Source organism: Monomorium pharaonis, chromosome 7, assembly GCF_013373865.1.
Source record: "Monomorium pharaonis isolate MP-MQ-018 chromosome 7, ASM1337386v2, whole genome shotgun sequence".
Taxonomy (NCBI): domain Eukaryota; kingdom Metazoa; phylum Arthropoda; class Insecta; order Hymenoptera; family Formicidae; genus Monomorium; species Monomorium pharaonis.
This window is the reverse complement of record NC_050473.1, coordinates 15338318-15449485: the sequence shown is the minus strand read 5'-3', so window position 1 is coordinate 15449485 and position 111168 is coordinate 15338318. Positions and strand designations below refer to the sequence as shown.

Genomic DNA, 111168 nt, shown 5'->3' with positions numbered 1-111168 from the left:
CGAGGCACACTGAACAGAAGTAAATCAATTCGCTCCCCGAGTTGCGTACCTCTCTATGATTGCGCGACGACTAGTTTCATTATTGGCACGATCGACATTCTACCGAACGGATTGCGTATCCTCGAACGAATACACGCACACGAAAACTTTGCCCGGAACGAAAATCATGGCACGAAAGTGGCGTGACGTCACGTAACTTCGCGGAAACGCAGGCCGAGGAAAACCGTTCGAATGAAAACTACGCGCCGAGACACAACGAATGGAGATAAATTCGTTTCGAAAATGTCGTATGCTCGCACGACGATTAGTAGCACTTCACAATTAGCACTCGCGATCTCGTATCCTCTTTGAGCAAACACTTGGCTCGAACACACACGCGAACACTTACTCGAGATCGAAGGCAAACGCACGACGCCGCACTTTCGATCTCACGGCTCACGTATCGTTTGCTAGCAGCACGACGGCACTCTGAATACAATGCCGTACCTGCACAATACCGCACAATTCAATTCTGAACGCGAAATACGCACGGAGTCGACAGAGCGTCTGACCGGCGCTGGAGTGGCGTACATGACTGGACTGGAGCGCGGAGCACGCAGCAACATGGCGGTAGCGGCGCAGGCGCGGCGAGTCAACCGCCTAGCAACGCCGAGTGGCGCCGACTGGCGCCGAGTACCGCCGAGTCTGCCGGCCAGCGGTCACGTACGCCATTGTTGCTCCGTGCTCCAGCGCTGGTCCACGCCGGTCGCACGTTCTGTTGAGCGACGACGGAAACGCAGGCTGCGTTCCGATATTCATTGCCAGTACTGAAAATCTGTAGTGTATGTATGTAAACTATAGATTTTCAGTACTGGCAGTGAATATTGGAACGCAGCCACAGTGTGACGCAGTGTTCCCAATCGTAACATAATTACACATCACATATTACACATCACATAATTTAGCTATTTGTACTATGTTACATGGTAAGAATTCTATGTTACGTAAATTTACTATAATTTTCACGATACGCTTTATAGCGTCAATTTAATGTTTCATGAAAATTGCATTTGGTTGCGTTCCGAAATTTACTGCTAGTACCATAGGCCGGATCAACCAATCATAGTTCGTTATTATTCTCACATTCGATTGTAATTGGTCAATTTCTTACGACTTAAGATTTTAGATCGACAAATAAATTTTATATTCTTTAATGCACATTTGACAAACTTAACTTTATTTCTAAAATTAAAATAAGACGTACTATAATTGTGTAATATAATTTTCTCGTGTGCTTTATAATTCACGACCCTGATCACGTAATTTTTATCTACAAGATTGGCAACACTGCGGTCAACCGCCGCCATCGCCATGTTCGTTCTCGCCCTACCGCCGACCAGACGGAGTTCGTAACTTGGAGTTCAGAATTCGCGTTGTGCGCAGATATCATATTATCGAGAGCGTCGGTACGCTAGCAGACGACACGCGACGTCGCGGGAATATCGTACGTAGATTGTTTTCGTTTGTAAAGCACGATGTTATGTGCTTGTCTTCGCGTCGGGTCCGAGCAAAGTTTTCCCGCGTATTCACGCCAAGTGACTCCAAGTAATCCGTTCGGTAGAATATCGCGAGTGCCAAGTGAAACATTGCTAGTCTTGTGATCATACGAGAAGATTCTCAGAGCGAATTGCATCGTCTCGATGTTCGTTATGTCTCGGCATGTGCATTCTTTGAAACGGTCGCTTTTCGAGTTGTGTTTCACGACATTACGTGACGTCACTCGCCACACCATTTTTCCCGCCGTCATCTTCGCTCCTATTGGTCAAACGTTCCGTTTTTCTCAGAAATATTACACTTTCGTGCGTTCCCGCGAATTGTGCTGTTATGGTATCGAGAGTGCCGATGCAATAACGGACGATACATGAATTAACTTGTCGTGGAATTGATTGTGTTTGTTTAGGAAGTGCAGCATCATGTGCTCGTCGCATTATTTTCGTGTCATAAACTTTTCGTGTACGCATACTCGCTCCAAAAGGACAAGCTGAAGTTTCACTCGCGTCGTGTGCGATTTATCCTCGGAATGCCGAGTAATTTTTATCAACGTATTTTCGCGAGTGAATCTGGTGTAAACGTTATGAAAAAGAAAACAGTCGCATCATCGTTTCGCGTGGGAATCGCATTTCTTCCCGTTGCCCTTCCGTTTGAAAATGATAATGGACTGATCGTCGGGAGTGTCGTACAAAATATCACGATTTTGCATTCCGATTGTTACAAGAAATCTTGTGCGAATGTCACAAAGGAGCAACGATAAGGCAAAATTCAAAGGGACGAGGAGGAAAAGACCCAGGAAAGAGCATCAGGCATCGGCGGAACAACCCATGAGTAAGTCATTTTATTGATTTAGAAAATTAAAAAAATTTTTTTATGTAGTTATTAAATTTTCTTTTTGAATTTAAATCTAAACATTTTTGTAGATGTAGTTTAATTTTTAAGTATATTTAATGAATAAAAATTGAACATGTACACGTACATGTAATAAGCAATACAATAAGGCTCTAAACACAATGCCAGGCAACAGGCAATAGGATATAGGAATAGAAATAATGAAAGAGCGAAAGAGAGAAAGGATCTTCTCTCTTTTTCTCTTTCTTTGTTTCCTGTTTCTATTACCTGTTGCCTGGTATTGTGTGATGGCCTTAAATACAATAAGTATATTTAATGCATAAATGAAAATTGAATACGTACGTATAGATATCGTTTGAAATATTGATTGAGAATTTTTTTAACTTGTACATTTTCATATGTTACAGATTCATGCAGTTTCAACTCCGCTGTTGCGCATCAGTGTTGGTAAGTCAAACTATTTTTATCTTAAATTAAGACAAATTTATACATGAAAACAATATCATGTATATCAGAGAAAAGTCTGAGAGTAATTCATATTGTCTACATAAAAAAGATTCGTATAAACTTAACATAAATAATATGTCAATAATCTACATGGATGTAATCTTGAAACTAGCAATAATAGTAAATTAATTAATGTATATAAAGTTCCAAAAAATGTTGATCTTATTTTATATAGAAAGATACATGTAATGTCAAAATATTTAATAATTTATTAACAATTGTAACTTTTTTTGTACATTGTGAAGTATCTTACTCGAACAAAAGATTTTTGAAAGTTAGTTTTCTGTATTGATTTTTGCAAAAGATGTTGATCTCATTTTATATGGAAAGGTACACATATAATGTCAAAGTATTTAATAATTTATTAACAATTATAATTTTGTTTTTCAAACTATGTCGTCAATCTTTAATGCTAATTAAAGAAAAAAAAACAAGAAGAAGAGTCAGAGCTGACAACATTTCGTTACATTTCAGTGTCAATATCATATTACTTTAAAGAAGATTTATGTACGTTGTGTATATTGTATTTCTTTTTTCCTTCTTTTATGTGTATAATATTTTTAAAGAAGAAAGAAAATTAGATAATAAATTAATGTATGTAAGTATACTTTCTCTCTCTCTCTCTCTCTCTCTCTCTCTCTTTCTCTCTCTCTCTCTCTCTCTCTCTCTCTATTTTGTTTTCCTTTCTTTTTGTATATAATTATTTATTTATATAATTATTATTGCAATTGTTATTTTTTAAAAGTAAAAAACTAAATAGCGCGCGCGTAGCGCGCGCCTGTGTCTAGTAATGTAAAAAACAGTTTTTACCGACTGATTTTTTTAATTAAAATAATCTAGTAAATAGAAAAATAACGTCAAATATATAAAATTCTAAGATTATTTTACATGGTAATAAACTAAATTGTTGAAAAGTTTATACAAATTTACATTTTATTATTAAATATCATCTGATATAATCTACAGTGTTTAGATGAAATATATTTTTTAAATATATACGCAATACATATTGAAGCAACGTCAAACCTGATAATTTTATATTTGATGTTGCAAAGTTTATCTTATTGTTGAGTGTTACAGAATGATTAACCGACCGTGTTGTATTTTCGATTTTACCGGCAAGTAAATTTTATCAAGTCCTATCGTACTTTTGCATGTTACGAAAAGATGGCACTGTTAAAATGTACCGGACGTTCGATTTCTCATTAATGACACATGTACGTTTAACATCGTGGTTTTAATCATTTTATTTATTTTTTTCAATAATATTAATGATTATGAATTTTAACTAAATATTTTTAGCACATACTTTTTGAGTACATGAGGAATAATATTTAACTCGTACTCGATTGATAATCTTGATTAATTCTAAAATATCTTTGAAAACAGATTTTATAGAATATTTAAAATTAATTAAAACTAATATTCAAATAAAACAACATATTTACAACGTATACGTCGTATATACAATATATATATTTATACACACAATATTTAGATTGAAATTTCTAGTCTATACAGAAATGTGCTAGAATTATTCTTTTTTAGCAATCAGGTTACAGATTCTATTTTAGACAACAGACATAAAATTGTAGGTTCTATTTTGTTTACTTACCTCAATTACAGATATATATCTAAAAATCTTCTATTTCAACTAATTGTTAATTTGTACTAAATAGTTGTTTTAACGTTAATGAAATTTTCTTTTGATTGCAAAAAAAGTCGATCGAATGAGGGTTAACATCATAAAACACAAGCATCTTTAACAAGTATACGTTTATTGCTGTAATGCCATGCGTTTACAGTTACTTCCATAGGTCTCACGATACCAGGCCTCCTTTTCTCTCTTCGGGAGCAACGCAATGGCGTTCTTTCTCGCATACAAAACAGTTGATCAGAAAACCGAATCCCCATTCACAATTATTGGGGGAGGGGAGGTCGCACCCCTTCCTGCATTTTCCGCTCACCCCATCTCACGTTGTCGCTAGGCCTACCCCCAACCCTTACTTTCTTTCTCTCTTTCTTTCTATACTTCTTTTTCGATATTCTCCTTCAACTTCACAGTTTCCCTCAGTCCCCGTGCCTTCGCTCTTCATTCTCCCACCTACTCTCCACCGCCTTCCTTTTGTTTCTCCCTCTTCTCTCTTTTCATCTCTTTTTTCTGTCCTTTTCTCTTTTGCTAAATCCTCTCTCTCTTTCCTCTTTCTCTCTCTCTCTCTCTCTCTCTCTCTCTGTCTGTCTGTCTGTCTGTCTGTCTCTCTCTCTCTCTCTCTTTCCACCGTCATCGTTCTTAACCTGCTCTACGCCCCCCTCCGTTTCTCTCTTTCTCTCATCCTCTCACCTTGTGATCCTGTCACCCTCCCAGGTTCCCCCGCTTGTCTTCTTGCTTATCCCTCTTTGCCGCTCTTTCCTCTCACCCATCTCTTCTCTTTTACTCACGCTCTCTCTCTCTCTCTCTCTCTCTCTCTCTCTCTCTCTCTCTCTCTCTCTCTCTCTCTCTCTCTCTCTCTCTCTCTCTCTCTCACGCTTCTTCACTTCAATATTCACCATCCTTGTTCTCAATTACGCAGGTTCATCACTTTTCCGTAACCCAAGTATTGTTTTACTTTAAATTTGACATTTTGACGCATTCTGTTATAATTAATGAAGGATTTCCAAACTCTCTATTGAAAAGTTCGGGGATTCGAATAAATCGATAATCGATTTAATCAACTTACCGCTTTGACGTACTATATCACGAAATACCGTTATACACCGTTAGATGCAAAATGAATTACACACACACACACACACACACAAATATATATACAAGAATTTATCATAAAGATGAAATATTAAAGAAAAATACAATATATTTAAAAAAAAGAATAAATTTAAAATATCTAACTATTCTTGAAAAACTACTGTTCGAGTTAAGCAAGTGTTGTTGATATTGGCCATAGAAATTTAATTATTACAATATAATAGAAATTTATTATTAGAAATTTAATCATATTTATCACTGTGTGAGAAAACTGTAATATGTGGAGGGAAAGTCAGCGCCATTTTGCGACACACGCGCGCTTGAAGATGAAATATAATCTTTAGAGTATGAGATTTGTTATTTTAACTGTAAAAATGTTCAAGTCATTAAAAATCCCGAGTACAGATATGCGTACATTTTGTACGAGAGCAACATACAGTATTGAAATATTTTACTAAATTTTACAGTAATTTGAAAACCAGAATAATCAATATTATTCTGCGGCATACATTCAGTGTACCGAATGCGACACTTGTTCTAACTCCTACGAGCTACGGGATATTATATATGACTTTCACACAAGGTAAAACTGGGATAATACATTCTAAGTGTAACAGTACTGGTTCCTGCAAGATTATGATGATAAGCTACGTATCGAAAAGATAGGATCGGTTTCATCCCGTTGCCGTGCAACAGCTCTCTTTCGAGTTCTCTTATTAACCCTTCTATTCCCTTCTATCTTAACCATGTCATTACCCTTTTAACCCTTTCAATTTGCGTTTTATTTGTACTTTACGTTTCGAGCTACGCCAAGTGTATATATTTTAAGATACAAGATCGCAAAAGTCGCTTGCAGTGCTTACGAAATTGAATAAAAATTATATTTTTTACTATGCGCATATGTCAACGATATCGTATACTGAAGCAACTTTGACTGTAGTGACATTCTTTAAAGAAGTACACGGAAGAAACGGTTTTGCTGAATCATCTAAAAGTTTAGCTATGTGTACAGATACAGATTTGAAAATAATCTTGTTGATCAAAATAATTATACACTGAAAAAAAAATGTTGTTAATTTGACTAAATTTTTTAACTTAATTAAATTTCTTTAGTCCAAGTATTTATCCATTTAACTTAAATACATAAAGTACTTGAATTTTAATTTAATTATTTATATATTTGACCAAAATACATAAATAGTTGAATTGAAGAAATTTAATCAAGTTGAAAAATTTAATCAAATTAACAACTTTTTCTCAGTGTGTATAGGACGCTCTCAAGCAATGCTGCAAAAAAGCTTAAACATTCTAGCAACTAGCTTGAGCTCCTGCATAAATTATTTTGATGGTCTAACAAATTTATTTTTAGATCTGTTTTTAACTAAATTTTTAGCTACTTTTATATACTTTATTAGAAAATTGTTTTTTCCGTGTGCGCGAATATTTACCATTGATCGACTAATATATATCGAAGATAGAAAATATTCTTTCAAAAATACCGCGGTGAATTACCATTTGCCGCATTATCGGATTGTTTAAAATTGCTAAAATTGCCTTTAATCTATTTTCGTATTGTTCCGATTGAGCAGTTATGTATTCCGGGCTTGTTTTTCGAAAAACGAAACTCTCTCGGTACTTCAGCGGACGTGGCAGGACAAGCGTCGCGAAGATTCGCCTTCTGGCTTCACCTGGCCACGGTGCGGCGCGGCGCGGCGCGGCGTGGAGCCAGCTCCGAGAAGACGGACCGGTTCCAAAGGATGCTCTTCCACCTTTCCGTCCTTCGAGCAGCGGCTGTGCGTCGCCGTAAGTTGCTTCTTCGTGGTCGGTCCGTGTGTCTTCCCCCGTTCCCCCGTGTCGGCTCGCTCGTGAGCCGCTACTTCTTCGGCGTCTTCTTCGTGTCTTCGTCGAGCTTCCTCCTCCCGCCGCGCTCTCGCCTATCTCAACCTCCCAGCCCCGTCTCCTGGTCCCCGGAGTTTCCTGTACGCGGCCATGCACGCGCGAAGGCACGCGGCGGTATACCGCCGTCCTCCCGTCGTCCTCGCCGCGCCTCCGATCCTTCTCTTGATAATTTATTTTTGATAAACCACGCGCCCCGTCATACCATTGCCATGCGGCATGGGAAACTCACCTCGCCACTTCACGCGCGCCTTTCAGCCCCAAAGAAGATCTCCGCTGTCGGACGAAGAGCGCGCCGCCGCACGGCGAAATCTCTCTCCTCTTCTCCTGGGCGAGAAATCGTGTTCGCGCAAGGTCGAGACCTTGCGAGTCGTAGCGAGCCGTAGCGAGCCGTGCGTGTGGCCACGCATATATCACATCAATTATTATCCGATTATCGCATCAAAGTAAATATCGGTTTTTTGATTGTAAAACATTTCGACCGAAGTTGTTCTTAACTATTCTGTGGACGCGACTATCTAGATATTGCAAATATAATATTTAGATATTACATATTTCGTACGCTGTCTCGAAGTCTTCCATTTTAATGACGGTTTTTTTTTTAAGTTAAATTAACTTTTTTTTTATAAACTTGTTTTTAGTTATATTGTTTATATTATTCTTTCTTGAAAAAATTGAAATAAAGAAATGTATATGTTAACAATCTCATGTCACTTTGGACTTCTGAATTCTCATAACCACGTAATATCTGATTTGCATGTATCTATACTATGAAGAGTATAAATCATTTAAATCGGCCCAATTAAAATTTAATAAGAGATTTAATATTTGAATTGTATATTTATTTATGTATGATTCTAATTATTTTGTGTAATATATGTGATATTGATTATTTTGCGAATAAATTTTACCTCGTATAATACATATAACAAAATATCCTTATCGGTTTGCTTTTAGTAAAATTTATCTCTAAATAACAAAATGTTACAAATCATATTCTTTCTTGTATTTCCTCGCGTCTCGATGCTCTCTTTCGCTGTATTATATTTCGTTTCCGTTGCGTCCGAGACGAATATTTGCGTGACCGGATGCGTAAAATCCGGGCCGATATAGAAGCGCAAATCACGCAAAAAAGGTGCAAAAAGGAAGAATAAAGAAAGTTTCAAATTTATTCATGGTAGATAGGATCGCAGTTAATTAATGCAAGGAGAATTTCTTAAAAAGACACGACTTTTTTTAAATATTATTAAAATCTTTCGTTTTTCTTTTGTGGAAGAACCATTTTTAAAAGGTTTCCCCCACAGAATCGATATCGATACTGTAACAGCGTGGTATGTAAGAAAAGGCAATTTTGAAGTTTGATTTTTTTGTCGACAAGTGGCGCATATCGGTATCTCTTATCGCTGGCAGCGCTCAAACATAATAAATCGGTGCACCGCTAGAACGAGGCATTGATTGAAATTTAATATGACGAAAAAGGCACTCGAGAGAGAAGGCGTTTTAATATCGCGTACCTGTCGAAAACAGCGCGGTCCTACTCTCGGTGGCCACACGATTAATAATTTATCACCTGTCAACTCCCGATCGAGGCTGATGAGTGCGCTGCCAAATTAGTATACATCTATATGCATTTAATTTGATTGCAAAACAAGAAAAACCGATTTTCCATGAATGTTCCGCTATTATTGAGTTCCAGCCTGCTATCTGGCGAAACGTAATCTTTATTTTAAAAATGTCAAACAAATCACATTGATTTATCAATCTCTTAATGATTTCTTAACTCTTTTAACTCGCGAATATTCGTGATTAAGTGAAATATTTTCTTTCCACGCAGAAATTTTTATCATCTTAAAATATAATTCATTTTTATTTGTGTATTTTCTTTGTGTTATGCAAAAATATGTAAGCAAAAAAAATATATCTATATATAAGATTACGAATGTTATAATTGCAGAGTTATATTTTCAATTGCAATTCAATTGTGAATAGGAAGAATGTAAGAAATGTCCTATATTTCTTAAATCCTGGAACTACAATACATTTTCTATATACACTCTTGCTTTGCGTCTTTCTTCCTCAACCCCCGAGAGATTGGGAAAAGAAATGTCGTTTCCGAGCAATTTCTGGATTTTGTTCCTTCGTAGTTATCATTGTCGAAATAATTTTTCTTTTAATCGGTTTTATTAAAATTCTGATATCTTAGAAATTTCATATCAATCTCTACATCTTTAAAATTATTTGAGAAAGAGAATATTGTAACTCTCTTTGCAATTATCTGTTTTAGAGAATCAATTTAAATAATCTGAAATTGCAAATAAAAATTCTGAATAAAAAGTTGTAAAAATTTCAAAATAAGTTCTTTTGCAATTTAAAGAATGTTCCCACGTTTTTAAATAAAATATAACTTGATTGAGCTATTATCGAGTCTCTTGGATTTATGGTCTCTCTTCTTCAATGTGCACCATCATGCATTACTGCAAATGACGCATTAGCGTGAGAGAGGAATGAATCCCGTAAGAATGTGTCCAGGGCGGTGAGCGGATAGCGGATAACGCGTGATTCACTCTATGACTCAAGCTCTAGTCGCTTCGGTAGCTCTAGCCGCGCGGTAAAAGACGCGCCCGGATCACGGCATAACGTTTTCCAATCCGAGTCAGCGACTTCTCTCCGCAGTTAATGTCGTGGAAGGAAAGAGTTAAGCGAATATGCTTGCGCATGTTACGTCACCAATATCGGCACTTCTTTCAATTTTTTACAATAAGCAGTAAACGTAATACACGTACATTTTATATATATTTCTCATAAAGATTTGTTTTATTTTATATCTATACTTCCGGTTCATTATACTTCGAGCAAAAGTTTCATTCGAGCAAACTATTTCAAATAAGAAAAGGTATAAAGATAAATAATTACAAAAGTCCATCATGTACATAATTTTTAATTATATTTGATAATAATTTATATAAATATATATACAATAAAATTGTACATATTGTGTGTGTGAAAATACATTCTATAGAATTAAATAAATTCACATTTTTGATACCGCCAAGTTAATACTAATTATAAACATACGAAATTCGAAAGGTAATGAAATTTCTGAAACGATCGAACGGGGGCGAAATGCTACACGTTTATCTCACCCACTTTTTATAATGATCGCGAACGCGCAATGAGTGAATAACAAACGAAATTCGTAACACACGCGCGAACACGGTTGTGTACCCATGGAATTTCGTCGTTTACAATCCAAATATCATTACTAATTTATCTCTAGGTTGGAAATTACGCAAAATAATAAACCGTTCGTTGTTGAGCAGCATACATATTGACAAAAACACACTTATGAATATAAATCCGCTCCTGTCAATCGCGACATATACGTAGAAAATCTTTAAAAACTGCTGTAGATATTTCTGTTTTTGGAGGGAGGGGATTTCATTTATCGGACAAACTTAACGTTTGCACGCCTGTTACAAAGAGGAACATAGGTGAAAGATTAAAATAAAAAAGGATCATCCCTCTAATTTATTACAAAGGGTCTGCAAAGAGTTGATGTAGCTGAAACCAGAAGGATTAATAGAAAAGAGTTCAAAAATTTGAGAGCCAATGCACGATTTCGAAGATTAGGAATTCAATTTCACCGAGTGGATTCCCGCCAATTCCTTTTAATCTACCTGTTCTGTGAGGGTCGGAATGATTATAAATTAAAAAAGGGAGGAAACGAGAAAAGGATAAGGTTATAATGGCGTGGAAAAGAATTGAGGAAAAAAGAGACGAGGCAGAGGGAGGTTGCCGGCAGGAAGAATAGGATGGAGAAAGAAACAACGATAGCAAGAGAGAGAGAGAGAGAGAGAGACGAAGCGTACGGTACGCTGCGGATACGAGGACGCATTGGAGAACGACTGTTAGTTCGCTGAGCTCGGCGGCGTCGTCGTTGTCATCGTCGTCGTCGCCGTCGAACGTCCTCAGACGACGGCGCCACCATCAACCTCGTGTGGCGGGCGTCCCTCGCTAAAGTAGGTTAGGTCGATGAGACTACGACGACGATGCTGCCGCGGTTTCTGCGCAGCGCTCTCGATTCAACACCCCCTCTTTCTTTTCCCCTTCTCTCTACCATCTCTCTTCTCTATTATCTCTCTTTCTCTCTTTACCTCATTCTCTGTCACTTTTTTCCCTACTTTCTTATCTCGCTCTTTCTGTTTTTAATTATATCTTCCTTTCTGTCTCTTTATATTCTCTCTCTCTCTCTCTCTCTCTCTCTCTTTCTCTCTCTCTCTCTCTCTTGTTTATCTTTGTCGTTTTCTTGATTCTGCTACCGAGTTGGCAATTCCACCAATCGTGACTGCCTGCTACTACAGATCGATTCCAGCAACGTTCGCGTTTTTCGAAAATTCCCATCTACAAAATATGATAAACAATCGTAAGACATTCGCTCACCATGATTTGACATTTCAGATTTAAAAAATATATCCATTTATATTTGTTATTAAAATGCAATTTTATCCATGAGGGTTATTGTGCCCTCTATTATAATTTTGTCCATTTGAAACACAGAAGTAGATAAAAAGAGAAAAGAAATTAAACATTTTTCCAATTAATTCTTGATTCTAAAAGTAAGGAGGTTGCAATTTTGTAGAATTCGCATTAATTTTCCTGTTACAAAATAGGGAGGGGGGTATCTACATACTTGCATATGGATACTTAAGAACTTGCTTAACACCGATTATGGAATTAATAACTAACTACCTGGGATTACTATTAGTAAGTTACTATAAGTAACTACTTGGGGTTTAAGATTTATTTGTTGCGAATAGACAGTACGATGTCTATACATTCTCACGACGATCATTTGGCCTACCTAGTTACAAGGGAAACGCGCGCATAATTTCTTTCTCGCGCCCGTTTTTCCTTCTAGATAGATGCTCTCGTTCTATGCAAGTATGATGGCATCGTGTGCAACAAAACTCAACGAGACTTTCGAATTTCGTTTGTATCTGAAAAATTTGTTGTGATATATTTTAATAAAACTGAAACTCCAATATTTGTTTCAAATTTATTTGCGAGGCTTTAAATCTTTAATTTGCAGCATTTTAATTAATAATTAATTTGAACTATAATTAATCTTTATAATTAATCTAAAAAATACTAAATTATATAGTATTAAAAATATATTGCATAATAGTGTTTGTTTCGAAGTAGCATATTGTAATTTAAAATTATTTTAAGTGTAGAATTGAAGATTTCTCTCAAAAAAATGAAATTAATAGATAATATTTAAAACACAAAACTATATTATTTCCAACTTGTATCCGTTGTAAAACGAAACAAGCACCTGTTATAGGCGAATACCTGCGCGGAAAAATCGATTGGATTTATTGAAATTCGCAATATTGAGGGTGTTATTAGGATATTAATGTATGCATTACGGCAAACGAATAAATACACGCGCGTAACGGCTGCGCATTACCAGTGGAATTAGTCGCTTTGTACCTCAGAGAGAGAGAGGAATTTTGTGTGTTTCAATTAAACTGTCATAAATTTTTGAAAGTATCTGATACCATAATATTTCTGGTTACATTTATCGTCGTCTACGTCAAGGTTTTTGATGAGAGAAATTATTTCTTTTAATTTGTTCTTAAAAATTACTTAATAGCTGGTTTAAATAAGCTGTAACGTTTGCGACATTGGTGGAAATTTCGGAGCAATATCGTCCAATCTTCAAGCTCTCATGTATTTACACTAGTTTGCTTCAACATTATGTAAAAAAAAAATTGTAGAGGGATCTGAAAAATCGGATTAAACGCTTTAACGTAAATGTTTTATGATTTCGTTTTGCTATTACGTTTCACATCGTAATATTAGATCATTTTTAATTTAAATAAGTATGTGATAGATTTTTTATTTAATACTTTAGTTTTAAAAAATAACAATATTACATTAAAATAATGTCATATTAGATTGTTTCATACTATATTAATATTATCTCAATATTATCTTAATATTCTGTGTCATGATACTTAAATTTAAAAAATCAACACATGTTTTTAAAACAAAGTATTTTATCATCATACATTTTGCGGTTACTTTTTTTTCGTGAAAAGTTAGTTGCACGCATCACGCAATGTTTTTCCAATTTTTATACTCAATCTCGTATCCCTCCCTATCATTTTCAAGACAGCTGAGATCGATTAGCTTTCGGAAAAATCGGGCACTAACTCGACGCGATATCGGCGATGAGGCGTTTATCGCGAGGAGTCGATCGAATCGCGAGGTGACGCGAGAACGACGGAAAACATTCGACTCGCTTCTACGCTCGGAATTGCGAGAAAGCAGATGGACGTATCGATCCATCGACACGGAGCTCGAAACCCTATATACCGCCGGCTATATACAGCGCGCGCGCGGGCCAACAAATAATACAATTACGCTATGACGAGTATTCGCGGTCGGCTGGTATAATAAATGTATAAAGTAGAAATAAAAAACATTAGTGGCGTGCGACTACGCGGCGCGTTCTACAGTCGCGGCAGCACGTGACGATAAATAAAATAGAAATCGCGAAATACTACCATGCGATTTCCGAAACGTGCGGGCCACCCAAAATCGCGCGAAACATCCTTCAATTTGTACAATCTGTATATTGCCGATGGGCTTTTTCTCTTCCTCATTGTGTTCTCCCTCGCCCTCTGTACTCTCTTACCTGTACCTATACTAATTGCATCCTGAATGAGCATGTACATTTAGCCGGCTTTCTCGCGTTTCAGCACGGATTAATGAAATAATTTAAAGTGAGTTTTGTTTGTAATAAAAATATTACGATTACTTCTTGATCTTTTTATTTATTTATTTTTTTTATGTTATAAGATTTATTAAACAATATGAAAAAAACTGGCAAATTATTATTTTGATTTAAGATCATTATGTAGTATATATTATTATTTTAGGGAGATACTGCATTTATCACTATAAAATATATGACTTTAATATTTTAAATAACATAATTTTGATATTTTATTAACTATTATTACAATAATTTATTATAGTAATAATTATTGTAATTAGTAATAATTATTGTAATAGTAGCAAAATATTAAATAATAATTATATTTTACACAGATAATACTCGTCTAATAAATAATTTTAATTGTAATATGAAGGTTATAAACAAAATAAAATTTTGCATAATTAAATATATGTATATATATTTGTAATTCTTTTAGGGACATGATGTCCCTTAGACGTATAATCACGTTCGGTTGAAAAGGGGACAACAGTATCATTATTTTCTGCATAATTATCTTCACACATAATTATATTACATATATATACACACACACACACACACACACACACACACACACACATATAGATGTAAAAGTATTAAGAATAATTGAAAAAAATGAAATCTTAAGGATACCTTCGCGTAGAAAAAAATAAATATTCATTATAAAATGTTTCCGTATTTATTTTACAATTTTCATAATAGATATCTTCCTTCCTAGCCGTTTTTGAAAAGAAAATGGTAAACTTTTTATCAGACATATCCTATGTAGCCTATATGTACAGTAACAAATAGAAATTAAAAATACGTTAAAAAAATCTTTTGCAGAAATTTGACATCCCTAGGAATTTCATTAAACTGACGCAGTAGTCTTCTCTTTGTCGATAATACCCAACTACCTTGCTCACTGTACCATTTTTCTAGTGAACTTTCAAACGAACCGCTCGAAAGTTCAGCGATCGCCGATTTCAGCCGGTCGATCTAACGGCCTAACAATAGATAGACTTGCGGATTGTCCAAGCGTCGTGCCGGTCGCGCCTGCCGGATGTCGACGTATATCGATCCATCGAACTGGACCCGCGAGCTACCGTGTCGCGCGGGCCGTCAGACGTAACGGACAGGATAGTAAAAGCCCTCTGGTTCCAGTTGGTACGACGGGTCCGTTCGTACATCCGTCCGTACGTCCATCCGCTCGTACGTCCGTCAGCCCGTCGGATAATATCAGAGTTCACCTAAATATAACTCAGAAGCGGAGAAACGGAGGGAAGCGCGCGCGCGCGAGCGAGCGACGAATAAGCGAACGAGCGAGTAGGATAGAGTAAGGGAGAAGAAATAGGAGGGAAAGCGAGAGAGAGAGAGAGAGAGAGAGAGAGAGAGAGAGACATGGTTTGATAAAGGGTAGTGGGGAAGAGAGTGAGAGAGAGCTCACTGCTACGCGTCCAGCTTGCACGGCCAGTTGCAGCTGCATGGACATCACCATGGCCATGTATTATTTTGTAGCATGTTTAATATATACACTTGGAAAAGACACCGAATTTTGACCACAAAACAACGATTCCGACTTTTTGTAATTGAATGTGTGTGTGTATGTATATGTATACATACAATTTTTTGTTCATATTTACATATATAATACACATACACATATGCAAACATACGGCGCACCGCTGTTGAACTCCAACTCGATCGATCGCTATCTTAAAATCTTGACGAGAGACACTAATATCTCCCCGTATGTATAGCGCATCACCACGAGTCGAATTGTCGATTGATTTGAATAAGCACAAATGAAAACGGTCATCGTTAACAGTCATTTTGCAATTCCAAAACTACTATTGTTGTAGATGTTTTTACATAAAAAGCGCAAGTTCTCCTGGATTAACCACTTCGAAGATTTACGTTCTCAGGAATAATCATTATCCAAAGAAATTATTGAAAAACATTGGAAAGAAAGATAGGAATAACAATTGATAAAAACAATAACTTCGTTCCTCGAATATTTTAACGTTTATATAATTTTATTATTCATTTACTTTTTTACTAGAAATACAATCTATAAGAACTTTACAGTATATACAAAATATTTGACTCATAAAATATACTAATTTTACTCATGTTTTAAAATCATTTTATGCATAAATATAAATATATGAAAAGATATGTGTGCGTCAGAACACATACATTACGTAAATAATTAGGTGATAATTTCGATAATGTGCTTTGTCGCTTTTACAATCACGACTTTCGATCCGTGGTAATTACGACCGTTATATGAGAAAACTTAAGTTCCCTCATTAGCGTTAATCATAAGCTTACATGAATTAATCATGTAGGTTTACTTGTTAAAAATTTTTCGCTGCTTAATGAAATAAAGGTATTTTGCAAAAATTATAATTGTTACAAGAAATTTGAAAATTGAAAAAGTTTTTATCTTACCTTTATTTTTGCTTACAAATCTTTCAAAGATTTATAAACTGAAATTATATAATAATGAGAAATGTATTATATTAGAATTAATGTACATAACATAATGATAACAGGTTTATCAGACTTGTTATTTTCTTTTATAAACATAACCTCATCTAGGTAGAAAAAATTGAACAATATTTTAATAAATTATTTAATATAATAATTATGTCACACCGTTCAAATAATGTGGTTAATGGTGAATTATTCTATTCCGAATGTTCTGACTATAACAATAATAATTATAAGAACCACAATTGATGCAATATTAAAGAGATGTAATTTAATCAAGTAATTCTTCAACCCCTTGGAGTGGAAAATTTCACAATTTTTTTAATTTTTTGAATTACTTTCTAATCGTTTTTAGTTTCTCTGGTTTTTTAGTTTTTCTTCTAAGCAAGTAAAAATTCTGGAGATCCTCCCTACGATGAGTCGCATTTAATTTCTTGACGTCGATGTCCTCCGTTCCTCGTTGGTTGTTGTTTGTTCGCTGATCTTTATTAACTACGCGAAAATAGTTTGTAATAATATTTAAAAAAAAGGATAATTAAGGATTGAGATAAGATAAAAGATAATCAAAGTATCAAATCACAAACGTTTATAACTTAGATCACTATTTTCTCTAAGAAATGAATCTTTGAGCCACCCTCTTCTCACTAATCGTCTAGTCGTTAATATGGCGCTAAGCAACCAGGACGAATATGTGTTGTATTTGACAAACATTTAATAATGAAAAACGAGATCAAATTTGATATGATAAATTTCAGCCATTCGCTACATGCATTGCAATTGTGAAAATAATTTAACAATCAAATGCATTATTTTTCTTGACTAAATTACAATGTAATATTAAAACTTCAAATTTGAATTGTCATGAAACAAGTTTTCCTCGTTTTGTCGTCAAAATTAAAGAAGTTCTTAGTAAGTGTTCTAAAGGAAATTTGTTTAATTCTCTCGCTTTTATAGACGCGTAAAAAATATACCATCCTTTGCTTAGCGTCACAATAATTTTAAGATTGTATTTATTAAGATTGTAAAATTATTTTATGAAAACTTCTATTGCGAATATAATCAAAAACTTTAACTTATTTCGATTAATGTCGCATGCAAGTCACGTTGTAGGATCGCAATGTCAATCACTATCGAATCAAAATCAAATTTTTCTTTTTAGCAATGCAATCTGAACCGCTTTCGAGAGAATATCGAATCGATAGAACAAAACACGTGGGTGCGTGTGCGTGCGTGTGTGTGTGCGTGTAGTTACATAATTTTAAAATATCTGTTCTTTTTTATTACTTATTTATCAAGTCGTGTTTAATCAAATACCAAGTACACTCCTGAAAGACCAAGTTGTTATTTCAAATCAATATGTTAAATTTAGATGAAATTAAAATTAAAATATATTTTAAAAAATTAATAAAGTAGATATAAATTAAATACGCATTAAGATTCGGTTTCAAATTAATCAAAGAATCATAAAAATATCATAAAAGATAGTGGATGTTGAATAAAAGATGCGTAGGAAGTAAAGATAGGGCGGGATGGTGGGTCGAATAACTCGCAAGAAATGTCAAAAGTCTACCGGGTACTCGTTAGATTCATTTTCCACGGTGAGACTCGTGCTTGCGAAGCGCAAGACGCGAGCAGAGGAAAGCGCGGGTATCTTTTCGCACGCGGAGCGTCCTTACGTCCCATTCGAAAATAATACGGCGCCTCTCGTTAAATTACCCGCCCACGCTCGTTTCGCGTCGTCCGCGCGTAATGCGTCACCCCCTCTCTCCGCCTCACCATCCCTCGTTTTCTCTCTCTCTCTCTCTCTCTCTCTCTCTCTCTCTCTCTCTCTCTCTCTCTCTCTCTCTCTCACCCGCTCTCTTTCTGTGCCCTCCCCGACGTAATGTACATAAATACATTTAATCTCGCGCTCCTGCTGCCCTCCTGATATTTTTCGAGAGATCGATCGAGCCGCGTGGTCCCACATTTTCCCTGCTAATTCCGAGATCTCGTTTGTGAATTTCGGTCGACGTTGGCGCGTTCCAAAATTGGTATTGGCGATCCCTGGCAGCGCCGAGTTTCTGGCTCGAGCGCCGGGGGTATGGCAGAAGCGCGCGGCTATAATAAAGGCACGCTCTCCTCTCTCCCCACTTCCCGTGCCCCGCCTGGTCTCTCCTCTCCTCTCCTCTTCTCTCCTCTCCTCTCCTCTCCTCTCCTCTGCTCTCCTCATGTCATCCCGCTTTGCCTCGCCTCACCTCTCCTCGCTCGCCTTGTGCTGTTGCCGCGCGCGCGCTCGCTCGCTCGCTCGCTCGCTCGCCCGTTCGCTCGGTCCTGCTTCGCCGGGTGGCGGCGGTGCCCTCCTCCGACTGCCACACGCTCGGAATCGGAAAGGGGAGACCGCGGCGGCTGCGCGCAGGCGCAAGGGTCGAATGGAAAAAAATCGGCCGGGCTGACGACGGGGGATGGTCGTCGTATCGATCGCGCTAACATCGGGGACCGAGAGAGCGCTGAGAGAGAGTCTACGGGTATAACCGTGATGCAGCCACGGTGACGGGCTATACCCAGCTCGACCGAGAGTGAATGACGCGTCGCCGAATCCTGGAGGACTCGATTATATGCCTTTCGACGTTACAACAAAAAATTCTCGACGTAGCTCTCTCCCCCTCCCCCGCCTGCCCTCCCTCATGCATTAAATCGATCGTATTATTACTGCCGAATTGATTTGACGACGGCATACATTGCTGGATGTATTCAAGATTTGATCGCATGCAATGGCCGACGGGGATCCTGAATCATTAGCGGACTAGAGCGTACTCGAGAGCACGCTCTCGCCCGATCCGACTCTACTCTCCGTTCGCACATCCTGCGCAAGCGGCACAAGGTAGCACGCGTTGCCGGTCCCGGAAAAAGCCTCATCCGTTTATACGTTCTACAAAGCGCGCAACAAAAGTCAGAGCCGATGTCGCACGAGCGCACCCGACAGTGCTCGAAGTTGTGGCGAGATGGAGAGGAAGACAATATGATGGGGGCGCAGAAACGGAGAGACAGAGAGGGAATCGAGCGAACGAGCGCGGCGAGGTAGAATGTGGCTGTGGAGGAGCGATAGGAACAGGGGAGGGAACGGGGAGCGAGGGGGATGATGACGAGAAGGGAAGAGCGCGTTCGACGCGCGCGATGGCTGCAACAGACTAAAAATCTCGGATATTTTCGACCGCGCTCGGCCACCGTCGGATATAAAATTTATACAAAAATATAAATGCGCCACGAATATTAGCCGGCGTTATGTATATTAACCGAGAGAGCCGTCCGCGATAAATTCTCCGATTTTGTTGGGACGTTGACTGGCGTTGCATCCGCGCGACTGCAGCGCCATAATAATAAAAAAGCTGCAATGTTAATCGTAGCGATGGGTCGCGGGATAATTATTCACAATTCTGGCGACGTGAAATAGGAGGAGAAAGGGTTCTAAAATAACATTCGCAAAGCGGGATAAAAACAGATATCGGGACAAATAGTATTCATAGTGAATTCAGTCAATCCACGAAAGCAGGGCAGACTTTAAGTTTTGAGATGACCCCGGGGTTCATCGCGTAAACCGTAGATAGAGCATTGTCATTAACGGCCACAACATCGATTTTATTATTAATTTATTAATAATGCGGCAAATAAAGTCGAATTTTGCTCAATATAAAATTTGTTCACTTTTCTTTAATTATGTTTATAGGGCTCTTCGTCTCATTACAGACATTGGATCATGACATCAGATGTACAAAATAACCATATGGAATATTTTTTCTGCGTCCCATGCGAATAAATAAATTAGTTTGCGCATGTCACAACTCATATTCAATGGGATAAATTTATAGAACGTAGAATAATGAATTGTTATAAACAATTAATTAACTATCATAAAAGGACATAATCCAATATGGCCGTTGTAAAGAGCGGAGAGAACCTTAATGTAAATTTCACAAACTTTAGATCTAGATTTAGTTTCAACGTTGATATTACTAAGTATAGACTTATGACTTAATCACAATGGGATAAGCAGGAGCTTTACTATCACATCCTAGATGCCTTGCACGCTACTATTTATTTATTGAGGTGCGCATATACAAAATTAAAAAGTAGAATGTCGCAATTGTAAAATAATCAGTACTGTAAAAGCCATTTAAAAAGATAACTTAACTAAACGTTGAAATATTAAGTTGAAATATTATCTATTCTATTTTTGTATTGTTACACTACTGTTTTTTTAAGCACATCAGAAATCATCTTAAAATAATTACACAAATTAACACAAAACAAACTTTTAGAAGATCAAATGTTTACCATTATCTTTAAAACAAATATGTAAATGCACACACACATTAAAGAAGTTAAAGTGAACTTAAAAATAATCTTATGAAGAATAAGTTAAATACTTTATCTTAACATGTGACAGAATATACAATGTTTAGATAGACCGAATGGATAGCATAAACAAAATACTAATATCCCCTAAAAATATCTTTCTCTTTTTACAATGTTTTTTTATTAATGCAGTTTTTGCAGCAAATTTAACACAATAAGTACACTGCTCTCCTAGAAATATTTCTTATTGACCTATTCTGAAGGTTTCCTGTGTATTTCCAAGTTGCTGCGTGTTCTATGTTATTTGTTTTGCGAATTAATTCTTTCGCTAGCCTCTGCTGCAAACTGAAAATATCTGTAAGGATAACAATAATAAAAGCTTTTTATATTTCTCTATGTGGAAAGATTAGTAAAGTAATATCAAGGGTATTTTAAATTTTTTGAATAACATTAGGTTTCTCTGTCACAGATATTTGCTTATTTTTAATAGTTAATCAAGAATTTATGAAACATATTTATCTAAGCATCTTGCATACTTACAAAAATTTCTATAGAAAATAATAATGTGTAAAAACTGTTTTTAATAACATGAACTATAATAAAAGTACGTATGTAAAATATATACATTATTACTTTTATTTTTCAGAGATCTATGTGATGTATCTGCTGTTACAAGAGAGATCTATTGTTCTTATTATTGCTATTCTTATAATTCTTTGATTATAAAAAAGGATAGAATATTATTAAATTTCAAATCTTCGATGCATTATAAAGCACTCTTTACAAAATTATAAGTTTTACACCAGAGCAAAGAATAAAAACATCTACATATGCAATACATACACCACTAGATATTAAAATATATAACATACAAGTAATATTTATCAGGGACAAAACAATAGGGACAGATGATAAATACTTAATGAATAATAATAACTTACGTTGTTTATCAAGGCGGAACGTCCGTAGGCTCTTGTAGTCATGGTATCTCCCGGATATACATCCGTCTATCTATAATAAAAATGTGGAAAATTGTATAGTGTCGGTCTGTAGCGTATGATCTGTCGTAACGTTTACAGAATCGGACATACGTGTCAGCCATACCGCAACGTGATCCTTTCGTAGGTCGGCGAAGCCCTCGTAAGTCTCGAATCGTCGCTCGTTGTTCCGTGCTGATGTTATTTCAGATTGATAAAGCAGCGCAATTTGCGGCCGTACGTACCCCGTCGAGGCTGCCGCATGGCGTCGCGGCGCGTTGCCATTTTCATTAACGCGTTATACGCCGCCCGCCGCCACCGCCGTACGCCGTCGCCGTCGCCGCCACGAGAGACGGGCATTCGGTACGCCACGAATGTGACAGCCGGACCCGAACGCTTCGGTTAAGGTCGAGCGGATTCGGTCCCCCTCGGATTTAAATATCGGCCGGAAATAGGACCTCCGTTCATCTCGCGCAGCATCGTGGAAAGCGGGTAGTAGGGGCTGCCGGAGGAGGTCCTCTCTCGGTCCTTTCTCAAGCAGGATTGCGTTGCAGACTAGCATAATTACTATAACAAAGCGGCATTTCTGTATTAAATAGATTAATCCTGTATTAGACTTGCTTTCGCAATTTCAATTTGTTTTTCGAGGGTGGGAAAACGTGACTCTGACATGATTTTATCAAAGAGATACAAACTGCTAGGTCATCTTTTACACATGAATACAGTCTCTTTGATTAATCTAGAATTTCTTATTATTGATTTTTCAACAAAAGGTTAAGGGATCAATAGTGTTTAAGGGAACGATTGGAAATCAAAAATATTTCAAAAAAAGCTTTACATATGCAAACAGGCATCATATATTATTTATTTAATTTCAGAAAGACTTTAATAAATTTTTAATTTAAGAATTATGTAACATAATGGAAACGATAACAACTTATGATAACTATTCTTTGCCACTAACGCATTTTTAATTAGTCAAAAAATATATCTGTATGATACATTTTATTCCAGGAATTGTGAGAATTATGAAGCAAATAGAATATCAACCGCAATATATTTAAAACTAGGATAAAAATACATTGCGGTGAAAGCAGCGATAGTTTGATATAAAACGTGAAGACGATGGAAATATAAAAAATAATTTTATATTTAATTTTTTTTGTTATAATTGCAATACTTTTTATTTTAATTTGCACGAAGACAATCTTTCAAAGTAATTATAATTTTGTCACAGTAATAATCTTACGCAATAGCATTGTCCTAAAAATCTAGGAGCCAAGTGTAATTAATAATAATAATAATGCTTGTTAAGGTACTGGTCCTGACGAGAACAATAAAATCAATTGGGAGAAAGAAAATGTGAAAGAACATTGAAGAAAAAAGATAATCTCTTAAGTGATATATTTTGCTAAACTTTAAATTAAAAACGTTCTATTAAAGATAGAAATAAAACGATTTTAGAATAAAAATAATAACTAAAAATTTGTTTATATTCGAAGAGGAAGGATCAGTGGTATTTGAGAAATAATCGCGATAAATAATAACTTTTTGCGCGCAAAATCTGAAACTAAAAATATTTATAACTACTCCCTGCAATAGCACAAGGCAATAAATTTATTAATAATAACGCGTACATATATATATACAGGGGAGAGACAATATAAACACTTGAAAATACACTATATTTTGTTAAAAAGAATAAGACAACATTTTATTGGTGATTAAGCATTGTGTGACCTTATTTCAAACAAAATCTACATTTCTCAACAAAAATTATTTTACGGAGACTTTTGTATAGTTACAAGCTCAAAGATTAAGTTTCACTAATTTTTTTCAACATAGATTTGTCATTGCGTGAAAAACAACTTGTCGAGTTCACTCATCGTTGATGAGATTGGACGAGTCACGAATGCCGGGAGAAATTTCACGGACAAACGAACAATACTACTAGTTACGACACATTACGCGCGTACTAATAATAAATGCATCCCACTTATTTATGAGTATGTGAACATTGAGGTAGTTGGTGGTACAGAGCGGCGATCGCCAGAAACCGTGCGAGCGTGACTGTACAGGTTCCTCAGGTATGTACGAGCCAGGTGGAAACGTACTTGCGAAGGTAAACGGGATCTCTTCACGCTCGACCTCGTCGTTCGATTCGCGACCAACGATCGACCAATGATCGACGAAAGTCCACCCGCGAATTATCGCGTATACACGCGTACGTAAGGCTGCGCGGATTTATTCGCATATTTGTATACGTGACACCATTGTTGCTGCACCCCCCCATGATTACGGAAATCTATCGCGAGACGAGTTACTGCGAGATGCACGCGCTCTGCGGTTAATCCTGGACTACTACGCAGGATGTTTACGAACTCCACCCGGCGGACTTCCTTTGCAAATTCTTTGACTAATTTAGAATCGATTATTTCTTTATGTAAATCAGGAAAAAATCTATAATTTTGATAGTAAAAAGTTAGCAAAATTGCGGTGTAAATAAATTTTATTTTTTATTTAATTCCAAACGCGCAAGATTTATATGCTTTCAAAAATACATGTGACAGGGTCACTGCTCCAATTATGAACAAATAAGAAATGGAGTCAATAATCACATACAAACAACTTAACGTAATTATTACATTTTCAAATAATTAATTTACTATTCTTTTCTAATAAAAAATGATATTATAATCAAATCTGTGTAAAAATTAGATCTAAAAGGTACCTGTTTATTTGCGATTTATTTTGAAGTTTCTTATTTTAATCTTTTTCTTAAACAGTCATTTATTACTGGTAATTGTTCAGCGACTAATGACTTTATTTATTAATAATAAATATAAACATCTAAAAGAAATTTTAATATACCGCTTGATATATTCGCAAGTGCGTTGTATCAAAAGAAAGAATTGCGTCGTCTTTATAATCATTGAGTTTACGAGTACTAGTGAATCCTGCATAAAGATTTCTCCCATGAGTTTAGCTATTACGCCCTTCGATACAAATGTCCGCGATACGAAATCTTCGAAAGCGAGTTAACGGCAGGCGTTATTAGCGCGACAAGGTGAAACCCAGGGGCAGAAATGTCTATTGATTTTTCGAAGAAAACTCGGCATCCCTTCTCTTGGATCCGCCGCCGCTAACCTACATTCGAGTTATAACGGCGGTACGAAGTCTGATAAAACGCGTCCGATAATGAGACTCGCGGTGTACCATGCGATAGCAACTTGTTACTTTTTTCTCCATAAAAGAACGGTCTTGCCGGTTTTTCGAATTCAAGTTTTCTTTTCTGTCCCTCTCTCTTCTCTGAAAAAATTCTTAGATCGGCGTCACGACTGAGTCCGGTTGCTGCAATACCGATATCTGCGTTTACGCCGATTGTGTTGAAACTTTGGGGGGGTTTCGTCGCAACGTGGCACCCTTCAAACGCGTTCCCATTTTCGGGGATGAACACGCCAGGATACCGAGCAACAGAGAGGGCGACTCGGTCGCAACCCCCCATTCGCACTCACGCCGAGGGGGATCGATCCGCGTTCACTCTGCGCACCTACCCCTGCGGCAAAACCCAAATCCGAACCCCGCTCGAAGAGCAGGAGCAACGCCGAGGCTAAAATTGTCCACGTTTTTAACCGGGGCGAATTTTCGATGCCACGCTGGTTAAGCGTTGGAATCTATGCGATTCTCTCCTTTTCATTAAGTAAGAATTGAAACTGATAGGGACCGACATAACTTTGATGGAGTCCGACTTGGCGCGAGAAAATGACCTCTATTCACAACAATGAACACGCGACGGTTACACCAATTTTGATCTCTGCTTCCGTAAAAGAAGGATAGGAACCCCGAAACTAATAAATTACACTGTACTATAATTTTCATTCATTAGGACAAAATTATCCCCGCTGGTGCTATCTAATTTCACCTTACGATATTGCAAGAGCGCTATTAGTAAAACGACATTATCTTCTCTTGGGGCCATCAAAAGAAAGTAACAGTAGTAAAGGACTGCGGCGACTATAGTACAATTAAATAATAAAGTATCGCATTTTTTAAGTTGGTCCAATCATCCGAACATTGTTGATCGTAATAAATTGATTCGTCGATTAGAAAAAATTCATGTCTAACATCGATTAATACGGATTAGTTGCCGTTGAATGAAATTCGGAATGACAGAAGCCACAGGAGATATTTTAATTTAATTGATGACTGATTTCGCGTCCTGTGTGTATTATAAATTTCTCTGCGCGGGTAAATCGCGAGTTCCGGCGCACCCTCCGGTCATCTCGCAGAGAGTGCATCTGGTGGTCCACCGCCATCTCAAGTTCGAATATTCGAGGTGGAAAATTTACAATCGAGTTCGCGGAGAGTTGAAGATACGCAGAAGGCCACGGTTTCGTGAGGGCGTACGATCGATACGGAAAAGTTCCTTGAAATCCTGAGTAAAGCTTCGTTCGCCTCGTGCTATTTCGCGTAATCGCGATCGTCAGATTGGACCGGGTTCATTCCCGTTCCGTGCGTAATTTCCGATGATCGTCCAGGACAAGAATCATCTCTATCGCGGTTTCGTGAAAAATGAAATCCAAATTTAATAAAAAATAAAATAAAAATTAATGTAATGATACATCGTGTACTTTTTAATTTTCGGTAATTTCTCGTGCCTTGATCATCGGCGATGTTTACTGTTCTTGGAAGCTTTAGGATTAATTTTCCTGATAAGATGAGAAACCTTTCAAGTTACGGAGCGCTACAGGGAACACGGGCTCGAAGGACGTCCATCACGGTCATCTCCAACGGAAAAGATAGGGCGTGCGCCCCCTTGTAACTTCTGAAGAAAAGGAGATCGTAGATGATATGACAATTTTTTTCAATTTCAATCAATTGATTCCGTCACATTTTTTATTTACGTTTTTGTCTCCGAAAAATTACATCAATTTCAATATATTAGTAAACTTGAGTATACTAAAGAAATACAAAATCAAAATTTTCCAGAAAATAATTTTAATCCAGTAAACAATTTACAAATATAGAATCAAAGAGATTCGAGCAACACATATATGTACGTTACATTTTTTTGTATTATATTAGTAGGAGAGCTTTTTTTCTTAAGAAGTAAAATTACAAATACAAATTTGCGAATTAATGTGTATCAATATCTATCTTACAAATATTATTACAATTTTTGGAAAATTAAATATGATATAATGTCCACAGCTAAAAATGTAATTTATGAAACAAATTTTATTTATAAATATGTAGCGGCGGAAGATTTGATTTTTTATCGCATGCGTGTGTCCTGCGTGAATGAATAATTGGGTTAAAGAATATCGGAACGAACATCCAATTTTGCGTGTTCATTGGATATTCGGTTGTGAGGGATCGCGTAAACGAGAGGACAAGAGAGAACCAACGGGCGCGAGGTGGTGGCAGGAGGGTGGTAGAAAGTTGTCGATGATCAAATGATTTTCAGGAATCGCGAACGAATCGAGGGGTTTGCGCGCTCGCCTCGTGTACATTTTCGAAATTCCAGCCGGGGAGAGAGCCATTTTACATACGGAATTAACGTTGCGCACGCGTGGCTATATATGCATTCGCTGCGTATAACTATTCCAATCCAAACGAATCGAATAGCTCGAAAGTCCATTCATCGCAGCGTTCATCTCGATATGCGCGTTGCTCATGCATCATTGATGCATAAAAATGCACCGGACACACATTCTCTGCCTTGTGATGTCGGCACCTCTTTTCATCATGACATATTAACAACACAAATTCGGTAAATAATGACGGACATCCTACAATTATATGTAAATCCGATCTTTGTGTGTACGGCAAATAATAAACGATTGCACGCGAACAATATATCACAAGTGAGTCAAAAATATAAAGTCGTTCGGGAGAGAGAGAAGTAGATTGCATATTTTAAAAGTATTTAATTGTAATTGTACAGTAGCATTAAACATAAGTTAACCTAAAGCTAATCACAAATTACATGTTTCAAGCTCTCTCTGAAAGTTGATATTAATTTTATGGTGTTATATTAGATATCCTAGAAACTATTTTTATTTTGATTTGAAATTTTCTTCATTTTTTATTTTTTACTTGAATTCAACTTGATTACGTTTTTTTAAAGGTCGATGTATTTAGAACGTAATCCATGTATTATTCTAAAACCTTCGATTTATGTCACTTTTCTTGCGGAAGTGCAAGATTAATTATGTATTTTGAGACATTATTAGTTGACTAGTTTTGACGTAAATTCGCGATAATTCAAGTTAGTAAGTATTGTGTATTTTGTTATTTCTAAAAATATGACAAAATAGGTGGCTAGTCATCAGACCGTACATGCAAAGTATTTAGAAAATAATGATAAAAATAATGATGGTGGAAAATAATGATTTATTCACGGCAAAGATAATTTTTATAAAAATGTGACATAGTATAGTTTGTCTCATCCACTCGTTTCTTTAATTATAACGACGCGCATCGTTTGGCTCTTTCTCTTTTTAGAGCGCCGAATACTCCGTACTTCAATATTCAATTCTGCTGAGAATTTTCAAGTTATATTTTCACAGAAAAATTAAGTAAAAAGAATTGAAGAATAAAGAATGAGAAAGAAAGAAAAAGGCGAATATATTTCGATTAAATAATCTCACTCTCTCGAAATGCTTTGAAAATTAATAGCCTAAAATTATAATAAATTTATTAATTCATGTACGCATAGCTTAATACTATGTTGTTAAAAAATTAATAAAAAATTATTTCTTGTTTAAAATGTAATTAAGAATAACAGTAACGTTGATATAATTTATTAAATGATTTTGTAATACTTTCTAAGAAATAAAATTTATATTGACGAATATTGATATTTACAGTAATAATGAAAAATAGTATAGAAAATAGACAGATCGATAGTTATCAGACTAATCTGAATACACAGCATTTAGAAAATAATGTTGAAAATAATAACGCGGTAGGAAATAATGATTTATTCTTGGCGAAAATAACTTTTACAAGTATTACATGTAATTGTACGACGCATAAGGCACGTTGTCCAACGGTTCGCGTTGCAGAAAATCTCGTGGCTACTGCCGGGTTAACGAGAGAGACCCGTACGGTATGCATCCCAGCATTATATCTTCGCACTTTGCGCCGTGGGCGTTACAGCGTGTCAATACATTTTTCTCGCCGCGTTCCGGTTTGTCCGCATTTCGCGTATAATCAGCGCAATATCGAGGAGGCCCCGCGCCGGTATCGCAGTTTGTTGGCATTACGGTTGGTCGGTATCCCTATACGTCTGGTCGGTATTGCAGAGCGTCGATAATAGACCGCCGCTTTTATCCATTGGAATTGCGCCCGTCGATAATTCGTAAGGGACGAATGGCGGGAAATGGAAGAAGGAAGGATGAAGAAGAAGATAACAGGGTAGAGAGGCCGATAGAGAGGAGAGGATCAGCCAGAATGCAGGGGTAGAGGATAACGCGGACGGATCGGGAGAACGAGAGGATAGGGTGAGTAGGTATGGGGTAGGGGCAGGACGCACTCTCGTGGAGGAGGACGAGGGAGCGAAGTGGCGTGTGGAAGGGTTCGAGTGGTAGGTAGGGAGGGAAAGCGAGATGAAGGTGGGAGATGAGCGAGATCACGGGGAGATGGAGCAAGTCCGAGGGAAGAAGGGGAAGTGGGGTGTGGGTTGGACGATGTCATTTTAGATATTCGATGGAACCTGTGCACTGTGCGAGCACGTTGGTAATACTGCGCACACAGACGGTGCAATAAAGAAGATGATGTCTGGGAGAAGAGTAGGAATTATACGCGGCTGACGCGCGAGAGATTGGTTCTGTGACTTCTAATTCTGATTACGAAAGTAGATTTAGTAGAGGGCAACTTGTTATTTAATATCTGTTGTTACATTACGTGCATGGAAAAATGACAATTGTTGGAAACCCTTATTGGAACCCCAACGTTGCTCAATCCTAGTCGTCCCTTCTCAAAGTTTCCTCTTCTATCTATGTTATGTCAGAAACTGCAATTTAGAAAGAGAATTCCTAACCAAAGTTAACCAAGCGAGATTCGCTCAAGCTTGTTATGCGACCGCAAAAATCATAGCTTGTCGAAACCTATTAAAGTCAGTCATACCAAGATTGGGTCTAGTTAAGATTAGTTAATCGTCCTATAAATAAATTCTTTTCTTAGTTACGCTAAAGACTACGCTTCAAAAACAGGCATGAAATCGCTAATTGAGATTGATTAAGTAAGTTTGCAGATAAAATGAATCTTTAAATTTTGAATGCTTAATCTTTTACTAAACGCAAAAATTATGTAGAAAAGATAATTGCGACAGACTTAGTATTATTATTAAAAATAGATAAAAACTTTTTATTGTTTAAGAGAAGGAAAATATTTCAAACTGGAAATCCCATAACAGAATAATAAATACTGTAAGGTCTCCAAGACAATCCTTGTACAGCCAAGAATTAATCACATGTAAAAAAAGGGGATATTAAATTAAATTTTGCAGCTCCTGATTCACAGTCGCGGTGTAATTACTGCATAATCGTTTGAGATTCCTACAAATTTTTCTCGATACACGTGCTACGCACTCGCAAGCGCGTATTTGCGCAATGTAATGTATACAGTGCAATCGCAATGGAAGAAAGCACTTAACTGATTTATCCTACGCAAACAGCGCTTTGCCGCATTCACTGCGAACGGGATGAATAGCGCAACGATATATCGTCTAATTGACTTGATGTATATTGTTGTTCGGCAAATTCAAGATCCATCAAACCCCCATGTTTTCATTCTTCTTTCACGTAGCAATGACCAGCAACTTTAAAAAGACAAATATTCCAAGTAGAGGGCAAGCTTATCCCTGTCACGAAAAGAAGAAACACTTCGAAGTTCCATCGAGATGCTGCTATGTTATTTACTCTCTGTACAACTCTGTTTGCCTCGCGTTGCACGCTGCTAATATCGTTATGAAAAAACGCCGCGTTCCAAACCTATACAAATTTTAGAATAAAATCCGCAACAGTTTCGCAAAACTATGGCTTTTTTTTTAATAAGCAAATCTAGCAAATCGATAGCTTTTATCGACGGATTTTCGTCCATTACGTTAGCACACCATTGCGTCGTTTGGTCACGCGACATGAATTATAGTCCAGCGAGATGTATTAATGATCCTTGGTTATTCGCACCGTGCGATCGAACTTAAAACCCGGCGGGATGAAATTTACCGTAGGTCATGGTGGGCCTTAACCGCGCGCTTCTTATTAACGATCCTGCTTTAAAGGTCCGCGGGATACGCCTCTTATATGTGTGACAAATTACACTCACCATAAACTCGGTGCAATAACAATAATGATCGGAGGCAAAGATTGGGGAGAAGTAGAGGAACAGAAAGGGAGAGAATCGCGTTTATTCGTACCTTGGGACAAATAATATATGTAAGTATATAGTGAAATTTGATGTGATATATGTAAGAAAATAACTTATCGTGAATTTATTGGTATATTAACGCATTTATAACTGATAAAATTATAAATTGATTTTAGAATTAATTGATGATCGCAATTAGAATGTAATAATTTCGTGGTCCATCGCTTCTGTGCCATTTTCTCCATTTCATTTGTTCTCTACCTTAATAATACCTGTTTCTTATTTTAATTCTTCTGAAGAAATGAATGTAAAAATTATAGTATCATTATTTACGAGAAGAATATTTCATGGATGTTATAAACATTTTCGACCACTCGCAAAAGTATTAAAAAAAAAAGATACTTAAGAATTAATTTGTTAGATAATGTTTATTTTACACTAAAATAAATTCTTATTTAAATACAGCGAAATAAAATTTTTTCACCAGTATATAAATCAATTAATAAGAAAAATGACATTTATTTTATATTTGTGTATTCCGTCACTTCAATAAAATTTTGTTACGACCAATAAACATCGAAGAAAGCGTAAATAATGATAGCCTCTGAATATTCCGATTTCTTTTTTAAATGTAAAAGCATTTATATTTAGCTTAAAGAGTTTTTTTCCTAGTCTCCTTATTCAATACAAGAACAGCTTGATCAAAATTTGAAAATAAGTTCATGATTAATATATAGACAATCCCAAATTTTTTCTTACTGTGTGAAAACGAGTTTCGAGTAATTATTGGAGAGAAACGTCGATACGTCATCGATTTTCCCGCCGAACGCATTTCGATCTTGGATAGGTCGATGTTTGCAAACATTTCCTGCGGCCGCGTTTCCACGTCTGTTTACACGAAAGCGAAATATCCGCGGTCGAAGAAGAAAAAGAAGAGAACTCTCCCTCTCTCGACGTGTTCGTCTTTTCCAACCTCGGTAATGCCGGAGTGTGCCAAACAATTGGCTGTTCGAAAACAATTTCGCGGGCCGATACATATCTCGGTGCGGCGCGATATAGTCGGAGTCTGGTAGGTACGAAGAGCCGACTACCCTCCGACAAGTACAACAGAGAAAGAGAGAGCCCGGGGATTCCGAAAGCACCTCACCTTACCCCGCCGTCCCATGACGGCCGAGACGGCGATAAAAGCGGAGCGGTGGCGGGCGAATCGCACGCGCTCGTAAATAGAGTCGCGGGTCCATTCATGAGTTCGGCCAGCATGCAGCAGCAGCGTGGCAGAAGTGGCGGTGCGCTCGTGCGTACACGCCGGAAAAGTCTTTTTCTCGGTGTGTTTTACGGGAGGTCAGGGTTACAGAGGCGGAAAGAGGAACGTGGCGAGGGGCGGGGGAAGAGGATGAGGTGGGGCGAGAGTTTTACGTGTTACTACTATTACTACTACTACTACTACTACGAAGATTCGCTCTCTTTCTCTTTGTCTATTTGTCTATCTATCTATTTATCCATTACCGTCTTCCTTCTGTGCCACATCGGTATGTCAACCTTAAGTAAAAATTAACTTGGAGTAATTTGCCGACCACATTCCGCACCATTTCCGTGCAAACGCGAAACTTTATTTCGACTCGGCTAATTAGATCATCCATCGTAAAGTTATTTGACTAGGAACATTAGGAAACAATCGAAGTACTTTTATCAGAATAATGCCTCTGCACAAAACATAAAGGATTCGATGAACGTTGCATTATTTGCTTGAAATTGTTCTGAATTTTTTTTTAGTTTTATTTATGCGTCGACCATCCGTTACTTTAGGCCCACGAGCTCGGAAATTAATTGATATCCCGGAACAACGACAATGTAGCGCACACAACTACATCGATCTAAATTAAATAAACGTAACATTAATTAAAATAGTAATTGTTAAAATGTAGCAAAACACGATTTATCGCATAGTAATGAGAGATTTAGTTGCCTCTTTCATAATTTTGCGAGATACTTCAGCAGTTTCCTATGAAATAACGTTATTTGGGGAAAAGTGCAAAGTTCATGAATAAAATAAATGTTAATATTTAATATCATACCGCTAATTTTACACATCTTTAGTTTTTCGTCTTACAAAAAGTATATAAATTCTAGATAGCACGCATGTTTAACGTAGGAACATAAAATTTAGGATGTCTTACGATATGTTCAGAGAAACGTCGATATTTATAATCTTATATTTATAATTATTTTAAGTGTTATTTCAAGTTGTCATAAACTAATCACAGAATCGTATTAGTCCTCAATTCTTGAAATGGCAATCGAATAAATATCGAATAAAAAAGACATCTTTATCTCATTTTGAACTGATGCTTTTTAGGTCGAAAGTATTAATGCAATTCAGTACCTATATACCCAGTACTATATTCACGAAAAAAAAATTCACAAAGCACGACACGCGAGGGATTTTACAAAATATAATAATTCAAATGCAAAGTTTAAGAGACATCTTAAAGACGTTTTATGATTTGATTTTAAATCTTGTATTATCTAAGAATTAAGCCATCCTGTTAATTGTGTAAATGAAAAGATAAGTCTTTTAATGTCACAGAGAAATTTGATTCGCTAAATTCGTAATTGTATCGAACGGCATTAATACTCTCAATTTACATTTCCTACAATACGTTAATTTTCGTTAATTTATATTAATATATCAGAGACAAAATATCGATATCAAAAATATGTAGTATCGAGAGATAATTATCGATATCTCGAAGCATCGTATAATCTCTGATTACATATGTGCCATGCGTTATGGCGTGCTTTTCGTGCTCGTGTATCTCGCGGCCGAGATAGAGTCGAGCTTCAAAACGACTTTATCGCTGATAAAGATAGCCTTATCACCCCCGACGCGACGATAAGACGTGTCGCATGAAACGACGACTCATGTATTCGGCTTCCTTTCTGTCTTTCCGCTTTATTAGCGGTCGACGGTCATCTTAAGTTTAGAGTCACCGATATTACATACGTAGACCGAAAAGAAAAGATTCCGCCAGGAAGTCCATAATTGGCGGTTTAAGATTGAGAATGTTAGTTGTTTCGATCGCAGTAATTTTTTCATTCTACATCTCGCTAGCATCTCTCTCTCTCTCTCTCTCTCTCTCTCTCTCTCTCTCTCTCTTTCTCTTTCTGTTACTACAGATAACCGAGTGAGAAAGAAACCAAGAATGAGACCAAGTTCATTTCCTTCAATCTTAAACTGTGAGTTCAATTTGTGGGTTTTAATGTAATGGGGAAAAATACATTTTTTTATTTTACTTATGTATATGCCGGGCGACTCACGTGAAATGTTTCGAGTTGTTTTCTCAGAGGTTGTTAGACAGTCTATATATGGGCTTAGGATTGTTATAACGAAGTCAAATATCGATACCGATATCGACGTCGGTATCAGACGATACTCGACTACACAAGAAAAATCGGTAGTCACACATATCATTACAAATTTTAAGACTACAAAAGCAAGTTCTCGAAACTTTAAATAAAAATAATTATTATAGATGAGAGCTGACTTTTTTCAAAAGTAAGATATTAAAAAATATTAAATGCACAGTTGAATAAGAAATAATAACATATTGCTCATAATTAACAAAAGAAAAAAAATCCATTCTACATTGCATCATAGGGAAAAGGAAACGCAAAAACTTTTGGAACACTCTGCAAATATTTTGCAAAAACGCAAATTTGTCCGTATCTATGCAAACATTTTTCCCGCATATTTTTGCATATCCTAACGATCGATACTTTATGATGACTATTTCTGCATCCGCACGTAAGTTGATCGGTATCCGTATAACACACACCGAGAATAATCGTTATGACGATTTTATCCAATTGTCTCATATCGAATGTGAAAAGTATAAACATTTCGAAGTAATCACAGACATCCTCGCTCTCGATAAGGATGTTTTGTCCAGATTGCTCGTTTGGCCGTCCCTCCCTGATTGCTCCTATATTAGCGCTCTAATTCATGGGACGATAACAATCGGCACGAGCCGCTCGGCGAATGGAAGTCACGCGTATGCACGAGCTGTCGAATTAACCGATTAGCCTACAGCACCTGTCATCGTCCCCGGATGTCGGTGTCACCGGCGCGCCGAGGCGGCCTGTGTTAACAGGTGCCTCCGATTCTGAATAGCTGAGCAACGCTGCTCGATTCGTGGCTAGAGTTTTATTCTTGCAGGGCATGTGAGACAGAGCGCGAACGTATGCGGTCAAAAGTCGCGCCGTTTAATCGACCATTGAATAAAACGGCCCTAGAAATTTCGACAACTCATTTTGCATGATGGACGACAAAAATTATGAAATGTATTATTAATCTTGTACTTAACAGAATATTTAAGGTGTCTTGACTGAATTAGACTCACTCATTTATTTTATTTTTTTTAAACTTTATCAAATTTTTAAAATTCTACTTTTTTAACTTTATTAGAGTTCAAAAAAGTGAAATAAGCACTGGAGCTCTCAAATGTTGGGTAATATAAATTTGATTATTAAATAGTTAGAAAAGTATAAAATTATTTTTGATTACACTACTAATCAAATATTTAAATTAGCATTTACTCAAATTCGGTAGCTATTACCTTTTTTTAGTATATTGTACAATATCACAAGAATGAAATAAGTTATATTTATATCACATGTATTATTGCGATTTATTAAAGAACGTTGATAATTGCAAACGGTATACTCCAATTTGACTAAGAAGATTATTAAATTATTAGCATGGGGTGAAGAGAGAGAATGCAAAGGTGCATCCTCTTCGGCGACGATGTTCTCGAGACGCAAGAGAGACGTGCCCGCGAAACAACTTTTGATGTCGCGGAGGCGAAAGGCGGGAACGGCGGGAAAATTGAGCCAACCGTCCCGGTATATCTTGTTGCTGCACCACATCGTCGGTGTAATACGGTTTTCACCGGCTCTTTCTCGGAGTTACAGCTAGGCAGAATCGTGCCATAACTGTACACGAACAACGCGCGGATTTCGCCTGGTTCGACGTCGCATATTGATGTAAGTTGCGATACGTCTTTCTAGTTAATTTTATGTACGATCTCTACCGCAATTTTAAATCTTTATTTTGGATCACTTATGTCCATTTCTACCAATAAATTATAACTTTAACTCATTCGTCATATTTCTATATAATTCTCAAAACTAGAAAAAGTAAGTTAAGTTGAGATTAAAGTCAATCCATTGGTAGAAATCAACATTAATTTCTTAAAAGAAGTTGTGATCAATGGAAAGATGAAATGTAATAACTTTTGGTAAAATATAAACTTTATTTAATATATTCAATGAGAGAAACTTCATAAAAGAAAGCGTATAGTTTTTTTGATATATTCTATATATTTACATATTTTATACATATTTTGTTATATTTAAATTCGCTATTTCTATAGATAACAATATTTCTCGATATAAACATTTGTGAGCTCTGGCATTTATTTAATTTTTACATTACTTTTTTTTAAATTTACTTTCTAATGATTAAGCTAAATTTTTCTAGTAAGCTGTTGCTCGTCTGCAAAATAAATGCGAAGAGTTCGTGATAAGAGCCGTTTAATAAGTAACGGAATTTCGCTTTTGAGTCGCATTTTCGTGACGCCTCGAACGGTTTTTGGTTTCCGTTCTGAAGAAGTCTGTCCGGCAGTGGTTTCAGAATTCGTGCCGGAAATGCAGGAGTCGCAGCTTTCGAAGATGATCGTAAAACGTCCCCGCCGTTTCCTGATCCCCACCGTCGGGTATCCCATCGTCGAGTAGCTTTGCCGGGGCACTAACGAGCGCTTCTAGTTGGCGAGAAAGTCCGACAGGCGCCTGTGCGCGGCAAATCTCAACGAACTGAATTCTGCGAGTGCTTTTATATAAACGCGATGCGTTCGTTAGGGAATATTGGAAATAATTCAAGGACAAGTTTCTCTCCTACACAACTTGCGCGAAATATCTCAATCTGATACATTATCTAAACAAAAATACAGAAATATTTCCTATGGTTAGAAAATTTACATGATAAAATTCTTCCGGGATTCTGCTCAAAATTTTTACGCAAGAGATATATACATTATTATCGAAATTGTTACGAGAAATACTGCCGAGGGAATTTGATAGAAATCGAGTTGGAACGAAGGCATTTAATAATGAAACTTGTTTAAATAATTGAATAATAAAACTGTCGACGAGTCGTCTGAAACGAAATGACGACGCGTCGACGTCACGGATGGGAAAGGCGGCGAACTACCGAACTGCGGGCGGAAGCGCGCGGTATCGTGCCAAATTCTAAATTCCCTTCTACCTCGCGACCGTTTTCGCGGCCGTGCATGCGCGCCCCGTGCTTCGAATAAGGCGTGTTCGCGTCGCCACGGCCTCGTCGTGCGAGCAAGGACATTCATTGGCTACAATTCATCCTCCGTGCCGTGCCTGGCCAATCGTAAACTCGGCCGGTCGCTTTTCTCCGTGCTGGAGTCGCGCCGTCCGTCGCCGTCTTCGTCGTCGTCGTTGTCGTTGTCGTTGTTGTCGTTGTCCACGTAGCGACTCGCGTCGACCTACGCTTTCTCGCTGCGGACCGGACACGTTACGCGCCGATCGACGTAACCGTCAACTCCAGGAAGAAGCTTAGCGCATGCTTCGCCAGGACACTCGAGGCAACGTCTCATCTCGATCTCGTAAACTTTGTACATTTATACTCTGTATAATAAAGAAAGCTTAGTTGTCGTTTTCATTGATCTAGACGATGTCTGCAAGTTCTCCGCGATGAACAATGATCGAACAACTTTATTCGAGATTGAAATAATTCAGGACGAAGAATGTTTCCGGTAAACTCATCTCGCGATTTCAAAATTCTTGACGGAGGTCTAGCATCGATTCGGAAGCGCTATCGATTTTATTGAGTCTCGGAAAGCTTGATAAAGCGCTATTACCACGTTCAGTAGAATTGTATCAAAAGATAAAAAATTTCTTAAAATTGTACGAAAGAAAATAGAGGGAATATCATCTCTTTCCATTTATATATTTATGATATTTTTTCCACGCGGTTTAACAAGTTAAAAAAGCGCGCGCGCGCGAGCTACGCTGAAAATATATTCCGAGGCGCCCCCCCGCGCCGTATCCATCGTCGCCGTCGTCGTCGCCGTCGCCTCGGTCGAAGAGAAACCGAGCTCGGGCGCGTTACGCGCGTCGGCTCGGTGCCGCCGCGTCGTCGTCGTCGTCGTCGTCGTCGTACGGTGTAGCAACGGGCTCCGCCGCTGGAGAGACCTCGAAGCCCGCCGCGCGCGCTCTGCCTCGCGGCCGCATACGGAATGACGCGCAAAATTCGCAGAATTGGCCGACGCAGGGAGGTCAGCCGATCGTAGAACGACGGCGCACGTCCCCCGGCGTCCTTTCGCCGTCGCGGCGTCCCGATGACGCGCCCCTTTTACCCGATAGGGAATAAAAATGTTCCCGGTGAATTTTCTTAGGCTGCACGCCGTATGGAACGTGGCTCGCGCGTTGTCTGCCCTTTCCTCCGTCCCCGGCCGCCCGTCGCCGCGCCGCGCCGTCGCTGCTTGCGCTTGCTGGCTGGCTGGCTGGCTGGCTGGCTGGCTGCTGCTGCTGCTGCTGCTGCTGCTGCTGGCTTGGCTGGCTGGCTGGCTGGCTGGTTGGCTGGCTCGGCTGCGCGAGCGAGCGAGCAAGCGAGAGCCGAGACCTCTCTTCTCTCGGAGTTCTCTTGCGCTGCGTGCCGTATACAGTCAGCCAGTCAGTGGCGAGTTTCGAACCTAGTGGCGTTAGGCCGACTCCCTCGTGCTCGGGGGGGCCCCTGTACTGAGAGAGAGACCGGAGGTTCTCCTCGGTGAAGGCTGCTCGACGTACGACCGAACCTACGTCCGAAGGTTCTTGCGCCTTGCGTTTTTAAAGCCGCATGAAAATTTACTCACAGACGCGTTCACGTAGCCTCGCTCTCGCGAGCGCACGAGTATCTCCTCTCTCTCTCTCTCTCTCTCTCTCTCTCTCTCTCTCTCTCTCTCTCTCTCTCTCTCTCTCTCTCTCTCTCTCTCTCTCTCTCTCTCTCTCTCTTTCTTTTTCTCTCGGTTTTCTCCCCTTTTTTTCCTCTTCGCGATCCAACATGCGAGCATCGCCGTTCAGCGACGTCAACATTTTGGAAAAATCGTTAACAAAATAAAGTTCATCTTTTGCAAGAAATTGTTACGTTACTCTCATGCCAATCACCGTGCAAGAATATTAATCCCATATTAATTTCTACGCAATATCGCAAGCGTTATTGTATCGATAAATAATACCCGAGACGAAAAAGAATATATACAGAATGTATATTCTCATGTTCAAATGCAACCGGACAATTATATTCTTAGGAAAAAACCTTCCTTCGAGTTTTTTTCGAGTATGAGGAAAGAAACGGGGAAACGTTTCTGTCGCTCTTCGCGCGCGCGGCTCTTCGACGAGCGAGCGCGTGATTACCTTGCTGGCCGCGCAAGGTCCTGGCGTCGCGCGGTGACGCGATTGACCGTGCTATCTCGGTCTCGTCTCGTAAGATATTAAGCAGCACGACGGCGCGACCGACGACGGACCGGGGAATCGGCGCGATCCGCGCGCGAGCTGCGCGCCCGCAAAGTCATTTTGAGTTTTTGCTGCGTCGCTGAAATATTTCAGCGCGGCCGCGCGTCGCCGATCCGTTCTCCGATAACTTTCATCGACCGACCCGTGCTATCACAGACTTTCTCGAACAGAGCGATTTTTCTCGATCGCGGGGAGCGCGGACTTTCTGGAAGAAACCGAGAAAGAGGGGTGGAGGAAGGGAGAGGGGAGCACATACAGCGCGGACTTTTAAGGGACTTACAGAGGACGTCCTAAAGACGTTCTAAGGACGTTTCATCGCTGTAGCGTGCTATATAGGAGAGAAAGATATTTAACGCGGATCCTAGAGAATCAGTTTCTTTTATTATGTGTCGCGCGGCACAACCCGGCACCACCCCTTCGTTCACCCCGCGCGCTAATGAGCGCCACCGATCATTCGACATAAAAGCATTGTTCATACCTGAAAAGCTGCGCCGCACACTTCGACAATGAATTTCCTTTCGCGAGACGGACAGAGTGACATACACACTGTCCTACGATATTAAATCCGATATTAATTATGTAATTAATTTACGCGACGTGAGTGAAACGTATCTTTCCATTTATATCAATTATCATCAGGGCGTTCGGGCGCTAACAATATGGCATTATGCACCCCGCGGACGATCGACTTTTTCTCTCTCTCTCTCTCTCTCTCTCTCTCTCTCTCTCTCTCTCTTTCTCTCTCTCGAAATGTCACGTCAAGTACGACGCAAAACATATGTTATCGTCAATCGAAACGGTCACCAGGTCGCAAGCTCGTTCTTTTCCTACGAAGCGTGTACATTAGCGACGACTTTTGCGAGTCGCGATAACGCGAATTGTTTCTGGATGATCGCTCTACGGGCGATCGTACATCGCATTACGGTGTTTCTGCGTCGATGTCGAAAATCCGTAGGGACAATGCGCCGTGTCGCGCGACAGGAACGACGCAGGGCGCCCCAACGCGGGTCTACGGCACTGGCGTACGTTTCGTGCCGGAGTGCAGGTGGGCCGAGCGCAGCCGGAAACAGCCGAGCACGCTCGGGGGAAAACCGAGCGGCGCTACTCGGCGAGGAGTGTTGTCAGAGTATTCAGTAATGCTTTGCATGGCCAGCTAGCTGCTGTCGTGTGCGTCGATGACAGTCGCATTGTCATCTGTTCGGAGAGTGATCGTGCGATGTTACTTGAGGAGCCAACCGGGCTACCGGCGGCCGACACCTAACGTCGCGCGAGTGCGTTTTTCGTGAGACTGTGAAAACCGACGAAATAAAAAAAGAGAGAAAGTAAGGAACAAAATAACGGACACGTACTCCCGGAGAGACGGACGGGAAGTGAAAAGACAGTGTGAGAGAGAAAAAGACGCGTGAGGCAGGACATCGAGAGGGAAAAGGAGGACGGGCGATTTGCGGAACAGGAACTTCATCGTATCCACGGCCGAAGTAACGTGGAACTTCGGTTCCACGTACCGCCGTGACTTTTCTCTCCGTTCTCGCCGCGAATCACCGAGTCACGCGGAGAGCGAGGGAAATAAAAAAAAAACGGACCGTCGCGGTAGCACCGTGCGCGGCAGTGCAGCAGCAGCGTACCAAGATGCTGTCGTCAGTGTCAGCGAAATAATAATGTGGTGCGACGTCAGTCAGGTGAGTTTCGCGCGCGGTTCCGCGCGCATCGCACACACACACTCTCTCTCTCTCTCTTTCTCTCTTTCTTTCTCCTTTTTGCTCCCGCCGGTTCGGACCACCATCCTTTTTTTGCTGCAACCCCCTATCCCCTCCCGCGCGCGCCCGCACTCCCCCGTGTGTACGTACGCGTTCCCTTCCTTCGGCGTGTACGACACGCGTGCCGCGTTTCCGCGTTACGTGCCGGTCGAGGAGAGCGGGTTACGTGATCGCGCGCGCGCGCACGTTTGCTCGCCGCTCGACGGCGAAGCGGCGGCGATCGTAAGAAAGCGACGAGGCGACTCCGTCGAGTATTTTGCCGTCGGGGACTTTAGTCTCTTCGATAACAACGTTACGAGGTACGAGGCACGAGGCACGTACGGAACACGGTCGTACTTTGCGCGAGAAATATATATATATATCGAAACATCGGCGCTCTCTTCTCTCGGGTGATTGCTTTGTTCGCAAGTTTTGCCATTGGGAAACTTTTTTCCTCGTCAGGTAACCACGCCTAACGGCGAGCTATCGTCCGACCGCCTCCTTTGGATGAAAATGAAAAACGAACGAATGGAGAAAGGAAAGGAAAGAAACGAGGACTCGCCGTCCTCCGTTTCACGGCGCGTTTACATCGTTCTCGAAAATCGATCGACGTTTCCCCGCAGTTCACTCGCTCGCTTTCGAGCACCGCGAGTGCGGAAAAAACCCTCGTGCAGAAGTCTACCTGGTCCCGCGCGCGAGCACGCGAGATCGCGCGTAGGACGACCAAGTGTCAGATTTGACGCGTGGTAACCTCGTGTTCGGTAGTTTGAATTCAAAGCGATCCCGCGTTTCCTTGGCCCGGCGGGAAGAGGTAGGGACGGCAGGGGGGCGGCCGCAAGGGGAAAGAGGATGACGAGGCGAAGCTCGCCGAAGGGGGAAACGACGACGAGGTGGCTTGCGTACTGTGTGTGTGGGCTGTGGAGTCAGCGGGGAGCGCGCGAAAAGGGGGGAGGAGAAACGAACGACAGCGGCAGCCTGATAGCGCTTGGTGGGGTTTGGGACGAGAGAGGCAGGGGGAGGGTGGACGGTACGCGGGGGTGAGCGCGGGACGGTGGTAGAGAGGCGAGTGGAGTGGATGGTGACGCAGGGGAAAGGGAGACAGGGGGAGGGTGAGATCGCCCCGAGGCTGCTGGCTGTGCCTCCTCTTCGCTTGGCCAGCGCCGCGAGGAAACCTAGCGTCGGCTCAGAGACGCTAGGTGGGGATACGGTTATAACCAACCATCAAGGGGCAGCGTCGTCATGGTTACCACGACGACAACAACCCGATCTGGTCTAGGGGGGTGTTTTTAAAGACATATTCGCTTTTGCTCGTTCTCTCTCTCTCTCTCTCTCTCTCTCTCTCTCTCTCTCTCGTTCTCTCTTTCTCTCTTTCTCTCTCTCGCTCTCGGAGTTCTCCACTCTACCTTCCTCTCCCTCGCTTTCGTCCTTTTTCCTTTTTCCTCTCCGCCTGTCCCTCTTCCTAGCGATTGTTTTTCATCACGAGGTCTTTGAGCGGCGCGAAATGTTTTGCGACAAAATCGAAGGAGAGGGGCGCGATATCGTCGAATCGTAATCCACGAAGAGAGCGCGCTCGAGTCATAATTCTACGCCACCATCGTCCGAATTGTTTTCCGAGATATTTCTCACCGCGGCGGAAAGGTTACCGTCACATGCGTTATTTAGACCCGTTCTGTTAATCATCGCACCAACACCAACGTAAAAAAACTTGAAAATAATACTCCACCAAATATATCTTTCATATCCTTCAACAATGATCATGCGGTGATTGCAGGATACAAAATTCAATAATAGAACTCTGTAATTTAATCAGAAAATTATTTACAAACCTCATTTTCTGTAAAAATGAGTCTGTTAATTGCCGCAAAAATGAGGCTATTAATTTTTGAAGCTAATCAATGTACTGTTCTTTTTCAATCTGCCATATAACTTTTTTAACTTAAACGTTAGTAGTATTTTCCGGAATTTTCAATCTATCACTCTAGAAAGATTATGATTGTCTCTCATTATGTTTCGAGAATTGAAAGCAGGAAGATTGACTGAACTATCATATCAAACTTCCGAGGGTTGACCACGAGCATTGCTTTGTTTGTATGATTACCTATGCAGGTTCATTCTTGTGAAATTGTACACCTTGTACCTTCTTGTAAAGAGGCACACTTTTATACGAGTTTGCTTTCGACGATCGCGCTCCTAATAGAGATACTCGAAACCAGACGAAAGAAACCGACTTGTATATACAAAAAGCTCTGTCATTAGGCATTAACGATAATGGGATTATCTTTTGATCGTTTTTGCCCAAAGGATCTCACTTAGAATAGCGATTCACGTGTGCAACGGTGTGTCGCGTGCCACTCAAATCCCGAGCCGGTTCGAAAGTTTTCCGTATACGAATTTATGCAAATTTACGTAGATTTACGCTGCAAGAACTACTTACACGGATAGGATTGCGAGGAATTAGCCAAGAATTTCTAAAATTCGTCAACATAGACTGAAAACCTCTTAACTCGTAAAGCGTGGAACACGAATAGTCGGAGCAAATATATAAGAATATCTCAAGATTTTTCTTCGTCATTCTCACATTCTTCTGATGAACATCTCACATTATATCTTTTTCAGATTAGATTAGATCTAAAAGAGAGTAGTAAATTAAGGGCCTCACGACTTTTGTCGAGTGTAGAGAAAAATAATCGGCCGGTTAGAATCGCCGACGGACAAGTGTTGTGATTCTCTATACGTAAAATTGGCGCACGAACGTAGGACGTACGCGCCAAAATTCAGGTTGCGATAATACAGCAGTGTGCAGAGTGTCTAGGGAATAAAAGTGGCGCAAGCATGAGAAATAGGAAGGGAAGAAAGAGATGAGGGGATTTTTCGGCGCTTCCGACGGCCGATATGCACCATTGGTGGCCCGATGACCGACAAAACCAGCAGTTTTTCCACGTGGTTTTGCGTCGTACGCGACAAATGGTTGTCTCGATGTGTGCGCGTGTCGTCGGCGCATCGTTAAACTTGGACGGAAAAATTCGCGCCCGCGCTCTTAACCCTTCTGCATGAATCCACTGGTCTATTCGGTCATCAGTGTGCAAACCGGTTCCGGTCAAATAAAATAGTATTTCATTGTAAGTATAAGAGTTTATTCAAGTATAAAAAAGATACAGAAAATTATTGTAAAATTGTATTCGATATAAGCACATCGGTTACAAAATGTTCGTAGCTTTTGACTTTATAATTATGTTATAATATACTTTCTCTAAAGTTTCTAATAATTTTTCACAGCTAAAGTACCAAAGCTATTTGTAAAAAAAGTCATGTTTTAATATGCAATAAGCCTAATTGGAAATATTAAGAGCTAACTATCGATTAATTTTATTTAAATCAGCAAAACAATAACACGAAACAATAATAGTTTAAGTAATATTAGGATCTGACCGAAGATTCGTCACTCTTATCTATATTATAAAGCATAAAGCATTCTTTTTTGCATTATAAAAAATATCAACGTATACTTTGTAATTTAATGTACTTGTTATTGGCATTTTCAAATTAATTTTTAATTTTTAAATTTTATAACAATGAAATATAATGAATTTATTGGAATTATGTAATTATTACTAACGATTGATACGATCTCTCTGCAAAACAATCAGATATTTTCTCTAAATATTCGAAAGAAGAAACATTAAGCATTTTTATTATCAATTTAATACCAATTATTGTCAATTATCTCCAGCTAATAATACAGAGAAATAAATACAGAGGAAAAAGGAATGGTCAATATGCATAAAAGTAAATACTCTTGAAATATTTTTACTGGATCAAAATATAATCTCACGCGAAAATATAGTCTGCGGTTTTTTTTCCGTTAACGCGCACATGTTTAGTCTTTTGCTGGACAAATCTCTCTAAATTCTATTGATGGAAATAAATTCTAGTTTTTCGCGGGAAACCGCGACAGCACATTCGTGCCGAATACGCACAGATTTGTCGATTCTCTCTTTACCGGCAAATTTTATCGAGATACACAAACATGACTGACATCGATTCACCGGATCCAGCGCAACGTGTGTGACATAACTCCTCCGCGAAATCTATTTCTGTTCTCGATGTATTTCCGTATTATCGACGTAAGCGACGTGGCGGTACCGGACCGCGCGTTTGATTTGATGCCGAGAGGCAAACCGCTGACCAAAAACGTATACGCTAATCCCATAATAGCCGGGATTGTATATGAGAATGGATCTCGCTTCATTAATCGTTCGGAAACTATTACAAATTCACCCTAAAGTAATGAAAGCGGCAACATTACACGGAGAGAAGTTTCTCTTAAAATTTACTATACTTTTTAGTAAAATTTACTCTGTACCTTTAGTAAAATTTCTTAAAAGTATAGTAAATTTTACTAAAAAAAATGTGGTAAAATTCCTCGAGATCACACATTATCTCACAATTACCAGATCTTGAGGGTAAATTTTAAAAGAAAATTCTCTCCGTGTAGTATTATGTCGTACACTGTCATTTCTCCCCCTCCCCTTCTCTCACTCTCTCTTTGTCTACTTTTTTTTTTTAAGGTATGTGTCAAAATATCAAGAAATATTCAATTCTCGGCGGAGAGTTTACGTACGCGCGCTGGTTCACGCTCGAAATCATATTTCAATATTGCACTTCTCTCCGCGCCGCGGAATGAACGCGCTAAGCGGCGGCGGCGGCGGCGGCGACCCGGCGATACCTCGCGATGCGTTATTTTGATCGATTTCCGAAGTCCGCGTTCCCGCGCGTTACTTGGATCAGCTGCATATCGTAACGGGCCGTCGGCGCGGCGCGCCGCGACTCAGTACAAAGTGAGTCCAAGTTTCCCCTACCTCCCACCCGCCCTCCGAGCACACCTCCGCCTCCTTCGTCCCGCCGCCGCCGCCGGCCCTCGCGCGCCCACCATCACGGGCCATTAACGAGAGAGTTATCGACGCGCGATCTGTCAATAGGCTTCTCCCATTCATAAATTCGCCGGGCCGGCGTGCGGCGGTGGCCGCATAGTTTTGCCGCAGAAACCACGTGGCGGCGGCGGCGGTGGCGGCGGCGGCAACCACGAGACGAGGCGTATGGACGGACAGACGGATGGGACACCTCCATCGTGTTACGCTACGCGCTACCGGGTTCCGCTCTAACCGCGTGATTTACGGCCGATGTCCCCGTTTTAAATGCATGGGAAGCGGCCCGCGGGTACTCCGAGTCTGTCCTCGCCACGTGTCTGTGATCGCGACTTGTAACCGAATTCGTCTCCCTTCTGCCGATAGCGTACTCGTTAACATCGTTAAAAAGAATTGAGCACTATTTGTTATGTTACGTCGACCTTTTACTTTTCCAGACATAAAGATTCCGTTCGCGAGATCAAGATCAAAGTTTTCTGATATTAAAATCTGAAGTTACAAGAGTTTCGATGTCGTAATTCTAAAAAAAAAGTTGCGTTTCTCGTTACACACAAACACACACACATATTTAGGGTACTTTTTAAAATTTCTTAGCATTATGTTATATATACTTTTTTATAAAAACGGCAAAAGTCTTTATTCTCGTTTTATCTTTTTTTCTCGGCCATATTTATCATTGTCGAGGCATCTTGGATAAAAGCTCTTAATGTATTTCTGTAATGTCGATGCTTCTTCGATATCATATCATTCGTACCAGGTTAAGCAACGTAGTATCGTTAACAATATTGCGATTGAGTTGGTGACCTTCTGACGCAGAGCTTCGTTCTTAACTTTTTTCCTCTTTTCCTTATTCATTTTGCGCATGTATCATTCTCGGATAAAGGTTTATCATCTCAGTGGTTTTCAACCGATGTAATACAAAAAATGTAGTATCGAATTAAAAATTAATAAAACTATATTAAAGCCATTTTGTATGTGCACGACATTTAAAGGGTTGCAAGTTATTATCTCTGAAATTACATTTCAAGCAATTATTATATATTTTCTTTACACCAATTGATTGTCTTATTCTGTACATAAAAGTATTAAGATACAATTATCAAAAAATTAATAGTCTATGAGATCTATGATTTTATATTTTAAAGTCTGTTCCAAAAATAAAGGGGAAAATATCTTGTGAAATATAAATTTTTCCATATTTTGTTTTATTTTATCATTATTTATTCACATATGCACAAACGAATTATACAACTCTAGTCTGCAACATTTTTTGTTATGATACATAATTTCATGAATAATAGTTTGTTGCTTTAAATTCTTATCCTATATAATAGAAATAGAAGTAGAATGTATAATAAAAATAAAATAATATTTTTTTGTACAAAACATTTTCTAATTTGTAAACGGGTTTAAATCGTTCACGTAAAAAGTTTAAATGAATTCAGGTCGCATTTGTCGTAATTTGTCAATAAAATTTAACCCGGACACACGTGGCCTGCGGCATAAAAATGTCTGGGCGCATGTAGCGTATATCGTCTACGAGATCGATGAATCACGAATTACGAATATTGTAACGCGTCCGTCCGCTGTCTGTCTCCACCCGACCCTACCTCCCGTGATCCCTCTCCGTCGACATCGGAGACATCGTGGCACGTGGTGCATCGTACGCGCCTCGCATCGACATCGCGTCGTCGCGCATTGTTTTGTTTACGTTACGTACGAGCGGTTCGCGGCGATTGAAAAATTCGCCCGGTGTAATCGATACGTCAATCATGCGCGGCGAGCGTACGCGGGCACGATCAGTATCGAAAGACGGCGGCGTGGAATCTCTATCGCACCTCCTCGATTCATCCCTTTTTCTTTCATCGGATTTAGATGAAAGCATCGTTGATCCTTTCACATGATTTGTTCTCGATAAAGGGGACTGCACAGCTCTTATTTTATGTACACGTAAATTCTTGAGAAGTTTTATTGATACGCGCGTTTATTTTTAAAGAGTCTGTCATTCTAGTTTCGAGACAAATTATCTTCTTAATAATTTATTTTAGTCTTGCGTTAGAATGAGTGAAAGATGGTTTTCCACAAAGCATTCCATCCATTCTCGAGATATAAGATCACTAATGTTGATACAAGTATCAAATCTTTGTATATATTCGAAAGCATTATTGTTACATTGAAACGATCCGCGTTAATTATTATAACTTATTAGATCTAGTTTTATTAAAATAAATTCTACGGACGTAAGAACATAACAGAATCAAGTTTTATAGGAACGAGGTCTGTTTCTCTGCCATTTAAAAGACTCGCTCGAGAAACGCGTTTACGTTTTCCATCTTTCTAGCATTAATGTGGAACGATAAACCGCACCGAAACAAAGGGTATGTTCAGTTAGAAAGTAGAAACGCGCGAAACTCACCGCTCACATACACACACACATAATTAATTCTTTTCTAATATTCTGCCACCTCGTTTACAGGGTGACGACACTGAAAAAGTAAGAGACTGTAAATGTAAATAAAAAAATATTTGAAGTTGTAAATCATATTTCGTATAATCACTGCTTAAAAAAAAAAAATAAAGTTATTTATCTGAATGGAACACTCGTAGTGCGACCACTCACGAGTTAAGTGGAAGAATAGCGGATTTTGTCCGGCCTCGTCTCTCTGATCCAGGCTTTTCTCGCGCGATTCTCGTCCGCGGGAATCTTCCGCAAAAGTAACCGTTAGCGATACTTTGCGAGCTCGCGAAGAAACACGTAGAACGATGTGGCTTCATATCGCCTTGAAGAAACTCTTGTTGAATACTTTTTCGTTAGTTGTTCGTTACATTTCTCAAGCCAGAATAATAATTTATTACTTGGCATACAACATATAATATAACCGAAAAACGCGTATAAGAAATGTGACTGATAAGATGAATTTTTCTGACTCTAGTTCTCTCTTTGCCGGAAAATGTATTACCTAATATAGCGAGTAGATATAATGCTCCATGTCATACAAAAATAATTGTCCTGCGGATCGCACGTTATAACGTTTGTTAAAAATTAAATACTATATTTCTAAAAAAGTTTGTGACTTTTCGCTTTGAAGGAATACAGTACGTCGTGTATACTGGTATATTTGTATCCCGTTGCTTATGTTAAGGTTAAGGTTGGTGCTTGTGAGCGTCCTAAATTCGCGGGCGCTTAAATCACAGCGCACATCCTCGCGAACATCTTCGGCTTCCGGGGGATGCATCGTCTGATGGAGTCGCGCGAAACTCTCCGGTCCTCTTGCGGTAGGTTAAGGTTAAGCGTGAGAAGAGAGACGAGACGAGAAGAGAAGAGGGAGAGGAAGACATACGGGGTGAGAGACAAAGAGGGAAGGAGAGAGAGAGAGAGAGAACGAGATGTGAACGGAGAGTTTCGCGGCCCCGTTTTCTTCCCTCTCCATTAACGAGACCGCCGCGAGCCTTTTGTGCGGGTGAATTTCACGCCCACCGCCAGTTAATGGCTAGCAGGAATGAGCCTACGGCGGCGGGGGGGCTGTCCTCCGCGGAACACAATGGCACCTGCTGCTCCCGAACCCGTGGCCACGACACGCTGTCCACGTGGCAGGTGTCGGTGATTTTTGTCCGCTGCCGACAACAAGAAAAATTGCGTGGTCCGTCATTGACTTATTGTCACTGTGATTTATGTTCTATTATTCTTGCGATCAGTCAAAAAGATGTGACTAATGTCCGGCCAAAGTGTTTTGAAAAAACCACATTTTGTCGTTTGACAAAGCCGCCTTGTCGCGGGGACTTTCCTGGCTGGATGTTCCGCAGATAGGACCTTTCCACGCAGCGGGATAGTTTAATGCGGTCGTTCGGTTTCCTCCCTCCCACGTTCGGAGTAGTCGCGTGCCTCTCTTGAGCGAGCCCGCCTTAACACGCGGGACACACGCGGCGTCGGTGGTTTACCCACCGGCGCGACGACGGAGGAAGCAACAGTTGACGATATCGACGTGAATGAGGACGGTTTATGTACTTTCTACGGCGCGCGCCGTACGAAGGACTCGCGCGTATGCGTGAGAGAGGTTCTCGCGTTACGCTCGTCACGAGAGCGATGTATATACGTACATACGTATGTACCATAAAGTGCGGTATAAACACACACGACCGGCTGGGAATCGGGGGGAGAGTTTGAGGAGGGAGGCGGACGAGAGGGAGACGGAGATAGACAACGCGCGCCCCGCTGGGTGACGCCGGGGAAGAGGCTTCCCACGGCGGCTGGGAGGGAGGGAGGGAGGGTGGAGACTACGCGAGAGAGTCGACCGAAGTTCGTGAATTCGTCCCGAATGTATGTGTGTGTGTGTGCATGTATGTGTATGTATACGCGTGCATGTCGGGTGCATTGTAGATGTTCTCTCCCTCCACACCCTGGCACAGCCGGCGCACTATGTGTACCGCCGCTCCCCCTCTCCCCGCTACCCCGCGCCTCCTGTACTCTGCCCCTCATGCCTTTCGCATCCATCCCTTTCGACCACACTGGAGATTCACCTCGTTGTACGTCCCGCCTCGCCCCGTCTCGTCACCGCTTCTTCCTCTTTCTCTCGCTCCCTGCCTCCAATCTCTTCCCCGCGGCGCTCTCGCTCGCGGTGCAACGAGCGATGCACTTTGTTGTCGTCGTGTAGTCGCCGCCGTCGCTTCTATTCCGCGGCTCAGTCGGTTTCGGTTCGGATGCCGGCGAGGTTCGCGCGGCGAGATTCCCTCCTGTCGTCGCACGTGCATCCGTCTCCTTCCGAATGACCCGAAACCCGCATGGCAAAAAATGGAAAAATCTAATCTGTCACATCCGCTTAACATTGCTAAAAATGCGACATGATTACTACATACTTTGATATCATCACTAGTACTATTTTAGCACTGCACTAGTTTGCCCTATTACTTTTCCTAATATTTCTGCCGTTTTTTATGATTTTTTATTTCGACAGAAAATATTAAACAATAAGTATAACATTGCTTTTAGATTTAGATTCTTGTTTGCCTTAGTCTTTTGCTCATCCAAGCATATCCGAGTTCAAAGTAACGCAAAAGTATGTAGGTATACTAAAATTACGTAATTTGTATTACAATTTGGAGAATAGTTATTATGGAAATTAAAGTGGGTGGATGAGTAACTGTGTGAAGTATTAAAGTTTTAATTAAAATTGGTTTGAGTAAACAATTTTAGATTTTAATGAAAGATTACTCCACTTGCTGTCGGATGCATAAGGAGAAATGTGCATACGACTTATCATGTTTTGCGCGTTTTTGCGATAAAAGTAAAGGTTCGCGAATAAAAGTAGGCAAAAAGTTACAAGATATTCCGTACCAGGAGGGAGGTGCACACCTGAGGCGCCAAACGTTTCCGGATTAGAGCGCGGCGCGCGTACGCGCGCGTACACGACGGTTGACCATGAATGAAAGCCTATTTGCGTACGAGTAATAACAGGTGACACTCGACGGCTGTTTACCTTCCCTATCGGTAAAAAGAGGGGCTAGGTATGCGACGGTGCGGCGAGCGGCGGGCGGGCGAGCCGTAGAAGGGATCGTAAACACGAAGGGAGGGGCGTTTAGGAACCACGTGGATAGCGCCGTTTGAAGGAGCCGTAGCCGCGTCGTGTTCCGCTCCGCTCCGCGCCGCGCCGCGCTGCACCGCATCGCATCGCATCGCACTTGCACCGTAGCCGCGTGGCGCCTATATACCCTCACGGATATGCGTGTATTCTCCCGCGCGCGAGGTGGCTGCTCCCGACGACGAGTGTCACGGACACTTGTGAACACTAGTTGGAGCACTGTGCCGTACCGTGACACATCGACGGCGACGCCGCACGGCACGGTGGCACCCGATGTTTCCTCATCGCCTTCGGTGGCAGTGAGATGTTTTGACTCGGAGCTCGGCCAATGTGTCACCGGATCAGTCAGTTCCCGCCGTTATAACCGACCACGCTATATTTGACGACTTGGGGGGGGGGGGAATCACACTTTTGTTAATCATTAATGAACTCGCAGCTTTGGGGAATCTGAACGGAACGAAATTGTTTTAGCGGCGTCTCGTCTCGTTGATCCAATTCCGGCGGAGGAAATTTTGCGTAGCTTTTTTTTACCGGCAGCTTAGCTTTATATTTGCAATGGTTTTTTTTTTTTAATATCTCTAGTACAATTGATTAAAATTGTTTTTTTCAACGATTTTCACTCGATGTTTTCATCGAGCGATGAATATTTATGTTATATTGTACACTGACGTTACACACACACACACTTCATGGATGTCGCTCATATCTTGCTATAACCATCTCTTGCGTGTCGCTTTTGCGAAAGTTTGGAACGTAACTATACCGATGACGGATGCATAATGAATTAAAAAACGAAAATAACGAAATACGTACAATCTACATCTGTCTTGTAAAAAAAAACATAATTATAAAAAACGTTACAAAATTGTGTCACGAAGTAGGCAAAAATGATAATAGTATATTTGTTCAAAATTTTTTAAAATTTTATTTATCGCATTTTTATTAAAAGTATTTTATTAAAAATGTTTTATAAATATATAAGAGAGAAAATGCGCGCGCAAGTAAGTACTTAAAAATTATTCGAAGTTGTGTGTGTGTGTGTGTGTGTGTGTTATTTGGCAAAAACATTGTTGAAGCAAATTCCAGACGGATACTCAGTATCAATATTGATTCGTACGTTTATTATTAGCGTCTGGCGATGCGATCAGAGTGTATCTAGTCCGTAAACCGTACACAAATCCTGTAAATCGTTCACCTTACGAACTATCGATGACTATCTATTGACAGAAATGCACCCTTTAAGACACAGGATTATATTGTCACAGTTTAGGACGACTCTACGTGATTTAGATTTAGTCAAGTGGCAGACACGTAATACAATTTAAGCTTTCGTGTCTGAAATAGTTTGACGTCGCGACCTTTACTGATGCAAATTTGTGAACGTAGTGGACCACCTAAATGAGCTGGGACATAAAAAAGAATCTAACATGACAAGTTACAATCGTCGTCCATGCGCGATACGTGTAACGGGGTTTTATCATCTTAAATATTAGATGATTTTTTACATAATCTATATGCAAAGGGTAATACGGAAATGCGCTCGCGGCAATTTCGGGCGCTTTTGACGACCGACGCATCCCGGTTAATCGCTAACTCGCGATTGCGCGAGTGGAGACGCGACAGCGCGACCGTCAGAGCGCTCTCTCGTCGTTCCTCTGTCCACCGGCACTGACCCGGTAATGGAAATCCTCTTTTAACGATCAACGTTGTATGTATATCAACCGTGTGCGCCTAGAGTACCGAAGGTACATGTACGCAATTCCTCGTCCTCTCCTCCAATCCCACTCCCACTCTTCTTTCCCCCACCTTGTTTTACTCGTCACTCCCTCCGTCTTCCCCTCTCACCTTTTCTCCGTCGACTCTGTCTCTCTTCCCTCCCTCTACTTCCCTTCGCCACGCTCGCTCTTCCTCTTTCTCTCTCTTTCTCTCTCTCTCACACACACACACACACACACACACACACACACACACACACACACACACACACACACACTCACCCTCTCTTACCCGTCTTCCCCTATTCTCCCTTCTCGCTTCTCCGTCGGCTTCTCTATCCTTCCCTCGCTTCCTAAGATCGTATAGCATTCCATCGAACCGGAATCAAACGAGCTGGCGTGGTGGGAGCAAGAGGAGGATGCGGCAGGATAGTGATATACACATACACATACACATACACGCGCGCGCGCGCGCGTGTGTGTGTGTGTGTGTGTGTGTGTGTGTAGTATATATGTATATACACGGGGAAAGAGGGCAGCGCAGTGGAGAGAACGGAGGAAAAACGAGCTGCAGGAAGGGAGGAAGATTGAAGGAAAAGGATAGGGTAGCGGGGGCGGTAGAGCACCCGGGGGTGGCAAAAAGACGAAACGTAGAAATAGAATGAAGCGGGAAAGACGACGGAAAAGACTGCTAGACAGATAGAAAGAGAAGGATACGAGGGTGTGACTCCGATAACCGATCTCAGGCCTATGCCCCCAACCTCTTTTACCTTGAGCCTCAGTATACGATGATACTTACTTCAAGGCCACCAAGAGAGCAACATGGTACCATGTATGCTCGGTGGCTGTACTAGGAATCATACGAGCACTCGAGAGTACGAGTACTCAAGTATTCGACAGAGAAAAGGGATAGTCCTTCGATGAAATCGGAATCAATCCTCTCCTAGCGCAATTTTAACCGAGATTTAATTATAGATTTTTTTAGTGTTAAAAGTTGATGAACTCCAGCGAATAAAACTCGAAGGGGCGAATAGATATTTTTCTTACTATCGATCAATTTTTAACGTGCTCCAGTTCAGAGAAATTTAATTCGAGGCCCCGATTTCGCGCGTGATAGCAAGACACACGTCGCGCGACTTTATCTAGAACGGTCTCGTAAAAATGTCCGATCCAAAATGTTCCCGCATAACTTTTCTAAAAACTGACGAACTCGCCGTCTCCGGTTTTCAGGACGCACGCGAAATACTCGTCCAATCCGCAAAATATCATCTTTCGCGCGGCTAGTATTTCAGTCTCGCGAAAGACGCCGTTTCGAGTCGCGCGCGGCCAAGATCCATCGATTGCCTAACCAAACTTAACGCGATAGAAGTGACCGCTCTCGCGTGACAAATAGATCGCCACGTGGTTCGGGTCATCCCTCGCGCCCCTCGTCTCCCCCGCGCCTATCCCTGCCCTGCCCTGTCCCCCCGGCCGCCTATCTCCGTCTTTTTCTCGCGGCCCGCTCCTCCCTTTCTCCCTTCGCGACATTCCCACGAGCTATAAATTCACGCGCCTACACACAGGTGGCACCGCTCTTTTGCCAAGTGCATACAGGCGGACTCCCTTTGGAGATAGTGAGCGCGTCTAAACGTGCGGGGGAACCTGGTGGGGGAAACGACGAGTGCTTATCGTATGCAAACGGGAGTCGGCAACGTGCGCGCGACGACGACGGTAAAAAGCGACCACTCCGCGGACGCGAGCCAGATATCGGCACTCTCATTCAGCAATAAGTACCCTCGCGAGATGGTCCTCCGCGCGAGACGATGATCCGACCTGAGGCTCTTTCACCTGCGGCGACAATGTTGTTTCTTCCTCCCAACTAATCGTTATTCCACTGATCGACCTTTTTTTTCTTTTATTGAATATGATCCTTAAAATGTCATCAGTTATCTATTCAGACGTTTAGGCATGCTTAGTAGATCTTTTAGAGATTTTTGAAAAATCAGAGTCTGACTTTAAGACGGTTAATTCTGAATGCTTTATGATATTTTGTCATCTCTCGAGATAAAAAGAAACAGAGAAAGAAAACGATAGAGACACTCCTTCTTATTCTCATTAACGTGAATGTGTAACCTTCTCTCTCGCAGAATCTTCAACAAAATCAGTCTCGCAGCCAGACTCCGATCGCAGGCTAGCTTTCCTCTGATTCGGTCACCTTAGATTTCGACAGCTATTATTCAAAATATTATGTCGCAAGGAAAGCATGTACATATGTAAAGCGTCATCCTTGTTTTTTACGCTATTCTACTCTACGGCGAGGGCGAGCCAGTCGGGTAGAGGGAGGTGCGAATCGCCTGGCCCTTCGCAAGGTACACGCGACTCACGTTTTATTGCGTGCGAAAGGCCAACCACGTGCGATGAGTCGCGCGCTCTCGTGCAGGTGGCAGCACGCCGCGATACACCTTCGCGCTCACATACATTGTGCCGCGTTGCGCCGACGTCACGCGCGGCTATGTCCTCGCTCGCGCGAAAGCGCCTCGCCTCGTCTCGCCTCACCTCGTCTCGTTTCACCTCACCTCACCGCGCCTCGTCTCGTCTTGCCTTACTTCTCCTTGTCTCGCTTCGTCTCGTCTCGCCTCGCCTCGCCTCGCCTCGCCTTGCCTCGCCTCGCCTCGCCTCGCCTCGCCTCGCCTCGCCTCGCCTCGCCTCTCCTCTCCTCGCGGTCGTGCCGCGTCGCGCACGCAAGCAACGTGTTTTTGCGGCGTGCGCGCTTCTTCGCGACGGCGACGGCGGCCTTCCTTCTCCCCTTTCCGCGCGCGCACACGCGTGTACATATTTCTTCGTCAACTTAATCGCGCCGACTCGTGGCTTCCTTCTACCGTATTTTTTTGCACGGCCGTATATACCGTATATACGCGTATCTCGCTGCCGGATACTCCGCCATCGGGATCGATATTATTCAGAATATTTTTGCTCATTTTAATATTTCCTTCGGTGTCAAGTACGTTTTTGGCATCGATACCGCACAGGTGCGATATCGAAGGTCTTTAGTACCGGCCAGATAGATTGACGGAAGTGAGATATCGCGCGAAAAGATACATGCATATCGAAAACGGCGTATCGATGCTTCGATAATATCGAATTATCGCGTGCCGACGTAACGACCCAGGAAGGTGACGGTACCATAAGCAATATCACTTGGCGCGGGAGCTTTCAGTTGAGTAAAAGGCAATTACGCAATCAAACTTCTCTCCGGTCAGTAAATATTTATGATACAAAACATTACGTTCAGATGAAAGATTTTATAATTTTCTCCTTTACAAAAGAAGGCGCAAGGTAGGGCATAAATTATATTACGAGTTTGCCGTTTCTTATTCTAAAGCGACCGGCGCGTTTTTCGTTTTCCGTAACGTCGGCAGATTTCTCTCTGCATTTCGCGTTTCATCGACCGACTGCGGTCGACTCGACGTTAACGTTTGGCAACATTGTGTACATCTAATATCGTCGGCGCAAACGCTCGCGCAAACGAGCGATCGCGCGCGATTTCTCGGCGCGATGACGCACTCACTGCCGCCGCGGCACCGTCCTCGTGAACGGGGCACCAACACTCGGTCGGCGATCGACGCGCTACGCCGCCGTCACCGTCGCGGCTCCGCTCGCTCGCTCGCTCGATAGCGCCGAGGGTTGATAGTCCGCATTGATCCTGCGGGAGAGCTTGGGTATCGCGAGGCTAGGTCGTCGCCGCTGCCACCGCCACCGCCGTCGCCGTTCGTCGATCGCAACCGAGATCGCCATTTCCCCGGCTTGAGTATAATTTTATACTCGGTCGTGAAGAATTCCGCTTAGAATTAGAACGGGGCGATTCTCCATTTTGCCCCGACGAAAGTTCGATCGACGAACCTAGTAGCTCGAACTGTTGCGAACCCCCTCTCCCTCCTTCCCCCCCTCCTCTGCGATTTTGATGATACACGATTCTGTCTGTTTAGCAGTTTCAACATGGAAAAATAAGCGATCTAATTCCAGTTATCAACTAACATTACAAACCGCGTTTTTTTTAACGTAAGTCTATTCTCCAACTTCTCAGAAAAAAAACATTTAATAAAGAATTCTGTTCCCAGATAACATACGTCTAAAGACATGTTAAAGACGTCGTAAAAACGTCTTTATGACGTTTTTTTTTAGATATGCGTGTAATTGTGAATTGATGAATTGTCTATGAATTATCTAAAATTGTATTATGTCTCGTTATAATTGAATATAAATTTTCTAATGTGCTATCCAGGATAAGTAAAGTAGTGAAAATATAAATTTTACTTGGAAAGATTCTCGGAAAAATCCAGACATTTCTTTCGTTCTTTGCTTCTCCACAAGCTGTTATCTATATAGATGCTTCACCTAATTCTCTCTTCTCCCGAGGAAACGCGCCAATTATAAATATAGTGCAACGAGTGTCACTTGTGCTGTCGAAATTACAATTTGCATCGCGGATACTGCGTTCGTCAACAGGATAGGTTACGGCTAAACAGGGTACAAGTCACGAGACTCGTGTAGAGTGCGCTTCTTTTTTTTTTTCTATTACGTAGTCCCGGCTTATTTTAGAGATGCGTCATCCAGTAAGCACAATTCAACAACGGTATGTAACCGTCGTCTACAACGAATGTAAACGATGTGTTTGGGTGGATTTAGAGCGTGAACCTCGGTCTAAGGTATTTAAATTTGAACGACCGGCGGCATCAAGTACCGGAAGCGACGAATATTAATACGTATTCCCTCGAAAAGCTATTGACTGACGACGCGAGATACTGCAATGATGAATTAACAAACGGCTCTGACAAATAATTGGCGAATAAATATAACTATTGTAAAAATATATGAATGTCATCCTCTTTTGGTTCTATGAATACCGTTCTACGAATAGATTCTCCCGTGAAGAAAAAAACCAAATCTATTAGCTGATAACATCGGGATATAAGTTTTAGTTTAGTTTCGACCACTCGTCGAACCGCGTTACTCTCGGGTGTCGTCTCACCCTCCTCTTTTTTATTTTATGGTCGCAATGACGATTCAATTGCGTGAGCGCTACCTCGTGATCGCGGATAATCCGATCGCGGCCATTTATCTAACCCCGTCTGTTGCTCAAGAAGATCGTATCGCCGAACTTGGTGCGGCAATCGGTGGAATCCTATCATTCGGATCGTTATAGGGGATGTATCACTTTACAAAAGAGCACCGACGTTAAGTGCCTTGGAAAATTTGGAGGATGGAAAAGAATATAACGTGTCATACGCTCGACATTCATTATCATGAAAATAGTACTGTTCGCGCTCAAAGGGGTGGTTTCTATGCTGCCGGCGTATATTATTTCGCGTAACGTTGTTCGATCATAATAAGATCCTCCCTTGAATGACGAAAGTAATCCATAATAAAAGATCTCGATCGCCCTTGTCTATCGGCCGAGTACACGAGTATCCATGGATTTTAGATATTCGCGCTAACGAAAATTGATTGCGCGCGGACCAGCGAAGTTTTAATATATCGCCTCTCTCTCGCGCGCGCGAGCGCCAGCCGTTATTTTCAACGACCTCCTCCGAAAAGTATCGAGGTGGAGTGAGGGCAAGAGAGAAAGAGAAAGAGAGGGGAAAAAGAGAAAGAGGGGCGGAAGGAGAGCGCAAAAAAGGGAAAGAAAGAGAGAGGATCCCATCAGGGCGCTACGGCGCGGAGGAGTCAGTGTCCTTTAAGTAAGTTAGGCGCCTGCGCGAATCGACACTGGAAATTCTCGACCGGTGGTGGTCCTGCGGCCATGTGGTGGCGGTGGTAGGGCGTATCGGTGGGGTGCCGTATCGCGAGTACGAGGGTGGCGGACGCTGCCGTCTGTGTGCGTGTCGTGGCCGCGCACGTAGGTGTGCGCTCGCGAGCGCGAATCGGCCGGGTGGAGGGTTAATAGGACGTTGGCGCCACGACGGCGGCTCCGGGAAGCGCGGCCACGTGCGCTCGCTATCGAACGGCCGCCATCCCCCGATCCGCCCTACTCACCATCACCACCACCACCACCCTCAGCCCCCGTCATTCCCCCGTGTCACCTACCGCCACCCCCTCGGTCCCCTTTCCACCCCCGTCCCCGGCCGCCTCGCTTCATCTCTCACCCTCCCATCCCCCGTTTATCCCCGCACCCGGCATCGCCCGCGCGCGCAAACCGGTGCTACTACCACCACCATCGCCACTATCACTACCACCACCACCACCACGCCCCTAACCCTTATACACGCCGTGCGCTAAACTATGGCACGTATATAGGTACGTATCGTTATGTACATCTACGTACATGGACGTAGCCGTATATACGCGCGGTGCTCGTATACCCACGGCTCTCTCCCGTACACAGCTGTATCTCAGAATGAGCTGGATATATCGCGCGCGCGAGAGAAGTCGCTGAACACGAGGTATACAGTTTATGCCATTACCGACGCCCCGCCGAATTTCGGGGCTCTTTCCGAGCGGCGACACACGTAACGCGCGCAGCTTCTCGGAGAGAGAGACGATCGGCCGCTTCGTTTTGTCGACAACAACGACGATTTTGCCTTCCCCTCCTCTCTCTCTCTCTCTCTCTTGCGCGCGCGCGCGCGCGCGCGCTCGCGTTACGTCAATTTTCATTTAGTGACATTTTCGTTCGGTCATCGAACGCGCGTAAACTCGAATGGCGATCCATTTGCCCGCGGACATAATTATTCGGCGACATTTTCCATTCTTAGATTCCAACGAACAACCAATGTTACACGAGAAACGGACAACGAGTAAATTGCGTGTAAAAAGAATCGTTAGTAATCGAAATGTTAAATTTTTTGCTTAAATTATTAATGGAGAATGTATCGACATTTCCAAGTTAACTCTCAACTATTATAATACGACTTGATTAAGATAATGTAGCTACGGATGAATTGCTTCTAATAACATCGTTACCTTTTAGATTGTTTCTAGTGTGTTTTAGTTGAATTAAATTTCAGTTGAAACATTCGCTCACCGAGTGAACGTAAATTCTCCCCGGCAATAATTCCCATTCCGAACTTTCGACAGCACGCATCGCACATGATACCGATTCCCGTTAATTATTATTATTGAAGCTGCAATGAAAAATAGTTACAAATCTTTTTCCGATATACTGCCAAGTAAAATGAATAGAATTTCGCCGCGGTAGAGTTGTCATGTATTGTAATTATCTTTGAACAAGTTGTATTTGAAGACATTACGACGTATTTCATCCGCGTTGTACGTACAACTGTTTTGTTTGTGTATAATGGTCGCGCGTAATGGTCGCGATGGTCGTTCTTATCCAGATGATTACGATTGCATTAACTCGATCTTCTGAAATGTAACCGTAGACGCGAGAAATTCAAGTGTTAGTCCCGAGAAAGGCGCGAGAGACGAGCATTTGACGTTTCCAGTTCTCCATCGAAACGGAATCGCGGCGCGGCGTCTTCCTCATCAAGTAAGAGAGACAGTCATATATTTGAGCAAGTGCACGCCGTCGTTTGACAAAACCTTCGCCCGTTCATTGGTTCCGACTTGGCCCACGGCTTAATGCGATCCACATAGTTCGACTCAACGATGTTCCCTCAGCGATAAATACGTACGCCGTACTAGTTCGGGAGAACTAGCGGAAAGGAAATAATCCTTCGAAATTGGGGCTTCCCTTAATTAGGGTGTAGACATGAAAATTTTGCGTCGAGCATAGTCATTCCCAGATGGTAAAACTGCATATTCTGTACACAACTATTCAGATCTTATTAACGCTAGAAGTACCAAGCCGTTATCATTTACTATTCTTATTTTTTTAATTGATATTATATTTCTTGCATATAAAGGAAGATTCTGAAATTCTTTAACTTTTCAATAATCATGTTCTTTATATGAATAAAAGTCTTTTTATTTAAATCATTTTCATTAAATATTGTAATTTATTCGCTTGATATTTTTAGTGTAAAGTTTAGAGTAAAAAAATGCTCGATATACTCTTAATGTTAAATCTTTATGATGTCAATGACTTTTCCTTTTGAAAGTAATTCTCGAAGAATAAAATTAAACATTCGTTAATAATCATTCTCAGTCTATCGAGAGTCGTTCTCTTGGAAGCTTGGACTTTTAAAGGGACATTTACTGAGACCTCGGTCTTTACCGAGTGTGCGTCCACCGCTACAACATCCACTGTTAAAAGTTGTTCCCGCAGAATAAAGTTCTCTCTCGGCCGAATACCCATCAATAATTACTCGCATTCATGTGTCCGCTAACTCGTAACTGTCGCTCTCTCGGGGGACAAAACTCTCGAGTGTGCGCCGAGGCCGAAGAACAACACGGAAGCGTAACCGCGAGAATAAGCTCGCGATCTCTGCATACGCGAGCGCGTCATGTAACTCGTTATTCCGAAAGCTCGCTTTATTTTTTCCCCCGTGCGCGTCAACGATGAGCGTATCATCAACTCTTTCTCTCTCGTTTACGCGCCGGGACGAAAAGGGGAAGGATATAGAGACAAGGAGAAGATGAAGAAGGATGCGTGCACGTGGAGTGAAAGAAATAAAGAAGCGTGATTGCCGGGGTGGATTTCGGGAGGGGGAGGGTACAAGAATTCAACAGGAGAGTGACGAAGGGAAGTTGCGAGAGAGAGAGAGAAAGAGAGAGAACACCTACGGTCGGCTGCAACTGCCAACTAACGAGTAACAATCTCGCGGTTATTTGCTTAATGGCGCTTACTGTTGTTGGTCTCCGCGGTAGCTAGAGGTGGCTGTCTCTAATTGCCGACACGAACCTCGAACCGGTAATAATAATTATCCGTTGGATAGCCGCGTTACGTTACGCTGGACCCTCCAGACGAAGGGATCACCAGGCTTCCTTGCCTAAATATTCCCGCAGGGGATGAGACGTATGCTGGTGATCAAGAAGGTGTGTCCATCCGATAGTCCTTCAATTCTTCTTTCAAGAGTAATTAGCCGATAGCGATACTCGTGGATCGATTTATTAAATACCTAATGATCGTCTAATGTGACAGATATACAAAAACATGTTATTCTCGTACAGACAGTCAAGGTGGACTGATACAAAGTTCACTTTTGTGCTTGCACGAAATTTTACTGCGTGTGAACGATAAATTCGTTAATAGTAATCTGAAAAAATATGTAACGTGTCCTGCTATCTTTTAGCACAATATTAAAAATAAAGGAATAGAACGCTCTACTTTTACTTTGTTGCGTCGACGTTATTACGTAACAGAAATTCAGACGTTAATGAGTCATAGTTCATTTTTATGCTTATATATTAAGCAAAATGACGTTCAATAACGTTGATTAAATTCTGGATGCTATATCATGGTGGAATCGTATGAAAAGTTTTAACGTAATATTACTAGCCGCGGTACAGAATTTATTTCTAACGTTCCCTTAAAATAACCGCCAACGCGAAATGGAACACAGTCTACCTCCGCGCGTGTACGTCCGAGTAGGAAAATAACATTTCAGTAATAACTTGTTCATTAGAATTCCAAGAAAATATCACGTGCGACTCTGATATAACGCTGATATGAAAGGTCAGGTTTAATGTACCCCTAAACCTAAGGCCGTAGGGTTGAAACGCGACGTTTCGAAATCAGTTACTTCTCACATAATAAGTCCCTTCCCTCCCTGTCTCTCTTTTTTTTCCTTTCATGTTTTTGCGCGCCGCACGCGAAATTATTTTCGCTAGGTAGACGTTCATCATCGCGCCGGCACGAATTTGCAAATTTTCCATAGCTGCTCTTCAACGGGATTCGTTTTGCCCCGGTTCTACTACGGGCGTAAGCGACTTTTCCCATACACCTGCGCATTTACCACCGCGCACTTCCCCATCCTCCCGTTCCCAACCTCCGCCTCCAACTATACCCCCTTCTCTCGCTTCTCCACGCCTCCGTATAGTCTCTCGCCGACCTATCTCTCCTCGCTACGGCAATTTCAAAAAAGTGCATTTTTCAAAAAACCATAAGACTAAACTTCTCCTAACTGTACTCCTCCTCGCGGACGAGATGGAGAAAATCTATACGCTAGATGGAAACTGGGCGCGGAGCATTCTACGGTTCGATTCAGGAAAAATGTTTCCCCTTTTCCTTACAAATCGTTAAACATCCACGCGTTGCTCGTACAGCTAAATTCTTTTCAATAATTTCGAATTTCCGACAATCGCCAATTTCTTTATTGGTTATTGAAAATTGCGAGCGTGCGACGGTGATTCGAGCGGTAGACCTATTTTACTCCATTTCCACGGGGATAGATATAATTTACGTTCGGAGCCGCGAGTTTTCGGACTGACGCTTTTCAACGTGATCGCGTAATTTCGGTTCGCAGGAGAGAATTCCATTCGCTCGCCCGCTCATCCGACTCGGCAAAAGCTTTCGACGACAGTGTATGGAGCAGCCTGTACGCAGAAGCGTTCGTAGTGGGGAGCGTGGGCGAGCGGCGAAGGGGGGTGGAATGGAGGAAGGCGCGGCGCGGGGAGAAACAACGCGGTGCGCGCACTGTGTTCGCTGCTGCTGCTGGCGAGCGAGCGAGCGAGCAAGCGAGCGACGGCCGCGGAGCGGTGGGCGAACGGGAGAGAGCTGCAATAGCGGGAGAAGGACACCGAGCGCGTAGTCGGACAAGGAGGGAAGGCATTACTCGTGCATGGGGCGTTACCACGGAAACCCCTATTCGTTCTCCATCCCTTCGCTCGCGCTCGTCAGGCAACGCGAGAGAACGAGGGAACGTGAAAGGGGGAGCGGAGAGGGAGACGGTGACAGAAATAGAGAGACCGAAAGGACGACCGACAGAGAAAAAGGACGAGGCGCGCGCGAGAGAGAGGGAAGCGAGTTGGTCGCACGGATCGGTAGGAGAAAGAGCGAATGAGAAAGAAAGAGGGTATGAGAAAGCGAGGTGTAGAGTGTGAGTGAGGGAGAAAGAGAGAGAGAGAGAGAGAGAGAAGAGAAGAGAAGAACGAGAGCGAGCGACGGGCTTGACGGTGGATGGAGCGAGAGAAACGGCAATGTGATATCGAGAGGGGGAGTGGGTGATGAACGGAGCGAGCGAGAACAGAGCGGAGAGCGAGAGAGCGCGTGCTGGAGGAAGATAGCCGGCAAATGCGGAGCCGCCAGTGCAATCAACCCGTTGCCCACTCGCGAGGGTAAAACTATCCTGAAGTCAGACGAGGATACGTATATTGCGGAGGGAGCTCGCGCACGTCACTGTGTATATATTGTATATACATTTTATATATTATATATAAAATATATATTATACTTATATAGTACATATATATATATATATATATATATATATATATATAAACTACAGATATATAAATTGTATATATACATATTTATACGTGTATGTATACATATATACATACACGTGGGACATCGAGTAGGAGAGATGTAGAGAGAGGGAATGAGCGCGGAGAGTTAGATAGAGACAGGGGGTAAAGAGAAACGGGTGCCTGGAGTGGGAAAAAAGACCAGGCAAAATTACAAGATTAGATGCTCGCTACCTGTAACGAGACCCCGCCGATAAAGCAGCGCACTGCGTTAAAGTCCTCGAGGCTATCATTCACGCGTGCTTTTTTAATTCGATCCGCGCTTTCCAGCCGCAACAACGACCGAACATCCCCGAGACGACAAAGGTCGTCGCGACTTCGCGAATGAACTCGTAACACATAGATACGTGAAGATTCCAACTCTTCGCAGGATACAAGACGCACAAAAGTTATTCGCCTTGTGGTAGTAATAAACGGTGGAGGGATGCAAGAGGGAAACAGGGTCATCTACCGCCCGCGTTAAATCCATTTCGGTGTCGTAATTGCGAAAACTTTGTTTCTCCTGTAGCATTACAAAACTCGCATTTTACATAACGCGCGCCGCGCACACTGCAAAATATCATCGACATTTCTCTCGCGCGGTACCTATCTCGAGCTACGCCCGAGTGGATGAAAAGACCCGAAGTTACTTTACGGGGAAAGTCATCTCCCGATAGATCTTTATAGAATCGGCAAAATTTTCCAGGATTAATCGACGTACGTAGCTGTTTTTACGATCAGAACGGAAACCTGAATTAAAAATGTTACTATTACCACGACGCGTTCAATAATTTTAAATCAAATAATACAAGTGTTCCGTGACATTTTTATTTTTGCTCACATTTTGATATTTATATTATAAATTAGAGCTGCGAAGAATTTCAATCAATTTAACAATAAACGAATTTTAGATCGCTCGAAATATACATTGATGAAATATTCATGACAATTCTAAGATAATCGATACTCTTTCGCATAATCTTGAATTTTATTTCATTCCCACAATTATGTGCGAAAATTGACACTCGTCGAAGTTTTTACTAATTTATGCCCCTATTTCGTCGTCTAAACGCGGCTCGGAAATATATATGGATAAGATGTTAAACTCATGCGCGCGAGGGTGTTCGGAGCTTTCGTTCTTCGTGGCTGTTGCTGGTAAGGCGCAGTTGCTCTATTCTCTTGAAACCAGTTTTCCTCCACATGACCGTCGGAGAAGGGCAGACAGAGAGAACGAGAAAGAAAGAGAGGGAGAGAAAGAGATATTGAGAGAGAACGAGAAAGAGATAAAAGGGAGCGAGCGAGCGAAGAGGAGAAAAAGAAAGAGAGATACGTTCTCGCGCGCGCGCGTGTATGTGTGTGTGTGTGTGTATGCCCGCATGCACACACACATTCCCGCGTGGCCGTAAGTGCGTGCACACACATACACACACACACACACACACACACACACACACATGCCCGCGCGTACGGTTCTCGCTACATGCATGTCAGGTAAACTAGAAAGTTGCTCCGACCGACGTCTCTCGCCGGTCGAAGAAACGCTGCTCGGGCTCTGCGCTAGAGCTACCTTTCGAATTTCAACCGCGAATATTTTCTACGTATAAAATGCCGCTCGCCGCGTCGCGCCGCGCCGGACATGCGCGTCCCGGCGAGCTGCAAAATTCGATCGGCGCGCGCGCGCTCACGTCGCACTCTCGATTCTCTCTCTTGCCGGCCGTGCGCGAGCACTCTAGCCCCGCACGTATAAAACAACGCGCGGACGATCGAACGACGGGCGAGCGTTTTCGAAAGCCCCCGTGTTATCCGTTCCGTCCGCGTTTAGCTCTCTCGCGAACGCGGCAGCAGCAGCAGCAGCAGCAGCAGCGGCGGCGGCGGCGAGAGAGCTCGCCACGGATCGGTAGGTGCGATCGATCGAGCGTATATTTGGTCGGAAGCCAAACGATGCGCTGCCACACACACACACACACACACACACACACACACACACAAGTCGCGTATACATAATATACCATTGCTACACGTTACATGCCGTATATAATGTACGAAGGGTTCAGTTACGCTTTAATATTTTACCGCGCTGCCACGTCTAAAAGCGTTACGATTGTAATTGGAGTCGAAGCTTGACTTTTACGCTTAGCGAAATTGCAAAATTGTTTCTGCGGGTGGGGAGAGGAGGGCATTAAATTGCTCTGCTTTTAATTCAAAATCTTCCCTTCTCAGCGAGTGCCGCAGAAACTTGCGGAAGCATCAAAGCTCAGTATTTAACGGTATCCGTCTAGATTTTTTTTTCTTTTTTGGTGCCATTTTCTAAACTAGAATCTCGTGCCGTTGGCGGGGGTAAACGCGTCGCGCAGCAAACGCGTTGCAGCATTCCTTGACAGATTGAAAGAGGAAGCGCGCGAATCCACCACCCCGGTCGGTTGAAACCTGGGTCGCACGGCAACCCTCGGGTTCTTGCGCCGAGTAGAAAGTTCGCCGAGTAGAAATATTTCGTTCTACCGCCGAGGCAACGGCGGCACGGCGCGGCGGCTTCCCGCCGAGGCAAGGCAGGGCAAGGCGAGGCAAGACGAGCTGAAGCGAGCCGAGGTGAGGCGAGACGAAGCGAGGCGAGGCGAGGCGAGGCCTCGGAGCGTGGGTATCAGCACGGAACCGAGTCTACAACGCATTAGCGCGGCGTTGTCACGTTTCGAGGTTCTCTCTCTCTCTCTCCCCCCTTTTTCTTCTTCACCTCTCTCCGTCTCTCCTTGGCTCCGTCGCTCCGTTCCTTTCCCTCCCTCCCTCGCCGTCCTTCTCCCCGACGCCTCGCGCCTAGCAGACCGACTCGTTCTTTCTCTCGACGCCTCTCGCCGCGCGACGTTGCTGACTCGACTGGCGGGAAAACTGGCTCTTCAAAACGGATTTTCCCGCGACGAGCACACGACTCGAGCGTTTCCTCAGCTGACTTTGTCCTCCTGTTTTTATGTGCCTGGCTCGTGATCTGGCTATCGGTACATCAGGCATTTGACGAGTATTATCGACCGTCATTAACGACGCGCCAAATCAAGCTGCGTTTCGATTTTTTTTTTTTTTTTTTTTTTTTTTTTACTGCGGGGCGATTTACTCCGATTCTGGAGTTTCTTGAAAAATGTTTACCACCGGTAAACAATGACAATAGCAATGACCGCATTCGCGGAGAAAGCGATAGATGCATCCGTTGCACACACGGCGCTCCACATGAATCATACCTGTTTCTATATATCTTTTAATTTTGCTATTATAACTTACATTTTGTAAATCTATTCATTATTTATTATGATTGTGATATCTAGCAATATCTGACTAAACTAAAACCTTTTATGAAAAAAAATTTTAATTAAAAAATGTTGATTAAATTTATTAAATAAATTGAAAATCTTCTTTTTTTCTGTTTTCAGCATAAAACTAATGAAAGGGAAGATGTTTTGGGCCTAAAGGTAAGCGAATTTTGTAATATAATGCTGCAGATAGATATACATATAGATAGATATATTGCGATAGATTTATTGAACGCTCTACACTGCTGAATATTAAAGGATTAAATTCAAACCAACTCTTTGAGTTAAAGGCAGGTTATTATTTTTTACTTTCATATGTGTATCGAAATTTATTATTTTGACATAAAATATGAAGTTATGAAAACGGCCTCGTCTAATCGACTCATTTCTGGTGATAAAATTCGGTAGTATATTTTAACACATTTAAATATATTTTTTAATTAAAATATTGAATTCCATTATTTTAGTTAAATTAACAGCATAGGTGTGTTTACAAAAATAATTAAAAATGACTCAGATTGGATATAATACGTATTTAACAGTGTAGAATGGTATCTTCAACCGCCGGACAAATAAACAAAAAAGCAGAATATGTTACAAGCAGGATATATTCAGACACAAGATAATTACAAAATTAACATAAACTATTACTAACTTAATTACATACATAAATCTTATCTATTAAATTTACAAGTTTCTTAAACTTATAAGTTTCTGAGTTTTATGTTAATCAACACTTTTTACGAATAAAAAAAGTGCAATAATAAGAGATGCAGTGGATTTGGGACATCCCAATAAAAGACCACATCTATTGTATTGTCTTTTGTGTCACGCGTGACGCCGGTAGCCCTGAATGTGCGCGGCAAATGGAAAGCTAATGACCGGAAACAAGAGTACATCAGGCAGCTCGATTCGTAGTGAATTTTCCAAATATACCGCGAGATATTTCCACTTCCCCTTGTAATATAAAGTGCAATTTGGAAGGACTTGTTCTTTGCAATTTCCATCTACCGTGCAATCATTTTCGCTTGGCTCCATATTGCGAACAATAATCCTGTGACCATAGGCACCGTTATCCATTGATCATAGAAACTGTCGATCGTGCCGATTGTTCGATGCATTAATTAAGATAATCACAAAATAATCAGCAAAACAATCGATATGCACTAACATGATTTACACACGCATTGCAGCTTTTCCAAAATTATAAAATCTTTGATCTCGGGTGATAGCCAAATTGTAATTATTGAAGCTAGAATTATAACATGCATTTCTGTGAAAAAGGCTTGAATTTGCAATCCAAAATTACTTTTGAACAACGGCACTAAATCGCTGAGTTACAGCGACAAGATATATTTTATTGCCGAGAGACAATCTCCTTAATGAAAGTAAATACAGAATGTTATGTGTTTGGGAAAAGTAAATTTTATCGAGTCTGTTGCGCTTTCTAAGCTCAATTCTCATCTTCGAGAAGCACCGAACGTCCAACCGACGTCCTGTGACTTTGGAAATAGAAAGTCACTTTGAAAATAGGCTCCGAAATATGCGCGCCTGGCGAACCCTCCCATCGTCTCAGCTAAGAAGAAGGAGAAGAAGAAGAAGAGGAAGAAGCCGAAGAGAGAGAAGGAGAATCGCAAAGAGGAAGAATGACGAGGAGACGAGAGGGACGCGGGAGGGTAAACGCGGTTTTAGACTACGGACTCGGCGCGTCGGCGTCGGGTTAAAAATAACAGTAACAGCGACGGAGCCGATCATCGTCGTCTTCGTCGTCGTCGTCGTCGTCGTCGTCGTCGTCGTCGTCTTCAGCGGCGACGGCGGCTACACCGTCTACATTGCGTTTAGCCGCTACCGCCGCTGCTTGCTGTTGCCGCTAGCTGGTATCTTCCTTCGCTGAGTTGGACAGTGATATCGATGACGCTACCACATCGGTTGCGACATAGCCTTGAGCGCGGCTGTGCGTCGCGCCGAAGAAGTCTAGGGAGCGGAGCTCCACACACCATTTCGATTTTTTTTTTCTTTCACTGGAATTTTAATACCTCACACATGCCTAGGATCGCAGGATTTTTATCGACTTCTACGTGTCGCGGCGGAGTTTTTATCCGCACGCTTATAAGCGACACACACGCATTATAATCATTTCGGGCGAGGAGTTTCCTGGTAGCTGGTAGCTACCAGGCATGTTTGTCAGGACGACGAATTTATAAATCTCGCTGACGAATTGTCACGTTCCCATTCCGCGAAACTTTCGCGCCGTTAAAACATCGGACAAATTTGTCCGGCCGTGCCCAACGGCTTTTTGCAAAGCAGAAATTATTTAGCTCGCACTTCTCTCCGTGAGTTGATGTACTTTCGGGCGTAAACTTGACGCGATCTATCGTGGGCTCTTCTCTATCACCGCGACAGCCGTTTGCTTGTTATTATTGTGCTTGTGAAAAGGACATGTATGACAAATTTCATTATTTTACATATTATTCGTAGTTATAGTTATGTAAACTTCACACATTATCAAGTCTTTCGAATCGAAAGCTTTTCAAATCCAAATTTTGCATATATTTTTGCATATGCATATATAGTCCAATGTATAGCCAAGTCAGATGAAATGCAGACTTTCAAGTTTGCTAACGCGTATTGTTAATCTTTTGAAAACAGGTTCTTAAAAAATTCTAAATAACTGCTACGTATATTCGACAGTCTACAAGGTGTTGAACAAGTTACAAAATTTTTTCTACGTAAGCTAGATAATTATCCTTCAAAGATAGCTTTCCTATTCTATTCTTTATTATTCACGAAACAATGATTCTGAAGTAGAATAATTTTAATTTGATCTCAAGCTTTTTCTGTGTACAGTATGTTAGAGCTTATTAGGGAAAAATCACATGCGGCGAGCTTTACGATGTATACGGAATGACATTTGAGTCTCATTGCGGGGAGTGATTGCCGGAAAGTGTTAAATAAGAGTGCTGATATTATATCTACAAAAGTTGCGTATATCTGTTTAGCGGAGCATCGCGGGTCGGGATGCTCGAAATCTTGGCTGCACGCGCCGATCAACGGATTCTCTCTCTCTCTCTCTCTCTCTCTCTCTCTCTCTCTCTCTCTCTCTCTCTCTCTCTCTCTCTCTCTCTCTCCGCGCAGCGGCGAGACGGATTTTATTTTCGTACCGCGGTGGCGTCCCGCGACCCCGATGCCACCGGTCCCGTCAGCAGCCATCCCCCTCCAGTATCTTTGCCGTCCAAGCGCGCCACGACTAACAATCGTAAATTCAAAGCCGCGGCGTGCGATCGCCGTCGCGGATACTTCGAATACGATGTCGGATGACGGTGTCGAACAACGCGTACGTGCCGAACGAGCGGACAGCCACGGACTCGCGCGAGTGCCCGCTCGCTACCGGCGCTAAATTCGAATCGACTATCATTATTTTCTCCTCACGGTCACCCAACTATGCACCTTCAGTTTTGCTCTTTTGGAATATACACGCGACAACAAATCACTTATATAAAAGACATTTATCTTACACAACATATAAAGGAAATATATAAATGTCTTTATGAATATTAAATGACGTTTCACGCATGGTGTTTCGATAATTGCCGAGTCGTGCCATTTTGAGCGTGCGGTTTCGAGCGCCGCACGCTCGCGCGTACCGGACGCTCTCGGCTAGGAATAGTCAGGACAGGATACGGGAACAGTTACCAGCGCGTCAGCGTGGCTCGGAGGCGACCTGGCAAGGACGGTACCGCTATGGGCAAAGATCTTCAATCGCTCTCCTCCCGCAGGAATTTATGACGCGAAAAATCTTGTTTTCTCCCCCGCGGGAATTTTCGCCGATCGCGCCGATTTCTCGCGCGACTCGCCTGACGCGATCGAGCTTACGGATCGTCCTTAGAAAAAGCGAGAAAATAAGCCAAGAGCGGCGAATCGTTCGCTCGGAACGAACGCGATATCTATCGACATAGGATTTACAGAGAAAAGACGTTGCGCACTTCCGCCCGATTCCTTTCCTCTCTGAATTCGGAATTGACCTCGGCCTAGCGAATATTCAACGGGACATGTTACCTTGCTTTTGTCGTACGTCATCTTACGATACTCTCTTGTCGCCTACCACGTGAATGGAAATTTAAAGTAAAGTCCACTTAAAGTCTACTCGCGTCTGCTCTAATTGTGACAGTTTTGTATTACGTGGCACGATCAGCTACGATTTGAGTTTTGTATCGAGTGACGATTTGTCTCTCTCAACAAACATGGAAATTCTCATTTTCGCGATTAATATCCGCCCGTTCCAAATATTGGCGACGCGAGCGCGATCGATACGCAGGGGGTAAATAGACTCGCGAGAGAGGCGTCTTGACGTGCCGACAGGACCGGCGAGCGGGCGATATAGGCCGATACTCTTAGATCCGACCGTGCGGAGGTCGTTGAATCCCATTAAGCGGTACTCTCCGATCGTTTCGCTGCCGACCACCTGTACGCCGGCGTTTTTTCAGTCTCCGATGTCTCCGCATCCGCGTCTCTCTCCCTCTCCCTCTCCTTCTCTCTCTCTCTCTCTCTCTCTCTCTCTCTCTCTCTCTCTCTCTCTCTCTCTCTCTCTCTCTCTCTCTCTCTCTCTCTCTCTCTCTCTCTCTCTCTCTCTCTCTCTCTACCGCGCTACAACGTGCCTGCTGCGATATTGCGTTGGATGATGACGAAGAGAAGGTAGACACCAGGACGAGAGCGATTACACTCCTCATCGTGCATCGTCGTCATCTCAACGCGCTCATCGGTGAATATCGCGCGCTACGGCTAGAATATTGTATTCTCCTTTTCTCGTGTGGCTAATGCGGCCACACCTTTCACCAACACCCAACCCAACAGTCTCCGGTCCGACTAGCGCACTTAGCTAGCTAGGCTAGCTGGATGACTTGGCTTGCCGATCGAAGGAATAGCCAGGCGCGGTCGCTCGGCTTGCCCGTTCGCTCGCTCGCTCGCTGCGACCGGCCGTACAACGACTATTCGCGCGCGTCTCGAGAGCCAGCTAACAGTAAAGTCTCTCTCTCTCGCTTTGTTCCGTCACCGGACGGCTCCTCCAACAATCCTCCGAGAGGATCTTGTAGGATTTTCATTTCTCTCGTCACTTACGAAATACGCTCATGATTGTTCCGCCTCGACCTCGAGGAGCTTTCGATATACCGATGCATGTAATTTAATACTGGATACACACAAGGGACATTTGTATCCTGCACATTTCGTTTCTTTGAAAAGATTACTTTATGATTTTTATATACTTGTAAAAAAAAACTTTGTAAGAATTAACGACGACTACGAACAGCCTACGTGTGTATACCTGAATGTTAAAATGGTATCTTTCTTTATGTGTACCATTATATAGTTTTAGGGATTGAAAGTGGAGCTCAGGTATAGATTCGAACGAATTGCATTGTTGGGCTACTCGACTCGAGTCCGAAGTCGAAACGTCAGATTCGAATAATTCTTAAGTCCATCACACGTACATAGAACAATTTTTATCGTAATCGTGAAGCCATAAACATAATCGTAATCAAGCTTTCTAAAAACGTAAGACTGCAATTTTAATTATATTTGCGATTAAAACTTTAAGTTTTCAAGTAGAAACTGTATAGAAACTATATATAGAACTATGCGAAAAATCTAGTGAAAATCTTGAAATTTTGGGGAATTCTGTTCTAACAAATTCTTTCTTTCTATCTTTTAAAGATTTTGTAATTTTCAAAAGATTCTTGCTGAGTTTTCTAAAATTTCCAAAGGATTGTCGTTTCTTTTTCTTCGTCTCTCTGTCTCTCTCTTTATCTCTTTTATTACTGCGTCTGCTTTTTCCCCCTAAATTTTTTACTTTGTGTGTGTAACTCAAATAGGAAAATACATCTCAATAAAATAGACACGGAATATTTAAAGTTTTATATAAAACACTGAACTTTCTAAATTATATCTATATGTATATGAATCATCTATAATAAAACTGTTATCTTAATGATTTTATATCTTTCTGTGATACAAAAGCATTGTATAACCGCTCGCGATATCTTGTTATCTAATTAACTAATTAGTATAATTATGCGTTACTGTGCGATATATCGACGGCAAAACATCCAACCAGCTGGTCGTTCTGCGCAATTCGCAGGAGCGGCAGATCTACTCGATACTAAAAGAACTTTTTCCGCTGCCGCTTCGACGGTCCGAACAAAAAGGGCCGAGGCTGCAGTCTACCCGGGGACCCTTCAGCATAAAAGGCTCCAACCCTCATTCTCTCTCCCTTCGGGTAGTGTATGTAGGGTCTACTACCCCGAATCAAAATCCGACCTGGTCCCGCAGTCTCCGACACAACACATTTCAACCTTAGGGCCTCGTGTGCCATTGTTCATACACTATTGCACGGTGATCATTTCCATTAACGAAATTCCACCCACGCGTTATTCATACATGTATTACCCGAACACAAACACCAACATCGCCATTATTTAATTAATAACAGATTTCTGAAAGCTTTTCTCTTCTTCTTGTACAAATGTATATCTATCGATACGATCTGAAAATACAACTAATTAAACACGAGTATTACTGTTATAATAATATTTTTGATGTTAGCTATATAACATATATTTTATCCAGACTTTATATAATGTTATTCTTTTTAAAAGAGTTTTTTTTCATATTTTTAACTTTGCTGCATCACCCTTGTTGTTGTGTTGCATTCTCACGAACGAAAGCTGAAATGAGAATCCCTGGGTTTTATTGTCGACTCTTCCGAACGTACCACACGATGCGCCCTTACGTCCGACCCTCGTCAAGGCAGCACAAGCATCGTGACCCAAGCACGACGATCATCCGTATTTCCTACCTGGGCCCAGGTATCTCCAGAACCCGGGCCCCACAAGTAGGTAAAAGACGCCAAGACAAAATTTTCCAACACGCACCTCAAAATTCTTGGCTTTGCCTTCATGTACGTGACTAGTACAAAAGGATAGGATCTTACTAATTTGTGCAACAAAACGCGTGGCTTGGCATGAATCAAATATGTGTGAAAGAGAGAAAAAAAATTAATAAATAACCTCTCTTTGCGATTCGAATATTTTTTACATATCTTAAAAATCAAAAAGTCAATATAGGAAAACTAAATCTACAGTTATAGTTTCGAGAAGTATCGTGCGATTGTAGTTAGGTTTAATTTCACAAAGCTAAGTTTATGTACTTGCAATAATTTGCGGTGAAATATTTCTGCAAGTTTTCTATGCTATTTGTACTTTCTCTCGCGAAAGTATCTGCACCATCTCGACACCGAGACGACACTGACGACGATACCGAGTAATCGGTTTCGTTTCCCGAACCCTCCGTAATTCAGTACATTCTTCGTAATACCGTCGATTCATCACTCTCGTAAGTGGAAAGTGTTCACGTATGCGCAAACCAGACGCGTGTTTCATTGTTGACCAGCCGGCACCTGTGCTATGTCCGAACTGTCCACTTGTCCTTTTTATTTTTCTCTCTATCTCTTTCTCTCTCTCTCTCTTTCTCTCTCAAGTGTCCTATGGACGTCGTAAACTTCATCCCGCGCCCACTCGTCAGACGCGAACAGGTTCCGCGTGCGCGAGCGCGCGTTTACGCACGCTGCCTCTCTCGCTTCGTTCTCCCTTCCTTACTCTTCTCCTTTCTTTTCTCCCTTACTTGTTTTGTTTTATCTCAACGTGAACCTTAGGTGTACTATTTTAACCCCGTCGTTCGCATACAAACAACTCGGGAAGGGATTTTTAGTTTTTTTTTTTTTTTTTTTTTTTTTTATTGGTCGTTTTATCATTAAGCGAAACAGATGAAAATTTCATACAAGTTACCCATTATTTTACTCAACATTTATCATCACAATTTTATTAATTTTAGATAAGTGTGTACAGTACACATTTTTAACTTTATTTATCTATACTATAGCGCAAGAAAAGAATAACTTGAAAAAGTCCGTAGCTCTCAAATTAAAAGCACCTTACATCTATAACATATCACATTTCGCATATCACATTTATTATAACATAAGCATCTATTGAGTACAGTATCTCGCGGGTTATGCTACTTTACAGCGTCAGCGTGTACCGATCGCACCGTTTCCATTCATAGTCTGGTCCATCGTCGAGTCTCTTCATCGAAATCGAAAATATTTGAAGTAAAAACCTTCGTGCTCCACATGACGCCGGGTGACGGACGCCGAAGGGCGAACGAGGCGAACCAGAGGGAGAACCGGGGAGGACGGGGGGGCTCTCGGGGGTGGCTAGCGGGCCGGGAGAGAGGATGCCGCGTCATACGCGCGTAAGCAGGAAGACGCCTCGCTAAAAAAAATCCGGCGCGAGGCAAAAAATGTATCGGAAAGGGAGAGTGGCGTGGTATATACGTATCCCCACCAGCACTCCCACGCGTGCAAGGGGTGCCCGCCATTGCCCGACATATGGCCCCCTTTTTCAGCCGCCGCGTGCGTCTCCGCTTTCCCACACGTCGAAGATACGGCCACCCGTGTGCGTGCGTGCACGCGTACGTACGTATGTATGCGTGAACGCGTGCACTGCGATGTCCACACGGATGCATCCATCAAGCTGTTTGAATTCTCGATAGAACAAAAGGGAAGTTTACCCTAACGCGAATTGCTTTTGATGAGTCGAGCCTCATTTTTACTCGTATTAAAAGTATCAGATTCTGATCATATCGGAATGCGTGTGCTAGCTTCAAATATTAATTTGAATATAAATTTATACGCTATCAATTTTATGAATTTCTAATGTTTTTCGTGATGAACAACTCGCGTTCACAAAAATATACAGTTACATGTGATACCTCAAAAAACCTTTGTCGTATCTTTGTAGAAATAATTGTTGTTGCGCTATTTTAACTCTTTCATGATATTATAATTTTTATAAATCAAATTTACTATGTGTTATTTTAATTATCTTTACAGTGAGAAAAAAAATAACTTGGTACAAATAAATTACTGGAACTATAATTCGAATATTTTACATCAAACAAGTAATATCTAATAACATATTTATTTAGTTCAGGTAATCTTTTCTATCGGTATAAGTATATTTTAAATTTGTATAAGATATATGCTCGAAATGTCCTTACCGTTGTCGAAACAAATTGAGACATCACGAAGAGTCCGGGGATTGCGCGTAAACCTTTGACTTCTAGAACTGGCACAGACCAATTAACGACAGGGTGACGTTTTCCGTCGCTTTATTTCGAGAGGAGTCCGACGTCCCTTTTCCCCTATTTCCCGTCTCTCTCTCTTCCTCTCATTCTCTTCTGTCGCCTTTCTTTCTACTCCTCGTCTCCGCTCGCCCTCTCGCCGCCGTCTCTCAATTTTCCGTCCTTGAATTTTTCTTTTTCTCTCGCGGTCTTCCTCGCGTTTCTGATCCCCACCCAATTCCCCGGTTTTCGGGGTAGGACCCTTCGTTCAGGACACCGCAGATGTCGCGCGCCCCTACAGATAGTATCAGCGGCGCTCAGTCCGATTTACGCAAAGGAGCCACGTGTCCTTGGTTAATCCTAGATCTGATCTTACATTAGTTCTATTTTATTTTTTAATAAACTGATCTGAATACATGCGGGTGCGTACAGTAAAATACAATATATACATTGATAACAACACGGAATGTATGAATAAACGAATATAATTAATATTATATCTTTGAACACGAAAACTCAACCTTCTGATTAACTTGAACCTTCATCAACAACGTGTGCAATTTCAATTTCATTGCGTGAGACGAGCGAGAGCGTTTTCTCGAAAACGCGTGCGTGCCTCTCTAGACCAAACGTACGAATGAGAGGCACTGGGGACCAGGGGAACCGACCCTCCGTTTTCGGCGACCTTCCTTTATTCATCCCCTAATGTAGGCCCGACTGGCGCGTAGGCTCGCTCTCTCTCTTTCTCTCTCTCTCTCTCTCTCTCTCTCTCTCTCTCTCTCTCTCTCTCTCTCTCTCTCTCTCCTGCTCCGTATATAGGGTAGGGTATTTACCAGTCGGAAGGCACATATACGCGCGCTATGTACGTTACATAGCGCGAACGCGAGGCAAGGGCGCGCGCGTAGCTACGTGCGGGAGAGATCGCCTACGCGCTTTCCTAGGTATCGCGCGGGGTGCCTCGGGGGTTGGCGGAGGAGTGAATGAGTGGGTCGACGTCGCCTATTGGATAGTTACCGCCGAGACGCATCGGAATAATCCTCCCCCTCGCCACCCGTACGGCGTCCCTTCTGCGACCGCCGATTCGTACACGTGCCCGTCGTCCCTCGGGGGTCGAAACGTCGCAGACTTTCGCGCGCGTTTCGCGCCCGATGACGTAGCCCCGCGCCGTTTTCGGCCGGGAGTCGCGTGTCACCGAAAAAGGCCGGCCAACTCTCCCGTCGTCGACATTTAGAAACTTGGAAACTTTTCCGATGAGAAAAATAACTGTCTCGCGAAATAATCAATTTCCAATCAGGGCAAATATAGATCCGCATCCGGACCCGTATTATTTACGCCAAGCTATAAAAAATATCACGCGGAATTAACTTGCGAGATAAAACTCGCAGAATCTCGTACTAAACTGTAGATTAATAGCTCGATGAAAAGTTAATTTTTGAAACAAGCAATTTACGATGGTTCGACGAAACTATTGTGCGGGAAAAAAATAATATTTTCTAATACAAATCGTGCGCGTGCGTTTCTAAATGAAAAATGACAGGGCGATTTAGGTAGAGGGACTGTTTCTCTGCCTTGTACAAAAATATTTCTTATTAAAATAATTATTTATTATTAAATTACTAGTTATTATTAAATATCTGGCGTGGCTTAACGGCCGTGTGAAACAGGTCGCGTGTTCGGCAACTCGGGAGTCTCATCGGGAGAAATTTCGTCTTGACGTCTTAACCGCCTTGAACAAGCGGAGTCCTTGAAGCCTGAAGCCGGTCGACCGGCGCGGCACAGCACAATCTTATCCGCGCGCGCGCGCGCGCGCTTGTTGCGATAGCGCGTGGCTAATCTGCCGCGGACTTTACTCCGCTAAACTCGTCGTCAGTTGGGTCAGCCTCCAGAATAGCGACGAATTTCAACTCGACTCGGGCGTTTTCGAGCGCCAAGAGACTCCCCGACGTCTTTCGCTTTCGTATCTTTCGACACTTATGCGAAAAGATTTTTATCCCCCGATTATTTCGTCGACAAATATATGATAGATCTAAATGTATCGCGGGTTAAATTTTGCACCACTAACGTGACGATTTAGCGGAGCGATAGTGTCTCGACCTTGGCCTCGGTTCGCGTAAAACTCGAGGACCGCCGATCGTGTCCCCGAGGACATTTGTCAAATCGGAGTCGTTCGATCCAGTCGCGCGCACGTGATTGCTGTGACGAAAGGGAAACGTCAGGAATAGGTTTCTGTATCAAGAAAACAGGAGAGAGGGAGAGAAGAAGATAGATGTGTGGAATATTAACACATTACTCTTTACTCTTTTTTGACTGCGAAATAATTTATTTCGATATTTATTATCACACAAAATAATTTTTATCAATGGCCAATGTCCATTTTTGCCAATATGAATTAACTTCAACTCGATTATATATTAACTTACTTTTCATCGTTTTCTAGTTCTTTATAAATTAAAAATAGATGAAGAATATATTAAACCGAGATTAAATTTTATCTACATTGGTAGAAATGAACATAAAGCAAATGGCAGCATATCAAAAAGTATATGTATTTTACATTTTAGATTTTTTTCAGTTTAACCTGCTTTCCAGTTCTTTTCTAATTTTAATAACTAAAAAGAGATAAAAAGATAAGTTGAATTAAGAATAATTTGCAGATTCTAATAATTAATTTCTTAAAAACTAGTCGCAAAATATAAACGTATAGTCATACAACGAAGTAGTAGTAATTTAAGATACCGGCCGGAAACAAAAAGACAAAAGATAAGAAAGCTTGAAGAAAGTAAGTCGGCATATCGCGGAGAGAGAAACGTCCTCTCACGATCATAATCTGCGGGAGGCGAGGGTATGCGTGTTTAAAAAATAAAAAGCTCGTTACTATTTTATGTAAAGCGACGGTTCTCTCTCGTAACCCGCTCTCGTCGTGGCGATTTGCGTGTGTCTTAATAAAAATACTTTCCATCCACGCAAGACGCAACCGAGCGAGTCCTTTCAACATATTCCATTCGCTCGCTCGCTCGCATCGCCCGAAGCTCGCCTCGTTGTTCCTCCGCCCGATAGCAACGTGCTCCGGCTGTTTGCTCCGCTTCGCAATTTCTCCGCGCGGCGCCGCCACCATCGAGTCCCCTTTCGAAAATAACACACGGCCGGTTGACGTCATGCTGTCATGACCACCGTGGCGCGCCAACGTCGCTCCGACGACGTCGTGTGCTGCGCGGCGCAGAAAATTCAACTCTCGCGCGCGCGCGCGCGCCGTATTACTCATGCACATGTATGTGTATGTGCGTGTATGTATATATATTTTTTTATATATACGCACATACACAGAAAAGTATATCGGCTATCGTTGCGCGCTTGTACTCGTTCCGAGGATCGCGAGCGCGCGCGTCATCGCGCCGATATCACGGCGAGCGCATATGAACATACATGCATACGCAGCACATACACACACATACGTATAAACGCTGACTACTTTTATCTACCGACGACTGGTCTCTCGGTCGAGTCAGCCTTCGAAGCGCGCTTGCCGGCAGGGCCGGCAGAAGACGGCGATTTCTGCCGCTGGTGAATTTAGAAATATAAATATGAAATCCCAATATTAGATCCGAGCGTTTTAAGAATCGCGTTCTTGAGTGACGTTGTACTTATCTATTTTCTTTATCTTCCACTTTCTGTTTAGGGAATGAAAAAAATAGAAGATTTGAAAAAGATTTCGACAAAGCTGAAAGATATATCAGATGAGATCTCTTGTCTTGATACTTTCCAAGTATCGGTATCTGAATTATCAATGTCTATTAATGAGACGTTCACAATAACTGTTTATATCAGATGTTGTTATTCAAAGTTTTCTATGTTTAACTCGTAAATGTGGAACTCATAAATTAGTTTATTACGATTTTAAATATTTATTTAATTTTGATATTCTATGAGCAATCTAAAATCAATAAGATTAAATAAGCTTGAAATGTTTTGATATATCACTAATGCACGAGCAAAGCGACGTCGAATGCTACAAAGCATCTGGAAAATGTCATCCGATTGGAATTAGTTTAGGATATCAATATCCTATCTATTGATAAAAAAATCCGTCGATTGCAATCATTATGTACAATATCCTATCACATAACTTATGCATCGGTTTTATTCTTGTGAGCAGTTTATTTAGACTTTGATTCGAGTGACGTCCCGGACATCGTTCAAATAAATATTATTCACGCGCTTAATCAAGAATCAAGTGATTGCTTGTCTTTTTTCTAAGCACATCCATTAACAGCACATTACTCTATTGATAAATGTTACGTTAATAAAGCTCGCGTTAAACTGATTATTTTAATGATCTTTGGATGTAAACGTTTTTTACAACGAAATATAAACAAATATCTACGCAATTTGGCGACATCTCCATTGTTTATAGTCAGGATATATGGAACGCTGTCGCAAAAAAGAAAAATTTCGATAGATATTTACATCGCTTCCCAACGAGCGACGTGCAATACCACCCTTAGCTTAGAAAGTCTCTCGACTAAAACGTCGGTTGACATTGGTGAGGCTTAAGGCACCGCGATTCCCAACGTCGGCACTATCCGCCGCGTTGCTAGATAGCTTCGACTCTCGGCGCGGCCGTACCAAGTCGAGTCGAGTCGAGTTGAGTCGAGTCGAGGCAAACATTACCTCATCGCCCGGCAGAGCCGGATCCACCGTGAACCTTCTCCACTTAGGATTTTACTAGCCGCGCGGGCCGTTACTACCTTGCGCCACTGCCGCGGCGCGCGCGCGTCACGCCAACAAAAACGCTCCTTTCTCAGCCGACGAGCGGATGCGCGTCGCGAGAACGGCGTGCACACACATACGCACAGCATGCATACGTGCGTATAAAATATATTCATACTTGATACATACACACATATATATATATATATATCTTTGCCGAACTTTTGCAACGCGTCTAGCTCTTTTATTTTGCCTTGCAAATTTTACCAGTCGACCAATCTGTTGACGGCTTTGTTTATCGCCACCAATATTATTTCTTGCTCATTAACGTGAGCGGTTCTTGCTACTGGGCATCTGTGCGCGCCGGCTGATACTCCGCGCGAGACGTAGAAACTCTCCAAACTCCTAGCTCCTATCTCGCGTCTTTATCACGCACTTAGATCACGTGCATAAGCGACGAGTTTGGATTTTCCGCCGTTCGCGAAAATGTCGAATATCGACGTCGATTCGTACTTCAAAGAACTTCAGACTAGCCTTCGGATTACGTACGCTGCCTTCGATTCCCGCTTCGCGTATCGGTTGGCTCGATTGTCCACGGGCGTATCTTATCGTGTACGCATCTCTCGCGTGATTGTCCGCCTAACTCTCGACATCCGACCACGTCGTCGGATTCGTCGCAAGGTTCCTCCACTTCTAACGCGATTCGCGACCGGCGAATTCTTTTCCTCGCTCTCTCACGTATGTAACCTCTTCCTCGACGATTTATGCGGTTATTGAAGTCCCGCGACGCACCTCGGGTTACCACGTTACTCACTCTCGTCTCGAGAGTTCGAACCGTGATAAAACTTCGCCGGGTTTTATTCCCTGTGTTTTCGTTATTCCTCCCTCGCTTACGCTTTTGACGCCTGTTGCTCGCTCGTGGCGAGGTCCCGGTCGTTTTATCACTCGACGTCAAAGCTGCCGCGCGGAATCTATGACTTCCTTTATACTTAAGTATCGATATTGAAGTGAGTTACGTGCAGTAACTCGACTTCGCGAGAAACCGTGACTCGCGAATATATCTCGGCGATCACTCGCGATCCTGGAAAATATTACTAGGCTCGTCCAGCTTTGTACAAAAGTCCGAAATTTTGACCTAACTATAGTGTACAATTTAAGATTTATATAAAAAAGGATTTTAATAAGTGTAGTATCATTTAAAAAAGGTTTATAGAGTATCTCTAAGTAGGTGTATCCTTAAGAATGTCAAAGTAGTATCAAAATTTCGACTTTCGGTATACATTATAAAATAACAATAGAATAAGTATCATATGTATCACAAACAAAAATCAAATCATCGGTAATGCCCTGTCACCTTTTAGTCGCGGGATCGCGACTTCGCGGGAGCGAAGCCCTTATCAAACCCCGTATTAACCGCCGGTGTCTGCCGATACAGGCACGTGGTCGCGAGGAGGCTTACAAACGAGATGCAAGCCGCGAGGATTTCACAAGTGGAAAAGGAGCGTCGGGGCGTGGCGCCTCTCTCAACTCTGATTTACGGCCGGTTAAGAACCGCGCATTATCGCCACATACAACTAATCCTTCCCAGTGTATTTCCTCCTCCCGCATCTCCCTTGCTCGCCCTTAGTGTCCCATCTGTGCGTCTCACCTCACCCTCGTCCGAATTACCCCTAACCCTCTTTCGCATCGGTTGCCCTCTCTTCGTTCCTCCTTCCGCGCTTTGTACCTCTTCGTCCTTTCCCCCTTGTGCTTCCTCCTTTCCCTAACCATCTTACCTCTAACAGTCCATCCGTCTCTCCCGCACTAGCCTCCGTACGTTTTGCCCTGATCTCTCTCTCTCTCTCTTTCCCTCTCGCGCCTCCTTTCTCCGTCGCCCCCCAGGTTCCTCTTGTTCCCGTTCCCGTTGTCGATTCAACAAGTGCCCGGTCACGCTTCGCAAATATCGCACGTAAGAGGAGGAGGAGACGCCGGAGATTACGGCCGCATCCGTAGTCAGGCGCGCGCGCCCCATTCGCCGAGTTTCGCCGAAATTTTCAAGTACGTACCCCGAGTACGTATCACCACCCCCCCGGCGGGAGACAACGACCAACAAGTTTCGCCGATCGACGAAATTATTAACCCGCGCGTGTTACGCGTGTACACCCTCCTTCTCACACGAGTTTGCCTCCCTACCAACGCACTTTCACGACACGCAGCGCGACGCGCGCCGAGATCCGCTCTCTTCGAATAAATCTTGTCGCGTAATAATATTCTGAAATTCGTGAATTGCTTCAACAATTCGTATTATTTGCACGGTATAATATGAGCGTAGAAAATAGAATAAAAATATCAGAGACTTTATTATGCGATTAATAACTAATAGGTCTAAAAACTTTGAGATCAAATTAATTTAATTCGCTCGTCTCACAGTCTCGAGACGGCTTTGGATCCTTATTCAAGAACTCGCTCAAGAAGTGGGCTGTTGCGGCGAACGTTGCTTTTAATTTTAAAAGAAAAAGAAGAAAGAAAAAAAAGACGCTCGAAAAAAAGAGGTGGCATCATTCTCTCTGGCGCTAGAAGACGAGATTAGACTCGTTGAGTCGTTTTTCCTCCACGGATGATGATTCCACGGACGTTCCTCGGAGCTGCGCTCGCGAGCTGGCCTGTTGACCACCGTCGTAGCATCGGAGAAGGAGAATCTCCGCGAGCGAGTCATATTCCAAGTAGGCCGCTACGGGCCGGCTGCGGCGGATGTACGCGGTCGCAAGAGCGAGCCGTTGCGCCGCTAGAGACACTCAGGCCAGGGACGTAGCTACCGCTAGCTGGCAAGTAGAAAACGCCCGGAGTAGAGAATCCGCCGCCCAAGTCTTGACCGATAAGACAAACTGGGTCATACACTCTCGATCGAGTATAAAATTACACACAAATCCATTTTCCTCCTTCAGCGCGAAGCTGAAATAGCAATTGGAACTTGAATAGTGTCGTACATCGTAAATGTACACGCGACATTGCGCAATCATGGGGGAGGGAAGGAGAATAAACGACTCAAGTTATGAAGAAGTTGCTGTTTGCCGACTCCCTTGTTCGATTTTGTTGAATTGGGAATTTCTCATTGTCGGTTTATAATGTGGGATATAACGGAATCATCATGCGGAATAGAACGGCGGCGATAGCGGGAACGGCGGCGTTCGTTGGCGCGTCGCATCGGCTTTGCCTGCGAGTCACCAGTGTACCCGTCGTTCGCCACGAGCTCGGTCACCACATCGTGACTTCGCTACCGCTGCAACGGAGCCGCGCTATCAGCGCAGCTCGAGGCGGCATGGCTGGTAATGACGCGCGGACCCCGAGAGTCCAATGGAAACGCGATGACGTTTGTTCCCCGAGCCATATTAGATCGCCCGTGCGTTTGCGCACGAAATTCGCTTACAAAACGTTTCAAGAGCGCGACTTCGTTTCATCATTTTGAACGGGCGAATAAACATGAAAATTAATGAAACTTAATATTTCGCTGGCCGCTCGGCGCAGCGGAATGACGACGACAGCGCGCCTTGCAGCCGCTTTTTCAGATCTCGCTTATGAAAAGACGTATACTATTACGCGTCGGCGATTTTCAACTTTTCGGAACAAAAAAAAAGCGCAAGAGTGTCAAACCGTCGAGGGCTGTCGACTGACAAGGCGCTACAAAGTAATTTCGTTCCGCAGTTTTCGACTTTCAAAAGTTACGTATTGCGTAAAAAGAAAGAGACGCTCCTTTTTCTTGAAAGAGAAAAAGAGGAAGAAAGAGAAGGGGAGGGCTTAAAATTCGATAAGTCGTAAGTTGGAAATGTTCGGAATATAGGAATAGTATCCGCAACTATTTCTAACGCGAATTTATGAAAGTTGTGCGAATTATCAAAGTTTGGTAAGTGGCAATTCGCTCTATAATCGAGTCGAGCGACGAAAGTCAAAGAGACGATAATCGACTTTGGTAACGAGATTAATCGCGTGATTATGAGAAGAGGACGGAGTGAGAGGATTCGCGTCTTCATTTTAAATTTCATGCGTCTATGTGCCCGGAAAATCAAAACTACTCTTTCTCGATTTGAAAAACTGTCATTGTCATTTTTTTATCAACGCTCTTATCCAGAGTTCCACGAACGTTTTTCCTCTTTACATTTCTATATAAATGAGATTATATAAAGTATAATTGTATATATTGTTTATTCGTATGTATCATTTTAAAAATCTCTACTCCAAGAAAATTATTATGTGACTTTTTCACGAAATTTTTATTATTCAAAGATCAACAGTCTAGATTTGTGGGTAACTTTTTTTGTAAAAGAGTGTTTTTATCTCCCTCTTTCTCTCTCTTTTTCCTTCTTTGTCTCTCCCGTACCCTTCTTCCGTGAAATCAAACGTCATGTGGAGGCCACGTGGACTCGGCCAGCCAACAAACATGTTGCTGGTGACATCTCACGGCATCTCCGAGCACAACCGAGCCAGCTATCGTTGGCGATACATTCCCCTCACCTCTCCTCTTCATAATCGCTATCCTCTCACCCTTCTAACTCCCCCTACTACTCCCGGCCTCTCTTTCTCACGCTCGCGAGAACCGCGTTCTTGCTCGCGCCAGGAGAGAAACGCGTCTCTCTGTCTCCCGAGGTGAGCAAGGGCTTGGAGGGAGGAACGATTATTTACTTACTTTCACTCGCGCGACCTCGTACGCGCGTAAATCATCCACGGCTGCGTGGGTACTGCTTTCGTAGGGTCCGCGGCGCCAAGATACGCACGCGAGTTCGATCCGCCCTACGATCGACAACGAGACGAAGAGAAATTATAATCCCGGCGTCCGTGTCCCGACCTCATTCTCAGTTCACCAGAAAAACGCTTGCGATTTTGCAACAAATAAGATACAGAATCTCATAATAATTTCTCGATTGAATTAAACTCGATACATATATAAGAACGAACTTTCTTTTTATTTCATCAAAAATGATTTTGTTTACCAGCTATCTTGCAGCTAGTAAAAAATTAACAACTAGTCGAAAAATCAGATGTACACAGATAGCTGTATTATATTGGACATACAACTTCTCTTTGTTTCGTTTATGGGCTTCTCTGTCGTGAGTGTTAGCGAGCGCTTCTAAGATATTGCTGCTGCTGGAAGTCTGAGGCCGAGTCCGCTCGCCGGCGAGCGATCGTCCGCGTTCCGCTGATGATTTCTTCCAGGCAGAGCTAGGGAGTCGCGTGACGTCACTTTTTCCGTCGCTCGGACGGAGTGCCGAGCGTCTGAGTCACGTCCTCTCTTGCCTACTCTCTCGCCTTCAAGCGTCGCGCAAAACTAAGCGCGCCGATTCGTCTTTGCATCAACAACGACGATGAATAACATGGAGAATAATGCTGATTTTCAATAAATTTACAATTGGTCGTAGCGTCTGAATATATGAAATGATTGAATTATAATTAGAAATATGTGTAGGCTATGGCTTTTGCTAGATAGATATAGAGCTAGATATGGACAAAGAAATACATTGAACTAACATTAACGTTTTATTAATGTTTTCAGAGTTGTGCAATGATGGGTCTGCAGGCGACGGCAGGTAAACGCAAATTGGAGGGTGGTGTCGGCTGCATGGAATTCCACATGGACTTGGGCGAGAGTCCGTCGAAGCTTGGACGCGTGGACGGTAGCTGGTGGGCGATGGACGACAATTACGGGCCGCCCCTGAATCCGACATCGTATTACGAAATGGAGGTGAGTTCGCCTTGCCTACAGGCGACGAATCCGTGCCAGCCCTCGGCGACGAGTTCCTCGCAGCAGCAGCAACAATCCCAGCAACACTCCTCGCAACACCATCCATCTTCCCAATCACCACAACAGGCGCAGCAACAACAACAGCAGCAGCAATCTCAACAACAACAGCAGCAGCAACAACAATCGCCGGCGTCACCCTCGACGTCGGCCTCGTCCACGGTGACACAGTTGCATCATCACGCGCAACATTATTATCACCATCATCAACGCCCCGTCAGTCCTATTGGTAGCAACGGTTATAACCAACTGTCGAGATCTCAACCGCAATGGGGTGCCCTTCATCATTACGAACCACCAACGATACGTCGCGAGGAAAACGGCAAGAGCTATCTGGAGCTCGGCTCGAGTTACCGGGCGAACGAGCGGTGCTGCGAAGGCTCCAAGTCCAGCTGGTGTCGGCGCGGCCGGGCCTGCTATCGGCAGCGACGACTCGCCGTGCTCAACATTTCTATGTGCAAACTTGCCAGGTACCGTCAATTCCCGGATCCGAGCCTCCACCGGTCGGTACTCATCTGCAACACTTTGAGACACCTGGAACGTGAGATGGAGAGAGACAGGAGTCCACCACCTATGGAGCCGGTTGTGCCGGCGCCGATCGCTCAACTACAACCGCCCGAGCAGGGTAGGTTAACGCCTTTCCCCGTGCCGCCGACGTCGTCGAGTGAAACCGACGTCGACTCCGGCATTGGTGACAGTGACGACAGTCGATCGATCAACTGGGGTAGCGTACTATCTCTGTCGAGCCAGTCGCCACTCGACCCGCTCAACAACAACGAACTACTCGATGTAGACATTGGTCCCGATCTCGACTTGGACTTTATGCCCGGGTGGAAGCTGACGCCTCTTTCGGCGGATGACATTCTGAGAAGTACAACGACGACGACGACGACGACAACCCAGGAACAGCATCATCATCACCACCACCATCATCATCACCATCATCACCAGCATCATCATCAGCAACAACAACAACAACAGCAGCAGCAACACCTAATGTCGTCGGGAAGCAGTTGCGGCAGCAGCTGCGGCAATAGCAACGTCATCGGAAGCGCCGGCGTCAGCAACGTTGGTAGTAGCAGTAGTACGCACGAATCGTTAATGTGCGTAGGTTCATAGCCCTCGACTTTGACATCGTTGAGTCATCTCATCGATTTCTATCCGTTGACGCCGCAGGGCAAGTAAATCCGCGGCGATGGACAATGCACCCCGCGTTCCGCAGTCCGCGGTCCGCGGGCTCTGGAAAGGCGCGCGGGCGAGAGGCGAAGTGATGAATACGAAACTCTCTCGCCCACCCTCTGGAGCGCTCGACGTCCGGCCGGCGACTCTCGAGGAGCCGCCTTTATCTTTCGGTTTCGCGTTAATTTATTGTCGCGTCAATTTACACGTGTACACACACGGATACATACATACGGACACCTACACCGAATACCGATACAACCTTCTGTGACACTTTTGTTCTTCCTCCGTTCTTTTTACCACTGCTATTACTACTATTACTACTACCACTATCACCATCGCTACCATTACCGACCCTATCGTTACCATTACTTCTACTACTGTCCCTCCCGTGACTATTTACCACTACCGTTATCGTTACTTCTACTACTATTGCTACTATTACTAGAGTAATACTATATTACTACTCTTATTAATACTATTACTACTACTATTATTACTATCGCTAATCAACGTGTCTCCCAACGTATCTGCTCCCCGAGAGACGGACGCGTCATGACACGCGGCATCCGCAGGTGCAGATAGAGCGCTCTGAGGGTTTAACGAACGAGTTAAGAACGAGGAGAGTGAAGAGAGGGAAGGAAGTTGTGTAGGACAACGGAAAGAAAGCCTTTACTGTCCGCGTGTCGACAGGTGCTGCTACTCTCGATATGATCTGATATCCCGACAAATATATTCGGACGGCAAATTTTGTATTGAGCTACCGCGTACAAGATCATGAAGACGCGAGTATTATCTCTTCCACCATGAAATTTCGAGACCAGGTGCAAGCGCAATTTACACGCGTCTCAGAATAAATTGTCTCAAGATTTAAAGAGAACTGTGTTGATAATCATCAAGTCATTTAATAAACGTGTAATAACGATCATGCATGGAATCCTATAGCAGAATCGAGGCAATGTTTCTGCAGTTGCATTTGCGAGCTCGAGAGTTCTCTCAGAAAGGTGATTAAGACGTAGTAAGAGAATGCGCAGAGAGAGATTCGAGAGGACGGAAAGGAGAAAGAGAGAGAGAGAGAGAAGAAAAATTATATAAACCACGTCGAGTATGAAGAAGCTTCCTTTTCGAGACTGGAAAAACCAACGAGAACATTGCGATCGAAGTCTTCCGGCCTGGGGAGCTTCTGCTCCCTCGCAGTTCTCGTTTGTAAGTCGCAGCCTCAGATTGTCCGGGGAGAATTTCCTTCGTAAAACGGCGTACGATGTCGGGGTCCGCGTCTCTGGGAGGAACAATCGATGATAATCACCGACGATACGCTATCCGCGTGTGTATGTATGTTTGTATGTGTGTGTATATATACACACGGGCACGCATCCACACGCACACACACATACACAACAGACAGTATACATACGACTGCCGTGGCCTATATTATATGAAGAGACAGCGACACGTGCGAGTGTGAATGCATGCAAGTCATACGGTGCTACAAGGCGGCTGCATCCTGGTGCTTGTATCCTCTGGACACACGACACATTCATACACACACACACACACACACACATATACAGTATATGTTAAGCCGAAGACATACCGAATTCGCATGGATCGCTTGCTTAGCATCCGTCGCTCGGGGTCGTCGTGACGCGTGTCCTGCCGTCGTAAGCGTGATACGATGTAAGTCGGAGATGTCGGCGTCTTGATCTCGAGATACTTTCGGCACCACTACGTCCAGCGTTCTACTTGTTCAAGTATCTCTTCTCGCGAACCGTGAATAGTAGTTAAAAAGACATGAGTCCATAAAAAGATTACATCAGATCCCATGTGATGCTCATAATACGAAAATACTTGGCTGTACATAATTTTTATCTGTCTGATAATAAGTTAATAAATAAATTGGAAGATGTGCATGGAACTCGAGCTGAAAATGTCTTACATTTAAAAATAATTTATAAAGATACAGCAAGTCACATTGAACAGGCTGAATTGGGTTGGTGCAATCGGGTCTCGACGCGTTTTCCGAGAAAGTGAAAAATTAACGAGCGAGAGAGAGGATTGAAACATTTACATTGAAACAAAATATGTTCAAGTTAGATATTAGTTCACGCGTTAATCAAATATTGCGATCAGAATAAAAGTTATAATTATTCTTTCAATAAATAGCGATATTTATCTAAAATTCTCTCGGCATCTCCGTGACTCGACGATGGAGTGTGCGCCACAATTGTTTCAATCACAAAGTCTAATTGTCAGTTAAAATGTGAAAATTAAGCATGCAAAGCAGTTCATTAAGTTTTCAAAGTCCATTTATAAGCTTTAACGCAACGGATTAACCCTAACATGCATGACATAGGTCATGGGTCTAAAATTCGATTTTAAATGCGAACTTCGCATTAATTATTTTATCAGAATGACCATCGAACTTTCCACGAATAAATAAATATAAAAGTATTAATCTTACCGAAAAAAAAAAGAAAAAGGGTAAAGAACTCGTTATACGTAAAAAAAATTGCCGCGAATAGAAGAGAGAAATGTAAAACAGAGTTTGATAAAATTCGCCGCAGTGAATTATAACGAGATTTACAAAATTACATTTTTCAAAGATGTTAGAACCATTTTCCCTTCAATACTGAAAGGATATTGAAATTATCATAAAATCGCGAAGGGAGATAATTACGAATGGGGTGCAACGGGCCACGTCGCATATGTCTGTCTGTACATATATGTATATGTGCACGCGCGCGTGTGCATGTGTGCGTATGGGTGTAAGAGATGAGGTGACACGCGTCCCAAGGAGATTAACGCGAGACGCCGGCGCCTTCGTGTGGATATCTTGTGTCTCGACATACGACGTCGACAAATGTACCTGCATTTTAGAGATCGGGATAACGTTCTCCCCTTCGGATCGTCGCACGGTGGCCACTGCGCGCCACTGATCTCCCGTAAATGTATCATATGTACACACATACATATATTATATATAAATATATAAAATAAATTAGAGTGGCCGGCGTGCGCGCGCGTGAAGAAGGCGAAACGCTCGGAGTTTTCGGTCGATTTAAAAATCCGCTCGACCCCGGACGTACATACCTTCTCGCGTGAAATCCGTGCGCGATCTCGCCCTCAACGTCCACGAATCTATTCGAGAGCAGCTATACTTAAAACGATTTAAGAAAGTCTAACGTTACGAAAGAGAGTAATAATAATGATAACTTATATCGACTCGACTGATTACTTAAACGCGAGGGTGAATGCGAATGCGAGAGTGCGAGAGACGAGGGTGAGCCAGGAACGTATGCGTGTGTTAGAAAGGGATGATGTAATTATCGCGATATAGAGTTGATTTAAATTGTAATTATATATAATGATGTTTTCTCTTATATGAGACACACATACACACAACACACACACGCACACATAGCACACGATACACATATACGCGAGATATGCTAGGTACTTGTTGTACATATACATATAATATGCGTTACTTACTAAGTCTAAGCTCTTAGGCATAAACACGAATTGTCAAGAAAGAAGAGAACCCTTCGTACCCTCGTTCTCACCCCCCAAATCGCGTCGACTGTCCTCGCTCTTTCGAAGATCCTTCCTCGAATTCCATTTTCTACTTTGTACCGTGGCACATGTACGATCAGCATACATCCCTCCCCCACTTTCATCACAAATCTCCCATCTCCGATGATAATACTCTCTCCCCGCGCAATTTCTCTGCGGAAACGACGAGCAATATTACTTATAACAAGCCGCGGGGAATTTTTGGAAGGAATGAGCGTACGTACAAATTCACGCGTCTTACCGCGCGCGTGAGTGTCGCACACAAATGTCCTTTGTATTGTGCATTGTATGCGCGTTGAGCGTCAATACGTTAGTAAATGGCGGATTGGACGGGATCACAAATCAAGCGGATGCAAGGGCTCGCACCTCTCGAAAAAGAGCAATGTAATTAAGGCAGGAGAACAACTCCTTCCCGGCAAAGAGAAAAGAGTTCGTCTTCAGATTTAAGGCAGCCTAGCTGTTGTTGGCGGACGTCTGGTTGTCTTTTGCCGTTAGCGTTTCATAGAACTTGTATCCGCCAGTATGCGATTCGGCTCTAAATTCGATAAGACGCTGCTTTAAATCCCTTCAATGTTTAACCTCGAAATTAGAAAAAATTACACGATTTGATAATTCCGCGATATCCCACTTTGACTCGAGTCGAGACGAGTGGAAGCAAATTAACGAATTTTTCATTTCTAATCTTCGATTCACTTTCTAGTTATTGTATCTGCTCTGTGTTTGACTGCTCCACTGGAAAACCAAATGATGCAATATCCTTTCCTAGAAAATATTCTCTTTTCTCTTATTGTAATTATTTATAATTATGATCTACTGCAATTTTAATGTTACTTTAATTTTAGTGTTTATTTATGTGATTAGTTACTTTACATTGAGAAAAAAGTGGTTAATTTGACTAAATTTTTTAACTTTAAAATATTTATCTATTTAAGTTAATAATATTTAAATATATAAATACTTAAATTGTGAAAAAATTTCGTCAAGTTTATCTTCCTTTTTTCTCTCAGTTTAAGTCATCATAAGTGGCCAATCTTTCATGAAGCGGCAAATAATGATTTAATCAACACTTATTGATAATAACGTCAGACTTTTTGTTCGCTATTTTTCGGTGGAGCAGTCACGTTATTCTTCCACGACGTTAATCGAGCGAAGCTATTGGGAGCGGAAAATCGGACAGTCGCGCGTGTCTTAAATCGCTTCCGTAAATGAAACCTTTCTTTCTCTCTGCTTTGAAAGAGAGAGAGACCGGTTAATATAATTCAATATTAATATATCTCGATAGAAGATGCTATTTGTGTATCTTTCGTTTATCCGAAAAGATGTAAAAAATTAGGGCATATTTCTAAAAAATTAAGTAACATGGAGAGGGTCGCTGATTAAAGTCAGTAAATAAATAAAAACAATATAATTAGTTTTCAAATAAAATGATATTTTAATCAAATCTGTATTTAAAAATTAGACCTGCAAAATATTTACAATTTATTATTTTCTTATTATAAAATCTTATTATTTGAATATCTTTTTCAAACAGTCATTTACTAACGACTCTTCAATGACTGATCCGGCGTCGCTTCAACTCCTACGTGGGAGAACGCGCGAGCGCCGCTGGCATCTGCGACGTGAGGCTTTGTCTATTTTTTCTTTAAAACAATTTTTTTCTTTTGCGCGATCGGACACGTTGACGCATAGCTCGCGATCGGACACGCGTATCTCGTGAAGTGCCTAAAAACCGCCGAAGGGAGAAAGTTACGGCTGTTAAGCGCAAAGTCCTCGGTACGCCGACGTGCATACAAGTGGCAGCGGTGTGTGCGACACGATTATACTCTGGCGATTATTCGCGTTTCTTCCCGTTCTTCCCTTCCTTCCCCCCATTTTCCCTCTTCTCTCTTTTCCTTTTTAACGGGATGCCGGATGGAGGCGTTTTGTAAATAGTATAAATAGCACGTGCGCGAAGATACGTTTAAGCGAAATAAAAAAGAGGATATAATAAGTTTAATATTGAGAAAAAATATATATAAATAAGATATATATTATATATTAAAGAAAAAATTGTATATATATATGTATGCGTATACGTGTACGTGTGCGTGTATATGTGTATAAGATTATTATTATTATTATTATATTATTATTATTATTATATGCATATATATGTATATATTTATCTTGGTAAATAATACGAGGCGGTGACGAGCTCGCGATCGATTCTTTCTCATCGTCGGTGATATTCGGACGAAATTCATTTTCATTCGCGCTCATGACGGCTCGCGGCAATTCAGTAGTCACACGTCGAAATTCTCTCTTTTTCAGAATATTCGCCGAGCAATTTTTTTTTCGAACCGATTTTTACGATCAAAGATCCTCACGTTTTAACGGTCGCGTGAGATTTCAATAAAATTATTATTATTATTTGGTAAAAGAAATTTAGTCACACTCAGAATATGTTTCTCTCAGCGCGAACGATTCGTATTAAATTCGTAATTAGTTTCAACATCGGGCTTATGTTACAACATAAATTAATTATGCCAATAATGTCCGAAGATCATTTATCTCGCGTATTACGTAAAACTTTGAACCGTCATCGCGCGAACTGATTTCTCCCCTCGACTCGGTTCCATCTCGTCCTGAGAAAGTTGTAAACAAAAGGAGCAAAAAAGTTCCAGGAAAGAAACGATGGGGCGAGCGGTCGTTGATAGGGAGATTGGACGCGAACAGCTCGGCGCCGTCTTGAGAAATTAGGGCAGGAAAAGAACGCACGACGTTGTACATTGTAAATACTAGCGCGAAGAACGATGGTTACAGAGAGTAAGAGAAAGAGAGAGACAGAGAGAATATAAAGAAGACGAGAGAGAGCAGAGAGAGAAAGAGAGAGTAATATGGTGTAAAAGGAAAAAGAGAAAAGGGGCGGTCGCGAATCGAGACAGTGTCGTCGGCCGCGTCGAGCAAACGCACGGCACAGCGGGACGCACTTTCGGATCATCCAAATCGAAATCCGGAAGTGCGTGAGCACCCGCCGTCGCGACGAGAACGGCGAGAGCTCGGAAGTGTTCTCTCCCGCTGCCCCTATTCTCCCCCCCTGTAGCGGCACCTGGTGGTGCCATTCCGCGAGCGAAAATGCAGACCCGCGGCTGACCGAGCGCGATCGAGCAGCGAAGAGTTGGAAAAAAAAACAAAGAATTTCGCGCTCTCTCGAACGAACTCTCTTCCGAGTCGTCCGCCCTGAATCAACCCTGACGCCGTGCGCTCGCAACGCGCGTGCCGGGTACGCGCGTTTTTAAAACAGAGCCGGAAATTATACTCTCTGAGAGATGCGTAATTGTATCGTCGACGACCATGCGCCGATCACTCGACCACATAACGTAGGGGGAACGTGGTATTGCGAGGCCGTTGCGTTTAAAAAAACAAAAAAGGGGGGAAAAGGAACATTGAAAATTACAACGAGCGTATTTGGACGAAAGATCGCCGCGGCTGTCGGTCATCGCTTTTCGACCGAACAAGACGAAAATGCACGCGACTCGATCGGGCCCACGTTTTTACTTGCGCACAAAAGCACGTGTGCTCCTCGATCATTTAGGAATTGAGAATAAAAAAGATATATAATCGGCGAACAAGAACGTTACACGGGAGAAAAATCGCAATTACTCTAGTCCTATATGCGGTCGACGAAAAATACGGCACACGTGTTCGCGAGTGATCGGGCGTGTCGCCATTTCCTTTCGTTTCTCTTTGTTCTAAAATCGTGGAGTTGTATCACGTACTGTTTTACCAAAATATATTAGCAGCAGCAGCCGCAGCAGAACTGACAGTAAAACGGGGTGTCGTTTAACTGGATATTGAATGACAAAAGTTGAGTAAAAAGAAACTGCAGCGCACGATATGAAAAACAACAACTATCAAAAACAATAAAGAGTATTATTCTATATATAACAACGGCTTTTATTTTACACCTCTCATCTTTCAGCAATGCGAGAAGACTACCGAAATGTAAACAAGCGCTCTCACAGGTGATTGCTTGTTAAACCCAGATTGAGCATTGACTATACATTCGAGAAATAATTTGCGAAATCTTCATTATCATATATTACAAACATCAATACGATTCGTTAACTACAATCTTATGCAAGAATAAGACAATAAGATTCCATTAAATTACCATAAATCACATATGATCTTTTTTATGAAGTCTTCTTTATAAAGTCTGATGTGTAGAGTTTCTTAGATATCTAAAAAAATTTAAAGATCATATTAGACCATACTTATCTCAGAGCATAATAAAATAGATTACATACACATGTTTGAATTTAAGTATAAATTTAAATTTTAAATAATTATCTATGTTTAAGAAAGGCAATGATATCTTTATAGTTTATTATACTTACGCCAATGCACTCTTTCTGATGCACACAATTAGCTTATATTCTCTTTAAATTTTGTATATGTTAGCTTTTTAATTATGCATATTCCAATAAGAGCAGCTAGTCAAAAATATTATTTTGTAAACATAAAACAGTCTTAACTTGTATCTTCTTGTATATATTCTGACTTGTATATTCTAAGATATCCGTATGTCAATCATAAAAGTTCGATAATTTTTTGTACTCTTGTATTAATCAGAAATCTGTAAAAAATATGAGATAAAAAATAAGTATGAGAAATAACTTGGCGAATACGTATCTCATATTAGCGTATGTAGAAAAATACTAGCGTTTTTCTATACACGTTCTTCAAGTACGATTTCTTCATACCTTTTTCGCGCGATGTTTTAATAATTGATAAAAATTGGAACATTTTAATTAGCTCTTCTTTTACGAAACTTTGACGTTTGATTCATCGTATACTGTTATATCGCATGGATATTACTAAAATTACTTAATTTCCGAAGAGGCACTAGCATTGACGTAGATCTGAAGATGTGATGAATTGACGTTCGAAATTACTAAGGTATTTTGTTCGTGCATCGTGAAATGTTTCATTATATTCTTCTTTCCGTTTAAAGATCTTGTTACTCCGACCGCACTGCATTTATCTGTTGTTGTACGTTTGGCGTGTTTCAACATGTCGTTTTTCTGCGAAAAACTCTTACCGCAGGTCTTGCAAGAATAAGGCTTAACGCCCGTGTGGATTCTCTCGTGCACGGTTAACGCACCCTTGCGCGCAAAACCTTTGTTGCAAAAGTGACACTTGTGTGGCTTCAGACCCGTGTGGATCTTCATGTGCTGACTGAGATTGCTGGAACATCTGTACCGCATATTGCACACCTTGCAGACGTACGGACGTTCGCCCGTGTGTATCCTTTCGTGAATCAACCGCGCCTCTCTCGAAACGAATGAGTCTCCGCAATAATGACACATGTGCGGCCTCTCCCTTAGATGCATCGACTTTTTGTGATACATCAGCGAGCTTTTACTCGCTAATTTCTTGCCACAATCGTCGCATTCGTAAAACTTATCGTCTCCGTGCACACGCTCGTGATTTAACAGAGTAGCGCGCTTCGGGAATATTTTATCGCAAATGTTACAACGCCATATCTCCTTGTCAATACATTTCTTTTTAATGCTCTCCACTATTTCTTCGTCGGTATGCTTCTTTCTGTGTATCTTCAATTCGCTCATAGATTTACATTTGTAGGCACAAATCTATAATAAACAGCATAATCATTGTTTCCAATTGATTTTCGAGAATATGACTAATATCAGTGACAATCAAGCAAATTTAATTACGCAAAGATTTCATAAAATACTTACACTGCATGTATATCCTCCATTATTATTACAGTGCCGTTTCATATGCGCGTTCATGTTTCCTCTACGATTGAACGTTGTACCGCAAATCGGACACGTGTGCTTATTAGAACCATGTGACAATTTATGTTGTCGCAATTGAATCCTCTTGTAAAAGGCTTTCCCGCATTGTTCGCAAGAATAGGGTCTGTTATCGTCGTGTTGATTCATATGCTCTCGCAGGTGAAATCTGTACAAACGAAAAAATATAAGATAATCTTATTTTTATGAATTTTGCTGAAATTTTTTTTCAAGAATAAATTTCTGTAATTACTACCGTGACCTAAATGCGTTGCCACAGATCTCACACACGTGTCTCTTTTTTACAGACTCGTCTAAATGAATTCTTTTGTGTCCCCTCAAATTGTTGGAATGCTTAAAGCTTTTTCCGCATAAATCGCAAAGATAGGGCTTATCTGTTCGGTGAGTAGCCTCATGGATATCCAAACTCGACCATTTCTCGTATGTTTTATCGCATATAGAGCACTTAAATGATAATCGGCCATCATGCGATTCCATAATATGAACTAACAAGTCCTTTTTATTCTGATATGCTTTTTCACAATGACCACATCTTTTATTCGCTTCAGTAAAATGAAGATATTTGTGATCATCGTAGTCCTGCTGACATTTGAATGTTTGGTTGCAAACAGTACAGAGCATTAATTCATAGCTTTTAACATTATTGATAACTTGCTTGGCATCAAATCTTTCGTTGCACATCTGGGAATTTTCTACTTTAGTATCATTAATCTGGTTGTTCTCAAACTTTCCGTTTTTCACTGTTCTAAACGTATCTACATGTCCAGAGATATTTTGCATCTTATTACAAAATATTTTATGATTTTCAAATATTTCTTGCGTTTCACAGAGAGTTTGGCACTGCAGACATAAAATACTAAGGCTTCTATTTTTAATTTTATCTTGTTGAACTTTTGCTAGCTCTTCCACAATAATCATGTTACTTTTACCGTTAACTTTTTTACAACTATGGACCAAAGGATCAAGCTCTAATGGCACAACATTCTTGGCAATACTCGGAAAATTACTATTTTGTATTTCAGAACATTCACTATTTCCCAATCCTCTTAAATTCGTTACTGAATCAGAATTTATCGTTTTATTTGCAATAAACAGATTAGGATGCGTATTTTCATCCAGACACATTTGTTGAACTATCTCTAACGAACATTCATCAAACAATACATTGTACTTATTTTCATATTCTGGCTGCAAAAGAAAATATTCACCTATTATACAATTAATGTATTTAAAAAATTTCTTACAAATGAATATAACTTACAACAATATTTACAATCAACTAATGCTACACTAACTCTTACCTTTCTTTCAATATTTAAAAATTGTTTTAAACGTATATCGGTTCTTAAACATGAAACAACTAGTGAGTGTGCAATTTCTAATTTGTCACAGCAATCAGTACATACTTTCTGCGGCAACGAGTCATTTATGTCAATCGAGATAGGCATATGCAAATTTATCCTCTCTTTTAATTTCAGCTCTACACCCTTGGCTGCAAAGATGTCTATTCCATCCAGAGTGGATTTACCACAGATTCGACATAAATTGACAAATTTTACAGAGATATTGTGATATTCGTCCATCTCGACATTCATATCGCAATATGTTAAAGGAACATCATCGCCTACTTCTTGCAGTTGTTGCGCTTTATCGAACATATTTATCGAGTCCTCACCATCGATAGTCAAGTCGGTATCAAATAAAGTAGGAATGGAACCTTCTTCCACAACAACAGAACCAGCTTTGCTTACATAACAACGATCTTCAATGTGATGGGAACAAATATAATAATTCGAATGCAATTCTGCACTCGATTTTGCAACTAAATCTGATCTGCCACAACATTCTGCCCATACCTTGGCTCTGTCATCAACAAAAATCATTGTCAAGTTTTGAATTAATAAAACAGTGGCATAAGTATAATAATTACAGATAATTTAAGAGCAACATGATAAAGTAAAAAAATAATTAATTTATTAACTAACAAGGAAAGGTCTAAAACTTGGAAATTCAAAAATTTATAAAACTGACACATACACAGATATTTCAATACATAGTTTTTTTTTTAGATGCTCAAATTCACTCTGAAGAAATAAATCTGAAATCAATTCCTGAAAATTGCTTTTATTTGGTTTTATTATTAAACAATTACATTTTAATAAGTTTTTTCATCTATAAGTTCTCATTAAAAAATTTTTTCTTTGTAAAATTTTCATTTTGTTAACAAAAACAGAAAATGAATTTTTAATTTAATTTTACTCCTTCAATATGAATTTAAGCAAATAAAAAATTTATTACATATCAGAATATATATCTAAAAATTATGAAAAAAATTCATTTTATTTTTCTGAAGTTGAGGACTTGCCTTACATGCCTTATTATGAACAAATGTGGAACCATGTGGAACGTTCGTTAACCTATCGAAAAAAATATTACACTTACGTGTCATCATTTGGAAAATTGATAAAAGTGATATTTGACGAGTCCTCGCTTTCCGAAGAATACTTGCAATTTAATGCAGCGCAAATGATTCTCATTCTCAGATGAGTTGTCCTTAATTAGTAGGGAAATAAATGCTGTCAAAACTGTATCTGGAATGTGTCAATGTACACAATTCAGAAATGTGGGAGATGAGAAAGGAGAAGCGTTCCTACAGATACAGAGTATAAAGAAGCCGCGATTGCTACGCCGGTCCACTCACGTTCCACGAACTAAACCATTCATGGCGCTTAATTTTGAAGTTACATATACCTCAGGCTAAGTCTCCCAATTAAATCCATGCGCTCTTCATGCTAATTAATTTTAATGAATAAAAGATAACGCAAAGTTGCCTGCAACGTAATTCACAAATGTAATTAATTTTGTAATGCAATTCGGTCGTTAATGTCTATATAAATTAATGCTAAATCAGATATCTATGTAAATATCAAAGGTGATATTATGAAATACGTACGATTCACTGGTCCGATATGAATACGAGTCCAAAATAGGCTCAACAATCACGTATATTTCCATCGCTCATGAATATTATGAATTCATTTAGTAGCAAACGATTAAGTGTTCCAAATAATTTTATTATGATAGCCACCAACTAAAAACCTAACAATACAACATTTGATTAAGAAATGTTTAAAATATATTTTGGCTTTAGCAAAACTTTGAACAATATATACATATATAATAACAATAAAATTATAACTTTAAATTGTAGGATTTCTTACAAAGATCAAATTAATTCTTTAGAAAATCTAAGTTATGATGTCAAATTATTCTCTATCAATAGCATCACATTGTAAACAACTGTATTCCAGCAAGAATCGAACAAAAAATATACAAGTTTAACTAGAAATTTAATTTGGCTTTGTTTTTTATAGGAAATCCTTAAATTATAAAATTTTTTTCTGTCAGACAATTAGCTTTCATATTGGTTCTAACTTTAATTCTTTTCACATTCTATTTTACTTGCCAATTGGAAGGCAAAGCCAGCATCAAAAAATCTAATCTTCTCTTATATAAAACTTTATAAATCATGATGTTATTCTTCGGCTGAATCTAATGCATGGAATACAGCTGGATTGTCGATATCTAGAAATAGGCATTTAAAAATGTCATTGTAAAAGTCCGGATAGTATTCGCACGCCCGCTGGCAGTCGGGAGTAAAATTGATTTCCAGTAGCATGGGTTGTATCTCACTACCCTTCCATTCCAGCATCAGGTCGGCAGCGTACACAGCTCTGCTCTGCGGACTCTCGGCTATTCCTTTCGGCGGTGGTTGCGAGGCCGCGGCCTCCAGAGCCTGTTGTAGGACAAAGAGAATCTTCGGCTCGACGTAAGTCCTCCAAGGATAATCGGGATACTGTTTTTCCCATTCTACAATGAAATCGGCACACTTTTCATGGAACAGCGGATTCTCCTCGGTGTAGTTCATCACGGTGAAATGCTGCTCATACGTCCCAAAGTTGTCGAGCGCGAACGGCTGATTCGCGAAGCGCAGGAAGAAATTCGCGTAAGCGTACGCGCGCAGCGGCTTCACGGATTTCAGCAGTACGACATATCTCACGTCAAATTTCACTTGACTGATGTCCGGCCTGTTGTATAAAATCGGCCTCGCGACGTATTTCTGCGCGATCTTCGGGCCCGTGGAGGGTAACCGCAAAATATGATAGAGATTGTTCGTGATGTGAGTGTCCAGGCCTCTCGCTAGATTCCACGGCTTACAGATCCAGTGATTGTCCAAGTCCTTGTCCGCTCGCCGTGTGAAATACGCGACGAATTGTACCAATTCCGTGCTAAGATTATACGTCGTCGGTAACCACGCTGGATAAGTTTCAAGGGTGTCCAAGTCGTACAATTTGCCTGCCGCTTTTCTTCTGCATACGATCGATAGGAGGTCCTTCGTCGTCAGTACGCTCTCGTATGGAAATTGATTCACGAAAACGTGGGGCGAAGAAGCATTCAGTTCCTTATACGTCTTGTAGTGAGACACGAGCCACAGCACGTCCGCCTCGTCCTCGTTCTCCGTGATCTCAAACGCCGAATCTGTCAGGTAATCGTTCACGTAACTGTATTGCGAAAATACCTTCAATTTTTTGCCACTGTCCACCCTGACTGCGTCCAGATTCTCTGGCAAGTTCTCAGGAATGTGACCCGCTAAAAAGTAATCCGCGTTCGGCTCGCTCTGCTTGAAACTTTCGTCTTCAAAGGTGCTATGGACCCAGGGCAATAATAACGCGCGTCTCTTTTTGGGATCCTTCGTCTGACCCTCAACGAAGTCTCTCGTTACCTCGTCCCCCATAATGATATCTCTTATAGGAAACAAAAGCGTGTAAATTACAGCTTCAGGCATATGCAGAAAAGGGACGGCTCTAAAATTCGGCTCGTCGCTGTGATTTATCGCTGAACCGACCTCGTCCATGATGTACCACACCGGCATTCTGTCTTCGATCTGTCCATAGTTGACAGAGTATGACTGATTGTAACGCCACATCTCATTTGTAACTTTCTCGATCTTCTCCCGCTCATCCAGCTCAGTGTCCAGCCCCATGAGAAGACACATTCGGTCAAGCAGGCCAGGTACCTGAGTTAAATTCTGTTGAGCGTTACCAGCGTCGTATGTCCATGCGTGATCAACAAGATAAATGTTATTAGGATCTTGCGCTGATATACCATTCTCTGTAGATACAATTAGCTTCCATATTGGGTCTGTAATGTTCCTTTCTCCATCTTCATAGTCTACTCTCGCTAGCTGGAAAGCAAGGCCGGCATCGTAAATCTGATCTTTCAATTTCTTATATAAAGTTTGCCAGAATAATTGCGGGACGCCGTAGGATTCAAGCTGCGATTTATGTGTCATGAGAAATGCATTGAATAATTCAACGCCGTCCATCGTAATAAAAATAGATAAGTTGATCTAAAACAAATATTTAGCTAAGTCATTTATTCATTCAATATAAAAATAACATATCAATATCGAAGATATTACCGGAAAAGACTTGTACGCTCCTTGGAAACCGACGTATTGACAGCGTGTAACCGATTTGTATAAAAACGTTTTAATTAATTAAATAAATCCGCGCATTACTTTAGATAATAATACAGTGAATAAATAATTTTTATATTCTTTATTATGCAGCAATCAATAAATCAATATTGATAAATTTAAAAAAAAAGCAAGATGTTTTTCTACGATAGGTTAACTCGTCTAACAACAAATTCGTCGCTTATACATGTTATACACGCGAAACTCATGTGGTCTGTTCTTTCTAGCTGTACTGTTGCACTGGTGCAATAAGTTAGAATGAGAAAAAATATACTTGTCTTACTTTAACTTATTGCACCGGTGCAACAGTGCAGCTAGAAAGAACAGACCACTAGTTTACACCGAGCACTTGGTACGCGTATCAAATAGTAAATAACTAGTGAATGTGTTTAATCATTGGCTGATCAGCTTAAATTCACTACTTGATACGCGTACCAAGTGCTCGGTGTAAACTAGAGCTATGAATTCCGTCCTTTGATTGGCTGTCTCTGTACGCAAGCGCCGTTTCACTACAGGGCACAGCATTACTGCATTACTATGTTCCTCTTAGTTCGTGATATAATATGGATAATGTTAGGTAAGGTTATCTAGCACATAAAAGGTATACAAACTACGCAAACTACTGGAATTATCAACTGAAATAATGTAAGATAACCAATATAAAAAGCAGAATATCAATGTTTATTAAAAATTTAGTTTAATTAATTGTAAAAATTAAATCTCATCATTTAATGTTTTGGAATAGACAAAAAAATATTTGTTAAATAAAATATTCTAATGGCAATTTGGTATTCGTATGTCTGGTTTACATATTTACATATTTTAACGTGCGATTATAAAAACGAAAGAAGAACGATGTAGACATCCAATTGTTGAATCGATTCATTCTCAGAGATTAACTAACTTATATTATCTGAAGTCAGATTCTCTTAATGTAACAAATGATGTTTTTTTAGTTTTAGATCATGACAGCTGTAAAAGTGCACGGCGGCATCGATATTTTAAGACTACCAGTAAACGAGGAGGAACATGTTTGCCCTCCATGGCGTATCAAGTACACCCAATCTCACATACTCCATTCCAAATGTTCCAAAAGTGAGGCTGGATGCAGTGCTGAAAATGCAAATGCCTGTCAATTCTGCATGTATGTCACTTATTAATCTTGAAAATAAATAATTTTGAAAATATTATAATATCATCAGAAAATATCATTAAAAATATTATAATATGCTCAGAAAAATAATTTTCATTCTCTTATAGGTACAGTAATGCATTGGAATTACCACATATGCCAGACATGGTGTTTCCCAATAACGTATTATCTTTGACACATCAGAATGGGGCCCTGCTACAGTTTAATGCTTTGGACGCTTTGAAATATGTTTCCAATGGAAAAATTAATGTGCAGCTTGCTTGTGCGGAAATGTGGAAGGAGTCTAGGTAAAAGTGCTATGTAAAAAAAAATTCTTTTCTCTAATCTTTACATAATATAAAAATTTTTTATCAAATTTAATAATTTTATGATTTTAATATGGGTATTCCTGAATTTTTTTCAAATCTTAACTATATAGTTCTTTTTAATAAATTATTAACATTGCTTGTAGCAATCATATAATTATTTTTAATTTTAATTACTTATTATTTTGAACATGGTAAAACTCTTGCATATTAAAAGAAAGATAAATAAAAACATATCAAAGTGGTGTGACTTTCCTTCATATTTCTAAGCTGAAAAACATTAAAGATAAAATTGTATATAATTGTATTGATGTAAATAATTTTTCTATTCACGTATGTATCTACAGATCGGACAGCAGTGAATATCTAGAAGAAAAAATCAAACCGTTTGATTGGACATTTACTACTAATTATACCGGTACGATATCTGGCGTTAAAATCGAAGAAACAAATGAAAGAATTGATATGGATAAATTAAAACAAAGAGATAAGATTATGTTTTACCACGATTTAACATTGTTTGAAGATGAACTTCATGACAATGGCATTGCAGTGTGTTCAGTCAAAATTGTAAGTTCTCATAATATATATTTTATAATAATGTACAACAAAGTTATGTATATGTTTTAATCTTAATTTTTTTGTGTAGAGAGTCATGCCCAGCAGTTTTTTTATACTATTACGATATTTTCTTAGAATCGATAATGTAATGCTGAGAATAAATGATACACGTATTTACCATGAATTTGGGAAAAATTATTTATTACGTGAATATACGTCACGGGAAGCTAAAGTTCAAGATATTCGTGTAAGTAATGCATATAATGATATTATATTTTTTAAATCAAATTTTTAATGAAAAGATAATGAAAGCATTGTTGCATTTATTTACTTAATATTAAAATGTTACACATATAGGTATATAATATCATCCATTTGCTACAATGACATAATTGAAAAATCTTTTTTTAGTTGTTTGCAAAAATAAAGAACTATACAGTTTTTGTTGTAGCAAGCGTCATTCTAACACAACATACACAATTTAAATAATTTAGTATTAATAGTAATAAAAATCTGCAATTTTGATAAAAATCTGCAATTATGATAATTGATTAATGATGATTAAGTATAGAAATTAAAATATATTTTTTTTTAAGGTTTCCTCAGCACTCTTCCTAGAACCAAGTGCGATAGCACCTCATCTACCATTAACCGGAAGTCGATATCACAAGCTATTCATACTTGAGAAAGAAGAAGGTAAATTAAGTGAAGATACAACTGCACAAACTAAAGATATGACTGGAAAAAAAATAATACAAGCTGATGAACATACAGCAGACAGTTCCATCACTTAAGACTTGTGCCAAGGTTTTGATGTTATGTATATGTTGTACATTTTTTCGAAGAATACAAACAAATAATAATTAGAAATATATATTACACGCAGATAATTAATTCTTGCTTGATATTTTTAAAAATATTTTTTTTTAACACTTGATTTTAAAGATTAAAAACAATGAGAAAATTGTATTGTTTTCATCTGAAATAAGTATTGAGATTCTATCTCGTAATTGATCATGTTTGCCACTTTAATTTTTTTTTTCTTTTATTTGATTTTTAATAAAAACTACAAAATTAACTTATTTAAATTTTTTAATGCTTTTGAATGTATCTATGAAATTACTATTAGCAAAAAAAAAGAATACAACCTATGACACGACGATCTTAGGAGCATGAGAAATCAGATCTGAACAATTGAAAAAAGATAATAAAACATGTTATAAAATTTTTTAAATCTGATTTGTTTTCTATTTAAAAATTGATTTTAAAAATGCAAAACTGAAAAAAAATTATTTTATGATACAATTTTAATATTTAATTAGAACATAACGATTACTTATATAATTTCACAAGATGCATCAAAACATAATCATGTTCTGCTCATTTCCTTTAAATCTATATCGTATCGAAAGCCTTTTTCTGACAGTTTAAAAGTCTCTTGATAAAGAGATAATGTCTTAGTTCCGTCAAGATCTGCCCATTGCATGACAAGTTTGGGAAGATTACATCTATCGCACATATCTCGTCAATCTTTTGTGTACCAATTTTGCAAAAAAAATCATATCGTTTCTCATCAAATTGTAATATTTTAACAGTTTTATAAAGTCAGGTTTACATGTTCACGTGGAATCGATCAATCTGGAGCAAAAAAATATCGGTCTGAGGAACAAATGTCGAGAGAACTGCGACTGGGCCTCAGTCTCGGGTAAGACTTTGATTAGATTCCGCGCGGAGGGCCTCGGCCCGACGTATTCTGCCATAAACACCATCGCGCCCGCTTCTCTTCTCTCTCTTCGGCAGAGTAGAAAATAAATATCAAAGGGAAAAGGGAGAGCGAGACCGAGAGGGAGTTGACCGACCATGGCTTTCGGACTGGGCCGTCTTTCTCTCTCTCTCTCTTCCACCGTACGGTGATGTTTATTCGCGGGCGCAAAAAACTTTGGTGAATTCCATCGTACGGGTCGGCGGGAAGAGAGGAAGACGAAGAGGAAGGAGAGAAGGCGAGAGAGGCGAGCGGTGGCGCGAGGAAAAGAACGATGCGGGGAGGGGAGGGGAATGGAGGAGACTGAAGAGGAGGAGGAGGAGGTGGAAGAAACGCAACAAGAGCAAGAAGCAAGGAGGTCGTCGACGACAGCAATCTCTCGTGAGTAGGCTTATTGCCTTCGTCCCACCTTATAGCGCTCTCACACGCTACCAGCAAGTGCGTAGGTGTTTCCGGCCGGCTGAAGAAGCACGGCCGTCTGCACGCCCGTCGATCCAGAAGAGGATGGCCGAGACAGAGGATGGAAAGAGGAGAAAGAGGGAGGTCCAGGAGGAAGAGAGAGATGGAAAGACGAGGAGGTGGTAGCGAGAATGGAAGAGCAGAGGAGGAGAGCTACAGAGCGAAGAAGAGAGAAGAGAGAGAGAGAGAGAGAGAGCGAGATAACGGGAGGGAAGGGAGAGAGAGAGAGAGAGCTCCGACCGAGAGACAGAGAACACTCGGCCGGAAGCAGTTACTCGCGCGATGCAACGAAAATATCAGGGCGTCCGTTTCGCAATAGGTCTGCCCGCGTCCGCCTGAAGTTTAATATAGAACACTCGCGGCCGGCTCCGTCGCGAAAACATCACACTGACGTCGACCGTACGCGAGTTCCTTCTCTTTCTCTTTCTCTTCTCTCCCTCTCTTTTTCTTTCTCTCGTTCTCGCTCTTCCCCGTTCTCCGTCCGAGAAAAACGTCTCCTTCTTTCCGCTCGGCCGCCAGCTCTTCTGGCCTTCTTCTTCTTCTTCCTCCCTTCGGACGCAAAGCGCGGGGCCCCTAAAATTAGGCTCATGTCCACTCGCTCGGCGTGCCACCGCCCGCCACCGTCGTCGTCGCCGTCGCCGCGGATGACATCCGCGCCGGAGAGCCGGACTCGTCGAAGGTCTTTGTCCGTGACAGTGGTGTGCGCTCGCGGTGGCACGCAGCGACCTTTGAATAGCCGGGAGAACAAGGTGCGTGTGGCAATGAGGGGCAACGGTAACAGCAACCGCGACGGCGGCGGTCGTAACGCGCGCGGTTCCGCCAGATTCCCTTCTTCCGTCCTCCCTCCCGTCTCTTCCCTCCCTCTCCCTCCCCGATATCGCGAAACGGGAACGACCGAAGCCGCAGGAAAGCGGGATCTTATCGCGCCGATATATTCGCGGAGGCGTCACGCTACTCTCGCGGTTCTTTCATTTAGACGCGACGCGAAACGAGAACGCTGGGCGACGTCGTTGTCGTTGTCGTTCGCGGCGATTCGCGAAAGCGAAAGGAAGCGAAATCCTATATCGATTCGCGGATATTATTTCGGTATTTCGACATCGGTGTTATGTGACGACCGACTTCGCAAGGGGGAGACGCGCGGGAAGGTAGGAGGGTGGGAGGGGTCGAAAGAATGAAAACGTTATGTCACCTCGCGGGCTCCTATTTCGATACCTTGAAACCAGATCGATGTCATCCTGCAATTTAGCGGTTGAAGGATGAAAACGTAATGTATGTAGATATAACGTTTATTCCACCGTTTTCAGGTCACGGAATAACGTCGTCCGAGTTTAAACCGTTCTTTCGCAAGCTAAGTTTCTCGTACCTTTTTACATTTTTTTCCCCTCCCGCTTTTTCCCCAATGCAGAAAGAGTCCGGATGAATATTTATTTCGGGTCGAATGCAGAAAATGGAAGTAGCAAAGCTAAATGGAGCAAATATCAAAACTTGTTCAAGTGTACACACAAAAAAAACACTGGTATCAAATTAAAATTAATCTGTTCTACTTAATAATATTTTTAGTTATATATGAAATAATAATATAATTGCTTATATTATCTATAAATAATTTTCTTTAAGAATTTAATTGTCTTAAATTTCAACAAAATATTATACTCCTATTCCATATTATTCATTATTAATTATTATCTAAATAATAAATACAATATGAGAAATTTATTCTGCCTTTTAATTAAAAAATTATTAAATAATGAAAATTTGTTTCATGAAACAACACAATTTTTTTCATGTTATGCCTATTTAACATTGTAATCTTATTTCAACAATTTCGCAAATAAATATATTTTCAAAACAAGAATATTCTCTTTCTCTGTAGAAATCTTTCTTTTTTGGACAGAGAAAAATACAGTGTACTATGTGTATGCGGCGGCTAGAAAGAACAGATTTATTGACAGTCGCGCGACGACTCCCACGTTTTAATCCGAGGCCGTCAATTGGGATGTGTAGGAGGAGAAGAAGGGGAGGGAGAGGGGTCCGCCCGTATGATTTTCACGGTATCTCGACATCGCGCTTTAAACGCGGAAATCCATTGTCGACGTCCCTCGTGATGCCCCGATGTCTTTTGACGTGCTTAACGAGTCGCTAAGAGAGGGCAATCTTCCGTTGTCGCTGCGTTCGTTCGAGCGTGGAGGAAGGGATAAGTAACAACACGACGAGGGACGTACAGGAGAAGAAGAGGCAGGAGAAGGAGGAGGAGGACAAGGAGGTGGCGATGGGGAAGGACGAGGCGCGGGGCGAAGGGAGATGAAAGAGGGAGGCCTGGTACTCGCTCCTCGAGGCTCTTCGTGGAAGACGGCGGTGGTGGCCGGGAGGAGGCGAGGAAGGAATGCCACTTCCGGTCACATGACACCACTGGACCAGCCGGCCACTTTGCTCTCTTCTTATTTTCGGCTCGTCGCGCGCGTCCGAACCTCTCCACGTCCTCTCTTCCTTCCTCCTTTACGCTCTATCTGCCTCCTTCTTCTCGATTAACGCGCGGCATCGCAAAT

General features: G+C 41.5%; 4 protein-coding genes and 1 long non-coding RNA gene across 14 annotated transcripts; 2 read left to right on the top strand and 3 right to left on the bottom strand.

Moving 5' to 3' along the window:
* Positions 1–2778: 2778 nt before the first annotated feature.
* On the top strand, positions 2779–96181 carry LOC105833291 (basic-leucine zipper transcription factor A). 3 transcript variants are annotated; one of them, XM_036290301.1, is made up of 3 exons: positions 2779–2829; positions 68739–68777; positions 88024–96181. In XM_036290301.1, the coding sequence occupies exons 1-3, from the start codon at positions 2794–2796 to the stop codon at positions 89386–89388; spliced, it is 1440 nt and encodes a 479-aa protein (XP_036146194.1). In that variant the 5' UTR covers positions 2779–2793; the 3' UTR covers positions 89389–96181. The 3 variants fall into 3 exon arrangements, with proteins under 3 accessions (XP_036146194.1, XP_036146195.1, XP_036146196.1); XM_036290302.1 differs by lacking the exon at positions 2779–2829 and adding an exon at positions 41158–41733; XM_036290303.1 differs by lacking the exon at positions 2779–2829 and adding an exon at positions 67099–67222.
* LOC105829508 lies at positions 20467–24228 on the bottom strand. The gene is made up of 4 exons (XR_001138504.3): positions 24214–24228; positions 22214–22666; positions 22064–22133; positions 20467–21477 (listed from the first exon to the last, which is right to left on the bottom strand). It is a non-coding gene; the product is annotated as an uncharacterized LOC105829508 (long non-coding RNA).
* Positions 96182–96939: 758 nt separating the features above from the next.
* On the bottom strand, positions 96940–101886 carry LOC105833289 (zinc finger protein 85). Of its 5 annotated transcripts, none has more exons than XM_036290299.1 (8): positions 101797–101886; positions 101286–101434; positions 100145–100706; positions 99079–100031; positions 98766–98991; positions 97767–98657; positions 97401–97639; positions 96940–97244 (listed from the first exon to the last, which is right to left on the bottom strand). In XM_036290299.1, the coding sequence occupies exons 2-6, from the start codon at positions 101378–101380 to the stop codon at positions 97887–97889; spliced, it is 2607 nt and encodes an 868-aa protein (XP_036146192.1). In that variant the 5' UTR covers positions 101381–101434; positions 101797–101886; the 3' UTR covers positions 96940–97244; positions 97401–97639; positions 97767–97886. The 5 variants fall into 5 exon arrangements, with proteins under 5 accessions (XP_036146192.1, XP_028044545.1, XP_028044544.1 ...); XM_028188744.2 differs by lacking the exon at positions 101797–101886 and adding an exon at positions 101595–101674; XM_028188743.2 differs by lacking the exon at positions 101797–101886 and adding an exon at positions 101545–101642.
* Positions 101887–101899: 13 nt separating this feature from the next.
* On the bottom strand, positions 101900–104606 carry LOC105833287 (tubulin--tyrosine ligase-like protein 12). 3 transcript variants are annotated; one of them, XM_012674919.3, is made up of 2 exons: positions 104326–104606; positions 101900–104253 (listed from the first exon to the last, which is right to left on the bottom strand). In XM_012674919.3, exon 2 carries the CDS (start codon positions 104227–104229, stop codon positions 102379–102381), a length of 1851 nt encoding a protein of 616 aa, XP_012530373.1. In that variant the 5' UTR covers positions 104230–104253; positions 104326–104606; the 3' UTR covers positions 101900–102378. The 3 variants fall into 3 exon arrangements, with proteins under 3 accessions (XP_012530373.1, XP_012530374.1, XP_036146193.1); XM_012674920.3 differs by lacking the exon at positions 104326–104606 and having other exon boundaries at positions 101900–103920; positions 104010–104142; XM_036290300.1 differs by lacking the exon at positions 104326–104606 and having other exon boundaries at positions 101900–103932; positions 104010–104137.
* A 290-nt stretch (positions 104607–104896) lies between these two features.
* On the top strand, positions 104897–107291 carry LOC105833286 (TIP41-like protein). 2 transcript variants are annotated; one of them, XM_012674918.3, is made up of 6 exons: positions 104897–105027; positions 105339–105526; positions 105643–105822; positions 106188–106410; positions 106490–106648; positions 106998–107291. In XM_012674918.3, the coding sequence occupies exons 2-6, from the start codon at positions 105348–105350 to the stop codon at positions 107193–107195; spliced, it is 939 nt and encodes a 312-aa protein (XP_012530372.1). In that variant the 5' UTR covers positions 104897–105027; positions 105339–105347; the 3' UTR covers positions 107196–107291. The 2 variants fall into 2 exon arrangements, with proteins under 2 accessions (XP_012530372.1, XP_036145681.1); XM_036289788.1 differs by having other exon boundaries at positions 104920–104959.
* Positions 107292–111168: the final 3877 nt, after the last annotated feature.

What these genes read in the sequence shown, in the direction of transcription:
- LOC105833291 (XM_036290301.1), top strand. Translation starts at nt 2,794, where the DNA reads ATGCAGTTTCAACTCCGCTGTTGCGCATCAGTGTTG. An exon ending in GCTGTTGCGCATCAGTGTTG is followed by an intron (nt 2,830 to 68,738) that starts GTAAGTCAAACT and finishes TTCTGTTTTCAG; the next exon opens with CATAAAACTAATGAAAGGGA. An exon ending in AAGATGTTTTGGGCCTAAAG is followed by an intron (nt 68,778 to 88,023) that starts GTAAGCGAATTT and finishes TAATGTTTTCAG; the next exon opens with AGTTGTGCAATGATGGGTCT.
- LOC105833286 (XM_012674918.3), top strand. Translation starts at nt 105,348, where the DNA reads ATGACAGCTGTAAAAGTGCACGGCGGCATCGATATTTTAAGACTACCA. An exon ending in GAAATGTGGAAGGAGTCTAG is followed by an intron (nt 105,823 to 106,187) that starts GTAAAAGTGCTA and finishes ATGTATCTACAG; the next exon opens with ATCGGACAGCAGTGAATATC. An exon ending in CAGTGTGTTCAGTCAAAATT is followed by an intron (nt 106,411 to 106,489) that starts GTAAGTTCTCAT and finishes TTTTTTGTGTAG; the next exon opens with AGAGTCATGCCCAGCAGTTT.
- LOC105833287 (XM_012674919.3), bottom strand. Translation starts at nt 104,229, where the DNA reads ATGGACGGCGTTGAATTATTCAATGCATTTCTCATGACACATAAATCG.
- LOC105833289 (XM_036290299.1), bottom strand. Translation starts at nt 101,380, where the DNA reads ATGAGAATCATTTGCGCTGCATTAAATTGCAAGTATTCTTCGGAAAGC. An exon ending in AATTTTCCAAATGATGACAC is followed by an intron (nt 100,707 to 101,285) that starts GTAAGTGTAATA and finishes TGTTGATGACAG; the next exon opens with AGCCAAGGTATGGGCAGAAT. An exon ending in GGCAACGCATTTAGGTCACG is followed by an intron (nt 98,992 to 99,078) that starts GTAGTAATTACA and finishes TCGTTTGTACAG; the next exon opens with ATTTCACCTGCGAGAGCATA.